General features: G+C 47.6%; 1 protein-coding gene and 1 non-coding gene across 3 annotated transcripts; both read right to left on the reverse strand.

Annotated features, from left to right (window-relative positions):
* Positions 1-547: 547 nt before the first annotated feature.
* EP400 (E1A binding protein p400) lies at positions 548-87483 on the reverse strand. 2 transcript variants are annotated; one of them, XM_068989658.1, is made up of 53 exons: positions 86161-87483; positions 83690-83692; positions 72984-73089; positions 71526-71633; positions 70633-71018; positions 68369-68665; positions 67702-67887; positions 66444-66584; positions 65299-65377; positions 64569-64618; positions 64093-64150; positions 63191-63280; positions 58542-58649; positions 57407-57597; positions 56982-57159; positions 53932-54068; positions 52738-52907; positions 52255-52429; positions 52036-52172; positions 51303-51489; positions 48583-48749; positions 46920-47089; positions 45861-46103; positions 43854-44018; positions 42458-42613; positions 41121-41215; positions 40250-40521; positions 36912-37114; positions 36653-36822; positions 33789-33985; positions 31672-31783; positions 31379-31522; positions 27402-27545; positions 27108-27191; positions 26670-26804; positions 26351-26395; positions 26095-26248; positions 25733-25974; positions 25425-25598; positions 23524-23660; positions 23346-23402; positions 21721-21799; positions 21376-21627; positions 20349-20394; positions 20157-20266; positions 17667-17874; positions 17356-17552; positions 15490-15708; positions 13500-13695; positions 13014-13138; positions 11366-11512; positions 5783-5860; positions 548-3481 (listed from the first exon to the last, which is right to left on the reverse strand). In XM_068989658.1, exons 1-53 carry the CDS (start codon positions 87481-87483, stop codon positions 3209-3211), a joined length of 9306 nt encoding a protein of 3101 aa, XP_068845759.1. In that variant the 3' UTR covers positions 548-3208. The 2 variants fall into 2 exon arrangements, with proteins under 2 accessions (XP_068845759.1, XP_068845760.1); XM_068989659.1 differs by lacking the exon at positions 83690-83692 and having other exon boundaries at positions 73002-73089.
* On the reverse strand, positions 34229-34358 carry LOC138094175 (small nucleolar RNA SNORA49). The gene has a single exon (XR_011146211.1). It is a non-coding gene; the product is annotated as a small nucleolar RNA SNORA49 (small nucleolar RNA).
* Positions 87484-103214: the final 15731 nt, after the last annotated feature.

Below are 103214 nucleotides of genomic sequence, written 5' to 3' on the forward strand. Positions count from 1 at the left end.
AAGTAATAATTTTCCATCTCTCTCATTAGCTTTGATTTTCTTAAAGAAATGAACCAAGTGTTGCTTTTTCAAAAACAATTTCCATCACCAGTGATAAAGCTGGCATGTGATATGCTTCAATAAATATTTGCTAAAAAGGATAAAATAGGACCACAGCACAGCTGGGAAAACACTGCTACCTTGTACAAGGTAGTACTGGAGAACAAGAATATTATGAATAATAAAATACACCCAGGTCTTTCCTCCCTGTGTGGCTTTGGAACACAGTGGCCAGGAACACATGGTCTCTGAGGAGAGAATTGGTGATTTCACTGAAAGACTCCATTCCTTCTAGTTCCTTCTACCCTGTGGGGGAGAGGCAAGGAGAAAAAAACTTCAGCTTCCAACACTACTTGGTTTCTCTGTATTTTGTTTCCACACGAATGAAATAAATACAACTAATATCTTATTTTAACTTGAACAGTAGTTTTCTATGAAAGACAAAACAAGCAAGCATATAAAAAGGTCAATTTATTATACCTTTTGTTTGGTGGGATATCAGTGCCCTTTAAAACCCTACTATTCAAGTACAAATGATTATGTTTACAAAGTATTTACAATTTCAGTCTTCTTTCTTTATATTTTAAAACACAACAGCTATCTGGACACAACAGTTAACAAAAAATCCTGAAGGTGGCAAAAGGGAAAGCCTCTGCCTGAAGAGGCTCACTTCAGTCTCCTGCTTCCCCCAGCCCTCTGACCACCGCCCAGCCCCTACTAGAGCAAATGCCTCTGAATCAATGAAAAACTGCGTGACTGATTTCCGTGATGGCCAATTCCAGTTTGACAGTGTTTGGCTGCTGTCTTTATATTTTATGTTCTGAAGATTTCTTTCAGTCATTACCACTGCACTGTGGGGCGGGGGTGGGGACCCTGTTCTGCAAGGTAATATGGGTTTCTGCCAACAGTATCAATCTGAGGAAACCTGGAAAACACCACCCTAAACTCACACTTAAATATGGAAAGTTTAACCTTTAAAACAGAAGGTCAAGAAAACAATACACTGGAACTTTTACCTACAAATGACACTACTGAAGACTATGAGGTCAGTGGCGACATCTAGATGTTAACTAAATTGAGTGAGACCAATAAAACTATTTTCTCTCCCATATCTTGAGACAGGGAATTGCGAAGGAAACAACTTCTTTCACTCACATGGTAAGACAGGGCAGGAGTTCCACACTGCAAATATTCAGACTCCAGTTCTGTTCTCTTAGAAGGCTTTTGAGAGACTTTTCTAAATTTCTCTTCTAGTGTTCTAGATTAATAGAGGACTTCTATTCAGGCAGCTATTTCTAGGATATTCTAAACACTCAACATTTCACCACCATCTACAAAGAGACCGTCAACACTCCATGAAAGAACAAAACCATCGGCTGCACAAATTAAAATAAGCTGAAAAGGAGAATTCCTTTTTAGCTCTGCACATTTGAGGATTAAAAAAACTGTAGAAACTCTCCTCAGCACCCAGCTATGAAGTATTTCCTGCACGCAGCACTCTCTCATCACAGCAGGTGCCAAAGCACAATGAACAAGTCAGAAGTGTTCCGTTTGGTGTGGTTTGGTATTACAGTGTTCTGTTTTGGTTGTTCAATTTATTGAAATGTTAAATCCCTCCCACTTTCAACACCTGATTTTAACTTTTTTCCAAATTTCATGCCAAGAAGGCAAAAATGAGCTGCTTAGTTGGCTTCACTAAGGTATCAATTGCCATATTACTGTCCACATAAATTGATGGGAAATAAGGAAAATTCAGGACAGAATACTTTCCTTTTTGTCATAAAAAGTGATATAAAGGGGGAGGAAACATTGGTTAAAATGAAAAATCTCTTGGTATGCTAGAACTGTTCCTTAGTACACAGAGACCTCACACAACCTGATCTCCAGGACCAAAACTGTAAAATATGCACAGAGACAGAGCAGAGAGGGTGTCATCAGACATGTGCCTTTTCCTTGGGTGGACACTTCCAGGTAAGCAGACATCATCACCCAATCAAGTCCACTGCAGTTGCCATAGTGGGAAAAAAAAAAAACCTAAAAGCAGCAAACACAGGGCCACCTCTCTGCCCCTCAACCATGGGGCTGCCACCCCAGAGCTTGGACAGCTCCCTGCTTTAGGCAGAAACCCAAGCAGCCGATCTACTCACAGATGAGACATGACAAGTCTAGTATGAAGATGCCACCACATCCATTTCTGTAGATTATATTTGTAGGTGCATAAACACACCACCTGTACACAGAGACTTCTCACCTCCGCAGGTCACGCTTGGGCTGGGCATGAGAGCAAAGGGGCGATGCAGGCTACCTGCCCTCAGTGGGCGTCTTGCCCTACCCTGCACTCAGCAGTGCACTCTGCAATGTGACAACCCTTGCACAGCACTCTGGGCCCTGAACCACTCCCAGATGGGAGCCTCACAAAATCTTCAGGAGCTGCCTCAATACTCTAAGTCCAATTACAAGTTTATCCAAAACCTGGGAAAATACTGTGGATGTACTGGGATGGGAACAGTCCCAAAGGTTCCGTTTACATGGAAACTGGTCACTCTAGGGGAAGCCACACCTGTGCTCTTTGGAATGAAAATTCAACCTCAGGTCACTTCCCTTCAACACCAGCTGGGGACACGTTATGAATGTGCTTCAATGTGTATCAGTACTAAGCCTCTCCTTTAAGGGTCCAAACAAGTCACATTTTAGGAAGGAGGGAAAAAACCACACTGGTTTTCTCTGAGATGACCTACCTTAGATATTAGACAGTTTTTCTCCTCCCATACTGTGTTTTCAAATAGGAATAAAGAACCAAACAGAGGCAGATGCTGTCAGACCACATTTTAGCTTCATATGCTCTACTTTATGACTCACTGCACCTTCCAAATGGCTGCTTGCAATGTGCAAAACACTGTACACTAACAGAGAAATTCTAGCTGGCTTTCAAGACCCAGCACTATTGCTCTGGAGGAGAAACTAAAGGTCAAACATCCAGGAAAAACTGCCACTGTCACTTTTTCAACCAGTTACATAACACAGAAAGGGTGTTCGCTGAGGACTGCTGCTCCAGGTGCCGAACATCCCACAGGACCCAGTCCCAGGGTTCAGTAAATAAAGTCTATCCCATCTTGGTGGGACAGTGCGACACACAGGTAGCCTGCCTGGGGCTGCCCCTCTGTCCCAACTAGGGGCACGGAGGCTTGGTGGGCGTCTTTAACCTGACGGCAGGGACCCTCATCTGGAGCTTGGGCTGCTGGCTTGGGCTGTCGGAGGTGGCTGGCACCTGGGCAGGGGTGGGGACGCCAGGGGTCTGCAGCTGGGCGGCCGCTGTGGTCACCACTTGCTGCTGCATGAGCTTCTGCTGCACCACCTGTGCTGTCGCTGTCACCGCAGGGATCATCTGGACCTGCTGCCCAGCAGCTGTCGCCTGGGTGAGAGTCACAGTCTGTGGGGAAGCCTGAGCCAAAACAGAAACACACAGTGGAGAAAATGCATGTCAGGTGACACACAATATTAAACATTCTTGGGTACGGGAAGGAGGGGTGTTTAGAAACTTAGCTAGCACAAATGCATCTGTGAAATGTAAAAACTACCCACCATGTCAAAATAGGACCTCCAGTTTCTAACCAAACAAAAGTCAGAACACTGAACTATTGGTGCTTTTAGGCTAAAAGTGGATGATGCCTCTGAGGAAATGCACAAGTCAACAACGGGACTGACAGTGCTGGTGTTCAGATTCTAATACCATTTGGTTTCTTGAAATCTACATGCCAGTGTGATTTTGAACAAAATAAAATTATTTTAAAGCACTGCTTTTATACTTTTATATTTCTCAGCAGTAAATAAAATGGTAAGAACCCGAAAGCTAGGCTCTGTTAGGAAGGTGTTAGGTTGGTGCAAGAGTAATTGCAGTTTCAGATTGTGAATTTTAAATCATTGTACTAGGCTCAAACACATTTTCATTAGTCAAAACAGGAACCATTAAAATCAACACATTTTTGCCAATGGGAAGTAAGTTTGCTGATTCTTGTACCATAAAAATCTGTGCTTCTGGACTCAATGAATTCTTGAAAAGCATTTTCTGCATCTTGCTTGTGGTTAAGGTGTTTTCCCTGCAAAAAGCTACTAAGAGGTCAGATGAATATGGTGGATGAGGCAAAACTTCACAGCCCAATTTGTTCAATTTCTGAAGCATTGGTTGTGCTATGTGCAGTCGGGCATTGTTGTGAAGAATTAGGCCCTTTCCACTGACCAATGCCAGCTGCAGGTACTGCAGTTTTCAGTGCATCTCATTGATGTGCTGAGCATACTTCTCAGATGTAATGATTTTGCCAGGATTCAGAAAGAATTCAGAAAATGAGACCACCAGCACACCACCAAACAGTGACCATGCCCATTTCTGGTGCAAGTTTGGCTTTGGCAAGTGCTTTGAAGCTTCTTCTTGGTCCAGCCACTGAGCTAGTTGTCACTGCTTGTCGTAAAAATAATCCACCGTTCGTAGCATGTCACAACCTGATCGAGAAATGGTTCATTGCTGTGTACAGTAACAGAAGACAGCACTTCAAAACAATGATTTTTTTAAATTTGCAGTCAGCTCATGAGGCATCACTTACTGAGCTTTTTCACCTTTCCAATTTGTTTCAAATGCCCAGGGATTGCAGAATGGTTGATGCTGAGTTCTTCAGCAATTTCTCAGGTAGTTCTAACAGGATCAGCTTCTATGATAGCTCTCAATTGGTCATTGTCAACTTCCGATGGCTGGACACTACGCTCCTCATCTTCAAGGCTCTCACCTCCTTTGCAAAACTTCTTGAACCACCAGTGTACTGTATGTTTGTTAGCAGTTTCTAGGCCAAATGCAGAAAATGCAATGGCACCCCACTCCAGTACTCTTGCCTGGAAAATCCCATGGATGGAGGAGCCTGGTAGGCTGCAGTTCATGGGGTTGCTAAGAGTCGGGCACGACTGAGCCATTTCACTTTAACTTTTCACTTTCATGCACTGGAGAAGGGAATGGCAACCCACTCCAGTATTCTTGCCTGGAGAATCTCAGGGACGGGGGAGCCTAGTGGGCTGCCGTCTATGGGGTCGCACAGAGTCGGACACAACTGAAGCAACTTAGCAACAGCAGCAGCAGCAAGCCAAATGCGTCATTGATATTGTGAGTTTTCTTCCCTACTTTACGACCCATTTTGAATTTGAATAAAAAAAAAAAATCACTCAGATTTGCTTTTTGTCTAACATTTCCATAGTCTAAAATAAATCTAAAATAAACAGGAAGTAATAAGTCATTAGCAAAAAACATAAAGCGAGAACTGCATGTTAAAATGATGTATAACACAACCACATTTATTAAGAATGTATTCCGGTATCAAACAGCAAATTTCAATAAAGCAGAAACTGCAATTACGTTTGCACCAACCTAATAAGCCCTGGTTGCTGCCTGTATTATTTCTACTTCTGAATGCAAGGTCAATACGAGCAGATTCTCTTTTGTTTCCCTAAAACTCATGTGTGGTGGCTTCAGCTGTCAGGATACACCTAAGATTACTGGCTGAAGGAAGAAGCCCAGAAATGAGCCCCTTCTCTGTACATGTGACACTAATGATATCAAATGTTTTTCCCAAAGTTAATTGCTTTTTCTGTACTATGAAAATGACAAGCAGTTCACTAGGAATTAAAATTCTGTTTCCTCAGGATGAAACCAAGATCTCTCTCTGTGAGTACCTCCTAGGTGGCTCTGGTCTCCGGACCCTACCTGTTGGGAAGCAGAGGCGACCTGCTGGATGCTGGCCACAGGTGTCTGCTGTTGGACGACTTGAGGGAGTTTTGCAACCTTGGACAAAAGAAAAAAGGCCAAACACAGAGGCCGAATCAATGTGTGCACAAAAAGAGATTTCTTACCCTTTCTCTCCTTCTCAGGTCTTAATGCAAAACAAAAACAAAAACAAAACCGCAGTCAGATGCCACAAAATAGAAACTCTCAAAGTGTGCTCACCTGGAATCCAGAAAATTGGTTATTGCACTTTGGCACTGAATAACAACTGTCTTCCTAATCTGTAATCATCTGTAATCTGAGGCTTTATTGGTCTCATATTTCAGACAGTCACATTTTTCTTTTACTAAAACTTCTGGAAGTTTATATGAGAGAATTAAATGGAAGATGGAACATTTGGGTGCCATCCCAGGAGTGCTTCCACTGTGAAGTGCCCTGGACCAACACCACGGTTCAACCCTAGTCCAGAGATGTGCCAAAAAGTGGTTACTTCCTCATTTTTCTTCATCACAACTGAGATATTCCTCTTTATAAAACAAAATTTTCCACCTGATGGTCACTTTTTGTAAACCTGCATATCGTGCTGTCTTGACACAATAAGACAATTCAGGCCATCTGTCTACTCAGGGCTTCAGGGGCACCGGCTCACAGAAGCAGAAGGGGCTCCCGAGTGGGCAGCTGCTGGGGGCCATGGAAACCCTGCTCAGGCCTCTAATTGGTAGAACAGGGATGAAAATAAGTCTTGCCCAAGATAATTCTAGAGAAAATGTGAAATTATATGATGTACTTGCAAATAACAAGCTCTGAGTAAATATGAATTCTCATTAAGAAATTAAAATTAGTCAAGAGACATTTACTAGTTTACTATAACTTAAATCAAAAACTCTGAATAGAATTCACTGAGATCAAAGCAACTCCTGACTAAACCCTGTGTGCTTCCTCTGACAGGAAAGATGGGCTGTCAGCTGCTATAGCACATGGGCCACAGCTCAGACGGGCAGACACTGAATATGCTGAAATGCCGTGGATAAAACTAAGGTGACACCTATTTTTTTTTATTTTACCCTAGCCCCTCTTTATTTTTTTAATTGGAGGATGGTTGCTTTACAATGCTGTGTTGGTTTCTGCCATACAATACTAGGAATCAGCCATAACCATATAAATATCCCCTGCCTCTTGAGCTCCCTCCCACCCCTCCCCTAAGGTGACATCTCAAATGCATCAATAAATTTGCAGATAGTCCAGAGCTCCCCGCTCCAAAATCTAAGCAAAGAGGGGAGACCCCAAGCCATAACAAGGCTCCCAAGACCCTGTGCTGCAGGTGAAGCCTTAGACTGGGTTTTCACCACCCCCCGGGTGTGGCAGACAGGGGACGCATCCAAGCCCGCTCTCAGGAGGAGCTAACAGGATGGCCTCATGCTGCCCCCTACAGCTGCAATCCTGTCACTCAAAGGGTCTGTGAGGAAGTCACCTGTCTGAGGCCTCAGTGCTGGGCAGGGGAAGAGGAGACACAGGCTGCGAGGCCAAACCCTCAAGCCACAAGCTCATGCCGTCCTGACTGCACCCACAGAAGCCTAGCAGAAGAACCTACCTTCCACCCAAACCTCAAAGCCTTCCCACAAACAAGCTTCAAGGGAAACTGGATCACAACAAGACAATTTCTATAAAGACAAAAACCCCACAGTTCCTGAGGCAAGAACAGTGGAAAAGAAATAAGTAAAATCAGATGAACTCTGACTTCAAATAGAGGAATCACCAGACGTGCACAAAATAGTACGCTGCTGTGCGTAGCCTGTAAACACACAGGTGAACAAGAAACTGCACAGACCACACAGATCTGAGATAAAAACAAACAAAACTTCAAAGAATAAGAATAAAGTAAGTATCACCAAAATTAAAATTCAATCGGCAAACTTTTAACAGCAAATTAGACCTAACAAAAGGGAAAAGCATTGAAATGGGAGGCAGGTTACTCAGAATATAGCACAAAGAGACAATGAGAGGAAAACACAGAAGACTGAAGGTACACTGAGGGCGGGAGATGGAGCAGCGGTGGCATCTACCGCAGTAACGGCTGGCCAATGCCCAGGTGCCAGGGGATCAGATACCTAGCCAGGGCGTCATGGCGTCAAACCCAAGACAAAGAAAGGCACTTTCCAGGCAGTGCTAGTGGTAAAGAATCTGCCTGCAATGCAGGAGACAGAACAGACGTGGGTTTAATCCCTGGGTTGGGACGATCCCCTGGAGAAGGAAGTGGCAACCCACTCCAGTACTCTTAATAGGGAAATCCCACAGACAGAGGAGCCTGGGAGGCTACAGTCCGTGGGATGACAAAGAGTCAGACATGACTGAGCAGGCACACACAGAGTTTCTTTATAGTTTGATGCTATAGGAAGTGTTTGTCCAGGTGCAAGTATTGCAGCAAAAGGCCCCAAGTCCCAGCCTGTCTCAAGACCACCAGTATTTCTCAAGCAACAGTTATACACAAGACACTGGGCTAAATGCTGAGATTACAAAGATGGACAAAGAAAAGATCTCAAAAGAAAACAAGAAAAGACAAGTTACATAGAAGCAGTGACCCGCTAGACAGACATCTGACTTCTCATCAACAATAAAAGACCAGGAACAGGGACAGCTGTTAATGTGCTGAGAAAATAAATGTTCGTCTAGAATTCCACACCAAGCAGAAGTACCTTTCAGGAACAAGAGTGAAATACATGCATTTTCAAACACTACAGGAAACTCCAAAGAATGGACTTCAAGCAGAAGACAAGTAGTTTTACACAAAAGTGACAATGACACAGGAGAGAACTGTGATCACAGCACACGTGGGCACAAAGGCTAGAGTGACAGTGTGACAGGCCAGCACACAGAGCAGAGCTGGGATGGGCTCGTGCTGCTCTGTGAAGAGGCGACCTGCACATGGACAATTGAGGATAACCGCTTCAGAGAACCCAGAGAGAACAGGCGATTTTCAAACAAGAAGAGGAGAAAAAACATAAAGACAAAAATAGATAGACAAATGGAAGAAGAGAAGACAAGTAAGGCAGAAATGAGAAAACAGGACAAGCTGAAAACCCAAACAAAATGGAAGCTAAAGGCCACCCTTCCAGGTCTTGCCACAAAGGCGAGCAAATCTGTCACAGGTAGAGGACCAAAGCTGAGAGGCAGGACGAAGGCAGTGCAGCAGCACCCACCCGACCATTTCCGTGACGTGTGTGAAATAGATAAAGTGCAAGAGGGAAACATGCACCAGAAACTTCTGACACAAAATGGGTGGAGTTCTCAGTTTGAGGCAGAGCAGGATGCCAGACCAAAACAGAACTTCAGAGAAATAAAAAGTTTAATTTATGTGTAGCTAATAATAAAGGGCTTTCCAGGTGGTGGTAGTGGTAAAGAACCGGCCAGCCAATGCAGGAGACCAGGGTCCAATCCCTGGGTCAGGAAGATCCCCTGGAAAAGAAAATCGCAATCCACTCCAGTATTCTTGACTGGAAAATTCCATGGACAGAGGAGCCTGGCAGGCTACAGTTTATGGAGTCACAAAGAGTTGGACATGACTGAAGTGACTTAGCATACACACAATAATAAAAAACCTAATATAAAAAACAAAAATAGAAAGGAATATAAGGAAACATGGATAAATCCGAAATCAGAATGGGAGATTTTTTTCTTCCAATTTTTGGACAGGCCATGCAGCATGTGGGATCTTAGTTCTCTGACCAAGGATTGAACTCATGCCCCCTGCATTGAAAGCATAGTGTCCCAACTACCGAAGCTCCAGGGAAGTCCCAGAATGGGAGCTTTTAATATACCTCTCTCATAATTGACAGAATAAACCTGACCTGGAGGTGACAAAGGGAGCCCACAGCCACACCCCACACTACCACAAACCACGTCTCAGCACACTTCCCTGCAAGATCAGCGGTGGGCCAGGGCTGCAGTGTGAAGAGCAGCGGAGGGTTTGGGCCAGGTAAGGCTGAAGGTCAGGAAAGAACTGCTGTCCTGGGGCTGGAAGAGGAGTTGCAGTGCACAGGAGGGTCTCAGGTATTGGAGGTGCACACCTCCAAGGAGCCATCCTCAGGCAGCTGGAATGAAAACTGTGCCCGGGGGTCGCAGGGACACGACTTCCCTGGTTGTCCAGTGGTTAAGAATCCACCTCCTGATGCAGGGGATGCAGGTTTGATCCCTGGTTGGGGACTAAGGTCCCACATGCCCCAGAGCAACTAAGCCCAAGCGTTAAAATGCAAGATTCCGAGTGCCAAAACGAAGACCTGCCACAGTCAAGAAACATAATAAAAACAAATAAAAACCCTGTGAGGAATGGCAACTGGCTGCAGATATGAATCTGGACTCATCAGTAGAGATGGGCTCACAGCCTCAAGACTAGAGCGACCACGAGGAGAGGGGTGCAGACAGAGGGTTTTTAAAGACAAAACACCAAACAACCAAAGGAACAAAAACTTGTAGCCAACTAGATCAAGAAGGGAATTTTCTTATGTGCTGAAGGATGAGTTTAAAAACCCAACCCTGCAGAACGACCGTAAGGAGAGCGATGTGGCCGAGCTTCCTGTCTGCGTCTGCCCTACAAGCCCTCATGAGCAGGAAGAATGGCAAGGAGGAAGGGGAAGGAGTCGCCACCAGGACTCACAGGTGACAGTGTCAACACAAATGATAGAAGAACAGACTGAGGCTGCAGGATTCAAAAGTCAACACACACAGTGCCTTAGAGACACACGAAAGAGAGGGAACTTACAGCAGAGCAGCAGAGAGCGCTATTACTCAGGAATAAACCCAAGATGAGCAATAAGAGCCTTATGGGAAAAAAATAAGAAACTTACTTGAAGGGCCTTAAAGAAGATGTAAATAGTAAAGCGTGTCTCACGTTGGTGAATCTGAAGTCAAGGCTGTAGAGATGTCTACTCTCCCCCAAACTGATCTACAGGGTCAATGTAATTCTAACAAAAACCCCGTCAGTTTGATTGTGATATGAACATTTAATATGCTGACTCAAAATTCAGAACTTCTGTTCATAAAGTGAGTGAGAAGATAAGCTACAAGCTGGGAAAAGTGACATAGACCCGAAGGTGAACCAAGATGTACAACTGCACCGGGAAGCCCCGAACAGGCTCGTCCCTTGAAAGGGGCCCCAACAATCCGCAGATTCACCAAGGACAGAATCACACGGCTGCTAGAGGAAGGCAGACAGCAGGCTGGGCCACCGTGGGTGGAGGCCAGGGGACCACACAGCGCCTCAGCGGGGTGTGTGCCCAAGCCCCACACCCCATCCCAGACATTACATGCGGCGCTTACACGCAGGACCCACAGGATGTGTGACACTGGGCTGGGCGGCACTGGGAGCAGCAGAGGGACAGAGCTCTCGAGTTCCTGAAGCACAGGACGACCACGAGCCCTGGAGGAGCCGCACCAGCACAAAGGCTGCCACTGCGGTGGGCCCTCAGCACGGTCCCCAGGCCACACTGCGGGCCCCACAGTGCGTTTCATGGGGTGCTGATCTGTGGTCCCCCAAGTCTGCTGTCAGTCCACAGGCTCCCTCCTACTCACCTGGATCTGCGTCTGCACCTGCTGGGTCCCGGCCAGTTTCTGGGCCTGGGAGATGGGTGTGGTGAGAAACTGGGTTTTAAGGGCTGGCTGGGTGGCGTAGGTGACCTTCTGCGGTTGGCCCTGAGCAGCAATCTGCTGTGCTGTGATCTGAGGAAAGAGACCGCCCAGGGTTAGAGCTGCGTCCCCGTCTCAGAGCCACCAGGCCTCCTCCCGGGCCCTGCCTGCCCTCAGGTGCCCACAGCATTGACCATCCCAGCTCCCAGCCCTGCCTGTCCATTGCCCCCACCCCCGGCACTCAGTCCTGGGTCATCCCTTCCTCTCCTGGGAGGTCCCCTCACAACCCAGGCTGGGCTTCATCTCCACATTCTCTTCAGAACCTGGGGCCACGTCAGCTCATCAGGTGAGTGAGCGAGTGAGTGAACTTGACAAGACAGGAGACACACGTGCACAATTTCTCAAATCTAATTTTAAGAATTTGACATATACTCAAACACATTTAGGACAAATAGAAACAAACTATATGCACAATTTTTGCACCTTTAGTCTGATTTTTAGCTTTCCCTGCCAGGAGAATTTAAATACTATTCAGAAACCCATGTGTAATATACAGACCATATATTTGGTTAAAAAGTCATCTCCACGAACAAACATTTTTAAGGTCTCAAAAGTCTTCTTTCAAGTCATATGAACATACAGACCAGCACGTTCCTAAAGTCCTTCTCTCTTTTAGATGTTGGCTAAGCCTCCATGCTGACCCAGCCCTGCCTGTCCAGCCACAGTGCCTCCCTGCCCAGCACTCTCCACTCACAAGTCACTTCACGTGTCAGTTTCTGAGAATGGGTGCCAGCGCCCACAGAGCCCTCAGCACACAGAGGGAATGTTCCAGCTCCGGTTCAGAAAACAGATACAACATGGAGTTCACTATCAGCAGTCAGAAATCAGCACGATGATCAGCCTACATCATCATCTGTAGGCCAGGCTTCACGCCACCAGAAGCAGATGGGAAACAGAATGCCTCGCACTCTGCTCCTGCTCGTCAACACGGGGCCTGCAAGTACAACCCCGAACCCCCACCTCCAAGGAGGACTTGCTTTTGGGAGCTGAATCAGCCCAGAGCTTCCTCCCAGCCTTTTCAGTCAGGGTATCACCAAACACACTGACAATACTCCTCTTGCAGTACCTTTGTCCGCTGTCTCTTCCCTCCCTCCATCCATGCTCTGAGCATGAGTGCCAGCGTATACACACTCTCTCACATGGACACAGTCCTTGCCTGGCCTCCTCTTGACAGCTCGACAGCTGTGGCCTGGCTCCATCTGTCCGGTACACCCAGGTGGGTCACACACCGTGAGCTATGCCCGTGTCCTGGAATCCTTCTGGCCCCTCCCCAGTCATGCAATTCCACAGACTGAGTCCATCATGGCTGCCCCCACAAGCCCTCGGTGCATGGGGGTCCCTCTCCCTCCAGGGCAAACCCTAAGACCATCCTCTGTGCTGCCCAAGCCCACAACCATAGGGTCTCCTGTGTGAAGAGGCCAGGCAGCCAGGCAGGGCCCATTCAGGACCCTCTCCACTTCTGTGCACCCAATGCTTGGCAGCAGGGCCCACCTCAAATGCAGAGGGGATGACTAGGGGCCCCAGTACCCAGTACCTTCTGCTGGACAGCGGCAGGGCCTGGGGCAGCCTGTGGCTGGATGGCCTTCTGCTGCTGGACGGCTTGCTGCTTGAGCTTCAGCAGCTGCTGGACGTGCACGGGCTGGGCCACGACAGTCTGTCCTGCGAACACCAAGCAGATCATTTAATCACGAGCACCAGGGACGAACAAGGTCTCGGGACTCACACTGAGTTCAGCTTCAGTGATTTCTTTATAGAAAACAACAGCTTGAAACGGTGCTGAGACAAATAAAGCCGTCCCTTAGGACAACTTTAAATGTTTCTGGGTTCATAATAATATTCAGACAAAGGTCTGGGAAGTTGAGAACGTTAACGGTTAAATCAATGGACACCTCCGCTAACACACACTGTGACACAAGAGGGCTGAGGGCCATGGCTACTAGAAAAGGCTCGTCAGCTCCACTGAAGGCCGTAAGCAGGGGGTGACGTGCAGGGGGAGCAAGGGGTGGTGTGAGACAGGCACCTGCGGCTTTCTGCGGCTGCCCGATGGCCACACTGATCCCAGCAACGTTCATGGGCAGGGTCGTGACGCCCGGCGAGGAGACCACAGCTGCTGGCACTGACACCACCGGGGGCTTCGCCAGTGCCACCTGGGCCGGCTGGGGCGCTGGGGCCTGCATCTGCCCTTGCGCCTGCAGCTGTGAAGTGGGGACCCGGGTCTAGACAATGAAAATAATGGAGAGTCCAGAGATATTCAGGATTCCATGCATCTGCAAACATTTCCCACCAGAGGTCAAGTGGTGAGAAACTGAAAAATTCATGAAGGTGCAATGTGGTGCTCAGCTAACAGAAAACATCTTGCTGTGGGCTGCCTACGCCACCTGACCATCACCAAGAGACGCAGAGAGCAGGGCTCAGAAAGCCCCACGTGTGCCCGGGCACACTGCCGCTCAGCCACGGCTCCCGTCCTGTCCCACAGTGCACGTGCGCCTCTGCCTCGCCCTCCACCTCAGAACCTCACAGCAGCCCCAGACTGTCACGTCTCCCAGTCTCATCTCTAGTCCTTCAGTGACAACCCTACCCTGAAACTACTGCCACAGCCTCCCAAGGGCCACCCTCGGGCCCCATCTCCTGAGACTTTGTTATCACACTGCTTCCAAACACTTCTTTCCTGAAGTTGTATCTTTAAAAATGAAAATGGAAATAGACCCGTTTTTACATGTACAAAAACTCAGAAAAAGAAAATATGTCTTATCCGTATGGCTCACTGGGAAGGTGTGTAAAATGAGATGAACTTTAGGTATTTTGTAATCTGAGTCTCTTCCTTTTGTAACAATCCTTTTTCAAAGCTGTGTACTATTCCACCATGTGCATGCTATACAGTCTATTTAGTTAACTCCTTAGTGATGGCGATTTAATTCTCTCCTAACATTCCCAATACAAGTTTGTATATTTATCACCGTGTACTTGTTCTATTATTTCTTTAGAATGTAACAGAAATAGAACCACTGGGTAAGATAACGTGCACGTTTCTTAGCTTAACTGACTAGAACTCTCTCCAAAGGGAGCCAGTTTCTGCCTGTAAGTCCCATTCAAGGAATGGGCTCCCCAACCTGGCCTTCAAGTGTGATTACTACTCTGCTCACTTGAATCGGCATTTTTTGTGAACACAGGCAACACCAAGCTTGCTCTCACAATTTTTATCCACTTCGGTCCCTTCTCTTACAGACTCAGAGTGAAGCACACGAGAAGCAGAGCCTGGACCCCCAAATTACAGCTGTGTTGTGGGTGACGAGCTGTAGGATCTGGGTGTTACTAAAGGTGTGTGACTTGGTTTCTGCACCTGCAAAATGGAGTTAGCATCACAGCACCCACTCCCACCTCAGCAACAATCAGGTGACAGGCAGAGAGGCTCAGGCAGCACCCAGCCCAGAGCAGGGTTCCTAGTGCTAGATGTCACCAAGTGGGACAGAGTCTGGCCCACCGGACACTCCCTCGACTTCTGCTTATTGTGACTGACCGTCCCAGACACCCCTCTCCCACTAGCATCATCCCCTCCTTCGGAAATCTCCGACATCTTGCCGTGCTCACGGAGCGCTGTGGTCCCGTAGCCCAGCTCTGGGGACTCGCTCGCCTCCTGCCTCCCACAGCCTCCCCTCCACCTGGCAGCACCGACATACTTTCCACGTGCCAGATCTCATGGTCCCCTTATCCCCCACGTAAACCCTGCTTTCCCTCCATGGTCTGGCTTGCTCCCCTCCTCCCTGACCTCTCAGGCCGCCATAAGCTTTGTGACATTGATGTTCTGGAAAAGCACGACTGTGTAAATGTTTCCCATACGTGTGCTGTGCTTCGCCCTCTCCAAGGAGAACTTAAAGTTCCTGGGGAAAGACCATGTCTTTACTTGTCACTCCACCATCACACCTGCAAGGGCCTGAGCAAGCAATAACAGTTCAGTTAAAACGTTAAGAAGACGCTGCTCTGGAAAAACAAGCGTATCAACGGGAACTTACGAGCCGGGCCACCTGGAGGTTGGCCACGGTGGTGCCCGTGAGCAGGGCGCCGGGCCTCGGGGCCGTGACCGTGGTGAGCTGGGGGCTCTGCTGCTGCGTGGGCTGCGGGGGCTGCACCTGCACTTGAGCCGCTGGCTGCGGGGGCCCCGCTGGGGCCTGTGCTGGGGGCGCCTGCTGGGGCAGCTGCAGTTTCTGCTTCTGCATTTTGATCAGGTGTTCCTAAAACCCAGATAAAGTAATCTTTTCATCAACATTAACTGTATTCCACTTTGTATATATCTTGGTTTTAAGTTACTGTTCTACTACCCATTAAATACTGAAGAAAACAGTGGCTACTAGGCAGTCTGCAAACAATCCTCCAGGCCTTTGCCAAACATTTTTTAAGTGTTCGTTTATCACTGATGAAAACTAGCAACTGTGATTTGACAGATCAGCAAATCTGACACAAAATTTCTAGGTTCTGATCACTCATAAACAAGTTAATTTAAATCTGCAGTATCATCAAAAAAATTCTAAAAGTCTTAAAATCATAGTCCTTCTTGAAACTTTAAGATGTATTATAAGCAGTAGCTCTAAATTTTGTATTCCAACTGTCTCCAAATAAAAGTTTAATTGATAAATAAACCCATGTCTTTAAAAGAAGTCAAAATAACAAGATAAAAATATTCTAGGGAATAAAAGATTATTGAGGAAAACTGATATTGAGTTATTCATTCATGACTATCAGATCTCTTTCAAGATGCTGAAAAAGAAAAGGACTTTGCAACTGGTTTAGGAGGGGCCAGGGAAGAGAGGAAAGGAGTCAGGTGCATGAGTGGGTCAGTGGGGCTCTGAGCAGCTGGAAGCAGGAAGCAGGTGACTGAAGGCCCTGCCATCACAGAGCGGAAGAAGCAGGGAGGTGGGGGGTGGGGGGAGGCAACAGCATTGGGAGCGGCACAGACCCGCTCTGACAACTCGCCCCTGCTGGGCTGAACAACCCTAATTCAGTGCTGCTCGTCAGCATTCCGCAGCAGTGGACATACTCTGGAGCTGGGCTGTCCAATGAGATGGTCACAGTCACGTGTGGCCTTGCACCCTTGAGCTGTGGCTGGTGTGACAGAGGATGGAAAGTTGAGCTTGGTCACATTTTGTTTCTGTGGTGTGCACTCGCGCGCCCCTCCAGGATGAAGTCCTGGCTGGTGCTCGCAGGTTCTCAGGCCCTCCAGGGCCCTGGGCCCCTCTGTCACCCGCAAGGGGCAGGCCCGAGGGCAGGTACTTACTGTGGCAGCTCCGACGGCCAGCTGCAATTCTAAAATACCATCTTGTTTCTATTACATACGTTTTTCTGGCTCCTTTCTAAGTTGACTATTAATGCTTTTCCACTTGTGGCAGTATTTCCTTTTAAAATGAATGTATTTGGTTGTATAACAGCGCAGGTGATATAGCAATTGGCAAAATTCAGGAACATCAGTACTCAAATGACTGACACTGAGAAACGATAATGCAAATGAACTACTCCTAGAGAAACCAAGTCTTCACCACCTTGGCTCTTAAACTGTAGAGGAATGCTTTTCACCAACATTTTCTCAGGCTGGGAAAAGGGTCCAGTGGCCTTCAAGTTCTCCCTGGAGCCTGAGCTGCTGCACACAGCACAAGCAAGCAGGTGGGAAGATCCATCTGGAAATGGGGATTAAGGCCTCAGAGAGCTGGGAACAAGCTGGTCACGTGATCATGGAAGTGGCCCTGTAGGCAAGGTTGTTTCTAAACACAACATACACACACTTCCCACATAAAGACGATGGCAGGTTGTGCAGAACATACTCTGAATGACACGACACAACAAGGCGTCATCACACGGGGGTGTCAGGGTTTCTAGAAGATGCTCACCGGTGTCAACTTGCCCACAGCCTTGATCTGTGCTGGTGACTGGGCCTGGCCTTGGATCTGTGGGACCTGCACCTGAGAGGCCTGCTGCTGCTGCTGCTGCTGCTGCTGCTGCTGCTGCTGTTGCTGCTGCTGCTGCTGCCGAAGGAGCTGGAAGTGTGCGGGCGTGATGGTTTTCCCTGGGAGCTGGACCCCTGTGGCTGAAGAGGTTGTCTGGTGAGACCGCAGCCCCCCCAGTCACACACGCACGCACCTGAGCCCTCAGGAGCTGTAAGAGCAGGGCAGGTCATGTAGGAAACCAACTCTGCCTTTACCTTGGGACACCTGAGTCACCAAAGACCGGGTCGGGGTCTGCACGGGGGTCAGGCTGGTAGTGACCACAGCCGAGGCCGTCACGGAGGTGACCGCTCGAACACCCTGAGTCGGTGCCAGGGACACCAGGTCGGATGTGGCCGTGGCTGGGGAACCAACTGCTCGAGGCTGGGTGTGGACCACCTGGGCAGGAGCAGAGCCTCCCGAGGTCTGGAAAAGGTGTAGGGAAGAGAACTGTCAGGCTGCTTCGCGATACTCAAGACTCTACAGTCACTGGGTAAAGAAAAAAGGCCACAAAACTCTAAAACCTAGAAAACGAAGCCTTCTGACAGAGTGCTGAAAGACCTGTGAGCGCAAAACCTGTGCCCTGGGCTAGAGCAGGTGGCAGCACGCAGAAAAGGAAGGTCCCCTCCCCCGTCTACCACACCTCCCCTGTGTCTGTCCAGGTGTCCCCACTCGAAAGACCTTTGGTTTCCAGGAAACCATCTAGGTGCCCATGTTTGTCCCCGCAGAACACACAGGACTGTACTCCCCACGGCCATCCCCAGCCGGGCGTGGAAGCTGCAGCCCTGAACCCACTCCCACCCCCTCCAGGCCTCGTGGCATCCCAACTGAAGTAACTGCTCAAATCTTTGGTCCATTAAAAAAAACTATTTTGTCCACTATTAAAAGTTGTTCATTTCCTTCCTGTTGACGCAAGAATCTTTATATATTTATATATACACATCATTTATTTTGGGCTAATGTTGGGTCCTCATTGCTGCATGGGCTTTTCTCTAGTTTCAGTGAGCGGGCTTCTCGTTGAGGTGGCTTACTTTTTTTTTTTTTTCAACATTGAGGTGGCTTACTCTTGTGGAGAACCTGCTCTAGGGTGCACAAGCTTCAGTAGTAATGGCACATGGGCTCGGTAGTTGCAGCTCCTGGGCCCCAGAGCACAGGCTCAGTAACTGCAACGCAAGGGCTTGGCTGCTCCACATCATGTGGGATCTTCTCAGATCAGGGATCAAACCTGTGTCTTCTGCACTGGCAGGAGGATTCCTTATCACTGACCCACCAGGAAAGCCTGGAAGAATCTTTACATAATCTAAATACTAGTTCTTTCTCAGGTATATTTTCCATGCCTTTGTTTTAATTTTATTAATAATGTTTTCCAAAGAGCAGAAATTCTTGATGATGCCTCATTTATTAATTTTTCATAAGGCACAGGTTTTTGGTATCTTAGGAAATCCTCACCTAAACCAAGGTAGCAAAGATGTTCTATTTTTTTCCTAGAAATTTTATAGTTTGGGGCCTATGACCCACTTTGAGTGACTTTCTATATATAATACTAGTGAAACAGGTCAAAGTCCATCGCTTTGCACATGGCTCTGCAATTTCTTCAGCACAATTTGTGGAAAAGACTGTCCTTTCTCCACTGAATGAACTCTTCCAGCACTTTTGGCAAAAAGTAATCAACAGTGTACATGTGGGTCTATTTCTGGGCTCTCTATCCTACTCCATGGATCTGTGTGTCCATCCTTTTGCCAACACCATGCATCCAGACCACTACCAGCAACACCTGCACAGCAAAGACATTTTTCAGAACTCAAGAAGGGCCTTCCCTGGTGGTGGTAAAGGATCCACCTACCAATGCAGGGGACATGGGCTCAATTCCCTGTTCCAGGAAGATCCCATAGGTCAGCTAAGCCCGTGCTCCACAACCAGAGAAACCACTGTGATGAAAAGCCTGTGCACCACAACTGGAGAGTAGCCCCCGCTTGCCACAACTAGAGAAAGCCCTCGCACAGCAGCGAAGACTCAGCACAGCCAAATAAGTACATTTAAGAAAATGCCCAAGAAGGACATCCCTCTATCTGCCAAATGCACTGCTGACTCTGAAGCAGCTTCTTCTCATTCGGGGCACATGTTATCTTTAGCTCCGTGACTAAGCTGGAGCTCAGGAGTAAACATAAACTCGCCAGTTTCATCTGCTCACTTCTGCCTTTCATGGTGAAACATCACAGCCCAGCAGGTGTGTCTTCTGGTAAGTGCCCTGTCTTCTGGTTTTGTGCTCAGGGGTTTTGCCACTCTGCGTCATTCCCTCTGCCCAGGTCTGGCCCCTTCTTGCTTCCTACTCTTGGGCCTAGATATCCCAGAAACCCACCACCCTGCCCTGTGCCCCATCTAGCACCGTCCACTCCTGTACTTGTGCAATGGCCACCATCCACTCACAGGCTAACTGTCAGTACGGCACGTGGGGTACCCCGTCCGTGAGGTCAGAGATACGCCCTCACTCCCTTCCTCCTCCTGGAGTCACGGTGGGGGATTTCAATACCCTCTCCCTCAGAAAGAACAATGTGGAAACCATCCTCTGCACACCTGAATATTCTTGGTATTTTATGAAATTCAGACTACATCAGTAATTTCTACACCAATGAAATTCTTTTTACAACTTCGGCAGCATCCTAGATCATGCACACCACCCAAAACACCCAGGAGCAGGGACAACTCACGGTTAAGGCTCCAGGAGCCACAGGCGAAGCCAGACGCTTGTTAATGGACTGGAAGGTGGCGGCAGGGACGCCAGCGATGGTGTTCACGATCACATTTCCACTCACGGTGCCTGCAGGGAGAGAGGGTGTGAGGCAGGAGGACGGGAGAGAACTCATCTCCAGGTGTGGCATCTCACCCGTGAGGCTTCTTACCCGCGGGCATGCTCGTCCCTGTGACGGATGTTTTGATGGCTCCTGCCTGCTGAAGGAAGGAAACCATTTTAATTTCAGGTCAAGTTCTCCCCTGCACAGATGCTCCAAAGCCTTCCATTTCATCAGGATAAAATTCAAAGTTTTAATCGTGGTTACTCAGACCATATGGCCGACTTTAGCCCCATCTCTCCCTACGTCCTCCCCACATACCTACCCATTCTCCCACCTCCTCCGACACTGCTGGGTCTGTGCCTCAGTCACCAAGCTCCAGCCACGCTGATCCTTTTAACCCCATATTTGTCAAAACTCAGGGCCTCTGTGCTTGCTATTTTCCATTCTTCTCTGACTAGTGTCACTTGGCTACAGGCTAGGGGCCAGCCCTGCAGAAAGTCTTCCTGACCACCTACCACTGGGCAGACAGCAGCTCTCACACCAAGCAGGTGCTTAGTTTTCTGAACAAGGAAGAACAGAGCCGCTCAAGTGCCCATAAAAACACCACTGTGGCAAACGCAGTAAAGAACACGGGGAGGAAACAACTCTGTATAACAAAGCCATCCCACGCCAGGTGGCAGTGTCTTCCCATGGGGGAGTCTTACGTGTCACCATGCACATACAGAGGGCACATGGCAGGGCACGCTGCGTGAGACCGTCAGACTACCATTCTTTTTTAAACACCTTTTACTGCCTCCCTCTCACGGGTACACAAGCTTCAGGGGAGGGTGGGGCAGGGTCAGGAAAGGGAGGTCTGCACTAACTGCTCTGCAAGTCCGAAGAGGTTGACCTCTTCACAGTTACACTTCACAAAGCCCTAATCAGAAACTTCCAAACACCAAGAAGAGCGGCCTCGCCTCCCGCATCTCTACTGAGCTAAGCCAGCCCGGAGAGCAGAGCTGGGCCTGCGTGGGGTGATCCAGGTGAAATAGCCACTTCCTCGAGGCGGGAGACTGGGCCTCTGAAGGGCTTTGGGCTGGAAGCTGCGGGACCCCTTGAAGGATGTGCTGGACCCGACCTCCCTGTTCCTTCTCACCAGCACTGCAGCACTGCCCACCGTCGTGATCGCAGGGGGCGCCTTTGGTGGGGGTGGCGCGGGCTGTGCAGGGGGCTGTGCCTGAGCCTGGGGCTGGACGGCAGGCGGCCCCGGGGGCTGCTGGCTGCCTGCTGCTGAGGGCTGGGGCAGAGGCGGAGGCGGCTGCTGGGGCGGCGGGGGCTGCGGCTGAGGCGGGGGTGGTGGGGGCTGTGTCACAGGCGGCTGCTGTGCCTTCTGCTGGTCGGCCAGTGCCTACAGGGGCAGGAAGGAACAGCGTCATGAGAAGGAGTTGGCCCAGCAGAGCACCCCAGCCCCTCTGGGCCCTGCCCACCCACTGCACCACACCTTTTTCTCCTTGGCAATGCGCTCTGCCCGGAGGGACGCGACCTGAATAGGAGGCAGGGGTTTGTCGTAGTTGATGCCACTAAAGACAAAAAAAAAAAAAAAAGAAATGTATTGCAAGTTCTAAAGCAGACAAACATTCTAGGAACCCAAATTCCCCATTTCCCATCCTGCCAGGTGCTGGGACACGACTCCTACAAAGCCCCACAGGCCAGGGCGCCTGGTGGGTCGGCCCTAGGAAAGGGAAAAGGATGCCCTTCCAACAGGAACTTCTGAAGGTGGGCCTGGGCCTGACTTCCCTTTGCAGCAGTACTCGGCCAGGTGCCCAGGATATCAGGAGGCCCTGAGCATGTAGGGACAAGGTCATTCAGCACTGTGCTCCTCAGAGCTGAATGCCTGCCCCTCCACCCAGCACAGCAAACTGATCACCCCACCTGCCCTGAGCATCAGCCCTCCTCCAAGGGAGAGGTCAGCCAGTCACCTGCCTAGTACCATGAGCACCTGATGGTCCTCCCCAGCCTCTCACAGCACCCTTGCTTCCAAGGTTCCTGTGCCCCCTGGCCCCCATGACAGTCACAGGAAGGTCGGCTCTGCCCTGTGCGCTCCCTCCATGTCTCAGAGCGGCTCACCAGCATGGCCCAGATGCTGTGGTGCACCTGTCTGGTATCTCTGGATGCCAGCCCTCCCAAGTCACGTGTCCCTAGCCCGCCCAGCACTTCGTCTCCCATGCTCTGACTACCCATGTCAGTCCACTCAGCCCCACGAGGCTGCCCTGCAACCCATCCAGCTGCCCCCATATTCAAGTAAAGATGCAAAGACAATCTGTACCATGAAGAGATCACAGAGGGGCTGGGGTGTGAGTTTCCACAAGAAAAAGGTGACACGTGACAGTGAGGCAAGGGGAGAGGCCAACATGCCGGGGAGACCATCCCAGATGGAGCGACCCACAAGGCAGAGCCGTGAGGCAGGGACTGCCAGCCCACTCGAGGAGCAGCCCCAGAGGCCTGGGCTCTTGGTTGCAGCTGGGAGGGCCAGGACTCTTAGCAGGGACAGGCCCGTTTCCAGCAGCATCTGCAATACCTGCCTGGTTATGAGGAAAGCTTGAGCCCGAGTGGCAACTAGGTTCCATCTGAACACGTTCTTTCCTCCCCAAATTTTAAGAAGGCAAACACACGGAAAGTGGCAGGGATTTTACAACCAACACCTAGATGCCAAGCAACTCAGACTGCACAGTTCTCTGTCACTGGTCTCTCGCATCGACCAGTCTCACGACCCATCTACCTAGTCATTTTTTTTTTCCTTTGCAAAATTTCAAAGCAAGAACACCCACCCCCAATAGCATATATTTTCAGGGCAGAGCCAACAAGACATCTGCCAGCGCAGAGATGCTGAAGGAGGAGAAGCCACTCTCCCTCCTGCAGCCCATCAGGCCGTCAGACTGCAGGCAGGACACCTCCTCATCCGGTGAATGGGGACACCAGCCAGCCGGGCACTCCCCACCTCACCACCCTCAGCTGATGCCCGGACACACTGTCTGCACAATAACTCACTGAAATTGTAGAGTTTAAGAAAGCCCTAAAATAAGGTCGTTTTCAAATAGTTAAAACTATATCACAAACACAAAATACCTTTCCGCCAATACAGAAGCATGCTTGGGGTTTTTCTGAAAGGGATTCATGCCAAGCCTGTAACACAGAAAGAGAAAAAATTACTGAACAAAGGAAAACGCAAAGGAAGGGAAGGCTGAGTGAGAACAAGCCCCCATTGACTCCGCACAGCCAGCACTGGGGGACCCGGGAAGCGTACAGGGGCTTGATGGGGGGGCTCCTTTTCCCAGCGGTCATCTTCATCAGGTCAAAGTGGCTCGTGTACAGCTGGGTGTGTGTGGCATTCTCGTCCTGGGCGTACATCTGGCCTGTGCGCAGAGGACGGTTGTTCTTACTCTGAAACAGAACGGGGCAGCACAGCAGTCAGACACTTACCTGTGAACGGGGTCCCCAGCTAGGAGCCTAATGTGAAACCTTTGGGTTAAAAACCGAGCCCCTTCTTCCTGATCTTCTCTCTGAGTCTCAACACAGAACAGCAATGACACAGCGGCCATCATCCAACGACCACATTCCCCAGCCTGTGCGAGGCCTCCCTGCCCATCCCTGGAGGAAGAAGGGGACGCCTCCAGCTGGGGAGACAGCAGTGAGGCCAAGCGGCTGGGTCACACGGCAAGCCACTGACAGCCAGGACACCTTGACTGTGATCCACCCCTGGGCACCAGCTTGCCCTCCCAGGGGCCTCTGGCCCCCAGTGGACGTGAAGGCCAGGACTCTAGCATTATTTGTGCCTGGGACTCTCTCCTCCATGGGCCCTATGGTGAAACCAGGCACCTCCTTGCTCCTGCAGAATTTCAGGGCGGTCCCTCTCGGCCTGCAGGCCGCCCCACAGAGGCTGCGTGAGCCCCTCCTGTAGATGTAACATGTCTGAGCATCCCTGCTTCAATGGGTGCAAGCAGGTCGTCGATGGAGGATGCCCCTATGGAGCAGCGCTCTAACGCAAAGTAGCAAATCCCCACATGCAGGAGTGAAACACCTTGGACACTGAGTGCCTGCCAGTCACTGGAATACGCTTCATTTCTAACCTCACTCTATGCTCTGCTGCACAGGCACGTAAACAAGCTTTCCAGTTTATTCAGAATACCACCTTCAAACCCTATAAACGACCTTTGCCGTTTTCTTTAGCTTCACACATGAGCTGTAACAGAGCGTCAAGTTTCAGCTTGATGATTTACCGTATCCAAATTATGACAATTGTTAGAAATGCTTCCCAAACCTAATGGCCCTGATACTGGAAGCCCTGTTGATGAAAGCATCACAAAATGGTGTTCTGAGGAAACAAACATGTCTTATCCAGAGACAACTGGTTTTAGAAAATTAAAAACTTGAGATTTGTTAAAGAAAAAAGTAAGTAACGGTCATGAACTAGAAACACAGGAGCAAACTTCATCAAAGCTCAGGATGTCTACTGCTGCTACACCTGCCCCGGCCGGTCCCAGGCAGAGAGGAGGTCATCGCTCCTGTTCTGTGACTGGATGTGAGGACCATCACCCCAAAGGCCACCAGCCACAGGCCCAACACTGCGCACAGAGGCTTTCTACATGGAGGCTGTGGACCCACTCCCAAAGGCAGGAGGGTGAGGACAGAGCAGATGGAGAAAGAGCAAGAGACAAACGCGGTTCCAGGAGGATGAGAAAAGGTGCCACAGTGGAGATATCCTCAGCAGCCACGCTAACCGTGGGGCTGCGCCTGATGACAACACACCACGTCTGCAGTCAGTGTCCACGACACCTGCAGCTAGGACCAAGGTGTCCAACACCCATCAGTCCCCTGCAGCAAGGAACTGAGGTGGCCACACGGACAGACCCTTCTTCATGTCAGCTGACAGCACAGAGCATGGGCCCTTCCACTCACCAACCCAAGAAGGAGGAAGCCCTCGGATGGCGCTGAGGCCACCAGGCAGCACACAGAACTTTCCAGAGGACACAACAGTGCAGCCACTCCCTATGAGGTGGGATCTCAGCACCCAGACCGCTGCCGGCAGTAGCTGTCCAGACCGCTGCCAGCAGTAACTGTGACCGCGCCGCCCCCTCTCAGGGCCTTGTCCAGCACTGCACACCCTCAGCCGCCTCTGCCTAGCCCCCCAACCCCCATGAGCCTCACCTTGCCCTCCTCCCTGGGGATGAGCACATTCTCGTAGCGGTTCCGGCACTGCTTGGAGGAGCGGTAGATGCGGCTGCAGGAGTTGACGACGTCGCTGACCAGGTCCCAGTTGGGCGTGTGGGCCGGGGACACAATTGTGAGGTTCAAAGGCAGCTCAAGCAGCTGCTTCACGGCCTGAATGATCGGGTTCGGGACCCACAGGTCAAGGCCCTGCCCGCTGGACACTTCCCCCGACCCCCACCCCCCTCCACCCCTCATCCCAAGGGTCCCAGTGACAGGGCTGGCCAAGGTCGGGGCCTCGGACTCACCTGCAGCAGCGCCCAGTCCTCGCTGATGAGCCACTCAGGGTTGTCGGGGCCGGACTCAGTGGTCGGTTTGGCAAAAGTTGGCAGAGGCTTGGCGAACTGCGTCTGCTGCTTCAGCAGAATGTTCTTCTTCTGCTCCTTGCCCTCCCGGCGGATCTTCAACATGCCGGGGGTCGTGCGGTCAAACAGTGACCGTGGAGGCACCACGGCCTCCCCATGCCGCTGCTTCTTCTTCCTGCCTGCGGCTGCACGAAAAGCAGCTTCAGCCAGCGGGTCAGCGGGCCAAGGTGGGGAGTGGAAAAGCCACGAGGAAGGTCACCGAGGCCACCGGCAGCCACAAGCCCTCTCCCTGCGCACAAGCCCACCTGAGGGGTCCGTCTTGTGTCGGCGGCGCTCCTTTCTCACATACACGGGCGGCAGCTTGGACTCAGGGATGGGCGTGGTTTCGTACATAAGACACATGACCGAGTCGATGTAGATGTCATTGTCGTCCTGGGGGGGTGTGGGTGGCGTCCAGAGCTGCGTGCAGGAGGGACAAGCCTGAGCTGGGTGGCCACAAGGGCAGCCGACCCAGCACCGTGGGAGGCAGGGGTCTGGGTGCGTGGGGACACGGGCACTCACCGGCATGACCTCCGTCTGCCCATCGGCACCCTCACACACAAACTCCTGCAGGAAAAGGGGAGGCTTTTCAGGTCCATGCAGCCCTCGCTTTGAGCTGCGAGCGGTCAACTATGCACCTTCATGTCAGTTAATAAGCCTTCAAAACAAGCAGGCAGCACCGCTATTACCAAGACCTAAACTGCGCTTCCATCACAGCTGGCATGATGGTGGGGAAAGCCAGCAGCAGGGAACAGAAACCCTCTAACCCGGCGCCAGACCAAGACAGGCCCAGCCCGCCGGCCCCGGGTCCGGGGACAGGAGGCCTGGGGGATGCCCATACCGCACTGTAGGCGTCCTCCCGGGTGTAGGTGAGGAGCTGCTCCTGCTCCTGCTCCAGCCGTGCCCTGGCCTCCTGCTCCCGCAGGCTCCGTGCGTTCCGGACCTCCCACTCACGCACAGCAGTCATCACGGCACCCTGCGGGGAGACCGGCCATTCCCATCACTGCCCCGCACTTCCCCCCAGCCCCCCAGTCCTTGGGCCCCTTTTCCTCTTCCCAATACAGGACCCTCTAACCAAACACCGAGCTGCTTCAAAACCAAGGAAAACTGCCTGGCGTAGGGTTTCTGAGGCTTTACCCATCTGATCAGTTTACATACAGGTGGGGTTTGGTTTTAATGCCTTGAATTCTGGGCGAGTCACGCTTACTTCCAACCCAGTTTAACACTGAAGAATTTGAGATTCTCACACGTGAAGATGGTCAAAAGTGCATTCTCTTACCTCACTACTTCTCTCCTTTTCTTGATCAATGGAAGTATGGAATAATTCCAGGTAATTCAAAGCATATTTTTCAATTGGTGTGAGCTGTTTCAAAACGCATTTTTTGAACAGAATTAATAGCAAGTTCATAAGGATTTAGTTCCTCATATAACCCCCCACCAGCACCTGAATCAAAACAGCAACTGATCTTGGTCAAGAATGAACAAGAAATGCCTCACAGAAAGGTCACGTGCTTAAACTATTTAGGTATAAAGAAAAACTGAAATAGAAACCCAGAAGAGAAAACGCCCAAACCTGCCCCATGAAGTCCGCTAACTCCTCCAGCTGCGAGGGCTCCTCGCCCCACCTGGAACTGCTGGAATCAGGCGACCCGGGCATGGCCTCCTCAGCCGGCTGCTGGGCATCCTCCTCTTCCAGGTACTCGATGCTCTTGAGGGCCTGCAGGACGTGCATGCTGCGTGAGGTGACTTTAATATGCTTTGAACACTTTAAATAAGGGGTCTTGGAAAAAAGCCATGTACAGACCTGACTACACGCCCACACTGCACACTGAGCCCCCTGCCACAGCAATGAGTGTGCTCTTTGGACCCTCACACACCCTGGGGAAGAGCCTCAGGACACAGGCTGACACACACATCAAGGCCCCCAGACTCAGAGAACCGAGCAGAATGCAGTGTCTCATTCCATCTCACACCCGACACTCACCTTCCCACCCCAGTCCCACCACGAGAGCGCTGCATGTGACACAGGCTCTGGTCCATGGCGTACACAGAAACCAAACCCCCAGGAAGGCGGTCCTTGGCACCACTATTCAAGAAACGCAACTTAGACGAGCAGATAACACGTGCTCCTCTCTTGATATCCGGAAGGTATACCTGTCAGGGGCTGGCAAACTCAAGACACACATGCTCACGTGGGGGGCAGTGGTGGGGGGGATCACACAGCTTAGAGGATTCAGTTAAGAACTAGCACCTCTTTTCAGGGCAACTGGGCAAATTTTCAAAGTTTAAAAGGTAACCCAACCTCACACGATACCCAGAAATTATTTCCAAACAGACTGTCCACCTAAGCATGAGGGATAAAACACTGAAACATCTAGAAGAAAGTAAAGGAGGACCTCTCAGAATGCAAAAGCGTCAATCACCTGAAAGACAGTGGCATTAGGACCAAGAATTTCTGCTCACAGAGATAGAGTATTAAAAAGGGCAAACCACCGATTGGGAGAATATATTTCACATGTATCCCACAAAGGCCTTGCTTAGAATGTAGAAAAAATGCCAACAAGGCATTAAGAAAAAGAGACAACCCAGTCTAAAAAAAAAAAAAAACACAGAAAAAGATGCGAACGAGCATCTCACAGAAAAGTACCCACACTACCAATGAACACAAAGCTAACCAGCCAAGAGAAAGCTGCAGTTCAACCAGAGATGCGCCCACATGGCTCCCACACCTGCACCTCTGAACTGGTCCCCAGCCCAGTGTCCACACAGAGCCAGATGATGGTCCTAAGCCACATGTCCTTGGGCAGCCTGTCTCCATCGCCGCTGACCCCCGGCCACACCTGACTCCTGCTGTCCCTCTACCCATAACACCCCTATACACTGCTCATCACACCATTTCCATGAGGTGATGGTCTGGCATCTCTCCTGTCACTAGAACAGAAGCTCCAGGGAGGATGAGAGGTCTTTTTCTCAACGCTATACCCCTACTGCTTGGAACAGTGTTTGACACACAGTTTAAGACAACCCACCAGAACATTTCAAAGAATCTGTATGTTCAAAGAACATGCCAAGCCAATGTCTCTAAGTCACAATAAGAAGCAACAGCAAGGGTGTGTGACACACTCACATTCCTCAAACATTCCTGCCTTTAGACCTCACATTTTTCTTCCACAATATCCATGTAAGATTTTTACCAATGTTTAATGATTACCTCAATAATATCACAATAAACTGAAAAATTCTTCAAGAGATGGGAATACCAGACCACTTGACCTGCCTCTTGAGAAACCTATATGCAGGTCAGGAGGCAACAGTTAGATCTGGACATGAACAACAGACTGGTTCCAAATAGAAAAAGGAGTACGTCAAGGCTGTATATTGTCACCCTGCTTATTTAACTTATATGGAGTACATCATGAGAAACACTTGGCTGGAAGAAGCACAAGCTAGAATCAAGATTGCTGGGAGAAATATCAGTAACCTTAGATATGCAGATGACACCACCCTTATGGCAGAAAGTGAAGAGGAACTAAAGAGCCTCTTGATGAAAGTGAAAGAGGAGAGTGAAAAAGTTGGCTGAAAGCTCAACATTGAGAAAACAAAGATCAAGACATCTGGTCCCATCACTTCATGGGAAATAGATGGGGAAACAGTGGAAACAGTGTCAGACTTTATTTTGGGGGGCTCCAAAATCACGGCAGATGGTGATTGCAGCCATGAAATTAAAAGACGCTTACTCCTTAGAAGGAAAGTTATGACCAACCTAGATAGCATATTGAAAAGCAGAAACATTACTTTGCCAACAAAGGTCCGTCTAGTCAAGGCTATGGTTTTTCCAGTGGTCATGTAGAGATGTGAGAGTTGGACTGTGAAGAAAGCTGAGCACCGAAGAATTGATGCTTTTGAATTGTGGTGTTGGAAAAGACTCTTGAGAGTCCCTTGGACTGCAAGGAGATCCAACCAGTCCATTCTGAAGGAGATCAGCCCTGGGTGTTCTTTGAAAGGAATGATGCTAAAGCTGAAACTCTAGTACTCTGGCCACCTCATGTGAAGAGTTGACTCATTAGAAAAGACTCTGATGCTGGGAAGGATTGGGGGCTGGAGGAGAACGGGACAACAGAGGATGAGATGGCTGGATGGCATCACCAACTCGATGGATGTGAGTCTGAGTGAACTCCGGGAGTTGGTGATGGACAGGGAGGCCGGGAGTGCTGCAATTCATGGGGTTGCGAAGAGTCAGACACGACTGAGTGACTGAACTTAACTGAACTGAATGATTACCTCCAGGAGAGGCTACTGTTCCCACACTATCATTTCTGTTATGAGGTTTATGTTAATGATGTTTTCAGTTGGTGGGGGGGTGGGGGGGGCAGTTCTTGAGTTGAGAATTATGTTTTGTCTTTTATTTATTGTTTAAATTTTGGGTGCACCAGGTCTTTCACGTGGAACTTGGGCTCCAGAGTGTGCAGGTTTGGTGGTTGTGCCACAAGGGCTTAGCTGTCCTGAGGCTTACGAGATTTCAGTTCCCCGATGAGGGACTGAACCCACGTGCCCTGAACTGGAAAGTGAATTCCTAACCACTAGACGACCACGGAAGTCCCCGTCATGCTGTTTGAGATTTTCTTAAAAGCCTAAGGCACCTATCACCTATTTTAAAAACAACAGGGTAAATCGATCTGTTCCTCCTGATACAGAAACAGCTGTAAGTATTTCTATGCACCTGACATGACCCACAGACAACTCGTAGAAGAAAATGTAAGAAACAGTGGACAGTGGTTGTCTCTGAGAGGAAAGTGAGGGCCTGATGCAAAAGACTTACTTTTCATTATAAATTTTTGAAGATTTTACCACATGCATTTATTTCTACTCAATAATCAAACAGTTAAGTTTCAAAAATAAAAGAGAAGGCATCCTGTAGCCAAAAGCCCCTCCAAGAGGCAGGACGGGAGCAGAGCCTCAGGGAGGAGAGCTAGGTGGCCCTGACAGGTGGGTGTGCAGGTGGGTGTGTGACACGTCTGCACAACAGCTTGTGAGACAAGTGTGCAACCTGCAAGCGTCTGGGCCAAAGACGCAGAAGGCAGGATTTCACTCACTCTCATAAACCTGAAGCACATCATCTCAGCACGTAACCCACAAAGACAGCCGAGTCAAACAGCTGCTGTTCTCTGTGGTCCTGTCCTCAGAGCGGGACGTGGGACTCACGCCAGGGCTGCCTTCAGCCCAGCAGCACTGTGACAGGGGAGCACTGAGATGGTAGCCGGCAAGGGCCGAGGGGTTGGAGCAGAAGGTCACACACGACAGTGCGGGGTGGCCTGAGAAGCGTGGGTGGGAACGGTGACAGCGGGCAGCAGTGGCGGTGGTGGTGCAGCACACCACTCTCTCCCGCACCCTTCACCTCTTTTTACAGCTAAAATCCCCAACAATGAAAGCACGGATGGAGAAAGCTGACAGATCAGGCCCAAGGCCTGGGGAGAGGGAATTAACAGTGCTGCAGCGGCAGACTCAAAGCTCCAGATCCAATGATGCCAAGCAGGCACCAGCTATCCTTACCTCTATGAAAGGTCTTGCAATTTTGGGTGCGATGGTTTCTGTGACAGAAGGTTCCTGAGAAAGGACGACAAACTCCTCAGCCTTCACTGGGAAGCCAGTATCATCCATAGGTGGATAAACCTCAAACAGCTCCTGGATCGTCCGCTGAAACAAAAATGCATATCACTGAGCCTGTGACCTCTGCACCCAGAAAACCACCAGCCACCAACCCCTCAGCAGCATTAAACCCACGCATTCTGGTCACTGTGTGGCACCCCCTCCCCTGCCCCAGGCCTCCTCGTGGATGACAGTACCTGCGTGAGGAATGCCATGGAGTAGTCGTTTCCCTGAGCAGCCACTTCTCGGATCAGATCTTTGGTGCCATTTTTCAACAACTTCTCTTCAATGGAATTGCCACTCACGAGCCTACAACCAAACACGTACACACACACGACAGCTAAGTCCCTGGGAACCCGAGGGCAGCGTGAGTGCCATGGCGCCCGGACCACCCAGCAGAACAGCACCCACGTGGAGCGGCATGTTGGCAGCACTCTCAGCTGCTTCCTTCGTGTGGTGGCCAGAGGGGACTGGAGGCCTGTGGGGTCTACTGGCCACTACCCACATGGGGTTAGCCATACCACCACCTCCCATGCAGCAGGAGGGCTGGCCCCAGAGGCCCACGCCACCCATGCTGGCCAGCCACGTCCCCTCGCTGGCCTCTACATGAAAAGAGCCCCCAAGACACCGGACCCCTTGAGCCCTGTCTCCCTCAGCGCCGACGACGGCGGGCAGATGCCCCCAAGTCACTGTGCGCCTCCCAAAGGAACCTGTGTCTAGCGGCTGCAGCCCAAGGACCAGCATCCCCTGGCTGCTGCCTCATGCCACCTGAAAAGCTGCAGTAACCACTCCCTACTTCCATGATCAGGGCTTTCATTAAGATGATGTTAAACTTCACTATCACTTTGGGGAAACTTTACAGTTTTGTGAACCAGGTCTTCTTGTCCCAGAACAGAGCATGTCCTGAGTTCATGACATCGCTCAGGTCAGATCCTTTCACAACTTAACCCTCCACTCCTGCACTTCCTGCACCTTTACTGCCAAGGTTGTTCCTGAGTGTCTACAAACTGTGGCTACTGAGAATAAAATGTTTTCCCCATTACTAGCTAGTAACTGCTAAAGGGCCAACGGTAAGCAATTACACAATGAAACATTATTCAATTACATAAACAATATACCAAATTTATATATATTTGCATGGAAACAGGCTCTAAATATACTGTTAAAACGAAACAGCATTACATCGTAAGACCGCTGGCACGACCCATTTAAAAAAATCAGGGAGGGCTTCCCTGGTGGCTCCGTGGTAAAGTATCTGCCTGCCAATGCAGAAGACACGAGTTCGATCCCTGATCCAGGAAGATCCCACATGCTACAGAGCAACTCAGCCTGTGCACCACCATTACTGAGCCTGTGCCCTAGAGCTCGGAGAGCTGCAACTACTGCAGCCCGAGCGCCTTAGAGCCGGTGCTCTGCAACAAGAGAAGCCACTGCAACGAAAAGTCTGTGCACTGCATCTAGAGAGCAGCCGCCACCCCCTCAACTAGAGAAAAGCCTGTGCAGTAACAAAGACCCAGTACAGGCAAAAATAAGTAACATTATTAAAAACGAATTTACATTAAAAACTTGGGGCTACGTCTGGAAAGACACTGGAATGCTACTAACAGCCTCCTGGGCAGGCTATCTGCCTTCTCCATGTGCTGTCGTTTTTTTTACTTTCTTTTCAATGAACAAGTAACACATTTACAATGAGAAAAAATTAAGCTATTTAAACACAGTGTGTGGATGACTACATCTTGAAAATGGTAAAGGTTATGCATGTGGGGCTGGGGTTCTGGGCTGGGGTTCCAGCCATGGGCCAGCCGCCAGGGACCACACACTCTGCAAAGACCCCTCCCAGAGGCGGCAGGAGCACAGAGGAAGGGGCGTGTCACATGCCTGCACACTTGGGCACCAGATGGGCAGACAGAGGGCCGACACACAGGCATAGCCTCCTCTGGTTTTCTCAGCCGTGTGTGGATGACTGCTTATAAGATTTAAATTCTTTCAGTAGCCTGTTTACAAGTTGCCACAGTTAAGTTATAACAAATCATTTACATTTGACAACACCTGAAACAACCTAAAACCTGAGACACCCTCTTAAAGGTCAGAAACTCTAGAAGAAATATAATAGGTACACGTTAGAAGGATAGCACTTGGGTCTCAGCAGCAAACCCAGTCACCACTGCCAACAATTCAACTATGTCCCAAGCAAGGCTGAGTGTACAGAAAGAACAGACAGGATAGCAGGAAGGTGAGCCCACCTGAAGGAAAGGAAACACATGAAGCAGATTGCTGCAGCCACCCCTGGCTGCCCGGCTCGCAGCCACCTCACCTGTATATGTGCACGTCCTTGCGCCGCCCTATCCGGTCGCACCACTCCTGGGCCTTGGCGTCCATCACAGGGTTGAGGTCGTGATCGTAGAAGACCACCGCATCTGCCTCCACCAGGCTCACACCCGTGGCGCGGCTGTGTGTGGAGAGGAGGGCGCAGAAGATGCGCCGGTCTCGGTTGAAACTCCTCATCAGTTCCTGGAGTGAGATAAGCTCCCATGTTAGCGCTCCTGATCAACGACAGGAAACCTCCAACATGTTCGGATGCTAATCAGTTAGAAATTGTTTGGTGTGTGTTTCCTTTGATGCATGGTTCGTGTTTCAATTACATCGGAGTTTAGCTTTTATCCTGATTCTTTCAGGCATGTGCACTATTCTTCGATTATTGATAGCTAACATCTCTACCCTGTTTGAAGGTCGCCAGCCAGCCTCCCGCCCTGAACTGTCAGCTCCACGTGTAGGCCCCAGAGAACAGCAGAGTCTCCCTGGGGAGGGATGCGTGCTTCTTCATGTACCCTCCAGCAATGCCAGGAGCCTTACAGCAAAAGCCCCTGGAGTAAGGCCGAGGGAGCTGCAGCCATCCAGGGGCAGGGCCCTCCACTCCCCTCAGGGCCGCCAGCTGAAATGGCTTCCTTCCCACAATGTCTCTCCTGCAGTGATTTCAGTGCCCAAGCAGACCTCAGCAGACCAGCCCTCAGCAGACCAGTCCTCTTCCTTCAAGAAATTCTCTATCTACAGTAAGTCGCCTACACATGAACCTTCAAGTTGCTAGCTTTCAAAGATGCAAAGGTGAGTTCGCATGTTCAGCCACGTTAGTTCACATGTCTGGTGTGCACTGTCATGCGGGTGCACCCTCTGCACTGGTTGGGATTCTGTGCACTTCACTGTACAGCACGGTACAGAGCGTAGTGGTGCATCATCTTTATTTCAAGCCCAGAATGTCCAAACCAGTGTAAAAGCAGCAGTGATGTAGCCGATTGTGTTAGTTGGGGACCTAGGCTAACTTTGGTGAACTTACAAACTGGACTTATGAATACGCTCTCAGAACAGAACTCATTTGTATGTAGCAGACTTACTTACTCTTCGAGGGAATTTACTACTTAAGACTGTGGTGTATTTCCTCCCAGGCCATTCTCAGCGTAGGGAGGCCTGCGTGTACTGGATGATGTGAAGTGGGTAATGCGATGCAGAGCCCAGCAGCTTGTCTGCACTCAGAAACACTTCACCATGATACCAAGACCTGTTATGAAACACTGCTGAGTACGACTTCCTAGTTCACCCTGTGGGACACTTAGGACAGCGACAAGCCCTGCGGCTCACAGGCCACTGTGGCCCATTCTTCTACTCCTGGACGTGGACTTTGCTCCCGACTGGAGGTTATTACAAACACTTTCACAGACAATTGAATAGATACATCTTTAAGAAGTATGGTGCTGCTAAAGGAGTTCTAGATACAGAATAAGGGCTTCCCTGACAGTTCAGTTGGTAAAGAATCTGCCTGCAATGCAGGAGACCCTGGTTTGATTCCCGAGTCGGGAAGATCCACTGGAGAAGGGATAGGCTACCCGCTCCAGTATGCTTGGGCTTCCCTTGTGGCTCAGCTGGTAAAGAATCTGCTCGCAATGCAGGAGACTTGGGTTCAATCGTTGGGAAGCTCTCTTGGAGAAAGGAAGGGCTATCCACTGCAATATTCTGGTCTGGAGAATTCCACAGACTACGTCCATGGGGTTGCAAAGAGTCAGACATGACTGAGTGACTTTCACTTCACTTCAGATACAGAATTACCAGGCCAAGCATATATTTATTTTTAAGGTTTACAACCCATCCTGTCAATTTGCTTTCTAGAAAGGTGTCCTAATTTGCACCCCCACCAGAAGCCTGATGGAATCAAGTTCAAGTCAGTTCAGTTCAGTCGCTCAGTCGTGTCCGACTCTTTGCGACCCCATGAATTGCAGCACACCAGGCCTCCCTGTCCATCACCAACTCCCGGAGTTCACTCAGACTCGTGTCCATCGAGTCAGTGATGCCATCCAGCCATCTCATCCTCTGTCGTCCCCTTCTCCTCCTGTCCCCAATCCCTCCCAGCATCAGAGTCTTTTCCAATGAGTCAACTCTTCGCATGAGGTGGCCAAAGTACTGAAATTTCAGCTTTAGCATCATTCCTTCCAAAGAAATCCCAGGGTTGATCTCCTTCAGAATGGACTGGTTGGATCTCCTTGCAGTCCAAGGGACTCTCAAGAGTCTTCTCCAACACCACACTTCAAAAGCATCAATTCTTCAGTGCTCAGCCTTCTTCACAGTCCAACTCTCACATCCATACATGACCACAGGAAAAACCATAGCCTTGATTAGACGGACCTTTGTTGGCAAAGTAATATCTCTGCTTTTGAACATGCTATCTAGGTTGGTCATAACTTTTCTTCCAAGGAGTAAGCGTCTTTTAATTTCATGGCTGCAATCACCATCTGCAGTGATTTCGGAGCCCAAAAAAATCAGCTAACCTGGCCAAGTAAAAACTGGGCATGTTATTTGAATCTACATTTTTAAAGTGTAAGTCAGTCAGGAGGGCTTTTCTGATTTCATGTGGCTACTTTCTGAAGGACAATCATCTCGTTCTTATAAGGACCACAAATCACCAATTTTGATTCTGAGACATCTAGCCAACTGGATTTCCCAAGTTACAGGACTTATGAAAAAGTGTCAAAGGGTGCAGCTAAAGTCCAAAGACATTAAGAGGTTCTTCCCTTTGTTTAGATAACACAACACTGAGACCGCATGGCTCCGAGAAACCAGCTTAGAAACTGGCAATCAAAGTTAACCCAATGAAATCATAAACGGGAACAAAAGAAATGATTTCCTTCCTACCTGCCGTTGTTCACTGTTGGCGTTTTCATCAATTCTTATGTAGGTGAGATAATGGAAGTTCAAGAACATTTCTAAGATGTCCAACATGAGAACCATCTGTGATAAGATCAGCACTCGGCGTCCTTCAGACTTCAGCTTCTGAAGTAAGATGGCTAAGGCCTCCAGCTTTCCTGTCAAACGAGTGACACCGAGAGCATCTCATTATCCAAAGCGAGTAAGCTTGACGCAGGGAGCAGAGTGGACGGGACGCCTCTGGTACCTGAGTCAAACTGGACCAGCCTCAGCTCAGGGAACCGCAGCGAGCGCAGAGCTGTCATCCGCTGCAGCTGCTGCGCGTAGGGCGCTGTGTGCTCCCGCAGGCAGTGCCGGAAGAGCCGCATCCTGTGGCTGTAGAGGGAGGGCGGCCTCGCCACCCACAAGTGCGGGGGCGCGGCCACCACCGGCGGGATCACGCACACCACTCTGAGAAGCAGAAAGCATGCGTGTCACAGGTGACACCCACGGCACCTCCAGCAGGCAGTCGCTCTGGCTCAGGCAGCGAAGGCTCGAGAAGGCAGAGGGCAGAACCATCTGGCAGTGGGGAGTCACAAGAGGAGTCAGGGTGCCTAACTCCAGTCCCCCCATGAGGGACGTGGCTGCTGGAACACACTATCACAGCAGCCACAGGAGTGGGTGCTGGCCAGTGAGGCCTGCCCAGATCAAAAGAAGCAGTGCAGAGTACTGCCTCTACCCCCTGAGTGCACAGGGATGTGTGCGGATGTGGGACACAAGCACTCTGTCTCCTGGATGGTCTGGGGAGGGTATGAGCCCTGAAGCTGCTACAGCCACAGCGTCCCCAGCCAGGGTTGGGAGCCAGGCTTGGGAGGAGGAGGCCCTACCAAGGGCAGCAAGATGACGACTCAGAGGACCCGGACAGTCAACTGGACACCCATCTCCCAACCTGCAGACACCACCTGCTCCAGGAAAGCCCTCTCCCTTGCTGCATGCAAACTGAAAACCATTTCTGGTCAAAATTCTAATCAATGAAACCAAAGAAGCACTAAATAAATGGAGATATTCCATAACTATGGATAGGAAGATCCAGTATAGTCAAGACATCATCAGTTCTTCCCACTTGATCAAGACATTCAGTTCAGTCCCAGTCAGCTATTCTGTAGACAGCGATAAATTCAATCTAAAGTTTACATGGAGAAGCAACAGACCAGAACAGGCAACACAATACTGAACAACAAAAAGTCAAATGACTGGCACTACCTGACTTCAAGATTTACTACAGTAATCAACAGCATGATACTGTCAAAGAACAAAGAGATCAATGGCACAGAAATGATCACCAGATTTTCTCCACAAATAAACTGCAAGGAAAAAAAGAGGGGGAAACAGAACCTACAGATTAAAAGATACATAAAAGATATAAGTTGATTGTTATGTATGTACCTCATTGTGACTCTGGCTTCAAATATTAAAAAACCATGAAATAATCAGAAATGTGAATACGGAACAGACATTTGATGATATTATATCTGCTCTGTGAAGGACAAAGTCAGGAGAATGAAAAGACAAACAACAGACTTGAAGAACATATTTGCAAAAGATACATCTGCTAAAGAACTGTTATCCAAAATATACAAAGAACTCTTAAAATGCAACAATAAGAAACACGGGGGAAGCAATAGCTATGGATTGGGATTGACATATACACACTGAGGTATTAAAAATGGATAGTCAACAAAATCCTACTGTAATAATAAAAATTAAAAAAAATTTTTTAATGGATCAAAACCTAAAGAGACACGTTATCAAAAACATATAACTGTCAAATAAGCATATGAAAAGATGCTCAACATAATACGTCACGATGGAAATGCAAATTAAAACAAGACACCACCACACATCTATTAAAATGGCCGAAGTCCAAATCACTGACAATACCAAGTGCTGGCGAGGATGTGGCGCAACAGGAACTCTCATTCGTTGCTGGTGGGAATGCAAAATAGTGCAGTCACTTTGGGAGACAGTTTGGCAATTTCTAACAAACTAAATAGTCTCCTACCATAAGATCTAGTAATCACATCCCTTGATATTTACCCAAAGGAATTAAAAACTATGTCTACACAAAAACATAGATGTTTGCAGCAACTTTATTCATAATTGCCAAAACTCCACAGCAACCATGTTGTCTTTCAGAAGGCAAACGTTTTTGATTTTTTTCAGTTGCACCAGGTGGCTTGCAGGATCTTTCTTCCCTAACCAGGGACTGAACCTGTGGCCCCAGCATTGGAGGTGCAGGCCACCAAGAAGTCCCAGTATGTGAATGTTTTTAAACAAACTGTGGTGATTCCAAGTCTTCTCAGGTGGCCTGAGTGGTAAAGAACCCACTTGCCAATGCAGAAGACGTAAGAGATGCGGGTTTGGTCCCTGGATTACGAAGATCTCCTGGAGGAGGGCATGGCAACCCACTCCAGTATTCTTGCCTGGAGAATCCCATGGACAGAGGAGCCTGGCGGGCTACAGTCCACAGGGTCACTGAGAGTCAGACATGACTGAAGTGATTTAGCACACACGCAGGGGGTGCTTCCAGACAATGGAACACTATTCAGTGTTAAATAGAAATGAGTTATCAAGCCCTGATGAGACATGGAAGAACCTTCAGTGCACATTCCTAAATGAGAGAAGCCATCTGAACAGGTTGCCTACTGTATGACTCCAACTATAAGACATTCCAGAAAAGCAAAACTATGGAGACAGTAAAAAAATCAGTGATTGCCAGGCTTTGGTGGTGAGAGAGGGATAAGCAGGAAGGAATCAACCCAAAGGGCAGGGCACAGGTTTCCTGCAGGGTGGAGAGACCATCTGATGCCAAAGCTGAAGACCCCAAAATCGATTCTGAACAGACTCCAAAGGACAACCTGGGGAGAGAAGTAAGATGAATGTCCACAAAACAACCACAAAAGTTGGTGGGGTGCAACACAGCGTTTACTTTTTTGGACTCCAAAATCACTGTGGACAGTGACTGTAGCCAGGAAATTAAAAGATGCTTACTCCTTGGAAGAAAAGCTATGACCAACCTAGACAGCATATTAAAAAGCAGAGACATCACTTTGCCAACAAAGGTCTGTCTAGTCAAAGCTATGGTCTTTCCAGTAGTTATGTATGGATGTGAGAGTTGGACCATAAAGAAGGCTGGGTGCCAAAGAATTGATGTTTCTGAACTGTGGTATTGGAAAAGACCCTTGAGAGTCCCTTGGATGGCAAGGAGGTCCTAAAGGAAATCAACTCTGAATGTTCATTGGAAAGACTGATGCTGAAGCTCCAATACTTTGGCTACCTGATGCAAAAAGCCAACTCAATGGAAAAGAGCACGATGCTGGGAAAGACTGAGGTCAGGAGGAGAAGGGGGCGACAGAGGATGAGAAGGTTGGATGACATCACTGACTCAATGGATGTGAGTTTGAGCAAACTCTGGGAGATAGCGAAGGACAGAGGAGCCTGGCGTGCTGCAATCCATGGGGTTCCAAACAGCTGGACACGACTTAGTGAGTGAACACCACCACCAACAGTGAGTGAGTAAAGGATGCTTACAATACTCTACCTTACCTGTCGATGACATCCTGGAGGGATTCTTGACGTTGAGTCAGCGTCAAAATCAGGTCCCTGTGACTTTTCGAGGGCGATGTGTACCTGCTTGCAGGCCCAGCCCCCTTCCCGTGACCACGGTCAGAAGCCATGAACCAGGGCACCTGCTCTCTGCCAGGCAGGGAACAAACCCCCAACAAGTCTCTGCCATAGATGGGAGAGCGGGAGCAGCGCCGTTCATTGACGAAATAAATCTGGTCCAGCCGCTCTTTCAGAAGTCTGCTCTTCTCCTCCTTCAACAAAAACAGGGATGAAAATGGCTACTGAGAAATAGCATGGCTGGCCTTACTGAGCCCTATGAGTCCCCCGTGTATTGCAACTGGCCATAGAGCATGCATAAGACTCATGGGGCCAGGCTACACGGAAAACAGTGACAGAAAAGCAAGCAGAGAAAACAGCGCCATTTTCATTGCCAACGTGAGTAGTATTTCTTCAGACACAGTGAGCATTTCTAATGTTTGAAACACTAGTAGAAGTATACAAAAAAATGGGAAAGGTAATTTTTACAATTCTAAAGCCTATTGGATTAGAAAAAGTGTTTTTATTTCTCTAATTCAATGGGACACTGTGTTTTTGATGGCATGCCTGGAGAATCCCAGGGACGGGGGAGCCTGGTGGGCTGCCGTCTATGGTGTTGCACAGAGTCGGACACGACTGAAGTGACTTAGCAGCAGCAGCAGCAGCAAACAGACAAATGCCTCACAGAGGCAGGGATGTGTTAACATCACAGCCCTCCCCCATGACGAGCAGCTTCTGAGAAGGACTTTCGCGTGTGCAGGGATGCCACGACGCTGCACTGGAGTCTGCTGCACCGGAGTCTGCTGCACCATACCTGGGTGGGGCCAGCGACAGGAGAAGCTGGTTTGGAGGCCGCTCCGGGTTCTCCTGCGGCCAGGGGACTGACTGCCACTCGACCAGGCACACCCACTACAAATGGAAAAACAAAGAGCTGGCACACAAAACTACTGGCATGCCCTCTAGAGGCCCTCCTTCACTGGCATGCTTCCTGGAGCATCCTTGGCTTTCACAACCACATTTCTAGAATATGTCAACTCAAGTCTAAATCATTCAGAACCAACAGTGAGGCATTCCTGCTCTCTGGCCATGATCTGAAGTGAACGTCAGGGTCTGACTCTTTGCCAAGAGCCCTGTGTGCACCTCAAACCTTCCCACCATCCCGCTGAGCAGCAGCCACATGGGCCCTACACTCTGCTGTCCTTGACATCTCAGCAGCATCAACCCTGCGTGCCCTGGACAGAGGGATGCCAGGGCCCAGGACAGTCTGCTCCCATCAGCCAAGCCATGTTGCCTGTCTTGACAGAGACTTGTCCACAAGGACTATGAAGGGGGTGGCTGAGGTCAGTCGTCAGTTCTCAGTGAAGGATCCTCTTGCAGGGAGCAAGAGGAAGGGTTGAGATGACCAGAACCCAGTGGCTGGACTGGTGTCAGGTTGGGAGTCTCAGGCCTCACAGAACAGGACTGAGCACCCTCTGGGGAGAGAAAACCTGAAGTATGAAGCCAACCAAATACAAGTAGAACTGCAAGTGGTCCAGCTGGACACAGAGCAGTGACCAGGACCCTCCAGCACCCACCCCAGCAACAGAGGCCCTGACAGAGATGAGGTGTAGTGACCAAGGGTTCTAGCTGTGAGAGGTCCTTGCCACCTCCTCACATCAACCTGAAAAGTGCCCATGTGCAACGGGTAGGCTCCCCAGCAAGCACTCCAGGAGGGTGGGTATGTCTGAAGCAAGGGACCCTGGCAGGAAGCAGGCTATGGGGGGCTGCAAGGAGCACTGGCCAGCTGACAGGAACAATCCTGTTCTGTTACCTGACTGAGGGAAATTCTAGCACGTTCCCTAAATGTATTTGTAACATGAACAAGCAAAATTTCTCATGATTCCAAGTCTCTTGTTAGAGCAAAATCAAAACAAAAAGTCTTAAGGTGAGTGACGGCTGGTTGTATTCAACCAGCACCTTTGGGAACAAAAGAGAAAAGAGACGTAGCAGACACGCGCTGTCTGTGGAAATCAGAGGCAGCCACAAACAGGACTGTCGGGTTATGGGGCCTCACAGAACCCATCAACATCCTCCAGCTGCTTCAGAAGCAAAAAGAGTTGGTAAGTGCTTTCAAAGCCAAGTATCCCCCCAGCTCACAACACTCCACTCTACCTGGCGGGGTCACAGGCGTGGGGCTTGGGCCACTAGCTGGAGGCTTGCTTCCCAGGGCATTCAGGGCCCCCGCCTGAGACACGGTCTGCATCACCACAGGGCCAGGAGGGCGCAGGTAGGACTGCCCAGGCGCCGACACAATCTGGAGCACACTGCCTGCAAGCAAAGGGCACGGGTCAGTCACGAGGTGCCTGTGCCTTCCATCCCCCAGCCACACCCACTTCCAAAGGTACAGAATGAGGTGAGAAACCAAAAATCCAGAATCAAATTTACTCCAATGAGGCAACACAAAGTTCAGTTTGCTAGAGAAAGATGGAACTACTTCATTCACAATGAATGAAAACTCTGAGGATCAAAGACACGTGGCTTAAAGTCAAGAAAAACTTCTGCAACTCCTTGCAATGCCAGATTTCAGGCAGCGAGGCAGGTTCCCACTCACTGTCTGCTCCAAGCCTGAGCCATCATGCGGGTTGGGGGTGGGTGGGGGTGGTTCCTGCCCCCAGATCACACATGGGTGCGTGCCAGCTAGTCAAACTGGATGAAGAAATATCAAAAATCTCTGTGGCTCTATAACCACAGTTTAAGAAACCTGCCATTTTCAGCCTCTGTGTGATTTAGTCCTGAAGTGCTCTACTCTGGAATTATACTCTACAAATACTAGAGCGTACCTGAAATTCTTAAGAGATGGTCTCACCCTTTTGGTCAAAAAACTGGAGAAATACGGAGTAAACCAAATGAAACCTTTTTTTTTTTTTGCTGCAGGCTTCTTGGGGGCCTCCACTCTGCTAACATGTGACCCTGGTGTCCACATGGAACACCCCAGACAGGGCTGACAACTGAACTGTCCACCCCGACAGGATTCATGAACGCCATGTCTGGGGAGGCTGCTTGGGGAGGTGGCCAGACCCCACCTCTGGGAGCTCTGGCCAAGTCACTGAGGATGAATTTTAACATCCCACTCAAACTGCATCCCCTTGTTTCCTCCAAGAAGCAGTTATTGCAGGAATATACTGCTCTCAGCCAGAGGCAGTCTGGAAGTTTTAAAGTCTGTACATAAAAAAAAAATAATTTCTCCTGTGTAAATTGCTAGTCTGTTAGAGTTTTGAGGGCAATTTACCTCACACTAAAATCTGAAAGGAGCCATTTTTTCTGTTTTGATTTTTAGAATAGGAAACTGTATTCAAAAATTTCTTTAATTACTATCCTCTATGTAATATGGACCAAGGGCCAGGCCACTGGGTGATTTACCAGTCACCTCCCTCATCTTTAGAACACCTACAAGCTGAGACTCACTGAGGCCAAGTGAAGCACCTGGGCTAAAGGGGCCAGAATCACAGCTGCAGGGGGGCGCCCCAGTCAAGCCCCTATTGGGCCACCACCCATCAGAGAGCCTTACCTTGGAGCTGTAGGGGCTGGCCAGCTGTGAGCTGCCGGAGCTGGCTGTGCGACAAGGTGAACTTGTTGCCTTGGAACTGCAGTGTCACGGGGGTCTCTGGTTGGGCGACTCGGCTCGGTGGGCCTGCGAGGGAAGCCAGTTGGGCTATTTTGACCACCTCCCCACCTGCAGAGATGCAGACAAAACGGGAATGAACACTCTTTGGAAGGGTTGGCGACTGCTATACTGACAATCACTTGTCACAGAGAATGACCGTCTGTAGCAAACTAAAGTGTCACAGGAACATTCATTAGGTATTGCTTTCTAACACTTGCAGAAGATATTTTAATAGAAAAGAAAAAACAATTAGAATTAACACCAGGTTTTAATGGTCAACTTACTTAATCCTAACAGGTAGAAATTTTAGAGTATCAGATATTAATAATTAACCAAACCATTAAGGAATGTTTTACTTTTCTTTCCAAACAAGAAAAAGTAGGAAACATCAAAAGTAGCAGAAATATACTGGCCATACACTTTGAAACTCTCATATCAACCTCTTCCTTTCAGTATACTTTTAAAATGTGAGAAAGTACACATCGAATTTAGCTCACACAGACAAATGAGACTTTATCACTACAGATATAAAATACAGAACTAGCTTTAATTATGCCCATAATCTTTTCAAAGTTTGGCAATGTATTTAAGTACATAAATACATCACACTTTATGATACAATATTCACACTAATTTGAACTAGATAGTAGAATTCGGTCTATAATTCTAACTGAAAAAATGCAAAATTTAACACTGTTTAAATTCTTTCAAACAGAACTCAGATGAGATCATATGTACCTAACTCAAAATGATACTACCTTCAAGCTGGAATTGAGCAACAGCTTCAAAGGTTTCTTTAACCCCAATGGTTGATATTCGAGTCTAAATGTTCCTCCCATGAAAATTCATGCCAGAATTATTAGTGATACTATAAAAAGAATAGTTAGCCAAAGACTAGAAAAACACCCAAGGATATGCTGCCCACAGAAACCGTAAACAAGGGAGGGGAAACGGAAAAGGAGACGCAGAGATCTGTGCATAGAAACATGACTCTTCCATGAGCTCCCCTCAGTCCACAAGCGGAGGCGCCAGAGTGAAAGGTGGCCTGGCCCCTCACACTCCCTTAAGCACGGCTGCTACAATACACCCCTCGGGACTACTACCTTAGGCCAAAAACACCCGCAAAACACATGTTAAGGGGCTCTCCTGCCCTGGGCAATGAACCAGGATAAGTGCTCTTCATCTGCTGGCATGAGAGAGAGAGGCGTGACACAAGAGAAAACTAACTTAACTCAGGGTCTCCTCGTGACCCTACTTCCCTCTCCTGTCTTTCCAGAGAAGCCTCAACATAGCTTGTTGTGCCAACAAATAAGGTGCTCCAGGTGGTATCTGAGAAATGGTGTAGCCCAGATAGTTCCGTCAGTATATTTCCAACTGCAGCATGGACAGAGGTAGTAGGCTAATCACACTGGTCACAATAAAAAGTTCTATTTAAAAATGTCAGTGATCTACTGCAAAACATCTCACTTAAGCAATAACTCACTGCAGCTTCAAATCTGGGGATAAGCCAAGAGACTAGCAGGAAGTGGGAGTGCAGTTCAAAGGCTTTCCTTCCCCTGCAATTTGCTCTCTGAGGGCCCCCTGGAGGCTGACAGGACGAGCCCAAGGCTTACTAAGGAGAAGTGCTAGCCTCAGCCACCAAGGCGGAGCACAAGCCTAGGAGGGAAGCAGAGCTGATGGACGGGGCCAGGAGAAAGGACAGAGAGAGTACAAGACCCTGGACCTTGGCCCTGAGTGGGGCCTCCCTCTGTAGGCCAAGGGCTAGAAAGGACAGTGTGGCGAAAGGCAGCACCGGACACAGGGTCAGGGAGACGAAGGGAGCGGACAGCAAGGCTCTTCACACGCCGCTCATCTGAATACAACGTCCTTGTGCAAAGAGGTGGCAGACCAGGGAGAGGCAAGGCCACTTACTCGGCAGGCGCGCCTGGGCCTGCGAGGTGAGCACCAGCCCCTGAGGCAGCGCACTCTGCCCGGCCGGGTGCGAGGGGGCCTGGGGCTGGGGCTGGGGTGGGCCCGGGGCGGAGGCCGGGACAGTGGTCTGAGCCCGCAGTTTCGCAGGATGGGCTGGGCTAGGTGCTGTGCTGAAGGTCGAGGTAGGCTGGTGTCTCGGAGCACCGGTGGAGGCCTGAGAGGTCTGAAACGGGGCTGCTGCCGCTGCAATTGATAAGGTTGGTTTGTGCAAAGCTGTTAGAGGTTCTTCATACAATGCAGTATTAAATCCGAATTTTACAGAAATAAAACAAACAGTATTTCTTTCACACCATCTCTCAAATGAGAAGCCCTCCCTAAAAGGGGGGCGGGATGGCCTAGGGGATGAGAAAAATCTAATATTTTATATGTTGTTAACTATTTTCACTTCACGTTCACCACCCTGCTAACATGGTGTGTTTCTGGAGTAAACGTAGCGTCAAAAGTCAGCCCTCAGATGTATCAGTGAGAGCCATGTTCTCACCACACGAGAAGGTAGGCAGCACTGGCTGCCCTGCTTCCCAAAGAGCTCTTACAACAAGCTGCTCTGGCATTTACAAAGATCTCAGAAAAACACTGGTCGTGACCCCACAGATAAGGGTTCAAGACGACCTACTACCTTTCCTGCCGTTTAACCCTATCCTTCTTCACAGTAACAAGCAGGTTACGTTGAAGTGGTGGCACTGAACACAAGAGCAGACTTCCTCAGAAGTTTCTTAAATGACGTTGACGTGTATTTCCCGACATAAAAGAGAGCGTTTCTGCTGAGGTACATCTTCACCATCACATCAACAGCGACTCAACTAAGAATGTAAAGTCTTATACAATTCAAAGACATGAAAAAAAACAAAACTCATGTAAGAACTACACGTGGTCCCCTGGGAAAGCCAGAGTGGACAGTCCCATCCTGCTCAGAGGAGTGGTCACACATCCCCATGGGGCCAGGGAAAGTGTGAGAGGAATTTCTTTGTGACGCAAAGCACAGCCCCCCGAGAGGCATACCTTTTGCATCCGGATTTGCAGAGAACGTGGCAATGGGTGGCCGTCCTCGAACATGGCCCTGTGGCGTGGCCGTGGCTGTGGCAGGGGTGGCCGTCCGGGGGGGGTGTGTGTTGGGGAAAGCCACGGTGCGGCCCTCAGGCTTCTGGCCGTACTGCACAGGCTGGAACAACCTGGACGCCCATGTGCACGGGCAGGGAGACGGGGACACTGCTGAGATGCGAAGGCAGGGCCCCATAGATGGGCGCTGGGGACCCAGGGCCACCTGAGGGCAGAGGGCTGCCCACCCCAGGGGCAGTTTAAATAGGGAGATTTCTAAGTACAGTATTAAGCAGCAGCCACTCGCCAAGGACAGGGAGAAGGGTGCTTAGTACACAGAAGTGGTACCTCTACCCCTGCAATGCTTAGGCAACATTCAGGAGTGAATGGGATGGCAATTTTTAGGTTTCCATGAATGTGAACTAGAAACATTATCTCTAACACTAAGTCCATTAGACTACTCTTTTGACTAAGAGTCAAGCAGAGTGACAAGTCAACGTGCACAATTGGGTAACGAGAAGCAGCAGAGACGACCCAGGCGCCTCACAGGTGCCAGTGGGGGAGCTGTAAAGGGAGGGCCACAACACAGCTTCCCCATCCGGCTGCGTCATGAAGCAGCGCGCTCTTCACGTTTCCTTCACCTGGAAACCGTGACGGCAGGAATTCTGTATTTCCAAAACCCCTGGGCAATGCGACAGGTGGAGACGGCCAGCAGAAGCAACTAAACGAGGCTGCAACAGCCCAGAGAGGACTTTGGCTTCACTGCCCCGGCTTTGTATTTAACTGAGGGTGGCAGGGCTCCTGCGAGTGCAGGCAAGGAAGCTGAGGGGAGGGCGGTCGGACCCAGGTCGTCAAGCCACATAAAAAAAAGGCAGTAAGAACAGGCTGCCAACCGCAGAGCTGGCCCGTTTCTCCCTAAATCACCAACCTGCTTTTTCCTGTTTCTGACTGGTGCCCAGAATTTTGCATAAATCCAACTCCTGGATTTCGCCTACCTCGCCTACCTCAAGTCATTTGTGTTTTGAGTTCACCAACTAGGGTGCCTGCTCGTCTAGTCTCATGGCACCTGCAAGATGTCCCTTTTTACCCCTGATGCTGTAGCCGGGAGGAGCCTCTGCCAGACCTCAGGGCCCCACGCCCACCGCACTCAGGGACCCCGATCCCGCCCCCAACGGTGCCCCCTCTGCCCTCCTACTCTGACAGCCCCCACTAGAGCCTGCACAAGGCTACAGGCGGTCTGACTGCCCCGTCTCTGACCACCTCCCCACGGAGAGCCCTCCCAAAGCCCAGCGCTTCTCCAAAATGATGAAAGGGCTACTCTTCAGGCAGCCGAGTGGCCACACTGGCCTATCCACACTTGCTCTTTATCCCAGAAACCAAGCACACCTGGGCATGTCGAGGAGAAGCAGGTAACCAGATTAGATGATTAGCCTTTCTCTTCACAAGCTGTAGCCCAAGTTCTCGTGTGGAACTCAAACCCAGTCATCTCAGTTCTCCCTGAGAGGCCAGGGTCTGTTTCAGCAGGAGGAAGAGGGGATGCCACCCGGACCCACGACCCACAGCCAGCCAAGACCCAGTCAGAGGCAGCTGGTGACCAGGAAGCGCCGCTCCACACCACGCCACACACCTGCTGGGCTTCAGTCTGACGGCCGCCAGCCTGCTTGACGGTGGCGGCGCAGTGAACAGCTCCTCAAAGAGTTTCCGCGTCACCTTCTTCTTACCCAGCAGTTCTGCCTCATGGCGAGTCATTTTACTTTCTAAGCCAAGAAGATCAAATATAGAAAGGTCTGTTTCCTAGGGAAAAAAGAAAACGATTTTGCTACATGAGGCAGGAAAAAAAATAACTGACTAGGAATCAAAGTGGATTCCAAACTGGGAAGGACAGGCCCTTACTGGCCATCTTCCCAAGAGACGCCCGGCGGGACTTGGTGTGCTCGGTTCCATTTTTTTTTTTTTTTATGTGGACCATTTTAGTCTTTAATGAATTTGTTACAATATTGCTTCTGTTTTATGTTCTGGATTTTGGCCATGAAGCACGTGAGATCTTAGCTCCTGACCAAGGACTGAACTCACAGTCCCTACATTAGAAGGTACAATCTTGACCACTGGACCACAGTCAAGTCCCAAGTTCCCCATCATTAACACGGGAGTGATGGCATGTGGTCATCCCGAGAGACAGTGGGAAAGAAGAGGGCGGCACTTAGAGACAGAATACTCAGCAGAGGAGAGGAACGAGCCTGGGAAATGCTGGTCTAGGCAGACAGAGATGCTCGGTCTTGTCAGGGCGGGGCTGGGAAGAGGCCCCAGTGTCCTGGTGCGGGTGCCGTGGGCATATGGCATGTCGTTGTGTCCAGAGCCCTGGGGCAGCTTGCTCCACCTGCTCTTCTCTTGGGACTTTCTCACTCCCACCAGGATGGCGGGAATCAAAGGCGGGGGACAGCAGGTGTGGGCAAGGAAGTGGAGGCGTGAAAGCCCTCATCCCCTCACACATGGATGGGGATGGAAAACTGAGCAACTACTGTGGGAAATAGTCTGGCAACTCATCTAAAGGTTAAACATGGACTCAACACATGACCCCACAATTTTTCACCTGTCACCCATGTGCCCACGAGAAGAGAGCCCCACACCCACACAAAACTTGTACATGAATGTGCACTCACTGGCTAAAAGAGTGCAAACCACCCAAGTGTCCATCAGCTCGTGGACAGATGGACATAATGTGATCCATCCAGACAACAGAGGAGAGAGATCATGACACATGATGCAACATGGATGAACTCTGAAAACACTGCGCTCAGTGAAGTAAGCCCCTGACGTGAAATGTTTGGACCAGATGAATCCACAGGGTCAGACACAGGTGGGGAGCGGGGGGCGGGGGGAGAATGGGAGTGACAGTGTGTGTGGATTTTCTTTGAGGCAATGAAATGTTCTAGCATTAGCTGCGACGCTTGCACATTCTACGAATAGACTAAAACCAACAAACTGTACATTTCAGACCAGTGAGCTTTATGGCAGTGAGTTGGCTCAACTAAGCTGTTTCGAAAACAAAAACACAACATAAAGACTTCCATTCAAGAAACATTTCCCCACCCAAGCAGTATCTTCAGGTAACCTGCTTCTGACTCATCTTTATTCCTCATGGCTCAGGTTTTCTCTAACTCAACAAAGGACACATTCCTACATTAAGAGTAGTGATCAGTGGCAGCACGACATCCCTCACACTAACTCACCATCAACTGCTCACCAACCGGCCCCTTCTTCAGACCGTCGTGTACATTAACTGACTCCTCACAAGTGCCTGGTGTGGTGAGGAGACTGAGGCCAACTGAGGACCCAAGGCCGCACTCCTGACGAGGCAGAGCCAGGACCTCCATCCATAACGACCTGGCCCCAGGGTCGCATGCTAAACCTGCACAAGTCTATCCAGGCCACAGAGCTGTTCCCGTTCCTTAGTGTCTGTGAGACCTGATCCCTGGTCCTCTGGGGTAGAGGCAGCAAACGGGAACTCAGGTACCAGCCTGCCAGTGGCCTGGCTGGTCAGGGCAAGCTCTCAGTCTCCCGTGTGGAAGCCAGAGTAGGAATGCCGACCCCGAGGGCACAGCCCCACCCCACTGACACCTGTGAGCTCAGCACACTTGTGCTGCGAATCACCTGACCTAACTCAATCTGTTCTGTTTTAAAATCTGGGGTTTTCAAAAACTTTCATTACCCCCAAATTCAAACACAGAAAGGTATACAACTATAATTTTTTTGGTTAAAAACAACCAAATTTCTCCACCTAGGGATAGTTGTGTGTGCATGGTTAGTTGCTAGCTGTATCCAACTCCTTCCAACCCCCAGGGGCTGTAGTCTGCTGGGCTCCTCTGTCCATGGGATTCTCCAGGCAAGAACATTGGAGTGGATTGTCATGTCCTCCTCCACGGGCTCTTCCCAACCCAGGGATCAAACCCACGCTGGATTGTTTACCACTGTGCCACCTGGGAAGCCCTAGGTATAGGTACTAATATTTTAATAAAAAGACCTGGGTCCCCACCCTCAAATTACACCTATGAAAACACCCCAAGGGTCCTGCAGTTCTAAGTCCCGCTCTCCTTCACACATTCTGCTGTGCTCACGAGCCAACAGCCAGGGAGGAAAACCCTCAAAGCATCCTTCACATCGTGGGCTCGCCCCTCGGGTCCATTCCAAAGCAGGTTCTGGGTCCAGGGCAAGGCCCATCACAAACGTCCCTTGATGTTGCCCAGCATCCGGCAATGCAGAAACACAGGACACAAGTTAGTGGACACTGATGTCCAGAAGCTCCTGAAACAGAGTTCAGTGGATATCCCTCTGGCACCCTCTCTGTACCTTCCAGAAGTCTCTGTCGAGCGCCTTCAGGACGAGCGAGGCGGAGCGGTACTGCAGCGGCCCTGCAGTGTAGGAGGACTCCGGGAGCCGGGGTGCCACCAGCCCAGGATGGTTGCAGATCCGCTGCAGCCTCAGGAGGATGCTCAGCACGTCCACAAAGTGCCCGCTCTTCAGCGCTTCCTGGGTCCTGCGCACATGCAGGAAGAGATAGGAGTGTTGCCAGGGGTGCGAGCACAAGCCAGCCGGGCTTCTCCCTGTCTGCTGTCCCCACTCTTATGAACGCACAGCTGGTGCATCCCCTTGACCTGGTGAGTAAATCTGCCACATGCCAACCCACCTCCACGAGGTTGTGGTTCTGAGACTGGCTCATTGCCCCATGAGAGAGGACAGGAGGCCAGAGAGCCAGGGCATGGGTTAGACGTTGGGGCACTCTCCATGGCATGCCCCAAAAGAGCAACAGGGCAGGCGTCCCCAAGAGCTCAGGGGTCTGTCTGGGTCGGGGAAAGAATGCCCTGACTCCACACGAGTCCTCTCACACTGGCGCAATGCTGCGCTCCTCCTGGGCAGGCTATGAGCAGAGCCTCTGACGGGACCAGGGAGGAGACAGGACTGTTGAGTCTGAGAAGAGCGGGGCCTCCAGCTCCAGGCACCCACCTCCCGAAAAGGAGCCTTCTGAGAGACCAGAGGGGGCCCTGCTCCATGCGGGAAAGAGGGTGGTGGGGCGTGCACTCACCCCGGCTGCAGGATGACATCCTCGTACAAGGCCTTCTGTCGATTGGAGAGGCGGCACTTGAGGACATGCTCGTATTTCTTCGTCAGCTGCTTCTCTACGTCTCTCTTAGTTCTCCGCAAAATGAAGGGCTGTGTCACCTGAAAAGAAAGAGCTCTTCATTGTTTCCTTTCCAAAAACGGTGTCACAGGCACGCTATGTCGGGGGCCCGCGGGCGCGTACCCGGTGCAGCCGGATGACCACTTTGTGGTAGTAGTCCTGGTTCTCCTCGTTGGGGGCCTTCAGGGGGAAGTGCAGGTAGGGCCTGGAGATGCCGGGGATGAGGAAGTGCACCATGGTCCACAACTCCAGGAAGGTGTTGTGCAGGGGCGCGTCGATGAGGAGCAGGCGCTGCTGGCTGCGTACAGGCAGAGAGACGACTCAGGCTGGACACAGAATTGCTCTCTCTGACAATGCTCAAGGAGAGGGACAGTGATCCTGTGGAGCCCGCACACACATGTGCACGTGCGCACACACAAATTAAGTCAATGAACTGAATTAGGCAAGAGCCTTGGGTCTCCTCAGCCCTCAAGGGCTAGGACAGAGGTAAGGGGGAGTCTTTGCAGCTGAAAGGCCATTTGGGGGTCTGCAATTCCCTACGGTTCCTCCAAAGAACCTTTACATCAGCAACACAGAGCACAGGGCACGTGGCAGGGGCAGTCAGACCTGTGCAGGGTGAACACGGCCTCCCAGTGCCTCTCGGTCATGCCCTTCACGCGCTGCATCTCATCGATGACCAGGCACTTCCAGCGCACCCGCGTGAAGGACGCAAAGCCCTTGAAGAACTGCTTGTAGGACGTGATGCAGATGTTGAAGCTGTTGGGCTCCGTCCACTCCTGCAGTACACAAGCCAGGCCTCACCACCTCCTCGGGCGCAAGCTGCCTGGAGGAGTCACCACCCACTTACCCTGTCCCCATCACCGTCACGCCACTCTTTTTTCTTAATAATTTGCTGCCACCACATAGAAAATGGCTGTTTATATTTTTAGCATCTTTTTTCTCTAGGAGGCTAAAGCCCTCATGTGGACAAATTATGAAACTGCTTTGGGGGCATTAACAATTGCTTTTGGAAAATATATTAGCATGCAGTGTCCTGAAGTGGGGCTTGTTTTCATGGTATATAATCTTAATAAGGGAAACATATATTCAGAAGCTGATAGGAAACATGAATAGCTATGTTGCAACTGATTACATTCAAGGTTTTAAAGAGCAATAACCAGAGATCGTAAAAAGAAAAAAGAAAAAGCCAAGAAGAGACACCTCAGAGAAGACACACGTTTTTAGTAACTACTACTCAACACAGTAGAGTTTAACTATAAGCCAAATTTTTCTCTTCAATGAATAACTGTGATCTGGAACATTTACTTAGAATCTAGTACTAGTACCTACTGGGCAGAAAACAGATACAAGTCCAAATCTGTTTCAGAAGCCCTTCTGTTTGTCACAAATACTCCTTATAAACACATCCATGGGAATTATTTATGGATTTATAATACAGAACCCAGGATGCATCACAATTTCTCATTTCTGCCTGTGATAACCAACAGATCTATGGTTTAAAAGGACAGCAGCCCCTCCAGAGACCACCTGGGCTCTGCGGGGGGCCGGAGGGGGGGCGTCCCTTCACTTCTGGGAGGTGAGCATGAACCCTGGAGGGAACCCATGCAGGCCAGTTTACTGAGTATGGTCTGTTATTTCCAGAGGCTCCAAGTCTAGACAACTACAAGGTCTGGGGTCTCGCAAATGAGTGATTTGCAATAATTACACTAACAAGCATATGCTAATACTTTTGAAGTTTGCTTTCTATAGAAATTAAGATACTTTTCTGTTTCATTCTTTTTCACGTTTAAAATAACATACCTGTCTCTTTGCCTTGAGTTCTCTATGGCTGCCAACATACAAGAGCGTTTTGAGCCCCGGACACCAACGCTTCAACTCGAGCTCCCACTTGAGTATGTTGCAGCTCCTCACCACAACAAGGTGAGGGCCCCAGTTGCCTACAAAGGAGACAGAAGTTTCCTCTGTAACAAAAGCTGTGTGTCCAGTCCAGGCGCCCCGCACTGTGCCTGGTGAGCAGGTGTGCAGGGGAGTCCAGGCACGATTAGAGCAGGCATCACTGGGGCCGGAGGGCTGTCCTCCATCCTCCCTACAGAGCAGGACAACATGCTGCGTCTCCACTCCCAGCACCGCCACAGGGCACACTCCACAGAGGTGCTGAACAAGTAAGTGCCCGGTAAAATGAGAATTTATTCAAAACCATGGACCACTAACGTAAGGAGCGGGAGGAACCCGCATCTACACAAAATGATGCTCAGAAAGGAAGAAACCTCAGGCAGGAGCCCTGAGCCCAGCACTCGCCAAGCCCCCCTACCCAGCAAGGCCCACTGTCACCCCCACACTATGGGTGCTGGTCCAACACTCATGCTCATGATGGTTGCCAACTGCTAATTAGAACACACCCAAACTATCCCAACCCATCCCAAACCACACAGTTTCAATCTCATTCTCCAGAAAAGTAAGGTTGTTTAAATTACTAGAGTAATACATACATAAATTTCAACTCCTGTGCTATAAAATAAACCTAAATCAAGTTAAAAATCAGGAACGGCAGACTTGGAAAAAATATCTATAACACACACCTCTATAGTCATAACAGCTCATATGCAAAGTGTTATACTGATCCTTAAAAAGAATCATCCAAATGGAAGAAAATATATGCACACAACATGACTGACAAAGGGTTAACATCCAAAACATGTAACAGTTCACAGAACTCAATATCAAGAAAACAAGCACCTCAATCAAAAAATGCGCATAAGACCTAAACAGACATTCCTCTGAAAAAGACATACAGATAGCCAACAGAAACTTGGAAATATGCTCGGCACTGCTCACCAAAGAAGGTGGTGAGTTTATGAGCAATTTTAATTCTGTGAACTTATCAGAACCCCCACATTCAAACTCTCTTGGAGCTACGCCACTACTCTTGAGGAAGTGGTGACAGTTTTATGGTTACTCAATGATGAGCCCAAGGACACTGGGCCCCCTGAGGTGAGGGCAGACAGGGGAGCCACATCCAAGGTCAGCCATCCTCGGTCTGTCCCGTCCAGAAGTGGAGCAGGCAGCAGAGGTTCACCCACCCACCCTTCAGAGCCCGCTAAGACCTGCCAAGCACCTGCCTCTCCTCCAACTTGTCAAGCTTCCCAGTAGCTGGACCTTCAGTCTGCTTCCAGCACCAAGGTGCCTGAGTGACTCCTCCAACACTAGCAGTAACACACACCTCTAAGGAGGAAGACCAAGGCCCCACCCGGCCAGCAGATGGGCCTTCCTGGCTCTGTACGCTCCAGCCACCACACCAGCCTCAATACTGCCCCGTGGACACATCAGCAACTCTTTCAGCCTCTGCACCCACCACCCCATCTCCCCAAGCCCTGCACTCAGGTGGCTACAGCATTCTCAGGCCTTTGCTCAAAGACCTTGCGAGGTACACGGTACACGATGCCAATAAGCTGCATCCTTATTCACTGTGCCTGCCGCGGGCCTCCTGAGTGGGGGGCACTTTGTTCGGTTCATAGCTGCACCCCCTGTGACTACAACAGTACCTGGAATGGGGTAGGTATTAGGTAAGCACCTACAGAATGAATAACTGAGTCACTTGTTTGTTCAATTAATGAAATAAAATCCCCTATTTTAGGAAGTATATGTTGCTTCCAATTTCATGCTATTATAAATATAATAAGAAACATTTTTTTTCAACTAAACAAGACAGGAGACACAGTAGCTTTTCTATCTTGAGATAACTAAAACCAATTTTAAAGTACTACACTGAACACTTTGTGGTATTGGGTCAAAAACAAACATGTTAGCACAAGAAGAAAAGGTCACGAAGTTGATTCACTTGTATTAAACGTAAGCTTTCAAAACTAAGGGCAAGGCAGAGTTATTCACTGAGGACGCTAAGGTAACTGTGTCAGAATCCGGAGGGGCCACAAAGAAAGAAACTACTCCTGCGCTGAAGGAACCTCTATCCAGCAACTCAGTATGTCAACTCTTCCAGCTCACGCAGTCCTGCCCTGCCTCTAAAGCACCTGACACAGAGAAGAAGGGTCCCTGGGAGTTGACTAAGTGCTGGAACATCCATGAGCTTCTGTTGCCCTCCATCACTCCACCCCAGGTGCCAGCAGACCCTTCCTTTGGGAGAGGAAGCCCACAAGCCCCGTCCTGGTTAGAGAGATGGGCACAGACTCATTTGTAGCCCCACGGGCACGGAGGGTGGTGAACAGTGCCAAGCTGAACTTCCGTGTGAGTTCAAAGAGCCAAGGGCTGAGGAAGTGGACATTTAGGGTAGAGGGCACAGCCTCCTGTGAGGGCAGAGGACACCCAACCCTCCGCTGCTGTGCAGATGCCGAACCCTCACAGGGCTCCAGGCTACTCCCATGGAACCCTTCTGGGAAAGAAGCCCTGTGGGTGGCAGGATCCAGCAGAGAGACAGGAGGGCAGTGCTAGTGATCTTACCAGGAGGGCCGCTCCCCAACCAGCCCAGGGGCGGACTGCAGGGAGCGCCCAGCCGAAAGGATTCATGCCAACGAGAAGCAGCACAGAGGCCCTGCTGCCTGCTCTGCCATCCACACTGGTGGGCAGCAGAACCCTGGAAGTCACAAAGCCTCAGTCACAGCCGGCTGGATCCGATATTACATGAGACTTAGAGAACTTATGAGTTACTTGATGTAGTCTCTACTGTGAAGGAGGGTTTTGTTGGCTCCAGAGATGAGTGCCTCTAGGCCCCGTCTTGGAGCAGAAGCAAAGGAAAGGAGAAAAAAGGCCTCCCCACCCCCACCCTCAAGCTAGATGTCCCACTCATGCTTCAGTCTCAGCAAACATAGACTATTTAAACAATGACAGGCTCTTACCTTCATTACAGGCTAGGTGAGCAAAGAAGGCAATGATCTGCACTGTTTTCCCAAGCCCAGCTTCATCTGCCAATATGCCATTGAGGTTCTTGCGGTAGAGCTTGGCCAGCCAGTCCAGGCCGATCTTCTGGTAATCCCTGAGGGCACCGTACAGCAGGGCCGGGGCATTCAACTTCACCTGCAGGGCAGACAGGCCAACACACACCTCTCAGGAGAACCACTACAATTCTTTCTCCAAAGTGAAGTCAGAGCAGTCACAGGATAAGCCTACCGGAAGGCCACAAAGGTGATTCATAGATAACAGAAAAGGAAAGATCAGTCATTGTTTTTCCCGACAACTTTTGCCGCTGGGATAAAGAGCTGGTTTAGAAGGAGGAACCTTCCCCTCACAGGGATACCATCCCTCACGAAGGGTGCAGCCTCACCGCGGTGCTGATCCGAGCACTGCCCTTGGGCAGGATGGCTTCAGCCACAGCGGTCACTTCTGCGATGTCCCTAGTATGAGGCTTCCCGACAATCACTCTCTCTGCAGCTTTAAACTGGTCCATGATGAAGAGCGAGTCAATGAGAACCACGTCCTTCCGGCTCTCGCGGTCCCCTGGGCAGTCTTCCATGTCTGTGATCAACGGGAAAATGGGATTTGTGGGGTCAGAGATGCTGTGATAGTATTATGAGCCCACTTAGCATGAAAAGAAAAAGAAATAAAAAAGCATGAAAAGAGAAGGAAAAGAAGAAAAAAGAGAAGAGAAAAAGGAGTCGACAGAACCCAAATACTTCAAATACAGAACGAAGCAGCAAGTTTGTTTTCAATCCACTTTTATACAGCTAACACTGGTCTCCAGACAAACAGGTACAAACTCTTACAGAGTCTGGAGGAGCACTCTGGAAGGCCTCTGGGTGCAGCTGGAAAACGTCAGCACAGCGTTAGCGCTAGTGCCACTCACAGACTCACAGCCTCTGAGGGCTCAGTGGCCACCCCTCTGCTGTCAGGAAAGGAAGGCTCAGAAGCAGCTGAGTCTGGGCAAGGGGCCAGCAGCCCCTCCTGAAGTCCGGCTGCAGCGAGGGGTCCAGAAGGCCCTTGTATCCCTCAGAATTCTTCTGGACCCCTCCCTCGCCCACCACCCCCCACAGCCAGCCAAGTCTACCAACCAGAACAGGAGGGGTGAAAACAAGAAGTAGACTCTATGGGGCACAGTCTGTGAACCTGCTTGGAACATTCAATAAAAGTCAGGTAAAGCCCTTAAAATGGGTGTGCTAAATTAAACAAGCATAGCACAGCCTGGATAAACATGATAAAATCTAGGTGACGTACATACAATCTGGAGAAGACTGTTTCTACACTGTTCACAACTTGATCAAATGTTCTGATAACTATGCCAAGTTGACCAATTTAATAACACTATTAATGTAAACTTTATATTAAATATATTTCAACTTTTTCTTTCATCAGACTGAAAAAAGTAAAGGTAATTCTTAAACTCTATTTTAAGTGTCCTCCTTCTGTTTGATATTTTGGCTTTTGTTTTCAAAGTTGAATTCTTCAAAGATGTCAAGACAGACCTTCTTCTTCACTTGTCTCCTCACTGTCAGGCTTAGGTTGGGGCCACTGGAAATTTGGCAGAAAGGCACCTTCATACAACTTCATCAAATCGATCAATGGTAATTCAGCTGGAAAGGATTGCAGGAAGAAAGATTATTTTACACAAACAGTGTCAGCTGGGAAGAAAGGCCCTTTGGGAGAAGGGCCCTTTCACACACAGTTGACCTTAAACAATTCAGGGGTTGGGGTGCTGACTCTGCAGAGGAAAATATAACTTTCAGCCCTCCTTGTAAGAGGTTTCTTCACACCTGACCAACCACGCATCACAGAGCACTGTAGTCTTTACTACTGGAAAAAAAAAATCCACGTGTAAGTGGATCCATGCAATTCACAACTGTGTTGCTCAAGGAAGGCTCAACTGTATATTCCTTTTCCTGGCTTTAAAATAATTCCTTGGGAAAAGTATTTTCTAAAAGCACATTTATTTTAAAAAGGCTAATAATGATTGCCAATTACTGATACAAAGTATAAGACATTTTCTTTATAAAGTAAGGTGAGGATCTTTGAAATGAGAAACTCAACTTTTATTCATAAAAAAATACTCCTAAAATAACCCAAATACAACCTAATAAATGTACATAAAACTCACAGATTAATAAATGAAAATATAAAAATACTACTAATGGAAATAATTGGTGGAGATGACACATAAAAATACAAAACATCAAATAAAAATCACAAGTAAAAAATGTTCAAAATGGATGATTAAAGATTATTAGCCTTTTTGTATAAAGAGCTCACCCTAACTGATCAAATAACGCAGCAAACTAAAGCCCCAGCCACAGTGGGCAAGGGATATGGAGCTGTCACACACAAAAAATACTATAAAGGGCTCATGAAGTATTTAATTGAGCCTCTCCAGAAACCAGTGCACAACTGGTCCTCCATCACACCAGCAACCATCTTAAAAAGTGTAATTCTGGACCGATATCCTGAGTCAAATACTCTCAGCACTGCAGGTGGTGGTATAAACAGGCTTATTTTTCTGGTAACCAGTATGAAAAGCTGAAGGGCTTTAAATGTCATGCCCTCTAACGTCATTATTTCCCACTTCCATGGGTCTGTCTGGGGAAGTAACTGGAAACCAGGACTTCAGGTTCAGGTTCAAACACAGTTCCACATGGTGTTATGTATAAAACAAGTGAGCTAGGTATCTGTGACACAGAAGCTTTTCTGCATATTTACTGTACGTCAATAAAATTGGTAGTCAAAGTAAGAAATGCCACAGAGAAGTACCCCAAAAGAGCAGTAGGAAAGGCACTATCTGTTTAAGACATAATATTCTAGTGACAGATTTGCTCAAAATTTAAACTATCCATCACATGGGGCTGACAGGTAGATATGTTATAAAGCCAAGCAGAAGAAATTATGGAAGAGAGGTGGTAGGTACATGGGTGTTCACAATAAGGTTCTTCACTTCTTTGGTTTGTCTGAATGTTTTCATAACAAAATACAGGGAAACGTGCATATACATCATATAATGGCTATCAAAGCAGGAACAAAAAAGAGGAGAAACAACATGAAAAACTACTTCACCAATTAGATAATTTAGTAAGGTGTCTTGGAACAAACTTAATTCATGGAATCAACAGCTTTCACACATAAAAACTAGCCTGAAGATATAATGGAAGAAAAAAAATCCTACTCAGAAAGTATTTCTATACTTCTTTTGATAGAAAGTATTTTAAATACTTAGAATTCAAGTTTTAAAAAATTCACATCTACATAAAGAAAGTGCTGAAAGTTTTGTGAAGGGCATGAGAGGAGACTCAGCCAGGAAGAGGCACCCTGTGGATGGATGAAGACGTGCCCCCAGTGACATCGTTCATGGCACTCACAGGCTGGTCAGCTTCCCCAGTGGTCAGGGCTAACCAAGGTGACCACCAGATGGCTTGAAATGACAGTGAGTACCTTACAAGGCTCCACTGTAGGGGATGCAAACGCTCATGGACTACCTCCTCTGGGGAGACCAGCCTCCATGCCACCCTGTTCTGGGGATGCTCAAACAAACCCTCAGAGAAGTCCCAATGTGAGGGGACTGGGGCTCACCTGCCAATAGCCAGCCAACTAGTTGTGAGTGGCCAGAGGGGCAGGGCACGGACCGGAAGCTGGGCCTGCTGATGGCCGCATTTCTGCAGGACCCAAGCCAGAAGCACCCAGCTGGGCTGCTCCCAATTCCTGCACTACAGGAAGTGGTGGAAGAGCTAAAGCTCCAAGTTAACACAGACTCTACCAAGTCAGGGATGCACACGAGAATGAGAAAGAATGAGAAAGGCCCACAAGAACATAAGACAAGGTGAAGCTCAAAGACTAAGAGGTGAAACAGAACACTGAATTTGAACCAGTCATGACCAACCACCACAAGTTACTGTCTTTCCAGGTGAAAATGCCCCTCTCAAGTCAAGAACAAGTCAAAGGCCAGGGAATTCCCTGGTGGCCCAGTGGTCAGGACTCCACGCTTTCATTGCTAAGGGCCAGGGTTCAACCTCCAGTCAGGAAACCAAGACCCCACAAGTTGTGCAGTACAGCCAAAAACAACAAAAACAAGCCAAAGGTGTCCATCATCAACACTTTTGTTGCTACACTTTATTGCAAGAATGGTAATAAAAGGATCAAGATTATAAAGAAAGAATATTATTCTTTGGGGATGAAGAGGTTGTATACATACAAGCAACATGAGAATTCAGCAGTGTTGCTGGATTTAAGATCAACAAATAAAATTCAACTTCATTTCTATATACCAGCAAAAAAATTAAAATGCAATCTTAAAAATACACCATTTTTTACAGCTTTAAAAAATATATTGCACCTAGAACTAAATCTAACAAAAATATACAACCAGAAAATATTAGTGGAAGCTATTTAAAGAGACCTACGTAAATGGAGAGACTATTTTGATCACAGTTTTAAAAAACTCTTCATAGAGACATGGTTCTCACCAAACACCCACTAACTCAACTACATTGACATCAAAATCCTCAATTGGTTCTCTGAAACTTGATAAGCTGATTCTGAATCATACTGAAATAAACCCCAAATAGTCAAGGCTCTCCTCAAAGAAGAATGAGGCAGAAGGCCTGACCTAGCTGGACCTCAAGAATTATTATAGGGCTTCTCTGGTGGCACAATGAATAAAAATCTGCCTGCCAAGGCAGGGGGCATGGGCCAGGAAGATTCCAAATGCTGCAGAGCAGCTAAGCCCCTGGGCCACAGCTACTGGACCTGAGCACTGGAGCCCCTGCTCTGCAACAAGAGTAGCCACTGCAGTGAGAAGCCTGCACACCACAAAGGGCAGCCCCTGCTCGCTGCAACTCGAGAAAGTCTGCGCAGTGATGAAGACACAGTGCAAATAAAAATAATAAAAAAGTAATTTTTTAAAATAGTATTATATAAAAAAAGAATTACTATAAAGCTAGAACAATCAACAGAGTGTAGTACTGGTATAAACCGACCAATAAAACAATAAAGGTGCCAGAAAGAGCCGTGCGTATCAGAAAACCTAATATTTGAGTTGACACTGGGCATCACTGAGGAAGGATGGCTGTTTCAAGTGGCATTGGGACAATCTGTAATCCATTTGGCAGGGGTGGGGGTGGGGAGAGAAACTGCACTCTTATTTCACACTAGAGACAAAATCAATTTGTGGTGAATGAAAAGACATCAGTATGAGAGCAAAAAAATGTTAGACAATATGGAAAGACATCCTTTTGATCTAGAGATTAAAAAAAGTTTTTTCAATCAACACTGACAAACTCAACTGCACTAAGATTAAGAACATTCATTTCTCAAAAGGCATCATAAAGAGAATGAAGACCCACCCCAAACCAACTGGAAAAAGGTCACTATGACAAACGTCACTGACAAGGTAATGTGCCCAGAATATGTGAAGAATAGCCACTGTCAGTACAGGAAAGAAAATGCAAAACCAAGCGGGTAAAGACAGTGGTAAGAAGACACTGCACTTCGTGGGTAATGCTCCCCCACCACAGGCTGACAAGAACAGGTGCTCCTGAGATGTAGGGCCTGAGACAACCGCTCTAACTCCGACGGGGCACCACCTCATGTGTGCATGCTTCACAAGCCGACCGCTCTACTCCAAGCAGACGCGCCTGCCCGTGCACACAGGGAACACTAGAGTGACGCACACAGCACCGTCTATCAGGACAAATGCAGGGGAGCCACCAACACCCCCACCAACAGTACAACCGACAACCCACGGCACGGGCATGCACACAACACCTCAGCAGTGGGAATTAATGAATTTATAGCAACACAGGACCACAGGGGACAAAAATCAGGAACAGAATTGAAAAAAGCAAAGCTTCCAGAGTGGTTCTATTTATACAAAGTTTCAACATACAAGCAAAGCTGTAGGTAGTTTAGGATTTACGTGCCTGGAAGGGGAAAAATGGAGCCAAAAAAATGATAAAGGCAAGTTTCAGGCTGGCAGTCACCCCTGGGAAAAGGTTACCCCATACTCTACCCAACCCCGGCAGTGCAGTTGGCTACAATGAAGGCACTATATTTGGGCTTTTACACCTTATTCTTAAACGTTTATAATGTCTTAAATGCTCAATAAAGCACTTTCAGTAAGCTGCACAGAGCCTACCTTCTTTGGCTAGATTAGACAGCTCTGTTTGGTGATCCACGACCCCTTCATTCGCTTCTTCCTCCTCAATCGTCTCCTCTTCATCTTCCACTGAAATGTCATCACCAAATGTCAGAGAGAGAGACTCCACGTCAGCTTCTCTTCAGCTATTCATGAAACACTACAAGGCTCCAGAACTGTTTCATACAGCCATTACAGAAGTTAAAACTAAGTCCTAATTTCTCAGGCTGAATCTGGAAATGACAGTATATATTGAGTGAGCAAAAAACCAGGGACCATGCTTTATACTTTCTCTCCCATTTCAGGGTGTGAAATAGAGCCTGGTTTTTCATCACATGACAGACCTATTCAGGCCAAAATAGGAAGCGACATGGAACTTCTTGTCCGCCTGCAGAGCCCACTACAGAAAAACCCACAAGTGCTTTACATGGCGTCACTGCAAATTCACCATCGCCATTTTGGAGACTCCAGCTGAAAATTCCTGGAGCTCAGCTCCTGTCCTGCACCCCTGCCCCCGAATCCTGGTGGAGAGAAGGCCACCAGCACCCACAGGGGAACTCCACCCACCCTCAGGTCACCACTCCATCTGAACTGAGCCTTCACGACAGCAGGCCTTCCTTCCCGCTAACTCCTCAAAACTAACCACCTCTCCTCCCTACAAACAAAAAGCATGCATCACACACCATCCAACACACTCCCTCCTTCACAATCCAGCTCTTCACTTCTTCACTGCAAAATCCCCACCATCCACCCAGGCACCTGGCCCCAATAGCACAAGCCACTGAACCACTAACTCTTCCAGGCAGGGCCATACTCGACACCCTGGGGGCACTGAGCGAGCTCTCTAGCTGCATTGTCAGAGAGCCCTGCCGACAGCTAAGAGCACCGGGAAGGGGACAGACCTTCGTCATCGGTTAAAGACGTGCTCGCTTTTCTTTTCCTTCCAGATATTCCCGAATCCTGAAACGCAGAATAAAAATCGTTAAGCGTGCGATCTGAAAACAGAATGAGAAACCAAAGCAGAAATGTCTATTCAACATGCACTTAGAAGAGGTGGGAGAGGCCATGACAGGTGTGTCCACACCAGACACAGGAAAGGTGTGGAGGAGGCAGAGGAGGAGGGAGGGTGACTAAGGAGGAGGTGTGTCTACACCTGCTGTGTTCAGCTCTCCCCAAACCACCAAAGTAACACCCAGATGAGCCTAACGCTATGAAGAACTCGCTTTATGCCCAGGGGAGGATGATTTCATAACGAAAGAGAACATTACTCATGTCTACAAGTTTCTCCAGACACAAGTAACTCCACTTTGTCAGGCACTGTATTTCACTCACACCACTTCCGTCCTCTCACGCAGTGACACAACAGTCCCGAACTTACCAGAAAGTTTTCCGGTAGTACATCAAGTCCCTTAGGTCTCATCTCTTTTCCTAAAGAGACAGGAAACATGGTTCGTTTTCACTAGGGCTGTGAAGGAGGTGATGTTCCTCACAGAAGCAAGGGCATCTCTGCTGCGCTCCCTCCACGAGAGGAGAGGGTAGCAAGGGTGAGGCCCACCTCCCCTCCAGGAACAAAGGGCGGGACAGCACCAGCCCCACCTCCACACACGCTCTTGGCTTGCAGCACCGATGCTTCTGCAGACACCCAGTCTCCCATCTGGCAAAGTTTCTATTTCATGATTTGTATGATCTTAGAGATCCATGCCTTTCAGCAGGGACCACCTCTTCACCTCAGTTTCTTCATCAATAAAAGAGAGAATCTATCCCCTCCCCCAGTGAAGGCTACCTTCTGGGTGGCCAGTGACCAGGCAGCTACTATGAAGCAAGATGGAAGCAGTGAGACAGCTAGAGAGATGGGGGCCCCAGGGGTCGAAGCCAGGGGAGTTCATCTCACTGTCCCCAGTTCTGAGAGCCTGCCGAAGCTGACCTCCCTGTGGGCATGGACTCACACTAGCAAATCTCAAAAGAACTGAAATGCCAGGACCAGGCTGCTGAAGAAAGGTCTCCCTGGGCAGGCTCCACAGAGGGCCACAATGTCACAGGGAGACAACGAGCAGAGTCCAAGCAGACACAACCCGCAAAAGGTAAGACTTTTTAAAAAGTAATCATACCTTTCCGGGAAACTTTCTGTAAATTTAAAGCCTTTTTTCTTTTTTCTTCTAATTCTACTTGTAGTTTTATTTCCACGACCTAAATGCAAACAGTTAAATAAATAAGCATGCTATTAAGGATGTAAATTATAAAAGTTCTGTATATGAAAACATTAAAATTTGTAGACCAAAAGCCCAGCTGTCCAACCTCACTTCAGATTACAGCTGATGTTTGAACAACATGGGTTTGAGCTGTACAGGTCACTGGTGCACATTGATGTTCTCCAGGGGTAAAGCCTACACAACTACACGCTTGATGGCTGGCTGAACATGACAACTGCACACTCAGTGGCTGGCTGAACGTGACAACCGCACACTTGGCGGCTGGCTGAATGAGCAGCCGTGGACCCGTGGACACAGAGGGCAGATGATGAGTTGTATGCAGATTTTCAACTGCACCCGGAGTTGGTGGCCTCACCCCCATGCTGTTCAAAGAGAAATGTTCAATTTGGTACTCCTTCATTACAGTGTATCAGCTGCATCCTGCCCAAATTCTGTCAGAGGGTAAGATGAAAACTGTTACAGAAAGGAAGACAGAAGAGCCATTCTCGAAGTATGAGTCAGTCTTTAGTGAGCTGCATGTGTGTGCTCAGTTGGTCAGTCATGTCTGACTCTTTGCAACCCCTGGACTGTAGCCTGCCAGGCTCCTCTGGCCATTGAAATTTCCAGGTAAGAATACTGGAGTGGGTTGCCATTTCCTACTCCAGATCTTCCCAACCACAGGTCGAACCCATGTCTCTGGCATCTCCTGCCTTGGCAGGTAGAGTCTTTACCATTATGCCACCTGGGAAGCCCTTTAGTGACCTGCAACAGAGGTCTGTCTGAAGAGCCCCTCATGGAGGCTCACAGACATCACAGAGCGGGCAGATGGTGGCCAATGGGGATTTTGATGCACAAAGAGAAACAGAGAGGTAGAACCAGGTATCTTAAAAAGCCAACAGTCCAGAGGTGCCACAGCAGTGCAGGGACCTCGCCTTTCTAAATGACACTTGGGACTCTACCTGTGGGATTTCTCCAGCACAGAGTCACGCATGGTTCAGAAGCCTGCCTTGTCAACTCTGACACAGTCTATGATTCCAGGACCCCATCAAAATTTCAGAATTTACCTGTTCAATATTTGACCAAAAGTACTCTATTTCTCTAGCAGTTGATGCAGCTATTCGCCTCAATCGGTTCTGTTCTTCTTTCTTCCCCCTTTCCTCCCGAAGCTTCTTCTCTTCATGATGACGAGCTACAGTTCTGACAAGCTAGTAAACAGAAGTTCAAGAATTATATGTTGCGCCCTGTGTCATGCCATCAGAAAAAAAGATATGCTACATTTTCTTAAAATCTTCTCAGCGCATAACTGCATGTAATTCACAGAGAGACACACCCACACGTGCATGCACAGCAGAGGAGAAACGCTGACTCCAGCAAAAACTACTGCCAATGTGCTGCTTGACTTTCCTACAAGTGTTATTATACCAAGTACACATATTTTTCTCTAAAATGGAGTGTGATACTGTTATTTTCTGAAATACCAAAGAACCTGATTTAAGACCCTTTAGATTCACACCCTGCAGTTATCCTCATGGACTCAGCTTCTCTCTACCAAAACTATGCGGAGAAAGCAAGGGTAAGAATTCAGAGGAGGGACGTGGACAATCTGGCACATAAGACCAATCTCAGTCCTGAAAGTACACGAAATATGAATCTAATCCAGAGGAAGAGACACACAGCAGTGGAGGGAGAAGTACCTGGCCTGGAGCTACACACAGGCACACAAGGACAGCTGCTCTGCGCTCTGGGACCCAAGAGCCCTAGAAATCTGCCACCTTCCACACTGCAAGCATCAGCAGTAACACCTCCCAGAGGTTCTCCCCCAGGCTGGGTGCCTGCTTTGGGAACAGAGAGAGGGAAATGAAGTCTGAGGCAGAAATGGAGAGAAGCTGGACAGGAAGACTAGGCAGCACAGAGCAGGCAGCCTGCCAGCAGCCCTAAGGCCAGGCACGAGTGCCTGAGCTGCCCTCCAGCCAGCTGGCCTTTTCCCCCTCCTACTCTCAAGCCTGGATCTGGGGAGCTGAAGGCACCCTCATGCCAACTGTCAGGTGAAACTGGTCAGAAAAGAAACTAAATGCCAGGACAGAACTGCAGCAGAGGAGCCGGGTCTGTTCCCAGCAGCCCATGCTGGAGCCCTGAGGACAATCCTCAGAAAGGAATGACAGAGCAGGTTCTCTCTAAACAACAGGATATTCTTTATCCACATTATGAGTCAAGAAACCCTTTAGAGACTGGGGCTGGGAGACCTGCCATGTACAGCCCGTTCCATCCATAACACCTCCCAAGGCTGCCTGAGCACTATGATTGCCTGTGTCCCAAATCTACCTTCTTAGCAGCGGCCACCTTCCACCTCCTCTCCTGGGCGAAGTCTGTGGCCATCCACTGCATCTCCTCCAGCAGGTAGTCCCAGTGCGATTTGGGCCGCGGGGCCTCCTGAAGTTTGGGCAGCCGTCGGAGGGACCACAGGCCTTCCTTCCTTAAATCTGCTATGCGCTGATGGATCTGGTTTTCCTGCAAGGAGCATCCAGCACACAGTTTAGGTGTGTGCCACTAATTCACACTGCATCTACAATCCTGCCCCATCCCACACACATGGGGCAACGCACCCAGACCAACACTCACGGCAGAGCACTTACACATAACTCCTTAGTCACCCAACAAACAGTAAGCACCAACTAAGTGCAGGCCGCAACCTGCACTGGCCTGGGCAACCTCCAGCTGGCTCTGAGCTCTCACTCAGCACCCCACATCTTGCCCACTCCCCACACCCAAACTGTTGACACCAGCGCAGAAAAGACCTTCTCCACACCAGTCTACCTGCAGCAGGACAGGGCCCACTATGCAGTTGTTATCTTGGTCTCTCCTGATCACATACCTCAGTCAGTCATCCTGACCATCAGGGGCTTCGTTTTAAACTACTGCCCCCTTAGAAAGTAAAATCAAATGCATTCTACCAGCTGGGCTCCACACTACAATCTTGCCAGGCACTTACCAAGGCTATTTGTTCTGCCAGCTTATCCTGAGAACTGTCCTGGGGTGGGGCAGCATTCTGAGCTGGGCTCTGTGGTTTCGGGGGTGCCGACATGGCTGCCCCCGGAGCACGGGAGGTGACCGGAGACAGTGACTTGTTGGTTGCCAAGGAGGGTCTATTCACTGGGGAAGCGCGTGCAGGTGAAGGTCCCAGGCCTGAGCTGCTGGCAGGGGCAACAGTCGAGGTAGTAGAGGTGGAGGGCGGGGGCCGCAGGCAGGACTGGGTGGGGTCCACGGGCGGTCTGGTCGGTGCCACCGTCTAGCAGGGGAAACAGGGCTCAGTACTGCACTCAGAACCCACAGGCCAGCAGAGAGGCACACACCAACGTCCCCTCTCCCCAGCCACGCAAACCAATCATGAAGCTCATCCACAGACCACAGTAACAGGCAAACTAAACCATGTCCACAGAAAAGAAGTCCTGTTTGTCCACAAAACCACATTAAGGGCTCACTGTAAACTGCTTTCACATAATGTCTTATGTAAGTTGTTTTTGTTTTTTTGCTTTCTCCAGGTTTTACTGCTTTTTTCATAATTGTATGTAGTTCTCCTTAATTGAAGAATACCAAATTCTGAAGGGCAAATACAAATTCTGTGTGACCCTCTTGTGGTAGGCAAGCCGTAAGGTTAGGGGCCCTCCTCAATCCTGGCCTGAGAGCCAAGCTTGTAAAGCTGAGAACTCACCTCCCTCCCTGGACTGAAGAAGTTAATTTCACACAGGAACTCTGTCGGGAGGAAGCGGGGGTGCAGAGAGCAGGGAAGGCAAGTTACTGCCCCCACTAAGAGGGCTGGGAACAGAGAGGCGCAAACACAGCACATTTATAACCTGCAGTGTGAAGAGACCACAGCCAAGGACGGGCCTCTCAACAACCTGCAGCCTCTCTCTGCACATCTATGGAAATGTCCTCCACCTCAGTGGTCGGTACACCATGGCCAGCCACAGACTTTCGGAAAGTTCTACTGGCTGCGGCCACACATGTGTGGGCCCTGGGGCTGCTCTCACCTTCCAGGGCAGAGCTGAGTGGCCCAAGAGAAACCACACGGCCCACAAAGCCTGGAATACCATTATGCTTCCTCTCTGTGGCCCTTCACAGAAGAAATCTGTGGGTCCCTCCCAACCTGGAAGGAACAGAACTCCATGGCTTCTGTAAGGAACTACTCTAAAACCACATCCCACAGCACATGTGGTCAACCAGGGCAGGAAACAAACCCAAGAAAGACATCAGTGCTGCGCGAAGTTGGTACGGGACTCAACAACCGTGTCCAAAACTGAAAGACTCATCTCCATGAAAACCTCCAGCTTGCCCAGGGAAGAGGCTCAGCCACCCTGGTGGGAGAAGGGGGGCTCCTTCTCAAGGCACACAGAAGGCTCCGTAGTCAATGCCAGGAGCCAGTCACAGCCCCTGCAGCGCTGGCTGGCCACCCTGGTCACGTTATCCAGCCTCTCTGGCCTCAATCTTCTCATGGCTAATGAGGGCAATAATAAAGACTCCACCACAGCAGCTGCCCAGTGGAGGGAAGCAGGTGACGACATTCTGCGCCCCGCACCTGCAGGCAATGAGAGGCACCACCACCACATGGGAGAGCAAGCTTCTCCAATCACCAGAACTCGAGCTCCAAATCCAGCGAGGGAGTCTCCTCATTAACCAGTTAGGGGCGGGGTGGTTTTCCTATGCAGCTGACCACATGCAGCTAAGATAAGCCTCTGAAAACACACCCTCCTGCCCCTTCTGGGGCCCCAGGGCCACGCTTTTTGGCCTCACTGCTCGTCAGGGACCCCACAAGGTTCACTGTACATATTTCACAAAGGCGTCTAGGTGAAGTAGATCAGTGGAGGAAACGTCTATCAAGCCTGCAAATCTATGCCGTGCCCACCACTTGTGGAACCAGCGTCCATGGGGAGGCACCTGGGGACAGAGCCTGGTGGATGGTCAGGAGCTGCAACGACATATTGTGACCCGGCATATCAGGTCACAGAGCTGACCTGTACTCAGCTCTCGGTACTGAGAGCAGCAGTAAGAATTGTGTCATTTTCTGACATTTTAATAACAGTAACTAGGACTGCAGAACCAAACAAAATTATGTTGCAACTAGTGAATTAACTGCTCCACAGTGGAGAGTGAACTGCTACGAGAGAGTGAGTTATCCGGCCATGCACCGTCCCATCCAACAAACCACCTGTCTTTTCTTCCCCCTCTAACCTGAGGAACAACAAGGGCCCGCAGTACCTGTGGCTGGGCCGGGAGTGGAGGGGCCTGCATCTGCGCCTTCCCGGGCATCGGGATGTGGAGGGTGGGTGGTGTGGGCTGCGGGGGAGCTGTGGAGAGTTGACCGGGCGGGGGTGCGGGGACCGGAGCGTTGGGCGGCTGCGTCTTCATGGGGACTGGGAGCTGGGTCTGGGGCTCCGCCATCTGTGGCTGCGGGGGGAACTGCAGCGCAGGGGGCAGTGGTGTGGCGGGGAGGCCGGCCGGGGGCAGCCTGGTGGGCAGCTGCGGCGGAGGCGTGTGCAGGCTGGCGGCATTCTGCACCGGGGGCCCAGTAGAGGGGTCGTACTGCTGCTGGCTCTGCTTCTGGCCGGCGAGCTGAGCGGCCTGCGGGGCAGGAGGCATTCCTCCTGCAAGAAAGGGCAGACCGAGCAGCCCTGACTCCGGGGCTCAATTCCACCTTCCAGCGTTGTCACAGACCCTGCCCTGACAGCACCACACACTCAAAGGGGAAATTTAACTGGCGGGAAACCTGTGTGTATTAGGTCTAACGCGATAAATGAGCACACAAACAAGGAAAGAAAGGCTCTCGGCCTTTGCAAGTTAGCACCAAGCAGAGCAGGCACAGACTAACCACAGGGTCCCTACCACAGCAGCAAGTCAGAAAATACACAGGAGGGAAAACCGGAGAGAAGCTGAGGACAGTGGGGCATGTGGCTCCGCTAAGGTGACAAGAGCTGGTCTCCAGTGGTTTCTTCATGCTGTGTTAAGTGGGACTCAGAGGAACATCCCAGCGGCAGAAACCACCTGGATATGCTACCTGGACTGCACACGTTCAGCCTGGTGCTACTTCCCTAAGCCCTCTCTGCACTCCCTTTTTCTGAACTAAGAGAGCTAGTTCTGGTGCTGGGTCTTACCTTGAACTGTCGGCATTAACTGCTGGAGAGGAACTCCTGTATTCACCCCTGGGTGCTGGAAAACTACCCCTTGGTGACCCACTTCAAGTCGAGGTCTCTTAGACTGCTCTAGAATAATTTTCAGAAAAGGTGCAGTTTGACGTAAAAAATAAAACCACAAAAGTAGTAGAAAAAACATGTGTAAGTGTTTTTATCATCTTTGAACAGAGAGGCCTTTCTATGCATGAACCAAAATGCAGAAGCCATAAAAGGTTGATAAATACACTTTCTTTCTGTTAAAAACTTGTAAATATAAAGAATAGCATCATAAAAAGGCAAAGGATAAGCGTCAACCTAAGAGACAATATCTGCAACATACATGATGGGCAACATTCAGAAAGCTCTTACAAATTAATATGAAAAGGCTCAACAACTAGACAGACGAAATGGGCAAAGAACACAAACAGCTAGCGGAGGGACACATTCACAAATGGTTAAAAATGTGAAGAGATACTACCACCATAATGAAATGGAAGAAATCCATTTCAAAACAAACATTTCATTTTTCACCCGTAAGACTGACAAAGATTAAAAGATTGGTCACACTTAATAACAGCCAAAATTTGAGACAATCAGAAACTGCTAATGGGGCAAAAATCGGCCCTATCCTTTTGGAGGGCAACTTAGCATCACTAACCCTTCACTATGCACACACTCTGATCAGCAGTCTCATTTTTGGAGTGCTGCTTTCACAAACATGCACAGACATATAGGAAAAAATGTGAAACTAAAGGTTTAATCCTATTTTTATTATAACAGAAAAAAGGTAACACTAACAAATGAATGCAAACATTATTCTTTAATGAATAAAGGAAACATCCATGCATCGGGTGCAATACTTTGCAGCCATCAAAAAGAATGAGGTCCATGACTGGGAAATATAACCTAGTCATTTAATATTAAAGGCGTAACAGTGCATATAGGGTTGCATTTTAATTTTTTCAGAATGACACACCTGAAGCAATGCTTGTCTGGGAAAATGAACAAATGCAGCCAGCTCTGTGGCTAGGGAATGGAGAAGGAATACCAAACCAGAGGTGAGCTCAAATTACACCCTGCTGAATTGTTTGAATTTTTTACACAAAATGTGTATTAAGTTTCTAAGCTGGAGAAAGAATCCAGTTTGAAAAAATGAATGACAATTTGAAAAGGCAGGTTTACACTTGAGGACATGAACCTATAAATGCACACAGAAAATGAAACTGGAATATACCTATTCAACTAACAAACGTCTAACTTCAGTACACATAAACACGCACAGGAATATTTTGTTGAGTTGATTACTACCCAAAGAAAATTAACTTTCGAAGTAGAAACGAACCAGAACTAAATTCTTTAAAGGCCACGCTTCAGAAACAGGTGGCCACTACACTGGAACTCCCAAACTAAGCAGCCAACTGGCTCTGTAGACCCCTGAGCCTGTGCTCCATGACATACCTGCCGGGGGTCCCGCCTGCTGTCTCTTAAAGGGATCCGTTTCAATCGCACTTCCGGCTCCTGCCACCAGGGTCCCTGCAAGGGCTTGCTGCCGGGGGAAAGAAAAAAAGAAAAACTGAGATTTTCATAATTTAAGTGCATCACAAGAATGAATGTAAACTAAAACTGTCATAATTACCCCAAACACTGACTTCAATCATTTTTGAGAAATGTTATCTACCCAATATATTGTAAAAAAAAATAAGTTCTAACTTACCTCTGGAGAATAAAAAAGGACTTGCATTCTGGTTTTGAATGGAATTTCAGATCAATGAGAATCTAGAGTCTTTCAGAAACAAACTGGCTTTGCACACAGAATGACAGCAGAATCTAATGCAGGAAATCTTAGTTTTGTCTAGGACTACAGCTTAGCCTCCCTAATTATTACACTACCTGTCATCACACAGCCCGCCAAAATCACAAAGCTGAATGATAAGAAGAAAGGTTGAAACTGTCTTCCTACTGGGAAATGGCACTAAAACTCCAATTAATAACAATCTAACTTCAAAATAGTACTGCAATTAGCTGCATGAAATATATACAGGTTATTTAAAATGTTCTAATGAAAAGCTACCATCAAAGACAGAAACTGGGCACCCTACACCTCTGACATCTCTGCACTACCTTGCAGGGATACTGAATGCTAAAAATGAGGTTAACAGTTGCTAATTATTTTTAAATAATTCAACTATATCCACTCTACTTATCAAGGCATTTTAAATGCAAGTTCTATATGTCTGAACAAAGTAACTGCCTGTGAGAGCAGTTGTTGATCCTTGCCATCTAGGAATGGATACTACACCACCAGGACCAGCCATACAGCAGGTTTTGCCTTACATGGTACAGGGACTCAGTAATGCAAAGGGAAAGTAAGCACTCCACCCTATCCAACCCCGTTTACATGTAACAAAGATTGGGGGAGGAAGGGAGGGAGGAGGAGAGAAAAGAATGATTTAAAAAAACAGACAATATGTGAACAGCGGTTATCTTTCAGGACAAGATTACAATCAATTTATAATTTGTGTGTGTGCACTTTTTCTAAGTTTTCCAAATGTTTTATGATGAAAATGTATTACTTCTATAATCAAATAGGTGTTTTGGTGTGGTTTTTTTCAATAAAAGAAATTGGTACAGGGTTCTGTGTTCAGTAATGGCCAAGAACATCCCATTGGGCCAAACACATTCCACATAAACATAAACTCTAAAAGAAATATAAAAAATGCGACAAGGTGGCCAGACACAGGATGGAACTCGATGCTTGCATGGAGGAACTGGAACTATCAATAGCAGAAGCTTCTGGGCTTATGGTATTTGGCACAAGGCAGGCCTCAGACCCAGAGGCAGAGGGCCTCACTGGCTTGAAGACCACTGGGATGGAGCACAGGAGACCACAGCAGAAGTGAGGGAGGGCAGTCACCACAAGGGGCAGCTGGGGCCTGATCTCTGGCTGCCTCCTAAGCCACACACGTGCCAAGGCTCCAAGCACAGGCCAGCTTGACTACACTGAGAGCTCAGGAGACAGGGTTCACCGCCTCAGCTCAATCATGTTAACTACATGCGAAAGCAAAACCACCAATACTCTTCAGAAGAATATTATATTAACAGAACTCAGGGTCTCTGTAACCTATTATTCACAACACCCACAGTCCAATTCAAAATTACTTCAAAACACAAAGAGACAAGAAAACATGAGTCGTACTCAGAAAACAAATTGATAGACACCAACCCCTAGACAATTCACATGCTGGAATTAGCAGCAGGGATTTCATAGCAGCTTTTAATAAGTATGTCCAAGAACATAAAAGTATGTTTTTATGAAGGATGAGAGGACATCTTCACAGAAAAAAAAAAACTATTAAAAAACAGAACCAATCTGAAAAAGAATATATATATATCAATCACTTTACACCAGAAACACTGTGAATAAATTAATTTCAACAAAAAATATAAAAAGATAACCAAACAGAGATTTTAGAACTGAAAAAGTGTCTGAAATTAAAAAAATTCATTCGATAGGCTGAACAGTAGAGTGGGGATGCAGAGGTCAGTGAACTGAAAACAGATTCTTGAGAGAAGAACTAGAAAAGGACTGGACTTCAGGACTCACCACAGGGTGTGGACACCAGGGCAGCATAATGCTGCTTAAGGATGGATGACAGATGAAAAAGCTGAGCAGAGAGCCCAGAGGGAGACTTAGACGCACACAACCCTGTCAGTTCCTAAAGACTCCAAAGCAACATAATGGAATGAGAAGTCTTTACAACCAAATGAGCTAGAAGATCAGACATTCATATGAAGAAACTGACAGGTTACACTTCATTAAACATAAAAGACTATGTCATCAAAGACACTTATCTTTGCCTAATTCCTGATAGCCACTGTTTCTTGGTTTTCAGAATGATTTTTAGTTTCATCTTATACGTCTTCATGACTATTTTAATGGGAAAGACACTGCTGTCTTTAAAATACCAATTTGATTTTAAATAACAATCATATATTAGAACTCTTTTAAAAAATAAAAAAAATACTTATGGGGAGAATAAAAAAGAACAGTTGAAGGAACTGGGGATGTAGCTGACAGAAAAGAAAAGCAGACTTACGTTACTCTGGAGGAAGAAATTAAGACCAACCAGCTGTACTAACAACCAGCTGGTTACCAATGGGTAAATTTCTATCCAATTTAAACAACACACATAAGCTGAGTGGCACCATGGGGTCTGTAGGGCTGGATGAAAGAAAAGGATATGGTCAATGAGATGATGACCTTTCTAAGTGCCTGCAAAAGAAAAGAACTACTTGTAAGTAAAGAGGACTTTGTCTCTCAATTCAAGATTCTAAAAAAAAGGTCTCCCCAAGGTTATTCTTCAGTAAGGATAAAGGAGAGGAAAGCACAAACAAATCACTCATGCCTTCTTTCTGCAAGTATGTCTATTAAATCAAGTTAAGCTACCACTTTATAACTATAAACTTTTAACTACACACATGAAAACATGAACACACATATAAGAATTAAAAAATCAATTGTTGGGGGATAATTAGAAATTTAGGATTAAAATATACACACTGCCGCTGCTGCTGCTGCTGCTAAGTTGCTTCAGTCGTGTCCAACTCTGTGCGACCCCACAGACGGCAGCCCACCAGGCTCCTCCATCCTGGGATTCTCCAGGCAAGAACACTGGAGTGGGTTGCCATGTCCTTCTCCAATGCATGAAAGTGAAGAGTGAAAGTGAAGTTGCTCAGTCGTGTCTGACGCTTAGCAACCCCATGGACTGCAGCCTATCAGGCTCCTCCACCCATGGGATTTTCCAGGCAAGAATACTGGAGTGGGTCGCCACTGCCTTCTCCAATATACACACTACTCTATATAAAACAGATAACCAACCAGGACCTACTGTACAGCACAGGGAACTATATTTTTAATGTCTTGTAATAATTTATAATGGAAGAAAATGTAAAAAAAAAAAAGAATATATACATTTATATATACAAGTGTATATAACTGAAATCAGTTTATCAACTATTTTTCAATACAATTTTTCTAAATGGAAAAAAAATCAATTGGGATAAGGTTACAGAACTCTAATTATTATTCATTTCCTTTAACATTATAATCACTGACAAATAATCTCCAATTAGAATTTAAGATCTAAATAACTGTAATAAAAACCATCTGGGAGAATTCTCTGGCTGCTGCTGCTGCTGCTAAGTCGCTTCAGTCGTGTCCGACTCTGTGATCCCAAAGACGGCAGCCCACCAGGCTCCCCCGTCCCTGGGATTCTCCAGGTAAGAACACTGGAGTGGGTTGCCATTTCCTTCTCCAATGCATGAAAGTGAAAAGTGAAAGTGAAGTCGCTCAGTCGAGTCCCCGACTCTTAGTGACCCCACGGACTGCAGCCTTCCAGGCTCCCCCATCCCTGGGATTCTCCAGGCAAGAGGACTGGAGTGGGATGCCATCGCTTTCTCCGGAATTCTCTGGCAGTACAGTGGTTATGACTCGTCGCTTTCACTATCGTGGGGCCAGGTTTTCACTGGTCAGGGAACTAAGATCTTGCAAGCTGCATGGTGCAGCCAAAAAGAAAAAATACTACCTCAAAATCTTTGAGAAGCAAACAGAAATTAATATATAACACAAACAGTTCTGAACTGGGACTTCCCCAAGTTACCACAGAATTTAAATAGTGGGATATGAATGTTCACTGAACACTGTTTTTCTCCATTTGAAATTTTTCATAATAAAATGCTAAAAAGTAGAAAGACTTATAAGTTTACAAATAACACCCAGGTACTGATCCTGAGGCTTAATGCCCTGGAGCCCTGGTGCACTATGAAGGCATCCCCTGTCCCACCAGGTACTGGCCGCCTAATCCATGGGTGACCGTTTCCCTCTGGTGCCAAAACCCACAGGCCACGCTCCGCTCTATGCTGCGTTTGGTTTTGCTTCCTTGTTGTTTAGTCGCTAACTCATGTCTGACTCTTTGCGACCCCACGGACGGCAGCAGGCCAGGCTTTCCTGTCCTTCACTATCTCACAGAGTTTGCTCAAACTCATGTCCACTGAGTCGGTGAAACTCTAACCATCTCATCACTTGCCGTCCCCTTCTCCTTCTGCCTTCAATCTTTCCCAGAATCAGGGTCTCTTCCAATGAGTCAGCTCTTGCATCAAGTGGTCAAAGTATTGGTGCTTCAGCTTCAGCATTAGGCTTGACAATGAACATTCAGAGTTGATATCCTTTAGGATTGACTGCTTTGATCTCCTTGCAATCCAAAGGACTCTTAAGAATTTTCTCCAGCATCACAATTCAAAAGCATCAATTGTTCAATGTTCAACCTTCTTTATGGTACAACTCTCACATCCATACCTGACTACTGGAAAAACCACAGCTCTGACTATATAAACTGTTGTTGGCAAAGTGATGTCTCTGCTTTTTAATACACTGTCTAGGTTTTTTCATAGCTTTCCTTCCAAGAAGCAAGTGTCTAATTTCATGGCTGCAGTCACCGTCCACAGTGATTCTGGAACCCAAGAAAATAAAATCTGTCACTGTTTCCACTTCTTCCCCTTCTATTTGCCATGAAGTGATGGGACCAGATGCCATGATCTTAAGTTTTTGAATGTTGAGTTTTAAGCCAGCTTTTTCACTCTTTCACCCTCATCAAGAGGCTCTTTAGTTGCTCTTCACTTTCTGCCATTAGAGTGGAATCATCTGCATATCTGAGATTGCTGATATTTCTCCCAGCAATCTTGACTCCAACTTGTGATTCATTCAGACTGGCCAACATTTCGCATGATGTACATGATGTACTGTCTATTAAATAAGCAAGCTGACAATATACAGCCTTGACATATACTCCTTTCTCAATTGTTTCACGTCCAGTTCTAACTGTTGCTTCTTGACCTGCATACAGGTCAAGAAGGTTCCTGGTGGCTCAGATGGTAAAGAATACACCCGCAATGCAGGACACCTGGGTTTGATCCCTGGGTTGGGAAGCTACCTGAAGAAGGGAATGGCTACCCACTCCAGTATTCTCACTTTGAGAATTCCACAGACACAGGAGCCTGGCGGGCTACACAATCCTTGGGGTGACAAAGAGTGGGACACGACTAAGTGACTAACACCTTGCTTCCTAGTGAACTTTAACTGAAGAATGCTGCCCTTGGGCTCTTCTGTAGCCCCTTCTGCTCCACATGGTGCTGCTGAGGCCCACCCACACCTATTCACTCATTTTTACCACTGATTATGCATACAGAGCATTCCTCTGTATGACTGTGCATGACCAACTGATCTATTCTGCTGTAGTGGACATTTTGCTTCTTTCCAGTTTGGGGTTATCATAAACAATGCTGCTGGGAACATTATTAGATATGTTTTCCAGCTCACAAACACAACAGTATCGTTGGACTATGCTGTTTGGGTCAAAGGGCCTGCCCACGTTCACCTTCTCCAGATCATGTGAAATGTTTCCACACTACACTCCCATCAAAAGTGAGTAAGAAGGAACTTCTCTAGTAGTCCAGTGGTTAAGACTCTGTGCTCCCAATGCAGGGGGCCTGGGTTCAATCCCTAGTCAGGGAACTAGATCCCACATGGTGCAACTAAGACCAGCTGTAGCCAAATAAATAAATATTTAAAAAAAAAAAAAGGTGGATGAGAGGACTTCCCTGGTGGTCCAGTGGTTAAGAATCCACCTGCCAACAGAGGGGACACAAGTTCGATCCCTGACCCAGGAAGATTCCACATGCCGTGTACCACAACAACCGAGGCCACACGCTAGAGCCCATCAGTGGAAGAGACTTCCACAGACCTAAATAAACATATTCTGTCCAATTTTAATCTGGCAACCTGGTTAGTATGGTAGTAAATCGGAGGGTATAATTTATGTCATTGTGGAGATCATGCACCTAGATTTAAGGGCACTCTCTGCCTTTCACTGTCCCACTGTTCTTACAAAAATATTTATCAATGTGGTTTATAAATGCATTGATATATTACATTCTTCTAAGCACTAATAGGAAAGACGTTTCACTGATTTAATTTTCTGACAATTTCCAATTTAGAAAATGTATCACATTCATTACCATAAGCACTTAAATACTGGGTTCAAATGATTATTCCCCCCTAAATGGAACCAGGTTCCTTACAGAAATGACTGATTCCTGGACTGAACCAAGGCATATGGAAGAAAAACTTTCAATATTTTGTGCCGGAAGGTAAGGAAGTACTCAGAGAGTGACAAGAATGTGTCAAAAGTATATAGAGCCTGTCTGAAAGGGCTCTCATTGGTCAAATTACAGATAAACTGAACATCAAAATAAACAGTAAGAGGGACTACCCTGGCGGCCCAGTGGTTAAGAAGCATGTCCAGCTCTGCGCAATCTTAAGAGACTGTAGCCCGCTTGGCTCAGTTGTGGCAGGGGTTGGGGCCACTCTCTAGCTGTGTTGCAAGGGCTCCTCATTGCACTGGCTTGTCTTATTGCAGGGCACACGCTCTAGGTGCGTGGGCTCCAGCAGTTGCCACTGATGGGCTCTAGAGCATGGCCTCGCTTGCTGTGGTACAGGCAAGAATACTGGAGTGGACTGCCACGCCCTCCTTCAGGTGATCTTCCTGACCCAGGGATCGAATCCGAGTCTCTCATGTCTAATCTGCATTGGTAGGTGGGTTCTTTACCATTAGCACCACCAGGGTCACAGGTTCAATCCCTGGTCGGGGAACTAAGATCCCACAAGTCTCAGAGCAATTAAGCCTGTGTGCTCCAACTAGAGTGCATGCACAGCAACAAAAGATCCTGTATGATGCAACAAAGACCCCTCATGCTGCAACTAACACCCAGTGCAGTCAAAACACACCTTAAAGATAAATGAACAGTAGTAGTAGAATAAACAGGAATAAAATGGGCTGGGAGCTGGGTAGCAGACGGCTGGCAGGGACATGAGAAGACTTGATGGAAGTGAACATCTCAATATATGCGTGGGTTACATGGGCACTTGTCAAACTCAACAAACTGTAACACTTGAGATCTGTGTATTCCCTGCTTACAAATCATACCTTAATGTGATATAATTCATCATTTCTACACCAAAAGAGAAACATCACATGATTAGGTAACTAGATGTAAAAACAGTATTTGAAAAAATTCAACATCCATTCATGACAAACACTAGCAAAAAAGAATTTCCTTAACCTGATAATGGATAGCTACAAAATCTATGGCTAACATCATACTTAATGGTGAAAGACTAAATGCTTTCCTCCTAAGATCAACACAGTAAGAATGTCTGTTCTTACCACTCCTATTCAGCCTCACAGTGGAAGTCCATGCTAGTGCAACATGGCAAGCAAACGAAAAAGAAAAAAGCATATAACTAGGAAAACATAAATCTTGCTTTCTTTGCAAACACGATTTCTCTAGGTAGAAAATTTCAGCTACAAAAAAGCTCCTAAAACTAATAAATGAGTTTTTTGCAAGGTTGTACAACTCACTGTATTCCCATATACTTGCAATAAACAACTAGAAAATAATTTTTCAAGTTAAGTACCATCTATAGAATCACAGAAAAACTAGACTTTATGGGTAGAAATCTAACAAAATGTGCCTAGAATGTGCATGCTGAAAACTATAAAGTATTGATGAAAGAAATCAAAGAAGACAAAAATAAATGGAGAAATATATCATATTCCTGGTCTGGAAGACTGAATGTTGTCAAGATATTACTTCACCCCAAACAGATCAACCGAGTCAATGCAATCCCAACAGGATGTTCTATAGATACCGACAAGCTGATTCTAAAATGTATATGAAGAGTGAAAGGAACCAGAATGACCAAAACAATTTTGAAAAAGAACAAAGCTGAAGAGAACAATACTGATTTCAGGACTTACTACAAAGCTGCAGTAGTAAAGACAGTATGGCATTACCAACAAAATAAGACATATAGATCAATCAAAGAGAAGAAAGCCTAGAAACAGACCTAGATGGGATTCTTAGCAAAGATGCAAAGCCAACTCAGCAGATACAAGATAAAAGAAATGGTGCTTAACTATCAATATGCGAAGAAAAAAACCTCTAGCTATGCTTGCATGTTACACAAAATTTTACTCAAGGACTTCCCTGGTGGTCCAGGGGCTAAGAGTCTGCCTCCCAATGCAGGGGACATGGGTTAATCCCTCATCTGGGAAGATCCCACATGCTGCAGGGCAACCAGGCCCACGTGCCAAAACTACTGAGCCCACAGACGCTGAATCCTGTGCCCTGCAACAAGAAAAACCACTGTGGGGAGAGGCTTCCGCACGGCAACTAGAGTAGCTGCAACTAGAGAAAGTCTGTGTGCAGCAACAAAGACTCAATACAACCAAAAAAACAAAAACACGTTACTCAAAATGGATCACAGACCTAAATGTAAAACATAAAACTATACAACTTCTAGGGGAAAAAACTAGAGGAAATTGTTGTGAACCTGGGTTGAGCAAAGAGTTCTTAGATAAATGTCAAAAGCATAATACATAAAAGAAAGAAATGGTAAAAGAGATTGCATCAAAACTCAAAATTTTTGCTCTATAAAAAAACAATATAAAAGAAGCTAAGGCAGAGAATGAAGAGAAAAATATTTCCAAATTTGTATCTGACAAAAAGCTTACATCCAAATTATATAAAGAATTCTCAAATGCAACAATAAAGCAAATGACTCAATAGGGGAAAAACTGGTGAAAGAAATGAACAGATACTTCACCAAAGAAGATATACAAATGCCAAATGAACACAAGAAAAGTTGTTTTCAATATCATTAGTCTTTAGATATAAAAATTAAAACCACTACTTACGTATTAGAATAACAACAAAAGAAAACTGACAAGAACAAACCGAGGGGAGGAAGCAGAACAACAGGAACTCTCATTCACGGCTAGTGGGAATGCGAAACGGAAGAGCCACTGTGGAAAAGTTTGTCAGTTTCATATAAAACTGAATGTACACTTATTAACAACCCAGCAATCTGTCTCCTAGATATGCCAACAACTGGAAACCACCCAAAGTCCTTCAGAGGGTAAACGGATAAACAAAGTAGGGAACATTCATACAACAGAATACTGCTCAGCAAAAAGAGAAGCAATTGGTAAATTCAACAATATGAATTGAATTTCAAATGCATCACGCTACATGAAAGAAGCCAGACTGAAAATGCAGCATAGACTATATGATTCTATTTACATTTTATTCCAGAAAAGACAAAATCATAGAGACAGAGAATAAAGGTTAAGGGAGGGAGGGAATCTGATGACAAAGATGTAGCATGAGGAACACCTGGGGGATGAGAGAACTCTGTTTCTTGTGTGGTGGTGGTGGTTATACAACTTGAGGCACTTGACAAAACTCACCAAACTATGCACCCCCAAAAATGAATTTTACTGAATTAAGCAAGTTTAAATAAGGGACTTCCAAGGTGGTTAAGAGGGTTAAGAGTACACCTGCCAATGCAAGGGACATGGGTTCGATCCCTGGTCTGGGAAGATCCCACATGCCTCAGAGCAACTGAGCCTGTGCACAACTGAGCCCATGGCCCACAACACAAGAGGCCACCACAACATGAGATGTCTATGCAGTGCAATGAAGAGTGGCCTCCACTCATGGCAACTAGAGAAAGCCCATATACAGCAATGAAGACCCAGCACAGCCAAATACATAAATCTAAAAAAATAAAAATAAGAATCCACATATGAATATAAGAACGGAAGAAAGAAGGAAGCTCATCATTGCAGCAGAATGCCAACTAGTGAATGCAGAAGGAATAATGGAGTTAGAAAATCCACTTTGCCATCTTTTTCATGACAACTAATGCTGGCAAGGCTCATCGAGAGGTGGTAGATTAGTGGCCCATGTCAAAGGACATTCTACGAAATAACCGACCAGTACTCCTCACAAGAGTGAGGAGTCAGCCTACATTAAAGAAGACAGCCTAGATTAAAGAGAGGCATGACAACTAAACACAACTGGTGATCCCAGACTGGGGAAAAACAACTATACAAAGGAAGTCACTGGAACAAGAGATAAAATTTGCACATGAGCTGTGGCTTAGTCATAGTAAAAGTTACTGTAAAATTTCCGGAACTGACTATCATACCGTGGTTAGACCAGATGACACTGGTGCCTGATACTACTTGCTCGAGTACTCAGGGATACAAGTGCATGAATACGATGTCCACAACTTACTCTCAAACAGTTTGGGGGGAAATGTGTCTGTGTGTACATATGAGAGAGAGAAAATGAAAATAATGCAAATGGGGTAAAAAGTTAACAACTGGTGAATCTGGGTACAAGATACAAGGGGAGTTCTTTGTACTGTTATTGAAACTTTTATATGGATTTGAAACTATATCAAAATTAAAAATTAAGAGTTTTTTAAGACATACCACCACAAGATTAAACTGCTTTCAGAACCTAGCATAATCTATTCCAAAATGACTAGACTCTGACCTGTACTTTTAGTTCTTGGCATGTATTAATATAAAACTGAATGACTTAATTTTCAAAACTTAATCAGTCTGCATTCAATTAACATCCATTTAGAAGCCTAAGGTCCTGATAGTTCAAAACTATGTTTTACTTTAGGGTTTCTTCCAGCTACAGAAAACAGCAAGTTATCTATATAATCTTTCTTTCTGCCCTGTTTGCACTGTTCTCAAAAATACAGATAAAAGACACAAGAAAGAACCAACATTGAAAACACAGCACACAGGAATCCTGAGCACACATTCAACAGGACTATAGGTATTAGATGACATGCATGCTGAAGCTACTACTGAGTTACAGGTCAATACACACAAAAAAATAATGCATTAAGGTCTGTGTTGTCATTTACTCATGCAATTTAGTTGTATAATTTTATATGCAGGAAGACTTTTTTACTTTTTTAAAATAAGGAATGGGCTCTGGAAAAAAAAATGCTGAAGAGCAAATAGTAAATTGAAGGTTAAAATATCTGGATGAGGAAAAGTTTCGGATGAGACTACATTTTAGAACCATCGAAAAGTACCTGAAATGGTTGCTGCTGGGATGAAAAAGCAGCAGAAACATTTGGAGGAAGCTGGGTTGCTATAGCAACAGGAGTACCAGTCTGCCCATCCTTTCCTGTCACAACCTTTACCTGAGAGGAAATATTTTGAGAAAAAAAGGCAACATAATTTTTAAGACTGCTCAAAATTTTGTTAGAATTTTACTGCTGATAGCTCACCAATGTCTGGTGTTTAAAAATGGAATGTTTTTGCATCAAATCCTGTAAAAGGACACTGAACTAATTTATGACAGATTTATAACATAACACCCTAACTCAACTGCAAATCTTGCAGAAACTCCAATTTAAGTCACAAGTACAATATCCTTAGATTCTTTAACTTCAAACTTTAAAAATGGGAATGGCAGACAGTCTTCAAATAGCAAAGCCCTGACAACTTCAGAGGCAGTTTGCACCCTGTCCTACTGCGTGCAGGTCAGAATGGTAATGACAGATAAAGGGGACTGAGCCTACAGACAACATTGGTGTACAAACATAAACAGAACTTCACTTCACTATTTCATGGCAACAGAGGGGAAACCCTCAAAAAAATCATATAAACCTTTAAGAAAATAAAAAATGGTTCATCCTGGAAAGGGTGTTAAAGAAAACACCAAATGGCAAAGCCACACATAATAAATACCAATGAGGAGATGAGCAAAGAGGCCAGCTTTTGTGCATCAAAAGCTGATTTCTTTGCAGAAGAGCTGACAGAAATTTACATTTGGCTCTATCAAAAAAACAAAGTAAGTCCCACCAACATAGTGTACAGTACACAACACAAAGGCACAGAAACAGTGCATCACAGTGCACCTCCCTGTCCCCTATCTGGTCAGCTTCATTCTTGGGGAGTGTAAGTAAAAGCATCTGAAGAGTCACTGAGGGGTCGGAAAATCCCAATGGGGAGGACCTATTAAGCACCCATTCCAGGCACCCAAAATTTCACCACCTAAAAAGGAGTCTTATTTTAAATATTATTCTGTAGGTATCTGCAAAAGTGTGAGTTAAATACATGATCTTAAATCTAAGACATCTACAAATTGAAAAAATTCTGTTTTGCTGTAATAACCATATTTTATAAAGATACCTTAAAAATATATCTAGTGATTTAAATTTCATCTGATATACTGTAACAAGCTGGTGATTCAAATTCTTTCTTTAAAAATGATGTCCATGCTGTTTTCAGTGGGTGGACCTACAGAAGTAAAATGTGAAACCTGGGGAATCGGCAGGAAGGTGGCCACGCCCCTGGCTTCTGCAGGCTTTCAGGGCCAAGCAATGGCCAGACACCCAGCAGAGCACAGCGTAAGGCTGGGTCACGCCAGGTTAGTTCTCCAAACCAGGGAGGTGTCACTGTTCTAAAGGAGCCAGCATTACTCACAGCATCACCCTGCACCGTCTTCCCAACTAGACCAGCCCTTTCCTTCCATGAAGGAAAAAGCAAACCCATTCTTCAGTTTTACTCCTGGATGAAATCCTCATGAGACTGCATCTTATACACACCCCAGGCTCACAGACTACTTTTGATTTGAAGTTGCGTAGACTCAACTCCACATAGCATGACCCGCTGCTTCTCACCTCATCATTGATAACCTCAGACTTCTCTTCTTCCTCCTCCTCCTCCTCATCCTCTTCTTCAAGGTCCAAATCATTCTGCCTAAGATAAGCTTGTAAAGGGGCATAATGTTTCTTCTTAAACGCTAAGAAATCCATCATGTTCCCTTGAAGGTGCTGCAGGAAGAACAGTTCGATCAAGTACTCCTTGAAGGCCTCCTTCAGCGCCTCCATCTCCCTGTAGTGATAGTCCAGGCACTGCTTCCTCATCTGAGCCAGCTCCTGGGAGGCCGGGGGGATCTCCTCCAACTTTCTGGGAGCCTTCCTCATGCCTGTGCTCCCCGCAGACGAGAGGGGAAGGCTGGAGAGGCCCGGGGGCACTGCGGTCCTGGAAGGGCTGGTGGGGGGCGGTGGGGACGTCATCCCAAACGCCGAAGTCCCCCCGACCCCGACCCCAACCCCAGGGAGCAGAGGTCTGGTCAGTGGTGGCCCCTGCAGCACCTGCTGCTGCTGGATCAGCTGCCCCTGGATGATGCTGCTGATCTGGGGTGGCAAGCTCGTCGTGGTGATATGGCCGGGGCTGGACAAAGGTTGCAGGCCTGCCCCGCCCGCGGCCGCGGGGCTCTGAGGCCCCAGGTGGTGGACGGTACCCCCAGACTGCGCGTGGGGCTGTGAGAGTCTCCGTTCTCTGCTGACCGTGATGGGCGCCCCCGCATGCTGCAGCTGAACCTGGGTGCCCGGGGCCATCTGCGCCAGGCCCGAGCCCTCCTGGAACACGAAGTGGCCGCCGCTGGACGGGCTCAGGCTGATCTGCCTCACCAGCACGCTGGCATCCACAAAGCCCCCGGTGGGACTGCTGCTGCAGAGACCCAGGCCGGGGCCGGGGGCACCTGCCCGCACGCTCTGCAGGCCCGGCCCTGGCCCGGGGCTGGGCTGGGTGGGGCTCTGAGTCTGCACCTGCTGCGACAGCGGCGAGGTGACCTGGATGTATGACGGAGACCCGTGCTCAAACCGCCTCTGCTGCGCGCTGAACTGGAATCCTGGAGAAGTGGGGCTGGGCAGCGGCAGGGGAGCCAGCGTGATCTGGGGGTTTCCGCCCACCACCGGCCCCACATTCTGAAGGGTGATATTCACGTTCTGCCCGGCCACAGGACTCCGATTCATCAGCTGTGAAACTTGGTAACCGGGGGACTGGGGTGCAGATGGGCTCACCGCCGGGGCGAAGGGCGTGGCGGGGGACTGCGGGGGGTTGGGGTGGGCCTGCTGCTCTTCTCCTTCGCTGCCGGCGAAGGCCCTGGACCTCTGCAGCTGGTGCTGGACATTCTGAGGGCCGCTGCCATGGTGCATGATCGCACTCCTCTTTTATCCAACTTAACGTTCTCCTGAAAAATCAAAGTTAAAATCAAGTTACTTAAGGGCAAATAAAACCATCTGATCACTACTTGTTTCCAGTACCACTCAACATCCCAGGACAGGGGTTCTGAAAGGATATTCCCACCAGCATCTGACACAAACCACTGTCTTCCTGAGGAGATGGCGCTGGAGACCACCTCCTTAGGCAGAGGAGGGACAGGGCCTTCTGGGTCTCACTGTACCTGGGGCCAGGACAGCCTGGCAGGAGCAGGTGGGTCCCAAACAGCTCCTGAGGAAGCTAACTAGCCATTACTTGCTCAAGGCCAGCAGGATCTAACTCGGAGCTGGCGTTCGTGGCTGGCACACTTCTTCCAGGGAGGCGAGTAGCCCTGCTCCATGCCAGGCTGGGGTGATCCACCTGTCTCTCCCACAAGAGGGATGGCACCCAGGAGGCGGTCAGTGACTCTCACCACATGCCACCACTGCGTGTCACCAGAACAGAGCCCCTAACCCTTTACTCGCTGACAGTTTTCATAAACATCTGTGCTATGGTCCTGGCAGATACCCCTGGGTTCAGTTCAGTCACTCAGTCGTGTCTGACTCTTTGCGACCCCATAAATCGCAGCACGCCAGGCCTCCCTGTCCATCACCAACTCCCGGAGTTCACTCAGACTCACGTCCATCGAGTCAGTGATGACATCCAGCCATCTCATCCTCTGTCATCCCCTTCTTCTCCTGCTCCCAATCCCTCCCAGCATCAGAGTCTTTTCCAATGAGTCAACTCTTCGCATGAGGTGGCCAAAGTATTGAAGTTTCAGCTTTAGCATCAGTCCTTCCAAAGAACACCCAGGACTGATCTCCTTTAGAATGGACTGGTTGGATCTCCTTACAGTCCAAGGGACTCTCAAGAGTCTTCTCCAACACTACAGTTCAGAAGCATCAATTCTTTGGCGTAACCTGAGTACAAACATGCACAGCTCCCATCCCAGGTCAGACACTGTGTTCCTGGGGAGAGGGCTCTGGCTTGGGTGTCAGACTTGCACCTCAGCCTTCTTTACAAGCTCATCCAGAGGGGAGATTTCAGGAAGAAAACCTAAGGAGAGAGGGGAGCAGCTAGGACTCGAATCCCCATTCCAAGAGAGTCCCCATTCCAGGAGAGTCCTGGTCAGGGGTTCACCTACTCTCTGGGAGCTGGGACACGGCTTTAAAGGGGCTTATGGCCCCAAACTGCTGAGTGCAGTGGACTAGAGGGGGAGGTGGGAGAGGGAATGACAGGAGAAAGGACAAGAAACGCAGAGGATGGAGAGAGAGGAGGCCAATTCTGAGATGGAGCAGGGAGACTGCTCACAAGTCACACCCGGCCAGAGCCCTGAGGCCTGCAAGGGGACAAACCCCACTGGGAAGAGAATGACAGCCTCAGCCTGTCTGCTCCCCACTGTGGCTGGGTCACAGACACAGAAATACCCTTCCACCATTTAAAGTTCTCAGTCTTCACTGACACGCCTAGCTCCCCATCTCTGGTGTTCCTTCCATCACTCCCCCACCCCCACCCCCACCCCGGGAAAAGTAGGAAACTGATGCCTTTCATCTTGAGGGCATCATGATCTCACTGAGAAGACAGATAAGGGGTGAGAAACATTAAATACCAAAAGTTACAAAGCTTACAAAGTGGAAATACACATTTGCATGAAAGCTCCCAGACCTGGGCGCCTGGCTAAAATACACATATACATGAAATCAAAAGCTACAGAACTCATGGGATACACAAGTACAGGCTGAGAAAACATAAAAACCAGTGCCTATTCAAACTAGAAGGCACTTTCTGCTCTGATGACTATCTCTGAAGATCACTATCTCTGATCTAAAGATCACAGGCAAGCTCAGAAAGCACAGCTGAATGGGAAATCAGGACCAAAGCAAAGAACAGCCTTAATTATCAAACCAGGAGCCCACTCCCCACTTAGCCCCAGCAGAGAGAGCCCAGCAAAGTAGGTGGGAACTGTGAGTTGGGGGACACAGCTTGGGAGGGGGACCTCTCCCCTGCTGATTGCTTTCAAAATGAGCTTTTGTTCCTGATCTTTTCAAACAAGCATTATGAGGAAGATTCATGTAGAACAGACACAAAAATAGGATAAGGAGAATACACTGTGATCACTAACAGGTTGAAAAAATGTGGAGGGGTAATGGAAAAGCATATTTAAAAAGAGAATGTCTATATGTGTATAACTGAGTCACTTTGCTACACAGCAGAGTCTGACACAACATTGTCAATCAACACTTTGTTGCTATTGTTGTTGTTATTACTGTTTAGTCGCTCAGTCACGTCCGATTCGTTGCAATGGACTGTAGCCCACCAGGCTCCTCTGTCCATGGCATTTTCCAGGCAAGAATACGGGAGTGGGTAGCCATTTCTTTCTCCAAGAGATCTTCCCAGCCCAGAGAATAAACCCACGTCTCCTGCACTGGCAGGCAGATTCTTTACCAATGAGCCACCAGGGAAGCCCACATCAATCCTACTTCAGTTAAAAAAAAAAATGTGGAGGGAGACAGAGCAGATGTCAGAGGGCTCAGAGCTCAGAGTATGCTTAGCAGGGTGAGACAACAGTGGGAAAGCGGACCTCATTACCTCTGACCCAGTAATGTGACCTCTGTAAATCTCTAAGGAAATTAACCTACCAATTTTTTAAAATTATGCTTAAAAATATTTATGACAGAACAATGCAGTGAAAGTAGAAAGAGCAACCAGAAATATCCAATACTCAAGTTCTAGATAGAGAACATGAAAGTGCCTAAGTGTTAGTCACTCAGTCGTGTCCAACTCTTTGTCACCCCATGGACTGTAGCCTGCCAGGCTCCTCTGTCTAAGGAATTCTCCAGGCAAGACTACTAGGGTGAGTTGCCCTTCTCAGTTTTTCAGATATATTATTGAGTAAAAAAAGCAGAATATCAATTACACAACTTAACCCTCCACTGTTAAAAAATTCAAATTTTAAAATGTCTACTAAGATATATGGAAACATAAATACTGACCTTCACCTGCCAAAGACACCTGAAGAGCCACACAATGGAGCCGCCTCAGCCTCATAAAGGCTGAGCTACAGACACACCCACACCACGAGGACGCCAAGGAGCACGGCCAGACAGAAGGACCACTGACTGCTGGCCAATAAATTGACAAGACATTCTGGAACAGGCAAAACCACAGGGACAGATAAGACAGAATCTGAGAGGTGGAGAAGGAGCTGCAAAAGCAGGCGGGAACTTGGCAGCATGAACCTATTTGTACATTCGATTTGTGATGATGGTTACAAGAATGTGTGTGTCTGTCCAAATTCATAGAACTGTAAACTACACCTCAACTTTTTAAAAAGGTTCCTGACTTCAGTGAGCTTACAAGTCAAGTTAGAGGAACAAACCCAATCAACTATAATGTAAAGAAACCACTTATCTAAAACAGCATCCCCCCAAAATATGGTACAGATACCCTGGCAGAAAGCAAAGCCACCACCAGGCAAGACAACTTTGAACTGGTGCTGGTGATGTTCCTAATTGTAAGGTCTGTCAGAAGCAGCTGGAGTGAGCTGTTTGGCTCACAGTTCGGAGCACACTGCCTGGAGCAGGCCAAGGTTGGCAAGCTGGGTCAGGGCACCGCCACAGCCTGTGAGGAGCAGGCACAAGCCCTCCGACCACCGTGAGCAGTGCCCACCAGTGTCGCACGGTGGGGACAGGGGCAGGCATCTGTGTGGCTGCTGTTCTCGCAGGACAATGCTGGCATCACAAAGAGGCGCATCTGGTGCCGGAAACACCACCCTAAGAAATACCTACCTGGGCCCTGTCCTTAGTGCAGGTCAGGGGTCCCAGGTGAGAACTGGAAAGAGTGAGGGGAAAAGGGCTCAGAAGATGGGGTCCTGATAGCAGCTGCTCCCACCCCACCCCCACCAGGCTAAGGCCTAGCCCCCCAGCCCCTCCCGCCCCAGTTGCTGTTCTGGGCGTTGCCAGAGTCCAGGCAGCCAGGCATTGGGAATCCTTCCTTCAACAGGCAGGGAGCTCAGGTCATGAGCCATCTCCCACTCGGCCCCCACATCTTCCAAGACAGATCTGGCCCCCCACCAGTCGGTCTCCTGCTGTGGGTGGTTCTGCTCTGTAGTAAACAGCCCCCCGGGTGGGAGGAGAGCAAGGAGAAGGGAACAGGGAAGAGGGTGGAACAGGCCTTGGACACATAGTTCTAGAGAAAGTGTTAGTTGCAGCCTTGGAGCATGAATTTAGGGCAGAAGAGACAGACAAAACATGATGTGAGTGAAGAGAGGATAGAAGCCACAAAGAGTGTCCGGAAATACTTTTCAAGTAGAAACTCCAGAAAGCAATTTGGCAGCAGGTGTAAGAGTCTTACAGCACACTCACATCTTCTGACGCAGTCACCTGACTTTTAGACCAGCCTTAGAAAACACATCAGAGTTGTGTTCAATATGGGCTTCCCTGGTGGCTCAGACGGTGAAGAATCCACCTGCAATGCAGGAGACGCAGGTTCGATCCCTGGGTCGAGAAGATTCCCCTGGCAAAGGGAATGGCTACCCATTCCAGTATGGACGTTCACTATATTATTTATACCAGAAAGCTGGCATGCCCAACGATAAATATCACTAAACTTTAATTCATCTACACAAAACAGTATCAATACTGAACATGCGACAGTGCACACATGCCTTTTTTCCTGCTACCTTTGGCTGCTTTCCAACCTTGTCTCTAACTGGTACATGCCATGGTCATTAGCGCTTTCACCAAATACTCTGATCCTCCTGGAGTATTTGGTGAGCATCTCCCAGCCCTGAATCAAGTGGTCACATGACATGCTGTGGCAAAAACGGGGGCATGCTGTCTGCCATGCTGACTTTCTCCTGCTTGGTGGTTCACAGGAGCACAGAGATGAAGCCTCAGGGGGCATGACAAGCAAGCTAACTTCAGGAAACGTGTGGGGGGCACTCCGCCCCGCCTGGGAGTCACAGGCACCTGGGGAACACCTGTTAACTGCAAGAACTGGGTATAGCTTGGCTGATCCAGCACATAAAACAATAAATGCAAAGAGACTGATAGATACAGAGATCAAACAGTGGTTGTCAGAAGGGAAGAGATGGGAGGGGGCAAATGGGTGGTTCTGCCCATTTGCAAAGGGAAGGGAATTAAGTGGCAGAAACCTCCAGATGTACAGTAAGTCACAGGGCACCAGGTAAAGCGTGCGGAACACTGGCAGTGATACTGTAACACCTCTGTATGGGGACAGATGGCTACTAGACTCATCACAATGACCATTTCATAACATGTGCACACGTCAAATCATCATACGCCTGAAACTAACATAATATTGTACCCCAACGATCTTTCAACTAAGAATAAAAACAAGAAAACCCTTCCTCATAGAAGTGACTCCTCACCCTCCACTGCAGCCCATCACACAAACCCCAGCAGTTCTCGGCCGTAAGACTCAAGGCCCCGTTGACGTGTCTCTCCCTGCCTCTGCGACTTCTGGCTGTGGTTCACCGAGGGAGCCTCTCAGGCTTCCATGGGATCCACAAATGGGTACCTCCCAAGAGCTGCAGATCAAAGAGAAAAATGCCTCCTACAGACAGATGCCATTTTTAAGACTCTCTGACTGCTGCTGAGATTTTTAAAATAAATTTTTTTTTAAGCATTACTAAATTCATAACAGCTTTCTGTGAGGCTAGAGAACTAAAATCCAGAGTTTCTTAGATCAATCCATTTTAAACAATAAAAGGCAGGGACTTCCCTGGCAGTTCAGCGGTTAAGACTCTGCACTTCCACTGCAGGAGGCGCAGGTTCAATCTCTGGTCAGGGAACTAAGATCCCACATGCACACAGTGTGGCCAAACAGTAAAAGGAAAAAAGAAAAAGAAAAGCCAGATCGGCCCCTGAGGCCCACCTACCCCCACACCTCACATCCTTCACAAAAAATTACTCAAAGCGGGGAAATCAAACCATAACAATATTTTAAAACAGATGAGAATATCTTTATAATCCTGCACTGAAGAAGAGTTTCCTAAACATGATGTGAAACCTAGAAACAATATTTATTTTAAAAAAGCATTAACAACTGACAACTCTACTAAAGAAAACATTGCAATACAAAAGAAAGATGGATAAAAAAAATATTTGAAGCCTATATGACAAAAGGTTATCCATCCTTAAGAATTTCCACAGAAAAAGCCAACAACCCAAGAAATATAAACCAAAAATTCTACAAGAAATTCAAATGACAGAAAAACACCAAAAATGCTTAACCTCATTAATAACGAAATATGAAATAAAGTGAGACACCTATCTGTTGTTTAACAGGTGAGTGAAAATCAAAACACTGATAATATTCAGGTTCAGTAAGGCTGCTGGGAAATGGGGAACCCTCCACACACACGAGGGAAGCAAAGCAGAGAGCTGGCTTCCTGGAGGGTAACGTGGCGTCATCTGACACAGTGCTAACATACACTGATCAGGGAACTCAACTTCCAAGGACCTAGTCATAGGAATATACAACTGTCCAATGATGTTCACTGTAATATTTATAAGCTTAAAATTGCAAACAGTGTAAATGCTCACCTATAGGGAACTTTTAACAAAATTTAGTATAACCACGCCTTAGAAGCAGCCACTAAAAGAATAAGAAAATACTTGTATGTCCAGAAATTATTGTTATTGTTCAGTCACTAAGTCATGTCCGACTCTGCAACCCCACAGACTGTAGCAAACCAGGCTTCCCTGTCCTTCACTATCTCGCTGAGTTTGCTCAAACTCATGTCCATTGAGTCAGTGATGCTATCCAACCATCTCATCCTCCGTCACCCCCTTCTCCTGCCCTCAATCTTTCCCAGCATCAGGGTCTTTTCCCATGAGTCAGCTCTTCACATCAGGTGGCCAAAGTATTGCAGCTTCAGCATCAGTCCTTCCAATGAATACTCAGGGTCAAGGTGAGTAAAGCTGAACATCTGTGTAGCATATGTTAATATAGGTATATGTATACGCATGTTTTTAAAACTCCAGTGTGACAATATATACATGGGTGTATACATATTTCTAGCTGTCTCTATACACATTAAAAGAAACATCTCTGGCCAACCACAGTTGCATTTAGAGTAAAGGAGAGCTGTTGGAATGGGCTCACTGATGAACCACCAGCACTGAGAACAGTACCTGTACATCACAGATAGCCAATAATTGCCTGGAGAAAGCAGAAGAAAAGTAGAGATGGGCAAATTGCTGGAACATTAGCGTGCTGAAGACCAAGACCAAGGAGACACACAGAGCCAGGGCTCAACGTGTTGTTCCATCACCTGGGGAGTTCTCACGTAGCTCAGGAGATGCTGGCAATCATGGGCATCCTGGCCATCTCAGGCTTGTCTGCACGTCTTCAGGGCCTAAGGGGCTCTTTGAACCAGATGCTGTGCACTGGACATGGGGGCTTCCTCCCTTTCAGAAATGGCCCTCTTGATAGCACAGTACAGAAATATTTTTCGGAAATATCTTCTAAAAATACTTTTGTTTAGTCTGTATGATGTTATTTGCTGTTTGGATTTATTTCAAATATTTTTAAATCAGGAGATTTCCCATAAATATGCAAGTTGTCAGCTTCGTTCATTAGAAAAATCCAAAATACTCGCCACACTGGGCCACATCCCCCCAGGAGAAGAAGCAGAAGTGAGCAGAAGCTCCAGGCCACCGGGCTCACTGTGGCCACCATGACAGCAGTGTGCCTCCCACACCCATGCCCAGGGCCAGGCACTGCTTGTTGCCCACGGAGCATGGCTATCAGCCTGGAGAAATATTTCTACTACACTATCAAGAGGGCCATTTCTGAAAGGGAGGAAGCCCCCATGTCCAATGCACAGTACCTGGTTCAAAGAGCCCATCACGGGCCGTGAAGACGTGCAGACAGAAGCCTGAGATGGTCTGGCCTGCCACAAAAAAGGCCAGGTCCACTTCCTAACACAGTGGCCAGGATTGACCAGAACCCAGACCTGGGCTTCTTAACCAACACCAAAACACTGTTCCAGTATGCCTCTACAAGGCTGCTCACAAGCAACGAACCAAACGCTTGATTCAATTCAATCAACCAAATGCTTGATTACCTCCTTGCCTATATTTACAAACCGGGATTTTCCATTGCAAACTTCAGTAAAACAAAGTGAAATTCCAAGGTAAGACTTGAAGTTGAATTTCTCAAGCACATTCACTTGTAAGCCCATCACTGATAATAACAGAAAAGTGAATTAAAACTAAGCTGAAACATCATTTCTCATCTATCAGCCTAACAAAATTCAAAGGCCAGACAACGTGCGGCTCTGGGGAATCAGGCCCCCCCAGCTCTGTCCAACCCAACACAGGGGTCTGGCACCACTGAACAAAACTGCACATGCTCTTACCCTTGGGCTCAGCAGTCCCACTACAAATTCACCAGGAATATCCACCTCCAAAATGAAAACACATGAGCACAAAGTTTATTCACTATGACATTATTTCTAAATACAAAATACCAGAAATAAACTACACATCCATATTTCAGAGACTGGTTGACTATATTATGGCACATTGACTTTAAAAACTTTGTATAAGAAAGGGAAAAAGAAAGACAGATGAACTAATGGAAGGATAGAAATATACCTTTCCTGTATTCTTTTTTTACAAATTGTAACAGACATTCAAAGATTTACTGACTATCCTTCTCAAACTCTTCCAAAAAACAAAATGAAGAGAAGGGACTTCCCTGATGGTCCAGTGGTTAAGACTCCACGTTGTCAATCCAGAGAGCATGGGTTTGATCCCTGCTAGGGGAACTAAGATCCCACACATAGTGCAACATCTCCACTCAAAAAAAAAAAAAAAAGAGGCAGCACTCCCAAAATCATTTTACAAAGCCAGCATTACTGATAATGTAAGCTAGACAACACCACCACAAAGAAAATTACAGGTTAACATCCTCAATGAACAGAGGTAAAAATCCTCAACAAAATATTAGCAAACTGAATTCAACGATACATTAAAGGGATAATACACTATGATCATCTTCCCTGGTGGCTCAGAGGTTAAAGCGTCTGCCTACAATGCAGGAGACCCGGGTTCGATCCCTAGGTCGGGAAGATCCCCTGGGGAAGGAAATGGTAACCCACTCCAGGATTCTTGCCTGGAGAATCCCATGGACGGAGAAGCCTGGTAGGCTACAGTCCACGGGGTCGCAAACAGTCGTAGACACAACTGAGCGACTTCACTTATTTACTTACTTACTTACACTATGATCAACAAGGACTTATTCCAGGGATACAAGGATGGTTCAACATCAGCAAATCAATGTGATATACCACCTTAACAAAATGAAGGATAAAAATCATATGATCACCTCAATAAATGCAGAAAAAGCATCTGACAAAAATTCAACATCCATTTAGAATACAAACTCTTTCCACAAAGTAGGTATACAGGGAACATATGTCAACGTAATAAAGGCTCCATATGACAAGCTCACAGCTATACCATCTTCAACAGTGAAAAGCTGAAAGCATTTCCTCTCATATAAGGAACAAGACAAGGATGCCCACTTTTGCCACCTGGATAAAACATACTTTTGGAAGCCCCAGCCAGAGCAATCAGACAGGGAAAGGGAATAAGAGGCATCCAAATCAAAAAGGAAGCAGGGACTTCCCTGGTGGCACAGTGGATAAGAATCTGCCTGCCAAGGTAGGGACACGGGTTCAATCCCTGGTCCAGGAAGATTCCACATGCCGCAGAGCAGCTAAGCCCGTGTGCCACAGCTTCTGAGCCTGCGCTCTAGGGCTGGTAAGCCACAACTGCTGAAGCCTGTGCACCCAGAGCCTGTGTTGCGCAACAAGAAAACCACTGCAATGAGAAGCCCATGCAATGAAGAGTAGCCCCCACTCACTGCAACCAGAGAAAGCCCGAGCAAGGCAACAAAGACTCAGCACAGCCAAGATTAAATAAAATTTATTCTTTAAAAAAGGGAAGCAGTAAAACTGTCACTATCTTCAGATGACACCATACGATATATAGAAAATCCTCAAGGCTCCACCAAAAAAACTGTTAGAATTAAATGAATTCAGTAAAGTTGCAAGATGCAAAATCAATATGCAAAATCTTAGACTTTTTTCATACAGTAAGAATTATCAGAGATATTAAGGGGAAAAATCTCATTTACAATTGCACCAAAAAGAATAAAGATATTTAGGAATTTTCTGACCAAGCAGGTCAAAGTCTTGTACACTAAGGACTATACGACACCAATGAAAGAAACTGAAGATGACACAAATAAATGGAAACCTAATCTGTGCTCACAGATTAGAAGGATTAATATTGTTAAAATGTCCATACTACCTAAAGCAACCTACAGATTAACTGCAATCCCTATCAAAATCCCAAAGGCATTTTTGGGATAAAAATAAAAATTCCATAAAAATTAATATGGAACCATACAAACGATGGATAGCCAAAGTATCCATCACAAATAGCCAAAGTAATCTTGAAAAAGAAGAACAACGCTAGAGGCATCAAGCTCCCTCATTCCAAACTATATTACAAAGTTTTAGTAATCACAATATGGTATTGGCATAAAAACCAACCCACAGATCAACGGAACACAAGAAACAGTCTAGAAATAAACCCACACTTTTATGATCAATTAATTCATGACAAAGGGGAGGCAAGAACAAACAATGGGAAAAAGTCTTGAAAATAAATGGTGTTGGGAAAAAGGAGAGCCATATGCAACAGAATAAAATGGTCCACTATCTTACACCACATGCAAAGAGTAACTCCACTTAATGGCTTGAAAGTTTGAACAAAGATCATAAAATTCCTAGAAGAAAATACCAGTAGTTAAACTCAACATTCAGAAAACGAAGATCATGGCATCTGGTCCCATCACTTCATGGAAGTAGATGGGGAAACAGTGGAAACAGTGTCAGACTTTATATTTTTGGGCTCCAAAATCACTGCAGATGGTGATTGCAGCCATGAAATTAAAAGATGCTTACTCCTTGGAAGGAAAGTTATGACCAACGTAGATAGTATATTCAAAAGCAGAGACATTACTTTGCCAACAAGGGTCCATCTAGTCAAGGCTATGGTTTTCCCAGTGGTCACGTATGGATGTGAGAGTTGGACTGTGAAGAAGGCTGAGCACCGAAGAATTGATACTTTTGAACTGTGGTGTTGGAGAAGACTCTTGAGAGTCCCTTGGACTGCAAGGAGATCCAGCCAGTCCATTCTGAAGGAGATCAGCCCTGGGTGTTCTTTGGAAGGAATGATGCTAAAGCTGAAACTCCAGTCCTTTGGCCACCTCATGCTAAGAGTTGACTCATTGGAAAAGACTCTGATGCTGGGAGGGATTGGGGGCAGGAGGAGAAGGGGACGACAGAGGATGAGATGGCTGGATGGCATCACTGACTCGATGGACGTGAGTCTGAGTGAACTCCGGGAGTTGGTGATGGACAGGGAGGCCTGGTGTGCTGCAATTCATGGGGTCGCAAAGAGTCGGACATGACTGAGCGACTGAACTGAACTGAACTGAACTGAAGTTTCTTGATTCTCTCTTGGAGACTTTTGTTCTTGGATCTGACTCCAAAGGCAATGGCAACAAAAGCAAAAATAAACAAATGGGAGATATCAACTTAAAAGTTCTGCACAGCAAAGAAAACCATCAAAAAAATAAAAAGCAATCTACTAAATGGGAGAAGATACTTACAAATCAAGTATTTAATAAGGGGTTAACACCCAAAATATATGAAGAACTCCTACAGCTCAATAGCAAACAATCGAAGTGAAAACGGACAGAGGATCTAAAGAGACATTTTTCCAAAGAAGAAACAGATGGCCAACAGATACATGAACAGATGCTCAACATCGCTAATCATTAGGGAAATACAAATCAACACAAGGTATCACCTCACACCTGTTAGAATGGCTATTATCAAAAAAGACAAATGACAAGTTTTGCTAAAGATCTGGAGAAAAGTGAACACTCATGCACTGCCGGTGGAATGAAGTAGTGCAGCCACTATGGAAAAGAATATGGAGGTTCCTCAAAAAAATAAAAAACAGAACTACCATATGACATGGAGAAGGCAATGGCAACCCACTCCAGTAGTCTTGCCTGGAAAATCCCATGGACAGGCAGGCTATAGTCCATGGGGTCGCAAGAGTCAGATACGACTTAGCTACTATATCATCAGTGTATGACGATTCCACTACCAGTGATTCCACTTTATCTGAAGGAAAAAAAAAAAAAATTAATGTGAAAAGATATTAAAAGATTTGAATTTGAAAAGATATGAACACTCCTATGTTCATAGTGAAAGTGAAGTCGCTCAGTCGTGCCCGACTCTTTACGACCCCATGGACAGTAGCCTGCACCAAGCTGCTCCGTCCATGGGATTTTCAAGGCAAGGGTACTGGAGTGGGTTGCCAGTTCCTTCTCCAGGGAATCTTCCGAACCCAGGGATCAAACCCAGGTCTCTGGCATTGTAGACAGACACTTTACCATCTGAGCCACCAGGAAGTGTTCATATGCAGCATTATTTACCACAGCCAAGATACGGAAGCAACTTAAGTGTCCATTAACAGATCAATGGATAAAGAAATGTGAGGTGGAGAGAGATGGATGTGATGGAATATTACTCAGCCATAAAAAAAGAATAAAATCCTGCCATTTCCAATGACTTGAGGAGGGAACTTGAGGGTATTATGCTAAGGGAAATAAGTCAGACAAAGAAAGATGAATACTGTATGATTTCACTTGCATGGGAAAGCTAAGCAAAACTCACATGTACAGAGAACAGACTGGTGGCTGCAGTGAGGGTTGGCTGGCAGGTGAAACGGGTTGAGGGGATCAAAAGGATCAAGTTCCCAGTATAAATAAGCCACGGGATAATAGAGTGTGATAACTACAGTCAACAATATTGCACTGCATACTTGAAAGTTGCTAAGACAGTAAATCTTGAAAGTTCTCATTATAAGAAAAAAATTTGTAACTTTATATCATGACAGACGGTAACTAGACTTACTGTAGTGATCACTGTGTAATGTATACAAATGTCAAACCGTTATGTTGGACACCCGAAACTAATATACTGTTGTATGTCAGTTACACTCCAATAAAAATAAGCTGATACACACATATTTCCAGGTGGCGCTAGGGGTAAAGAACCCTCCTGACAATGCAAGAGACTTAAGAGATGTGGGTTCAGGACTTCTTGGGCAGTCCAGGGGCTAAGACTTCACCTTAATGCAGGGTCGCAGGCTTGATTCTGGTCAGGGAGCTAAGATCCCATATGTATGGTAAAAAAAAAAAAAAACAGAAGCAATATTGTAACAAATTCAATAAAGACTAGAAAAATATTTTTTTTTTAAAGAGAAAGAGATGTGGGTTTGATCCCTGGGTCCGGAAGATCCTCTGGAGGAGGGCATGGCAACCCACTTCAGTATTCTTGCCTGGAGAATCCCATGGACAGAGAGTCTGGTAAGCTTCAGTCCACAGGGTCGCAAAGAGTCAGAAAAGACTAAAGTAACTTAGCAAGCACGTTCAGTTTAGTCACTCAGTCGTTTCTGACTCTTTGCGACCCCATGAATCGCAGCACGCCAGGCCTCCCTGTCCATCACTAACTCCCGGAGTTCACTCAGACTCATGTCCATCAAGTCGGTGATGTCAACCAGCCATCTCATCCTCTGTCGTCCCCTTCTCCTCCTGCCCCCAATCCCTCCCAGCATCAGAGTCTTTTCCAATGAGTCAACTCTTTGCATGAGGTGGAGTTTCAGCTTTAGCATCATTCCTTCCAAAGAACACCCAGGGCTGATCTCCTTCAAAATGGACTGGCTGGATCTCCTTGCAGTCCAAGGGACTCTCAAGAGTCTTCTCCAACACCACAGTTCAAAAGCATCAATTCTTCGGCGCTCAGCTTTCTTCACAGTCCAACTCTCACATCCATACACGACTACTGGAAAAACCATAGCCTTGACTAGATGGACCTTTGTTGGCAAAGCAATGTCTCTGTTTTTTAATATGTTATCTACGTTGGTCATAACTTTCCTTCCAAGGAGTAAGTGACTTTTAATTTCATGGCTGAAATCACTATCTGCAGTGATTTTGGAGCCCCAAAAAATAAAGTCTGACACTGTTTCCCCATCTATTTCCCATGAAATGATGGGACCAGATGCCATGATCTTCGTTTTCTGAATGTTGAGCTTTAAGCCAAACTTTTCACTCTCCTCTTGCACTTTCATCAAGAGGCTCTTTAGCTCCTCTTCACTTTCTGCCATAAGTACGTATGTATACATATTTTTTCCTTAAAAAATATATTTCCTAGTTATGTCCACTAACAGTCTCAAAAGCAATGATGCCCTGTAAACATCTGCTTACTTTTGCAAAACAAAAAAAAAGGAAGAAATATAGGAAGAATAAGCCAGAAATGAAGGGGGGTGAGTGCAAGCCGACTCACAGGACAGTGAAGGAAGGGGTGCTTCTGAGTATATCATCTGTATCATTTTCTCTTTTACAATCAGGTTTAAAGTGCTACATGTTCAAAAAGTAAAATTAAATCAATAAGAATGAAAAACTCCCTAAAACTGAATATAAACAGAAACTCTGAGAAGGACAACATAATCATCAACAGCGGCTCCCTTGATGGTTCAGTGGTAAAGAATCCTCCTGCCAAAGCAAGAAACTCAGGTTTGATGCATTGGAGAGATCCCCTGGAGTAGGAAATGGCACCCCACTCCAGTACTCTTGCCTGGGAAATCCCATGGACAGAGAAGCCTGGCAGGCTACAGTCTACTGGGTTGCAAAAGAGCTGGACACGACTCAGCACAGCACAGCAATCACCAAGGGAACCAGGAAGGAACACTAATCACGACACTGAATAAGAATTAGGAGTCAGCATCAACTCATGGGTCTTTCCTTAAAACACATTTCCTAATTCCATCTCCTGAAATGGCCTAAAAGCAATAACATCCTGGCAGAATGGAGGGAAAGTGGAAGCAGAGAGCTCTGTGGGACAAGCAGCAGCGTGCAAAGCTTCTCCTGGGGTGGTGATGGAAGATGGAAAGAAAGGTTAGGAAATTTTAGGACAGTGGTTCTCATCTTTGAAAATACAGTCATGTGCTCATTTAACACTGTATTTCAAAGTCATGTCAGTGATGGGACTACAAATAAATCCAAGAAGACTAAGTAAAGCTTCTCTTTTCTACCTGGGGCTCTCCTCAAACAGAGCTACTGACGCACCCACACTCACAGTCCTGGAAACCAAGAAGAATTCAGATTGGCAGGTGTGGTAATGGGCATAGGTGGGTTAAGAAAGGCCAAGGTGAAGTTCACAGCTCAGCACCGTGGGAGCCATGTCCCCACACAGAACAGGTCTCTGCATGGCAGAAATGTGCACAGCATCAGCCAGGGGGCCTGAGGCCCGAGCGACCACCACGACATCTCACTCCTGCGAGAAAGCAGTCCAAGGGGCGCCCAGGCAGGGACAGAGACTGACCCCGATCAGCAGAACTGTGGCAGCTACACAAGAACCTTCCTCCCATGTCTAGCCACATGAAATCTCCCTCTTTTCCTGGGAAAGCACTGCCATTCTCCAGAACTTCCCTCCAAAGAGAACGTTCTCTGCCCTCTACTCCCTGGTAACCGGTACTCAAGGGCTTCTTATAAGCTGTCTTAGTGC

The sequence above is a fragment of the Capricornis sumatraensis genome, chromosome 17, assembly GCF_032405125.1.
Source record: "Capricornis sumatraensis isolate serow.1 chromosome 17, serow.2, whole genome shotgun sequence".
NCBI classification, from domain to species: Eukaryota; Metazoa; Chordata; class Mammalia; order Artiodactyla; family Bovidae; genus Capricornis; species Capricornis sumatraensis.

Excerpts from the sequence above, each read along its gene's own strand:
- EP400 (XM_068989658.1), bottom strand. The coding sequence starts at position 87,483 with ATGCACCATGGCAGCGGCCCTCAGAATGTCCAGCACCAGCTGCAGAGG. Across the intron at positions 40,522-41,120 it reads CTGTCGCTGGCCCCACCCAG|GAGGAGAAGAGCAGACTTCT; the intron begins GTATGGTGCAGC and ends TTTTTGTTGAAG. Across the intron at positions 26,249-26,350 it reads GGCAGACGGAGGTCATGCCG|CTCTGGACGCCACCCACACC; the intron begins GTGAGTGCCCGT and ends TCCTGCACGCAG.